At 40.4% G+C, this 126,239-nt stretch overlaps 2 protein-coding genes and 1 pseudogene across 7 annotated transcripts; all 3 read left to right on the forward strand.

Moving 5' to 3' along the window:
• The first annotated feature begins 29,446 nt into the window (after window positions 1-29,446).
• Med14 (mediator complex subunit 14) lies at window positions 29,447-100,094 on the forward strand. 4 transcript variants are annotated; one of them, XM_004850016.4, is made up of 31 exons: window positions 29,447-30,019; window positions 34,406-34,432; window positions 36,986-37,091; window positions 42,939-43,112; window positions 44,153-44,282; window positions 44,873-45,001; window positions 45,306-45,413; window positions 46,250-46,382; window positions 47,224-47,374; window positions 48,426-48,537; window positions 53,016-53,141; window positions 54,716-54,794; window positions 58,151-58,310; window positions 61,487-61,678; window positions 62,047-62,181; window positions 65,147-65,223; window positions 70,691-70,851; window positions 70,939-71,085; window positions 71,640-71,731; window positions 73,065-73,217; window positions 76,305-76,574; window positions 80,174-80,314; window positions 84,123-84,234; window positions 88,644-88,775; window positions 90,810-90,992; window positions 91,900-92,135; window positions 93,122-93,301; window positions 93,395-93,502; window positions 96,382-96,507; window positions 96,878-97,070; window positions 99,483-100,094. In XM_004850016.4, the coding sequence occupies exons 1-31, from the start codon at window positions 29,805-29,807 to the stop codon at window positions 99,554-99,556; spliced, it is 4,362 nt and encodes a 1,453-aa protein (XP_004850073.1). In that variant the 5' UTR covers window positions 29,447-29,804; the 3' UTR covers window positions 99,557-100,094. The 4 variants fall into 4 exon arrangements, with proteins under 4 accessions (XP_004850073.1, XP_021118224.1, XP_021118223.1 ...); XM_021262563.2 differs by having other exon boundaries at window positions 29,468-30,019; window positions 76,422-76,574; XM_021262565.2 differs by lacking the exon at window positions 76,305-76,574 and having other exon boundaries at window positions 29,458-30,019.
• Window positions 100,095-103,924: 3,830 nt separating this feature from the next.
• Window positions 103,925-124,849, forward strand: CUNHXorf38 (chromosome unknown CXorf38 homolog). 3 transcript variants are annotated; one of them, XM_021262567.2, is made up of 7 exons: window positions 103,928-104,223; window positions 104,376-104,510; window positions 110,134-110,253; window positions 113,037-113,111; window positions 113,588-113,767; window positions 119,814-119,976; window positions 120,398-121,230. In XM_021262567.2, the coding sequence occupies exons 1-6, from the start codon at window positions 104,008-104,010 to the stop codon at window positions 119,973-119,975; spliced, it is 888 nt and encodes a 295-aa protein (XP_021118226.1). In that variant the 5' UTR covers window positions 103,928-104,007; the 3' UTR covers window position 119,976; window positions 120,398-121,230. The 3 variants fall into 3 exon arrangements, with proteins under 3 accessions (XP_021118227.1, XP_021118226.1, XP_087045973.1); XM_087189847.1 differs by having other exon boundaries at window positions 103,934-104,223; window positions 113,037-113,186; window positions 120,398-124,849; XM_021262568.2 differs by lacking the exon at window positions 113,588-113,767 and having other exon boundaries at window positions 103,925-104,223; window positions 113,037-113,186; window positions 120,398-120,585.
• On the forward strand, window positions 122,274-122,629 carry LOC147824338 (anaphase-promoting complex subunit 15 pseudogene; annotated as a pseudogene).
• Window positions 124,850-126,239: the final 1,390 nt, after the last annotated feature.

Genomic DNA, 126,239 nt, shown 5'->3' on the forward strand with positions numbered 1-126,239 from the left:
TTAACTCAGTGGTTTCGACACCTGCTGCGCAAGCCCAAGGACCCGAATTCGATCCCCCGTACCAAAAAAAAAAAAAAAGAAAAGAAAAGACCTCATCTTAACTTGACTATATCGGTGAAAGACCCTGTTTCTAAATAAAATTACATTTACAGCTACCAGAGGTTAAGGCTTGGACATATTTTAAGAGGTCTATTTCCATCCACTACTATAAAACTAAATGTGTACTTAACCATGTGATCCAGCATCACAATTTAGGGCATTGTATTAATTCTCCATTGTTGTATAAGATACTGCCACAAACTTAGCAGCCTAAAACAATAGCAGGTATTAGCTTATACTTCTATGGATGAGAAATCCAGGCAGGCTCAGGGGAGTTTTTCTGCATACAATTTAACAAGGCTGACGTTAATCCTATGGGGAAGAATCCACTTGTATACTCACTGAGGTTGTTGTAAGAATCTATTGCCACGTAGTTGTAGGCTGAGGTCCCTGTTTCCTTGCTGACTGTCACCAGGGGTCACTCTCAACTCCTGCAGGCCTCTCTGGTCCTTTTCACACAGCTACATCCATTTATAAGCAAGCAATAGGCTGTCAAGTCCTACTTGTGCTTTATAACTCTGACTTTCCTTTCTGCCCCCAGCCAGAGAGAAAACTGCTTTTAAAAGGGCTCACCTGGCCAGGTGCAGTGGTGCACATCTATTATCTTAGCTCATGGGAGGCTAAGGCAGGAAAATCCCAAATTCAAGGCCAGCCTGGCAACTTGGTGAGACTCTATCACAAAATAAATTAAAAAGGGCTGGGGGTGTAGCTCAGGGGCAGGTGGGTAAGGGTCCACTGGTAGTCTCTCTCTAGGTGTGAGATAACACAGCTATGATAGTGATAAGTTGTTTTTGTTGTTTTTTCAGTACCTGGGATCGAACCCAGGACCTCGAGCTTGCCAGGCAGGCGCTGTGCCGCTGAGCTACACCCCCGGCCCTACTGATAACATGTTAAATTCACATATTCCAGATGCTCCAGGAAGGGACATCTTCTGGGGCCATAAAAAATTCTGCCTGCCACAATCTGCCCTCTGATCCCTAGGGATTCACAGTTTTCCTAAACGAAAGATATTTTCACTCCCTCCCAAATTTCCCAAGGATCTCATTCCATTTCTGCTTCCACTCAAAGTCCAAACTGTCATCTAAATCTCATCAGCTCAAAAGTCCAAAATCTCACCCTCAAGTCCTTTTGGTTGGGTGTGGCTGAGACCCCCTGGCATAAATTCTTGCCATCTGTGGACCTATAAAATTAAAGAAGTGAGTTACCCACTCCCAACACACAGTAGTAGAATGACATTCCAGTTCAAAAAGGAGGGATCACAGGCCTGTAATCTCAGCTACTTAGGAAACTGAGACAGGAGGATCACAAGTTCAAGCCCAGCCTGGGCAACTGAGCGAGATTTTGGCTCAAAATGAAAAGGGCTGGGGATGTAGCTTAGTGGTAAAGCACTCCCCTAGCATGTATAAGGCATTGTTTGTTCAATTCCCAGTACTGAAAAAAAGAGTCTCCATCCAAAGTAGTTTTAAAACCCAGCTGAGAAATCCCTCAGGTTTCAAGACTTGGGACTAATCTTCTGTGGCTCTTGACTCTGCCCTCTGGGCTTCCAGCTCCTCCCTCTGAGTCACCTTTCTTTTTCCAGGAAAGATAGAATATGCTTAATTTTGTCAACTTTCTTCCCTCCTGGAGAATTCTGGGATCTCACCTTGAATTCTGTCACTTTCAGACCAAGTGCAAGGCATTTTTGCTGAGAGAAATTTCTCAAGAACCTTGTGGCCTTCATTGATGTCACAGGGATGCACTATAATGAGACAACCCCTCCTGTCCTGGGGCTCCTGGAGAAGTGGCTGAAGGACACCCTTGATCTTCTGAGAAGCCCCTGGTTGAATAAGATGTAAGAAGTATGTCTTCACACTCTTGGGATCCAATACTCTGACTGTTACAAACTATGCTCGTGAAACCACTTGCTGGGAGATAGGCTTTTGTGAGGAAAAAGAAAAGTATATTTCAGTGAGCAGGGACTAAAATTAGGGATAGATTTTAACTACTAGGAGGGAAAGAAAACAATGCTTATATAGATTTTTGGGGAAGGGGCTATAATCACAAAGAATGTTTATGACTTGGGTGCCCAAGGACAGTCAGCACAGGTGTGTAGAGAATCACTGGACTTCTTGGTGGGAGAGAGATTGCATGTTTTGTCTTGTGCCCACTTGTCCTGTTTACTGAGAAATTGCCTGTTGTTTGCTGAAAGCGGCCTGTTTGCTTTGTCCTGCTTGTTTGTGAAGATCTCATTGACCAGGCGTGACACTGATCTTTTGATCATCTGCAACTTCTGAAAAGAACTGAATGACCATATATTCTGTGTTTTCTCTCTGCCACACTTTTGGAAGCAATCTCTAAATTTTGGTGCTTTGGGCCATATGGATATAGCTAAGAATTACCCAATTTCTTGATTGTACCTTTAACATTTTGCATGGAAATCTCTTCAGCTAAATATTCAGGTTGACTGCTTTCAAATTCTACCCTCTATATAACTGCTGGACACTTTTTTTTTTTTTTTTTTTAGTACTGGGGATTGAACCCAAGGCCTTTACACTGAGCTCCATCTGCAGCTCTTTTTTTAATTTTTAATTTTGAGACAAACTGGGCTCAAACTGGCAATCCTCCTACCTCAGCTTCCTAGAGAGCTGGGATTACAGGCCTAGGCCACCAAGCCTGGCTTTGCAGGGAATGGTTTTGCTAAGCTCTCTGCCAGTACATAGCAAGGAGTATCCTTCCTCCAGTTTCCAATACCATGTGCCTCACTTCCTCCCGAGCCCTCACCAGCAGCACCCTCTCAGCCATATTGCTACTACCATCCTGTTCAAGGCAGTTAAGGCTTTTGTAGAGCACCCTACTCTACACATTTCTCTTCAAACTTGATTCCAATGACACTTCCACATTTTTGAGTATTTGTTATAGCAGCACTTCACTTTTAGGCACTCAGACCTGCACTGGTTTTCTATTGTTGCATAACAAACTACCATGAACTTGTCATATCCTGAGCTGAGTTCTGTGTTTTGGTATGTATCTTCTCTTTCTGAGGGTTATTTTGTCTGTGCCTCATCTAAGTCTTCTATGTCCCACTATGTTGTTGCTGTTGTTTTAAATGGGTGCTGGGAGTTGAACCCAGGGCCTTTGTACTGAGCTACATCCCCAACCTCTTTTTATTTTTTATTTTGAGACAGGGCCTCACTAAGTCTCTAAGTTGTCCAGGCTGGGCTCCAACTTGCCATCCTCCTGTCTCAGCCTCCAAGAGGGCTGTGATTATAGGTATCTGGCTCCCACTGTTTCTTTCATGGTGTCTCTTAAGCCTCCTCCACTCTGCACCCACCAGTCTGCAGCGGCAGGCAGATGGCAGGAGCTCTGTTGGAATTTAGTTACAGGCAATTTGAACATCATGGCACCTTCTTTTCCCAAGTCCTGCAGAAAAAATGATCATATGCTGATTTACTTTATGAGGTTTATTTCTGGGGTGAAGGAGTGAGTGGAAAGACTCAAAATGGGGCTGTGTGGCCACTGGCCTCCAAACCCAGAAGGGCAGTTTTTCACAGTAGTTAGAGATTGCCAATTCTGAAACAACTTTCTATATATTCTAGGATAGAGCAAATAAATATATTGAGCCAGATTATTCCCTGTCAGAAAAGGAAGTTACAGAGCCGGGGATTTAGCTCAGTGGTTCTGCTGCCTGCCTCAAAAGTGCAAGGTCTTGAGTTCAATCCTCAGTACCAAAAAAAAAAGAAAAAGAAAAGGAAGTTACAGACATGGATTGGGATACGCTGTGGTGTTGCACTGGAATTTGAGGATCAGTATGGATGCATAGTTTTTAATATACAAACAGACAGGTACATATATAAGTAAATCTATGTAAATGTGCATGTGTGCATATGGTACACACACGCAATTTTCAAGAAGGAAAGAGTTAAAGGAATTGGCCTGCAAATTCATTCAGTTTCTTTACAAGGGGGATAAGGCTAGTAGAAAGAAAATGCACATGTAAACTGGTTGCTGGTATATTAATATTTATTTCTACTATATTAATTTGTGCTTTTTATTTTCCTTTTTTTTCTTTGTTCCCCTCCCCCCATTTCATACTATTGGACTGAGTGTGTTGACTGGCTTGGAAGTCACATAATCCATCTGTACCCCTATAGTCATTTCTCTCTCTCTCTCTCTGGTCAATCTCTTAAATTTTATGGTACAAGATCCCAATGATGAATGTAACTGTATTTTATGCCTAAAATGTACCAATAAACTTAAAGGGAAAAAAAATTTTTTTAACATACCTGGTTTGAAGTTAGAAGTACTCTTTATCTTTACTGTCCTCCTGAAAGTGCATGGACCTTAAAATATCCTACCTCCAATTTCCCCTTCCAGTTATACATGTTATTACTAATACTTCAATTTCAACTTGTTTTAATACACTTGAATTACTCATTATTGTCACTTTTGTTGTTTTTTTTATAGTCAACACCTATGTAGATATATCTGCATATTTACCAATTTGCATGTTTATCAATTTGGGTTGGGGGATGGTTGGGGGGGTTGTTTGGTTATTTTTGGTTTTTTGTTGTTTGTCTTAGACAGGATCTTGCTATGTACTTCAGACTGGCCTTGAACTTAGATCCTTCTGCCTCTGCCTCCCCAATGCAGGGATTACAGGCTGCGTCACCAGGAGCAGCCGGCTTCCCCTCTCCTTTTTCCATCCCACACTGCCCTCAGGATTCCAAATATTTCTTTCTAAAGTGAATCCTTTAAAGGTCCTTGGGGTGACAGTCTAAGAGTATAAGCTCCTTCAGTCTTTGTCTGAAAATGCTTTTATTTTGCCCTTTTTGAATACAAAATTTAGTTCCCTGGTGTGGCAGCTAGGAAAATACGCCACTCAGATCGCTTGCTGACAGAGGGCTCCCGCCCGCGGCCTCTCCCTGTTCGCCTGGAGACCACACTTCCCGGAGGCGGCTCCAGCCGTGACTAAGCACGGCGGGGGGGAAAATGCGGCACATCCGGTCCGGGAGACACGTGACTCCTCCGGTGGGCGATCTGGGAGGAAGGGCAGCCTGATCCCCTGCCCGTGCGCCTTCCTTTCCCGGAGTCAGAGCTGCAGGGTGGTCTGAAGACCCTCCCACCTCCTGGGCCCCCTCCCCTCTTTGGCATCTCTCTACTCAGACCCGGACTAACATACATTTTGACAGTTAAAGCAGTATCAAATGCATACAGCAATTAAAAGACTTAGTCCCCACCCTTGCCTCCACCTATCATTTCCCCACGACATGCATATTCAAACAGATGTACTGTGTGTGTGTGTGTGTGTGTGTGTGTGTGTGTGTGTGTGTTACTGGGGATCGAATCCAGGGTCTTCATACTGAGCTACTTTTCTGCCCTTTAAATTTGCAGTCCTCCTGCCTCAGCCTCCCAGAGTGCTGGGATTACAGGCATATGCCATCACACTTGGTGTTTACTACTATTTATGAATTTATGTACAGTAGTTTCAAAGTTTTACTTTTATTAGTACACGTTTGCCAAATTCAAGGCTAGCCTGGGCAATTTAGTGAGCCTCATCTCAAAATTAAAAAAAAAATTTTAAAGGCTGGGTATGTAGTTCAGTGTGCTTGATTCAGTCTCCAGTACTGGGAGGGGAGGAGGAAAGAAGGAAGGAAGGGAGGAAGGGAGGCAGGGAGGGAGGGGGAAGGGAAGGGAAGGGAAGGGAAGGGAAGGGAAGGGAAGGGAAGGGAAGGGAAGGGAAGGGAAGGGAAGGGAAAGGAGAAAAAATTTTATCCTATAATTGCTGACTTGGGGGCTCTAATCCTTTCGCTTATTGTGTCTGGATTTCGGCTTATAGTAGGTTATTTCTTTTAAGTGTTTTAAGTTCAACAGTGGTGGGGCATTGTTCTTTCTATGTGAAGTCAATCCAACCCAGCCTCCTTGTATTTAGACCCAGTCGGGAGACAAAACATGCCAGTAATTTGAACACAATTATTACAAAGAAGGGCTAGGGATTTAGCTAGTGGTTTCGCTGCCTGCTGCGCAAGCACAAGGGCCCGAGTTCGATCCCTGGTACCAAAAAAAAAAAAAAGACATTTCTAATTAATGCAAAGAAACATTAACTAGCTAAAGGTGATCCCTCAAAGGATGAGAAGAATAGCACTGCAAGGAGCAGCTACTACCTGGAGAGCCCGAGGGAATGGATCTGAGGAAAGTGACCCCTTGAACACTGCTGGTCCTCGACTCAGGCTGAGATTCAGATCCCATGAGACAGGGTGTGGCCGGGTGGCTGCATGGGGAACAGTGCTTGCTCTTAGGTGCTACAGGGCAGAGCTGGACACAACTCGGCCAAGGCTGGCCAGGAGAGAGCCAGAACACTGGTGCTAGTGAGCTGGGCTGAAGAACAGGGAGCTACTGTTGGGGTGCGCCCACTGGGTCCCCTGTACACTGCTGGCAAAGATGTCACCTGGGGGTGAAAAGTGTCGAGTGGTGGGCGCCATTCAGTCTCCTGTGAACCACTGGCAGTTGTGCCCTAGATTTCAGGAAAAGGAAACCTACAGCCCATTAAGACGAGCTCCTACCTCTGCAATGTTCCTCCAGCACCCTCACCTGACAAAGCTTGACATTGCGCTGGGTGACAAAGGAGAAAGGTGTATGGCACCTGCTGTCACAACTTGGGGCCAAGAAGGGTGGATCTGGGGCTGTGAGGCCACAAACTGACCCTTGGCACACCTGGTTCTGGAGAGAGGATCAGCCAGGATGTTTAATGTTGACTTTAGAGCTTAGGGGCTCAATCTGCGTGGGTAGTGTGTATCTGGACTTCAAACCCAGAAGAGGCAAATCCTTGGGGTTTGTGTTTCTGATTTTTCCACAGAGATTGCTTCCCCCTAAAGCTTCCTGGATAGCATTGCCTCCCCATAAAGGAGACCCCACTGCTCTATGACCTTGTTATGTGTGTAAAAATACTTCCATTTTAGTACTGAGAGTGCTGTGCTGCAGATTAAGTCAAATAACTAAAACCTTTCCAGAACCTCTCCTTGCTAACATGGAATAAAAATCCATAGACAAAATAACAGAATATCTCAAAGGAATAAGCACACGACCAAGAACAATTAAGAAAGTTAGCAAATTCCCCAAATAGATATAACTAGATATATCTAGATATATAACTAGAGCTTTCTAGAAATGAAATGAGTGCTCACTTCAGCAGCACATATGCTAAAATTAGAAATGAAATGAAATATATGATCATTAAATTTTTTTTTTTGTACCAGGGATCGAACTCCAGACCTTCCGCTTGGGAGGCAGGTAGTGGCTGATCATTACATTTTTTAAAACTCAAGAAATGAGTTAAAAAGGATAATGGACACATCTAAGAATGATGCTAAAAATATTTACTGCCTACCACTGGGAGTGGTGGCACACGCCTATAATCCCAGCACCCAAGAGGCTGAGGCAGGAGGATTGCCACAAGTTCAAGGCCAGCCTGGGCTACATATCAAGACCTTGTCTCCAAAAAATAAAAAATAAAAAATTTACTAACTAGTGTCATACAGGCAGAAGCAATCAGAATTTACACCTAAGCAGTAAGACTCAGAACAGCATGCCCTGACAGTGTATTCTGGCTTCCTCTTGGCAGTACACACAAAGAAAAATTGGGCCAGGAGATGTGTCCAGGGTCTAGGGCATAGGAGCAGAGAAATGAAAAGAAAAAGATCCACTGGGGATTTAGCTCAGTGATTCTGCCGCCTCCTTTGCAAGCTCAAGGTCACGAGTTCAATCCTGGATACGAAAAAAAAGAAAGATAAAGATCCATATCCAGAGATGTGGGAAGACTGAGGGTACAGCTCAGTGGTAGAGCACTTGCTTAGCTTGTCAGAGGCCCTGGGTTTGACCCCCAGCCCTACAAAAACAACAACAATAAATGAAGTCTAATTTTTAAAAAAACAGAGACATGGGAGATAGACTCAGAAGTTTAAACATCCACATGATAGTAAAACTTCCTGGATAAAACAGAGATCATGGAAAGGAGGGGATAAAGAAATAATAGAAGGAATGTTATCAGCACTCAGGAAGATACAGTTTTCAGGCCACCAGGGTCCACTAAATGCACTTCTTTTTTTTTTTTTTTACAGATCCCCTACCTACTTACATTATAGTGAAATTTTAGACCTTATACTTTCAAGAAAACCCTAAAAACATTCAAAGTAAAAATAAACTGGGTGCCTATAAAGAAATGAGAATAAAGTTGGTAATGATGGCTGCTGTGAGACAGTATCTTGAAATTTCTGAGGGAAAATTATTTTGATACTAGAACTCTATACCCAGCCTCATTAGCATTCAACCTTGAGGGTGAAGTGAAAGCATTTTTGGCTTGTCTGGCTCCTCTAAACTGGTTTTTTCCAGGCCCTCACAATTGTAAAATTACCAAGTATTTAGATATGTAAACCATTTTTGAAAGAGTTATTTGAAGATATACTCTGGCAACATAAAAATGAACAGAGGAGGCCGGGTGTGGTGGCACATGCCTGCCATTCTAGCACTCTGGGACCCTGAGGCAGGAAGATTGCAAACTTGAGCCTAGCCTGGGCAATTTAATGATTTAGACTGTCTCAAAATAAAAGAATATTACGAAGGGCTGGAGATGTAGCTTGGTATGAAGGCCCTAGGTTCAATCCCTAATAATGAAATAAAGAACCCAATTAAATGAAGAGGGAAGAAAAAAGAAAAGAAATCTAAGTAAATGTTGCTGCATACTGTAAACAAAAAGATCAATAATCTAACTCCATTCCCAGGCAATCTCAGTATGTGAGGGCCATAGGTAGAAGAGGGAATTGAATGTATGCTAAGGTTCTTTTGCTTGAAGTGAGGTGTAAAGTTAGATAAAAGAGAGTCATTAATGGTACATGGTTATGAAAAAATAAATTTAAATAATGTAACAGGAATAACTATGACACAAACAGAATTACTGTAAATTATTATTATTATTATTTTTGGTACTGGGGATCAAACTCGGGACCTTGCGCTTGCGGGGCAGGTGACAAACCACTGAGCTAAATCCCCAGCCCTATTCTGTAAATTATTTGCAGCACTGTGTTTACATTATGGCCTGTTACATGGCCATCTGAAATTGGTTCTTTTACTCTTAGCATTTTTCATCTCAATTTGTACAAGGGAGCATCATACCACAGCAATACATGCACATTCATGTTTATAGTGGCACAATTTGTAATAGCTAAATCTTAGAAACAGCCCAAATGCCCATCAGTGGATGAATGGATAAAGAAGATGTGGGGTTTTTTTATACAATGGAGTATTACTCTGCCATAAAGAAGGATAAGCTCGAGACATTTCTAGGTAAATGGATATATCTTGGACCATACTCTTACATGAAATAAATCAGACACGTGTAAATATTGCATTGTTTCTCTGGTGTGAGAACCTGAAAGTGGAAATAAGGACCAAAATGTATACTGGATATTGGGAAATGGGAAGAAAATGTTCAAATGAGAAGGGGAACAATGTGGGGGAGGGGGAAAAGGAAAAAGGGGACAAGAAAAAAGAGAATGGAAGGAAAAAGGAAAAAAAAGTTTTTGTAAATAAGGAGGAGAGGGGAATGGAAAAGAAGAAGAAGCAAAATATATCATGTCCAAGTACAAATTCCCTATGATGATGGGCCGGGGATTTAGCTCAGTGGTTTCGGCGCCTGCTGCATAAGCACAAGGACATGAGTTCGATCCCCGGTACCCAAAAAACAAAACAAATTCCCTATGATGAATGTGATCATTATGTATATCTAAAATGTACCAATAAAATTAAAAAAGCAAAAAATTTTGGAAAAGTGAAAAATTGGAAAAATAAAAGCTAACATTTATTGAGCATTTACTATGTGGCAAACACTGTTTCTAGTCCTTTATATGTATTATTTCATTTAAACCTAATAAAGTAACTCTAAAGACAGGGACAGGGTTATCACTCCTGGTGTAAAGGTGAGAAAATTGAGGTACTGCATAGGGTAGGTAAATAACTTGCTCAAATAAGTTAGGATTTGAACTGAGCCAATCTGATGGCGAATCTCTTTTGTATGTACTATTTTGATGCTATATAACAGAACCTTTACTCTACCCACTCATTCATAATTTATAACTGTTTTGAGTGAGGGGTGGGGGAGAGGCTGGTTAGAGTGAATAAGACACCATGAATAAGACACTATTCCTGCCTCAATTTCCCCATGTGCAGCCAGTGGCTATGGAGAAAGCACTATGGAATAGTGTCATGTGAATGGATCGTGGCATTGGGGAGAGTGGGGTTGTGTGGTTGTGAACAATTTAATCTTTCTAAGTTTTGGTGTCAGCATCCAAGCAATGGGAACAGCAACTGCCCCACCTCATCTAGTGGTTGTGAAGTCTGCCGTATCCTGTGTAAAGCACTCAGGGCGTTGCTATTTTAGACAATAATGTGCCTTGAAGCTCACCAATAATTTCCATTTGGGGAGATCAGGGAACACTTCACGAAAGAGGTAATATTTGAGCTGGGTTATGAAGAGAAAAGAAAATGTTTACTACAAGGAAATGGAGAAAGAGGTCTGTTACTGCTGAGCCAACAGCATGAGCAAATGAGTGGAAGTGGGAAATTAAATTGGGTCTGATCACACAGTACACTAAAGGAAATATTAATAAATAAACCTAGAGTGGTAGCTTTGATTTGTATTTTGAAAAAATAAATGGAACAAGATTTTTGAACTCCCCACAGACAGAACTACTTTGATTTACTTCTTAATTTTGCTACCCTGTGCCCCACTGAATAGACCTGTGTAGCAAAAAGTTACATGTGCTTCCCATGTGTTGAGAGGCTAACCCGGGGCTTGTTCCCATCTGCTTTCGCTCTTAGCTGCTCTCCAGTGTGAGGGCTTTCATTTCCCAGCCTCCTTTGCACCTTGTAGCAGCCATGTTTCAGTTTCTGACGAAGGAACTACAAGCAGAAATCTGTTAGAGGGCTTCTGGGAAAGTTTCGCTTTACAACAAAAAGACAAATATTCTGGCACCATTTCTTTCCTACTACTTCATGCCAAAGTGTAGAGTTGCACCCACCATCATGTGACCATGAGTTACAGAGCAGAGGGTAGAGCTGAGACATGAACCAATTCTCCAGCAGCCACAAATCTCCAGGCACCTTGATAATGCAAGAAAAATGAACCACTGTCCACTGTTAGCCAGATTTTCTGTTCTTGTGGCCTAAATCGTTCCTGATATAATGGGAAATACTTAGATTTTGAGAATTCAAAAAAAAATTAAGCAAACTAGTTTTTACTCAAGTCAAGTTTCATTTATTCTGTTTTTGTCAGTCAGAACCCACAGTTCTAATGATTTTGAAACACAGTCTAGTATTTGGCTGAGGTCAGTCTAGGACTGAGAAAGCCTGTAAATGGGTTGTGACAATACATCCAAGAGACAAATGGGCTAAGGTTCAGTGCCACCACTCATCAATATAGGTTTCTGCCCGGTCTCTTCAATCTATTTATTATTTTTTCTATCTAGAAAAGTGTTCTGTTGTCAAAGAGAAAATGCTCTGACACTAAATCATGACCCATGATGTCAGAATAATTGAATGCAACATCCATAAAGAGGAAATAACTGATTGATATGGAAATTCAGCATGACTGAACTGTTACTTTGCTGCTAAAGAGAAGGCAGTGTAGTTTAACTTTTGTGCAGTGAAAAAATTGTTATACAGTGATTCCAGGGGATGATAAATGCTTAACCCAGTATCAGATTTCAAGGTACAGATCCATCCACATGTTTTTTGTTTTCTTTTGTTTTTTGAATCTTGGTGGCCCTCAAAGTTCAAGAGTTTGGATTCAGTATAGTCTAGGTTCCAGTACAACAAATACATTTCCGATTGTTTGGCTTGGCAAAAAGACCAAACTCTGAAAAGTTAGGAATACATATGCAAATTAAATTATTGAAGAACTGACCACCTCAAAACATTTGGCAGTACTATTTTGGACCCTTGATTTGGTGACTTTGCTGCTATTCTACTATCTATCTCTCAACAGTACCTAATTCAATAATCTTTTTATAACATTCGGAGGAAATAATTTTGACCTCCATAAACATCAAAGCAAAACTGAAGTTATAGTGCATATTCTCTTGAGAAGCATGTTTTTTTCTCTAAGGTTTACTTTTAGTTTAGAATTTGAAATTTCCTGCTCTTCTAGCTCATTCCATCTTGTTCAAAAAAATCTCTGGAGGGCCGGGGATTTAGCTCAGTGGTTTCACCGCCTGCTGCGCAAGCGCAAGGACCCGAGTTTGATCCCGGTACAAAAAAAAAAAATCTGGAGATAAAAATGATCAAGATGTGATATATTCCCCAAGATGAATTCAATTATCTATCACAAACATATTCTAATAAAATTGTTTTTAAAATCTCTAAAAATAATGGGCTAAATTCTGGAGGAGTAAGAATGAATTCTGGACAGATCTCTCTGCTGGATTATGGGAGAGGTGGTCCACGGTTGGTCTCAGGTACCTCTGTATGACCTTGTCAAGTGTGCCACAACAAGGCCCAACCATCCCCAACACAGAGGAGATTTTGTAGAGAATCATGTATGCAATTAAGTTGATCAAGGTGACTGAAGCATGCCCATGATATGACAACTTGCTCCCTAAGAAAGGAGAACTGCTTTGTTTAAAGCTTGTTACAAAAGGTTCTTCTCTCGGGCCAGGGATTTAGCTCAGTGGTACTGAGCCTGCCTCGCAAGTGCAAGGTCCTGAATTTGATTCCCGGTACCAGAAAAAAAAAAAAAAAAGGTTCTGAGCTCTTGGCCCTGCATTCCTCATCTGTGGTGCAATCCCCTATGTGGGTCCCCTTCGCTTCATGACACTTAGGGACATAGGGACTGGCATTACCTGGCTGATGTGCCTAGTGTTTTCTGTGTTGCAATCAACTGGTTTATTCTGATTTATTGAATCTCACTGACTACTCTCTTGGTACTTAGGAAAGTGGGAAGTTTATTCTGTGTTAGCCCACTCATCCTAAAACTATCAGAGACAAACTAAAATGACTTCATTGACTCACTGCGACAAGGGGCTTAGAGGAAGGCTAGAGTGTTGGTGAAATTGAAATGAAGCAGTCTTTTGGTCAACTCAAAGCAATTGTGAGTGTAAAGGCCCAACCCCAGCTCTAAACTGCCAAGTGGACCCTTGGATTCCTTGGAATCTATTAAATTAGAATATGTGTGGCATATTGAAGCTGCAGTTCTGTACCTAAGGTGGAAATAACCAGGCATCGTAGATCTTTTACATCAAAGTGACTTAGATCCTTTTGGCAAGAGCATAATATTTTATTCTTAAAGACATACTAAGTTGCTGATAGTGTATGATTTTAGAGAACGAAGCTTCTTGGCCAGTACACAGCTGTGGTGGCTGTTAGGACACTTTATAAATGCAGCACGTCCTTGGGGGAAATAGTATTTCCTGTTGACTATGTAGCTGACTTTATCTGTACATTTTTCCAGCCTAATAAATGGCTGGGAAGATTTCTACTTTCTCACTCTGAGCTAATTTTTACTTTCTCAGTCCCTTCTTTTGGGGAAGGGCTATGAAATTCACCCCATAGGCCCTTATTTTGTGAAATCTAGATCTGTACCACCGAGGTCCACTGACTAGAAGGCTGTTTAGACAGTTGGATTGAAGTCAACACTTCATGTTCCTTTCATTATAAGACAAACTGTTGGGTCAACTTCTATGACTGAATAGTAGTTTTTATGACTATGAAGACCACACATTTGGATGGCGTTTACACAGACAAATATAATGGAAGTTTTTATAATTAAACTTTGTAGCATACTTATAAGTTAGGAGTCAAATGTGACTAAATTAAACTAAGGCAATGAGTCTTATCCCAACCTAAAGAATCCAGAGCCAGATATGTGGTATTACAAAAATCACCTACAGGGCTGGGGATTTAGCTCAGTGGTTCTGGTGCCTGCCTTGCAAGCGCAAGGTCCCCAGTTCAATCCCCGGTGCCAAATAAATAAATAAATAAATAAATACTCACAGCTGTCTTCTAAAGTAACACAAAAGCTGAGAATGATTTATTTGGGCCAGGGATTTAGCTCAGTGGTTCCGCTGCCTGCTTTGCAAGTGGAAGGACCTGAGTTTGATGCCCGGTACCAAAAAGAAAAAAAAAAAAAAATCACCTACAAAGTCACTTAGTGTTAAGTCCAATTACCTGGGAAACCAAGTGGTGTATCACAAGAAATTTGATTAGAGGAAGTTGGATAGAAAGTGAATAAGTTGGTTTAATTGTATGCTTTAGACAAACCATGAACAAATTGTGTCCAGGTTAGGATTCATACCAAGGAGTGATTAAGGCTGCACAGAACAATATCAAACTACAACCATACATATGATAAAGAACTCAACAATCGAAGCCCTAAACTGGCAAGGAGGAAACATTTTTTTGTGTGCTATGTGTGGGTGAAAGTTGCTACATCATGCTGCCAATCTGCTTCTGAAGGATTCAGAAGAATCTTCACCCAGAAGTCCCTGCCGACCAGTCTCCCAGTGACTCAAGGGTGACATATCTCTTTGAGAGACATGGATCCACAGATCCATACCCTAGAGTACGTTTATGTTAGTCACAGTACCTGGTAATCACCTTCTGATTGGAGGAGTGTCTTTCTGTGATGTTCTCCCAGAGGACAAAGTCTCTGGGTTTGAATTGTTAAAAGATTGTGTTAGAGCAGGGTTGCTCCACCTTAGTACTACTGACATCTTAGGTGAGATAATCCTTTGTTGGAGGGGGACTTTCCTGTGTGGTATGGGCAGTTTAGCAGCATCCCTGCCTTCTATGGACTCCATGCAGCATCCTGCCTCCAAATGTGACCATCAGAAATGTCTCTAGACACTGCCACATTTTCTCTGGGGGACAAAAGAACTGCTCACTGAGACCACTATTTTCAAGGATGTGGTGAAAACTCCTCTTACCTGTTGAATCTAAGACCAGAGGTGACAAGAAGCAGGAAGATTCTGAGTAAGATGTGATATCTTACAAAGATATTTAGCTATAGTTCTGGTGAAGTATTTCTATTACTAGAGAAAAAAATTTCTCCCCCAAAAAAGAAAGCAAGCAACTTGTTTTTGCTATTGTTAAAGTTGTGGCTTTTTTTCAAATAAGCTTTGCTGATCCTCAAAAGACACACATGATGACCAAGTGTGTTCATACCCATAGCTGGGGGCAACTAAATAAAATTCATTTGGAAGGTTTTTTTGTTTGGTACCGGGGATTGAACTCGGGACCCTGTGCTTGCAGAGGCAGGCAGCAGAACCACTGAACTAAATCCGCAGCCTATTTGGAGGTGTTTTTAAAGGAGGCTTGAAGCTTTGTCTCCAGTTTCTAATCCATCTGTACAGTTTTGACAGACTCGTGGCAGAGGCAGGCTGAACATGCACTAACCAAAGTTAGCTTAAAAACTAGTCAATTTATCTCCGCTTTGGTAATATGACTGAGCATCTCTGGCTAATGTATTAGCTGAATAGAAGAGAGTGGAGGAGTAGGGCTCCGTCCCGCCCACGCCCCGCCTCCTAGCGACCAGCTTAGCCTGCAGCCTCCCAGTCCGTCCCCCACTCCCTGTCTGCCTCTGGCCTCCTGACTGCGCTGGTACCTGGTTCCACACTACAGAGGCACAGGGGGTCATAAAAGCCATTGTCCTGAGCTCCAGAAAATACAGCAGAAGTGAGCAACAGAAAGAGGGCCTCTCTCAGGCTCCCTGATGAAAATTGAAGCCCACTGGAAAAGTGAAGAGAATCTCTGCAGTAAAGGCACACCAGACCACCGTGCTTGGTAAGTTGGAGGGATCATCACCTCCCATCAGAACCTGGACTATCTTCAGGGGAAGGGCAACTGGAACCTGCAATAGAACCTTGCAGAGTTCAACTCTGCAGGAGGTCAGGGAGCTCAGCTTGGGACTTGCAGCCAGAAATCTGCCTGAATCTCACAGGTCTGTGACTGGCTTACTGAGACTCATTGACCTATAACTGCACGCTGCTGCCCACGTTGTCTATTGTGACAGCAGAGACATACCCTGAAGGAGGCCCTTCATTTTTATTTTTTATTTGTTATTTTCAAAATTATTTTTTTCTCTCTCTTATTTTTAATTTTTATTTTTTCTACTCTTCAAATTTTTTCTTCTTCTTTTTCTTTTTCTCTATTCTCTCTCTCTCTCACTCACTCAAACACACTCTCTCATTCTCTTGCTGTCCCACATTATTCTACATCTCCCTTTTTGTTCCTGTTCTGGCCCAAATTCAGATTCCTTCTTTCTTTTTCTTCTGTTTTTCCTTCTCTTGATTGTCATTAGTTTTAAAGGAAAGGAAATAGTTTCTAGCCTCCCTATTGCTGTTAGGTTGTTCTGTTCTTGTATTTGTTCTTTCACTCTGTCTTTTCCTCTTGTCTTCAACAGTTTCTTAGAGTTTGCATGATCTTCCTGTGTCCTCTGGCCTCACTGCTAACCTTCCCCTATCCTTCTACTTATCTATCCCTCCCCAACTCTTTCTAACTCCCATCCCGCAGGGTAAAGTTGCTATATTGAAGAGTTTATTCACTATAAACATATGTTTGGCTGGTCCTTGATTTTGACTTAATTCACACAGTTAAAGGTGATAGATTAATAACTACCACAAATTGTCATTTTCTAAGGTGGCTTGATGCTATGGTGTTGCTGATTGTATCACTTGGGCTAAGGTGCTGTGATTGATTTAATCAATTGTCCTTCCTGGTATAATGAAAATGAGATAGCCTCAGAGTTATTAGAGACTCAAAACTTAAAGACCAGCTATATCTGGAAGACACCTCTGAGAAGCAATCATTCCATAAGGGTTCTAAATACAAGCAACAAAGATACTTACAATAAGCAATTTCAAAATATCAACCCAGGAATTAAACCAAGGACAGTATCCAAAACAAAAATAAGAAGACATTTAAGCAAGGCACAAACCCAGACTTCAACCCCACCAAAGGTAAATTCTGGGGGAAAGGAGGTGGAAAAGTCTGATAATCAACCACCTGGACACCCTGAACTAATAGCACAGGAAGTAACAAAACAGATGAATGAGGCTCTAGAAAAATTCAAAACAGAAATAATTTCCCAGATCACTACAGAAATGGTGAGCAGAATGAAAGACATGATTAGAGACTCTAGAACAGACACAGATAAAAAAAAAAATAGATGAGCTCAGGACAATGATGAAAACCATAAATGGCCAGCATAGGAAAGAAATGGAATCCATGAAACAGATTCAAACATATATCCAGGAGATTAAAAACTCTATTGAAAGCATACATAGCAGACTGAGCCAATCTGGAGAAAGAATATCAGATATAGAAGACAGGATGGCAGTCAGTGACCAAGAAAAGAGAGATCTCTTAAAAATAGTAAGGGGCCATGAGAAATCAATCCAACAGCTCCTAGATGACGCAAAGAAGAATAATATAAGACTGGTAGGAGTCCACAAAAAAGCAGGAGAAAGTACAAATGATATAGAAGAGAGTGGAGTCCTCTCTTTGAGTATAACTCAATTAATTTATAAGGACACAGTCAAAATTACCCTGGCTATAAGAACATAATGTGAACTGTGGGGCCTATGGCAAGCTTTCAGCATCTTTTGATTTATATCTTTGTGTGTGTGTGTGTGTGTGTGTGTGTGTGTGTTGGTACTGGTGACTGAACCCAGAGCCTTGGCACTAAGCCACACCTCCAGGCCTTTTTTGTTGTTGTTGTTGTTGTTGTTACCAGGGATTGAACTTGGGTCCTTGCGCTTGCACAGCAGGCAGCAAAACCACTGAGCTAAATCCTTGGCCCTTCCTCCAGGCCTTTTAAATTTTTTTATTTTGAGAAAAAGTCTCTCTAAATTGCTCAGGTTAGGCTCAAACTTGCAATCCTCCTGCCTCAGCCTCCTAGAGTGCTGGGATTACAGGCATGCACCACCACATCTGGGTTTGATTTATATTTTAAAGTATCCCAGGATGGTTCCTGATTGACAAGGAGACTGAAACCTAGAAAGAAAGAATTTTGCAGACAGTTATTGTGGCAGTCTGTGTGGCAGCACATGAGTACCTTTCCTTTAACCTGAAAGTACACAACAATTGCAATGGATCTAATCTGTTTAGTTTATATGTAAGTAACCAAGAACTCTTTCAAATTGCTAGTCTCTGCCAGGGATGAAAATCTCTCTTCATCCCTCCCCACAATCTTAACTTTGGGAAACAGAACAGTTCTCATTATAATTCTGAGTTACTTAAGTATGGAGAATGTTGTAACAAACCTAACTAGTATTTCTATTATCTTTCCTTTTTTTAAGCTGAAAGAGCAAATTTTTGTTAAGGCCATTCCAGGAAATCCAATGATAGTATAGACATAAACGATATCTTTACAGTTATATTTAGGGTTTGATAAGGGGAAAGCCAAAGTCAAGAACTGTCAGGAGACAAAAACCACTAACATGGACTGGGGATTTAGCTCAGTGGTTCGGCCGCCTGCCTCGAAAGTGCAAGGACCCGAGTTCAATCCCTGGTATCAAAAAAAAAAAAAAAAAATCCAACATAAGTCATAGTTTAAAAATCTAATATATAGTTATAAATATTTTTAAACCATGGTAAAGGTTAATAGTAATTTTTAAGAACTTACTTAAAAAGTGAGAAACTTGTCAAAATTATTCAAGAGTTTTATAGAAGTACACAGAGTAAAAAGAATATTTTGGGTCTTAGCAAAGTATGTTCTGTGACATTTAAAAAAGGTCACAGGGCTGGGGATTTAGCTCAGTGGTTTCACCACCTGCCTTGCAAGCACAAGGACCCGAGTTTGATTCCTGGTACCAAAAAATAAAAATTAAAAAAATAGAAAAGGTCATAACAGAAATCCCTATTGACCAGGTAGAGAATTACTGAGTTGTCTTACAGAAAGAAAACCCAAATCTAGTGTTGCTTTTTTGGTATATGATCTATGCAATAATTTATAGCAAAGTATTTATATACTTTTAAAAATAAATCTACCAATATTATTATATCCTTTTTTTTTTTTTGGTACTGGGGATCGAACTCAGGTCCTTCCGCTTTCGAGGCAGGCAGCGGAACCACTGAGCTGAATCCCCGGCCCATGTTTTCTTTTCTTTTTTTGTGGTACCAGGGATTGAACTCAGGACCTTGCGCTTGCTAGGCAGGCACTGGAACCACTGAGCTAAATCCCCGGCTTATATCCTTAATTTTTTACCATTACTATTACCTTCTAAAATTATTTTTCTCCTTTCTTTCTTTCTTTCTTTCTTTCCTTCTTTCTTTTACTTTTCTGTTTTTTTTGGGGGGGTGGTACTAAGGATAGAACCCAGGGATCTCCTACCACTGAGCTACATTCTTAGCCCTTTTAATTTTGAGACAGGATCTCCTGAAGTTGCCCAGGCCGACTTTGAATTCCATTCTCCTGACTCAGCCTACTGAGTAGCTGGGATTATAGCCATATGCTAGTATGCCCAGCTTTTAAAAAATTATTCTTGGTATTCTTTTATATTTAGATAAAATTCACATAACGAAATTATTTGGTTGTTGTTTTGAGACAGAGTCTCACTATATATTTCAAGTTGGCCTTGAACTCACTATGTAGCCCAGGCTGGCCTAAAAATCCCACTGATCCTCCTGCCTCAGCCTCCTGAGTGCTGGGATTATAGGCATGTACCACCACATCCAGCTACAAATTATTTTAAAGTGTGTCATTAGTGACATTAAGCACATTCACAGTGTTGTGCAACCATTTCTTCTACCTAGTTTCAAAGCATTTTCACCACCCTAAAAGGAAGCCTCGTACCCAATAAGCAGATTCTCCTTAATTTCTCCCTCCGGCTCCAAACCACTAGTCTGCTTTCTGTCTTTATGGATTTACCTATTCTGGGTATTTCATACAAATGTAATCATACAATATATAACCTATTATATCTGGCTTTTTAAAGTCAAGAATGTTTTTGAGGTTAATCCATGTTGTAATCTTTCTCTTTCTTTCTTTCTTTCCTTCCTTCCTTCCTTCCTTCCTGCCTTCCTTCCTCCCTCCCTTCTTTCAAGACAGAGTCTCACTATATAGTCCAGGCTGGCCTCAAACTCCTCCTGCCTCAGCCTCCCACATGCTAGGATTACAGGTGTGAGGCACCATGCCTGGCTTTCATTCCTGTTTTTAATAGCCGAATAACATTCCATTACAAGGATTTACCACATTTGTTTATGTATTCATTGGCTGATGGATATTTGGGTTGTTTCCATCTTTCGGGTATTGTGAATAATGCTACCATAAACATTTGTACGTGAGCACTATATTTGTATACAGGTATATAAATATATCCTCAGATATATACATATATATATGAGTGGAATTGGTGGGTCATATAGTAATTACATGTTTAACCTTTTTTCTTTTGGTACCAAGGATCGAACTTGGGTCCTTGCGCTTGCAAGGCAGGTGGTGGAACCACTGAGCTAAATCCCCGACCCTAACATGTTTAACTTTTTAAAGAGCTGCCAAACTATTTTCTATAGTAGCTGTACCATTTTACTTTCCCACCAGCAGTGCATAAGGGCTCCAATTTCTTTTCTTTTCTTTTTGGTACCAGGGATGGAACTTGGGACCTTGTGCTTTCGAGGCAGGCAGCGGAACCACTGAGCTAAATCCCCAGCCCAGGGGCTCCAATTTCTCCACATTCTCACCAACACTTTTTTTTTTTTTTTTTTTTTTGGTACCGGGGACCAAACTCAGGACCTTGCCCTTGGGAGGCAGGCGGTGGCACCACTGAGCTAAATCCCTGGCCCAACACTTTTATTTATTTTATTTATTTATTTATTTATTTTTTCCCAACACTTTTATTTTTTGTGACAGCCATCGCAAAGGTGTGAAATGATATCACATTGTAATTTTGACTTGTACTTTAGTGATGTTAACAATTAGTGATGTTAAGCTTCTTGGCTATTTGTATATCTTCTTTACAGAAGTCCTTTGTGCCTTTTTCTTTTTTTTTTTTCTACCAGGGATCAAACTCAGGATCTTGCGCTTGCGAGGCAGACGTGGCGCCACTGAGCTAAATCCCCGGGACCCTGTTTGCATATTTTTTAATTGGGTTGTTTATTTTTCAAGTTGTAAGAGTTCTACATATTCTGGATACCGCGGTAAAAATAGTGGAACTGTGAGTGTCACTAGCACAGTTTCTCCAGGATAAAGTGCCCAGTACCTGGAAATCATCAACCTGAAGCCCCCAAAAAGGGTGTAGTGTACACTGGAGAATACCAAGGGAATGGATAGAGGATAAGAAGAAACTAGGATCCATTGCTACAAAAGAAGCAGATTAATCACACAGATCGAAGAACATTGACCCAGAGAATGAGTGATGTACCTGCCCCGGTGGGGATCCGCGAATATAGCATACTCTTAACGTGTAATGATTTTATAATATATGACAATAAGGATGAATTGAAATTATGTTTAGTGATCAAAAGTTTTATATTTTTTAATTTAGAAACTGTCTAAGAGGGCCGGGAATTTAGCTCAGTGGTTCCGCCGCCTGCCTCGCAAATGCAAGGTTCCGAGTTTGATCCCTGGTACCAATAAATAAATAAATAAATAAATAAAAAATAGAAACTGTCCAAGAATCCAAAGATCGTCAATGAATTCAGCCTAATATTTAAAACCTTAGCAAATGTTAACTAAAGATCTGGAAATTACGTACTCAGCTAAGCCCTTTTATTCTTAAATAAAGTTTCTTTAAGTACTATTATTACAGATGAAGAAACTGAGACCCAGCAAAGTGAAGAAACTTGCTGGAGGTAGTTCAGGTAGCATGTGGTAGAGCTAGGATTTTAATCTAAGCAGGCTGATTCCAGAGACTATTCCAAAGGAAAAAAAAGAGGAGACTACTTTAATTTGTAGTTAAAAACAATGATATGTGGGCCGGGTATTTAGCTCAGTGGTTTCGCTGCCTGCTGCGCAAGCGCAAGGGCCAGAGTTCGATCCCCAGTACCAAAAAAACAAAAACAAAACAAAAAACCCCACAATGATATGTGTTCATCAAACCATTTCATTTCCTTTCCAAGCACATAGCATGACTATTTCCCAGCCTCCTTAAAATGGGCTGTGTGGAAAAAAATATGGACTGTGTGATTAATTCTGGAACATGAGTAGGTAGAAAAATATATACATACATATATAGTATTTTATTATAAATAAATGTAGTTGTACTTATATGTAGACATAGAAATTGAAAATAGAAACATTAATTATATTTTATATACACAACTGCATTATAAATAAAATTTATAAACATCACATATGTAATATATGTATATATGTAAAATATATATGCATAAAGTCCCACAGAGTGATGGCGTTCCAGTAGAAAGGAAGCTAGATCTCTGAGTTAGTACTCAGAGGACATCTTCACATTAGGTCCATCTTCACTGTGTTTTATGAGCAGAAGAAAAGCCCTATGTTAAGTTATGGAGATTTTTCGGTTTGTTACAGCAGCCTCCTGAGTAGCTGAGATTACAGGCACACGCCATCATGGCTAGCTAGATTATTCATATATTTTTGTTTCTCCAATGCTGCAATAAACTTCCTTGGACGTGCCTAGTACTGTATAGTCAGAAAGCCCTTTCAGAGGATTTTCTCCCTTAAACTGCTGCTTGAAGGATGAGAATCTAGCTATGTGAAGAGCCAGGAAACAAGAATTTCAGGTATCTGGAACAGAGGACGGCCTGAGGTGAGAGGGAATGGTATGTACGAGACCCAGGGAGGTTCCCATGCAGTGATGCAGGAAAGAAGGGGAAGACAAAGGGGGCAGTGGAGACACAAGTGAAGGCCACTCTGCTCATGGCTGTCACCATGAAGTTTTGGTTTTATTCTAAATGTCAAGTTGTTTTTTCCAGGTTGGTCAGACTATGCCCATATATTGTGAGTTCCTTTCCCCAACTTTACTATGAATGGAGCATCTGTTGAATGAAGGGACTTTCTGCTTTTGCTCTGTATTTTGGAGGGATTTATTGCATCTATTATAAAAAAATACTCCTCGGGTCCTTTCCTACCTTCTTGTGTCGGAACAGCTTCTGTGTATTTTGAGATGAAACTATATATATCCCAGTTTCATTTTTTTTTCACCCAAAAGACTTAAAAGGCACACACACACACACACACAAAGACTTAAAAGGCAATGTGCCATTTGCCTCTCCATGTCTTGAAATCAATTTGTTGTTCCTTTTGTTAAAATATGATCGACTTCATGAAAGACCTAAAACATTTAGGTCAATGTAAGAGCTGAGAAAACATCTTGCTGTTAGTTCTCAAACTATTTGAGATGGGACAAATCAGGATGACCAAACAAAGGGACAACTGAAAAATGTGAATAGAAAAAGTATGTACTTATATTACAGTGCCAAACAGTACTATATACTTGAAAATGATAAATTATAAACTATATTCAAAAGTGGTTTGAATGTCGGTCATTCCTTTTCTAACTCAGCCAAACATGCTAAGATCTTCTCTCCTTCTTCGTTCATTTCTTCTATTAGCCCCTTGTACATCTGGCAAGTGGCTGTATCATAGACTCTGGTTGGGAGGTGGAGCCTACTCCAATCAGGGCCTTTCATTTACCTTATCTATCTCATCTCCAATGTCAAAGCAAAGCAAGGCTCACAGTAGTCCTGTATTTTCACTCTACTATGCTTTACAACATCCTTTTTGATAACTAGTGCTTTGCAACTTTTAAAGATATCTATTGAAACTCACAGAAATCTAAATAAAATCTAGTCTCATTGATGTGGGTGAAATTTTCTCTTTTCTAAAGCAACTTCCTCATCTTTTGATTTTTTTTTTTTAACTTACAAGTTGGCTGTACTCTTGCTGGGTAGAATCTTACTGCTAAATAGAATGAATTCCAAAAGGCAAGGTGGATAACTGTGTTTTGTAAAATAAGGCAGAGTTAAAACCTTATCAATAACATACAGAGTGAGATTCTCAGTGTTAGAAAAGACTTTAGGACCATCTGGTACAACTACGTGTCTTATATATTGCTATGGCTTGTTTTTAGGGGTGGGTTGATCTAGACGGTGTGGCCCTAGAATTCCTTCATGATGAAGTGCTAGGCTCAAGGGCACTAGGATTAAGACTGTGAGTACTACCCGCCCTAAGTAGCCTGGATAAAATATAAGGGGTAAAAAGAGCTGTGGTTGTCCCTTGCTTGCTTGCTTTTGGTGTCTTCTGCTTGACATAAACTGTTTCTCCTGTGATATCTTTCTGGTGTTCCATCCTTCCTTGAAGCCAGCCAATTATGGACTGAAATCTCTACAAACAGTGAGCTAAATAAACCTTTCCCCTTTAACATTGAGTGTTGGGTATTTTGTCTCAGCAACAACAGAAAAGTAACTAAGGCAGAATTTGGTACCAGAGAAGTGGGATCATTGCTGTGACTATTCCTGATCATGTGGTTCAGGAGCCTTTGGGACTAGCTTGTGGGAAGGGTTTGGAAAGGTAGGGAGATGCAGGCTGAAAAAGTAGAGTTAGAACGCCTTAGGCTGTATTTGATGGGAGATTCTGGTCAGAGCTCAGAAGACCAGAAGGCTGATAGAAATCCTGCCGGTAAAGACCAGACTGGGGAGGTTTCTGCTGGGAAGGACTGCATTGGCTGTTAGACTCCAGGCAATGTGTATTATACCTTGGCAGAAAGTTTGTTGCATTTTGCTTGTTGTCTAGAGACTTTGCCTGAGACTAAGATTAAGGGCAGTGGACTAATTAATACTGCAGAAGACATTTCAAGGCAGTTGAATGTTGAGGCAGTGGCATGGCTATTGTTGGGGGATTTTAGCCAGATTTATGTTGAGAATCAAGAGCAAAGAGCCTAGCATAATGATTCAAAACATGAGTTTGGCCAGAAAGGAAGCTCCAATAAAGTTGTAGCCTGCAAAGATGGAACGGAGGAGAAATGGGTCACTGAAAAGACTAGCAAGAAAAAGCCAAGTATTTCAGAAGAAAACAACAGAAAAGATGGCCTGAGGACAACACAAGAACCAACAGGACTCCAGCCTTTGCAGCCTCAGAGTTGCAAAGGTGAAACATTTTGAGAAGAGAGCCCCAGAGCACCATGTTCCAAAATGGCGGTGGCCTAGGGAAGTTGTTCCTTGGGATTTGGTTCAGACACTGGACCCCTACAGCCAAGAGAGAAGGGGAAAAAAGAAGCAGCAAGATATATCATGTACAGGTACAGATTCCCTATGATGAATATGATCATTATGTATGTCTAAAATGTACCAATAAATGTTTTGCTTAAAAAAAAACCCAACAAATGAAACACAAGGAGAGAAAGAGGAGGCAGGCAGGGAGGGAGGGAGGGAGAGAGAGAGAGAGAAAAAGAGAGAGGAAGCCTGGCTACTCCAGCTGGCAGCAGACCTTGGCATCATCCATGTGGTGCTGGTTTTAGGTGCATGCAGAATTCAAGTGTTATGGGGTCAGGAAGGCTCATACCCAGATTTCAGAAGAAGGCCTGGGGGTCAGGCAGTGTCCCCCTGAGAAGGCAGTCTGTGAAGCTGTGAGTGTGAAGCCGAAGGTGCAGTGGAGACCCCAGGAGTTTGGAGAAGCCAGGAACATGGATCATCTGAGGAAAACTGCAAGGAGGGAGCAGAGCTGGCCCAAGAGAGAAGCCGTGGGAGCTACACCCACTGGCAGTGAGGTAGAGTGACTCTGCTTGGGCAGAGTCACCCAAGCCCTTTGGAGTTCACAACTTGCCACAGATTTCCAGGGATGCTGGCAGTGGAACTGTGGGATTTCATGTTTACCCTGCTGGATTTTGGACTTGCTTTGTTCCCATTCCTTGTTATCCTCCATTTGTAACCTTTGGAATGGAACTGTCTATTTTGTGCCATTGAATGTTGGAAGTGTTTAACTTTGTTTTCATTTGTACAGGAGCTTGCAGCTAAGGGTTTACCTTGGGATTTGGACTTTTCAGCAATGCTAAAACTGTTAGGACTTTGGCAACTCTTAGAGATGGACAAAATGTCTTTTGCATAAAGGGATATACATGAGTCTTTGCAAGGCCAGGGGCAGAATGTTATGGCTTATGTCTAGATGTCCCCCAAGCCTCATGCAGTCATAAGTGGGGCTTTTTTTTAGGGGTAGGTTGATCTAGACTGTGATGCTGGAATTGCTTCATGCTTCAATGCCAGGCTCAAGGGCACTAGGATTAAGGCTGTGAGTGCTACCCACCCTAAGGAGCCTGGATAAGGTATAAGGGATAGAAAGAGCTGTGGTTGTCCTTTGCTTGCTTTTGCTGTCTTCTGCTTGCCACAAACTGTTTCTCCTCTTTGATGCCTGTCTGCAATGCCACCCTGCTTTGGAGCCAGCCGATTATGGACTGAAACCTCTACAAACTGGGAGCCAAATAAACTTTTCTTCCTTTAACTTTAGGTGTTAGGTATTTTGTCTCAGCAAGAAAAGTAACTAAGACATATGTGTATGTGACAATCAGGGTTTCTTCATTGAAGTCAATATTGTTTTCAGTATGGGCAGGAGAGGCAATTTTAATGAGTCAAAACCGCCAAAGATACGATGTTTCTAGTTAATATAAAAGTTTTGTTTGTTCCCCAGGCAAAGTAAAATTACAATGAGCTATCACCTTACATCTGTTAGAATGGCTATTATTAAAAAAGAAAATAAACGGTGAGAATGTGGAGAAAAAAGAACTTTTGTAAACTGTTGGTGGAAATGCAAATTACTATGGCTGTTTTGGAAAACAGCATAGTGGTTGCTCAGAGAACTACTGTAAATCCACTAAATCCATATATCCAGCAACCCAACTTCTGTGTATATATCCAAAGGAACTAAAATCTGTGTTCCAAGAGGTGTCAGGACTCTCAGGCTTATCCCAGCACTAGTTACAAAATAGCCGAGTGGCTAGCAACAAACAAATGGATACACTTAGAAAAGAAACACTGTCATTTGCAACAATGTATCTGAAATCTAGAGATTATGCTAGGTGAAATAAGCCAGACACAGAAACAAATGTATCAGAACCTCATTTGAACTAGGGAATTAAAAAAAGTCAAACTCTTAGAAGTACAAAGCAGAATAGTGGTTACCAGAGGCTGAGGGCAGGAGTGGATGGGCAGGGAAAGGTTGGGTATTGGGTACAAAGTTTTAGTCAAGAGGAATAAGTTTTGGTGATCTACTGTGCAGTTAGTCATAATGTATTGAATAGCTCCAAATTGTTCAGTGGATATTATTTATTTTTGAGGTGGGATCTCGCTATTCAGTTCAGGCTGGTCTTGAACTCAGTATGCATCCCCGGCTGGCCTCGAACTCCCTTTGATCCTCCTGTCTCAGCCTCCAAGTGCTGGGATTACAGGTTTATGCCACCACTCCTAGCTGTTCAGTACAGTTTAAATGCTTTCACTACAAAGAAGTGAGGCGACAGATATGTTAATTAGTCTGCCTGTTCCACAATGTACTCATGCATTGAAACATTACGTTGTACCCCACAAATATATACATTTATTTATTAATTGAAAATAAAAATAAACCAGGTGCCTGGCAAATCCTGTAATCCCAGCTGCTCGGGAGACTAAGGCAGCAGAATTACAAATTTGAGGCCAGCCTGGACAATTTAGTGAGATCCTGTTTCAAAATTTAAAAAGGGTCAGGGATATAGCTCTGTGGCAGAGCGCTTACCTAGCCTTCACTGAGGCCCTTAGCGACCCTCAGTATCTACAAAAATAAACAAAATTTTGTTCTATGAGGCAATCGGCATTGGGGTTAATGAAAGTCTCTGCCTTCCAGAAACTGCACCCCCAGGGTATACAGTATAGATAGTCCTAAAGCATTTACGATAAGAACCATGATAATATGTGTAAATTTGCTTTAGGCTCACAAAGATGGGAAGAAGTGATTACATTCCAGAGATTGTGCCTTCAGAAGACAATGAAAGATTTTCAAGAATGACTAAGAATGGGGGGGGGGCGTGGTGGTAGCTAGCCAGTAGTCCCAACTACTCCAGAGGCTGAGGCAGGAGGGTGGCTTGAGCTCAGGAGTTCAACGACAGACCCCGTCTCATTAAAAAACAAAGAAAAGAGTCGGGCCTGTTGGTGCATGCGTGTAGTCTCAGCACTCTGGGAGGCTGAGACAGGAGGATGGAAAATTCGAGCTCAGCCTAGGCAATTTAGGGACTTAGCAAGATCCTGTCTCAAAAAATGGGTGGGGCTCTGGAATATAACTCAGTTTGAAGACCCTGAATTCAATCCCCATTATACCACAAAAAACCGCGGGGTGGGGGGAGGCTAAAAATTGTCATTCCAATCAAATAAGTGGACAATGAGAGTATCCTAACCTTAGGGAACAGCGCGACCATCTCTTACACCTAGAAACACGAAGCTGCAGAAAGATGTTTAAAAAGGGGTCGCAGCAAATCAAACTTTAAACCGCGAAGTTCTACATGAACTGCACATTAGAATGACCCGGGCAATGAAAAAATCCGGATGTCTAGTCCTCACGCCAGACCAATGACATCTGACTCTGGGGGTAGAATCCATGGGCCTAAGGTTTTTTGTTCGTTCGTTTTAAAGCCCCTGGGCGAGACTAAAGTGCAGTCAAGGTTGAGAATCACGGTTTGAAAGCAGGTGCAAAATATTTTAAGTATAGCTTTTGAGGGGGGAAAAGGTGGCGTAGGCACACAGGAACTGAAAGCCCTTGAGAGTGGGTCAGGGCGGCTACTGTAAGAGCAGATACAAAAACCTAGAGCCCGCAGCAGAGGATTTCAGGACTTTCAGTGTTGGACTCACGGCATTTGGGGAACAGTAACCAGGCCAGCATATATCCAGTTCTATCAAAATTAAACTAGCAGGGTGGCAGCCCTGCCCCTGTCCCTGGTCAGGTTCTCGCGCACATTTTCCCCCAGTTTGAAAAAAAATGACGGCAACGTTCCCTCTCTCATGCAAACGTCTCGGACATCTGTGGGAGGAGCAGAGGTCTGAGAAACCAAAGGCGCGCTGCCACTAAATTTTTCTTCGTGATTCCAGAAAAACTCAGGAACTGCCAGAGGGGCCCTCCCGGCTCGGGTCCGAGCCCCACTTAGGGAGCCGTGACCGATTCTTCGGGGCGAACCGTGGTCTTTAGGACGCCGCGGCAGGGGGGAGGGGGCGAGGGTAGGGCGGCTCGCTCAGCCCTCACCCCGGTTTCCGGCGGCGCGGGGCTCCCTTTTCCGCTCTCCCGCCCACGCGCCGGCCCTGCCCCACCCCACTCCCACGCGCCCCGCGAACTACCGCGCAGGAAAGCGCACAGAACCGTCAGCGGTCGCTATCGGAAGGCACCCTGCTGGTTCCCCTTCCGCTCCACCCAAGGACTTCCGCTTTGAGCCGTCAATATGGACGCGGCGGCAGTCGGGCGGAGCGCCCTCTGAACAGCCACGGAGGCGCTGCTTCTATGCGGCTGCAGTCGCGCTTCCCCGCCCCCCTCGCCTCCCCCCCTCTCCCCCCAGCTCCTCGCTCTGGTCCCTGGGGCCCGCAGGCTCAGCGCTACATGGGGGCGGGCCTCTGCGGCCAGCGCTCGGTTTCCTGTTTAGAGGCTGCGGAGCCGTAGGCGGCGGCGTCTCAGCCCTGCGCCCGCTTCGGCGCGGCGACCGAGAGCCCGGGAGGCTCAAGGGCTCCGTTTTGTGCCGCTGTGCCGAACCTGGCTCTGCGCCGCCATGGCTCCAGTGCAGCTGGAGAACCACCAGCTGGTCCCGCCCGGAGGCGGCGGCGGAGGTAGCAGCGGCCCCGCGTCAGCCCCAGCTCCTCCTCCCGCTGGAGCCGCCGTGGCGGCAGCCGCCGCGGCTGCGGCCAGCCCTGGCTACCGACTGAGCACTCTCATCGAATTTCTGCTGCACCGGGCCTACTCTGAGCTCATGGTGTTGACGGATCTGTAAGTGCCGCGAAAGCCATGCCGGCTCCCCAGCCCCCCCTTCCCGCCCAGCCCGCAGAGAGAGGGTTGCGCCTCTCTCTCCCCAAGAGGCTGCCGTTTTCTCCCCTGGGCTGCTTAATCTAGAATTTCGGAACTCCTGGGGTGCGGGGAGGTGGAGGAGAAGCTTTGAATTGAGGGTCTTGCCGGCGATGAAGCAACCGAGACTTGCTGATTTTGCGCGTTGTTACACTTTCATTGAAGATCGTCTTTGGGATTTTTAAGTTCCCCGCAGAAAACTCTTATTAATTTCTTGGCTGGAAGCATTTTAGCCCAAAGCCCAAAATTAGAGTTGAGAGTTTAGAAACGCGTAAGATTTGAACTTAAAAAAATCCCAAAGACGGGAAATCCGTTTTACAGCCTCAACAATGTATTCGAAATGTAGGTAATAATTACTTCTGTTTGCACGCAGGAAACAATGTATAAAATAGACCAACATTTTAGATTCTTAGTATGTTTGAAACGTTTGAGAGTGAAGTCTTCATGAATTTAGTGAACGTAAAAAATTTTCTGTAACCTCCCGGCTGTCATTTCAATCACCTAGGTACCTGTGAAATGCCTTCGGTCATGATTAGGGTGTTAATCCCTTCAGTCTAGGATCAGAATGTACTGTAAGGATTTTGTGTGTGTTGAAAAAGCGCTATAAAGTTTTGAGGCTCAGTTTTACGTCTTGTAATCTAGATTGACAAAAAGTAAGCCCGTATTCGTTTTGATCTAGATTAGTTTTTAATCTTTTATCCATTGTAAGACTTCAGAGTTTTCACTTGAAATAAATACACTAGAATGCAGATCTTAGGTTGTACAGTGTCACAGTCATTTGTTATTAGAGACTTAAAGTATTGATTTGCACATGACTAAAAGAATTAAAGTTCCACTTACTCTTGCAAAGCATCATTCTCAGTTTTGATGTACTATACTTGAGACAGAAATAGGTGAAGTTAAAGAAGCCTCCCCTCCCATCTAATGATACATGTAAATAGCTGTCATGATTAGAAACATTGTAATAGTATACTTCTGAAACTTTTGTTGGGTTTAATAAAAATCCAAGCATATCCATGAGAAAGTTTCATGTATGTGAAGATCACCTGGCCTATGTACAGCTGTGGAAAACAAAGACTGTTGCTGTCAGTGTTTGTGTGGTTTATTTTTCTGTACAGGATTTGTAGAAGTTTCTTGAATTTATAGTGTATTCTTTTTACTGTTTAGGACTTGGTTTATGACGAGCAAAACGTCTGGTTTATTGCTGTAGAATAAGTACATATAGTCTCACACCCTTTGTGTGATGATTCCCATGCATGTGTCTCCAACACAGACCTCTCTGAGTTCCACTCATGTCCACATGCCTACATTTCAGTATCAAATTTCAACATACCAAGGCCAAATCACCTCTCCACCTCAAAACCTTCTTTCTTATCACTGTGAGTACTATCTTCATCCTTCCTGTTGTTGCGAAGACTATTTTGAAGTAATTCCTGGCTGGCTTCTCTTCACATCCCACACCCAGTGTGCATCAGCAAGTCTAGTCATCTCTGACTTCTGAGTCTGACTACTTCTCAACGCTTCCACCAATTGGTGGTCCAATCCACCCCATCCTTATAATCTACTCGTTGGCATTGCTACTGCTACCTTCCCCTTTGCTCCTCTCTGCTTTCTTCTCCGTGAAATAGCCAAGACAATCCTTTTAAAACTTCTCTGCTCAGAATGCTCCAGTGGTTCCCCATCATCTCACTTAGCTTAAAAAGTTTTTGTAATCACCTATATATTGAATGGCTATACGATTTATAGTTCAAACCAGGACACTTTTGAGCATAAAAAGGTGCTGCTGATAATTAATGTCTGAGTAACAAATATAAAACCAAGACTGTCTTGTGCAAACCAGGACATGTGGTTATTTTATTTTTAAGGTCCTACGTAATCTGTACCTTCTCTCCCTTGCCTCTTTAATTCGTCCCCACACTCTTGCTTATTCTGTTTAGTCTGCACTAGCCTTCTTGATACTTCCCGGTAGTCCTGACACACTCCCACCTTGGAGCTTTTTCTCTTCCGAAAATCTGTGGGGTTTGCCTTTGTGTGTGTGTGTGTCTTAGGTCATGTATAACTTAGCAGAAAGACTTTTTTTAACCACTCATAAAATAGTACTCTGCCCCTTCACGATATCCTTCTTTCTTGGTGCTTATTTTTCTCTACAGGACTTACTGCTATTTGACATTATTAGTATATTGTCATTGTCCCCCCATTGCTGGAATGTAAGCTCCAGGAGGACAAGGATTTCTCTTTGCTGATATCCCCAGGCCTAGAACAATGCCTGGTACATACTCTGGGGTTAAGTATTTATTGATTTAGTACATGAATGAGTGAATATTTAGAATTGTCACTGTAAACCATGGAGAAAGTCACTGTTGCTCTTGATACAAAGGTGTGTAACTTTTCATTTTTGATTTGTGGTAACCAAAATTAGGAACTTAACATGAAAGTTCCTAAATAGTGTGTTTTCCCTTGTTCCAGGTGGAAGCTGTCGAGATTAATGTGTTACGTAGAACCAGTGTTTTAGTATGCTCCATAAGAGTCTTTAAGGACTCGGTTGGTTACTTATTTCTGCATCACTAGATGTTTGTGAACTATTGAGGGTGAGAAGGTCAGCCTTGGCAATTTAGGTGGTTTGGTTTTGGCCCCAGATTTGTGGCTTTTTCCTTCTGCTTGTCTACCCTCTCCTTTCCCTAACACATATACTTACATATTAAAGCTTTCTCTCTGCTTTGACTTTTTTTTTTCTTTTTGAATGAGGGGATTGACCTTGCCCTTGTGAGGCAGGCAGCGGCACCACTGAGCTAAATCCCCACCTGCTTTGACTTTTTAGGCACTTAGATTCTACTCTCTAATCTCTTCTAGTTAAAATCGGAAAATGCTAGCATCTCAGTCATGTAAACTTGTCATCCAATTTTAACATAATACATTTTTGTGCCTTCTTCCAACATTTGCATTTTAGGACTTTTACCCCAAATGGTGGAATTTAGGAATTTAAAATAGGTTAGAAGATACGGGAGTAAAGGGGAGGCAAGCAGAAAAGCCTGTCCTTTGTCCCCCAAATGATAGTGCTTCTGATGTGAGACCATCCTTTTAGGATCTCTAGGACAGGTGAGAGGAGCTGGAACAGCGGTTCCTGTTCTTTGTACCCCCAAAGGATCCTCTCTCCCCCCCTCCCTATCCTCACAAGCAACTAACCCTTCTCATTTTCTCTCTCCCTTGAGGATAGGGTCATGGCTTCTTAAGGAGTGTTCTCAGGTGCTTTTGCATGTGGAGGAATTTAGCAGTGGCTGCTTTCATTTGTAGTCTTCTAATAAGGTCTTAATTTCTGTTTTATCCTTTTTCTGGCCCTTTCAGTTCTTGCCTAGTTCTCTTTATCATTCTGATCATAGCTTGAGCTCCCATCTCACTGTCTTTCGTGAAAATAGCAGGAAGCCAGGGCTCGTTTTAATAGTTTCCTCTCTTGGTACTTTGAACCTTTGGAAGTGGGTTTAGTTTTTCTGATCCTGTGGATCATGGGTGGGAGAGCATCCATGGGGCTGAGTGTATTCCTCAAGAGCTGCTAGATGTGGAGCAAGCATGAGAGTTGTTCAGGCCATTGAATATTGAATCTTAGATCATGGGTTAACAGAATGTAGCAATTCAGTAGGTAGATTAGGACCTGTCTAAGCATCAGTAGATATGAGTGTGTTAAACAGTCTAATTTATCGGGGAAGAAGTTGACATTAGTTGCTGGCTGTCAATACTGGAACACTAGCAAAAATAAGTCAAAACACTACTGTGACTGTTTCAAACTAATAACAAATCTTTTCATCTAACCACCATGCAACAACATCATAAAACCCTTGATCAGCACTGGCCTGTTCTTGTGCTTAGCTTCCAGTTTTGCCCACTCCAACAAAGCACATAGAGATTATTGCTTAGAACCGGAGTACCCATTAGGTACAGGGAGTCTAGCAACCAAGTATTACTCCTATATCTATGATCATTTTGGTCTTAATATCTCTGATTCTCTATGATATTCATAATATGAGGATGAGAGATTTTGGCTTTTTAAAATGTTTGAGGTTGATATGCTTTCTGAAGCATTTTGAATGGAGAGAGATTGAGAGAAATGTCCCTTTGTTGGTTTTCCCCTTACAACCATATTGCTGGGAACTCATAAGTGCAAAAAATGTGTAGCCACATGAGCTTGTGGTCGCTGTGTACTCAATTTCTCTGGGTATTAGTAGAGATATTAATAGATATTAATAGAGTCAGAGTAAAGACCATTATCACATTTTGATGAAAGTCTGCATATACTTAATCAGTTTTTTTTCTTCTTAGATTGCCAAGGAAATCTGATGTGGAAAGGTGAGTATGAAAATATCTTAATCTGTCTCTTTGATTTTTATTGATCTATCTGTGAGTATGGGTGTGTGGGTATTGCTGATACAGGGCCACGTGCTTAGGGAGTACTGGGACATGTAATTTTCTCATTCTTGGCTATACTTAGGTGTGAGATCAGTTTCAGATTTTCTGTTCTGCAAATCTCTATTGAGTGACCAGTTCAAGTTCCTCAGGGGAGTGGGAAGATATAGAAGATACAGAAAATATGGTCCATTATAAAAGAAGCTCAGAAGCAGACTGGCTTTAAAAAGGTGGCTGCTAATTTACCATTTGCTGTAAGATGCTATTGGATATCTTTAGAGAATTGACATTTGCTTCCTGCTATTCCTGTTTTATAGCTGAGAAAATTCTGGTTCAATTGTAGTTTGGGGCTTAAGATTTAACACTAGTATGTTCCCATAGGATAAAGGAATAAGATAAATTAAGGTTTCAAATAAATCACGTGATGGGGAATTTAAAAAAAATTTTGGTATGGGGATTGAACTCAGAGCCTTTGCATAGAGCTACATCCCTAGCCCTTTTATTTTTTAATTTTTTATTTTGAGACAGGGTCTTGCTAAGTCACCACATTGCCTAGGCTGGCCTCAAACTTGCAATCCTCTTGCCTCAGTCCGTATCTAGGATTACAGGTGGGTGCCACAGCACCAGGCCTGATTGTGATTTAAGTTGTGTCTAGTACAGATTATATGACTGTATCTTTGATATTACTTATACTTCTTGGTTGATTTTCTTTTAATTCCAAGTCACTAGGGAGGTGTTTAGTATTTATTAATGGCTCCACTGCACTGGTAACCTCAAGTGCCCTTTTTGATAGATCAAAAAGAGAGGCAGAAGAGACAGTTGAAGGTTACCTGTGCTATGGTTTGGCTCGTCAATTTTAAAGGATACGTAAGTCAGATTTGCTGTGTCCACTTTGGATAGGAAGGATATTGGGCTTTTAGAAAATTGACTCATGCTTCCTATCACTTGAGGAAACTCTGTTACAATAATTTACAAAGAGAAATCATCCTATTTCTGGTAGAGGTGCATATTTAGGAAACCAAATCAATAATATATAAAGATGGGGCAGAGACCTCCCATCCTCTAAATCTGTTGCTGAGTCAATGACAGTACTGAAACTCCTTGCCTTGAGGAGGCTGCCAGATCTCCCCTTCTTCTGGAGGTGGAACCTCGGGCCTAGTACATGCTATGCAAGTGCTTGATGACCCAGCTACACCCCTAGCCCTGCCAGAACTTAATGTTCATTCAACACTTCTGCTGTGCCTCAGTCTTGCCTGTGATGCTCTGCTTGTTTTCTCATAATCCGTCCCAGACACTGGTAAAGACTCCTGACTGTGCCCTTGAATTTTCTCTTTGTAGAACCACTTACCGTATTGTTGGCTGATCCTAAGCCACTCAGGTTGTTTGTGGACTCGAGAAAAAAAAACTCCACTCTGTAGCCTTCATTTGGGATTGTACTTTAACAAAAAATTTGGTGCATTTCTTCATAATGGTGGTACTGGTGAGATGCAGAAATGTGGGTTGGGTCTGTAGGTCATTGAAAAGCCGTATTGATTTAGGTCAGAGTCTACTTGGAGGGAGGTTGGTGTTTTGCTAGGTCCTGTTGTTAGTCTTAGCATGTTGAATTTTTTCCCCAGTGTCTTAAGGTAAATCATGAAAGGTACCAAAAGTTTTGTAGCTGCCACGAGGGTAAGAGGTCTAGCTAATACACTGACAATATAAAGCTTTTGTGAAGCTTTTAAGGCTTTATGAGATGGTAAAAATACTGATGAGTATTGGGAGAAAAAACATGGAAGTGGACATAGCATAAAAATAGATATAGACAGACCTTTTATTTTTAGTGCTCATCATATTTCCCTTAACTTGGCTTAGATAATTTAATGTATTGAAGTTTGTCACTGAGATTCATTTGATAAAGGTTGCCCAATTAAATTCTTTAATTATGCAGTTTAAAAGATTGTGCTCTTGAAAGATGGGAAGTGAACCCTTGCTTTTGTAGAAAGAATATAGTGTCAAATTTTGGTAAAGATATATTTCAATACCCTTCTCTTACCAAAAGGCTTATTAATTACCTACTAATTTCAGTTATGAAAATCATATTTCATTACTCCTAATTTGGTCCACTCTGTGACCCAGGTAACTTCCGTCATATATCCATGAATTTAAGTGTATTTTAATAAAACAACTTTTAATTACAATATGAAATTAATTGAAAAATATGATTGACTGGGCCGGGGATTTAGCTCAGTAGCGCTGCTCCTGCCTCGCAAGCTCAAGGTCCTGAGTTCGATCCCCAGTACTCGCCCCCCCAAAAATATGATTCACTGCTAAAACATACTTTTGAGGTAAAAATAAAGCATATGCAGATGATATATAAAATGTGATAATACATTTAGATAAATATTTTTGGATTCATTTTATTGTAGTTGTAAAGGAGGATTGATTTTCTTATCACAAATGAAATAAATTGTGAAATATTCTTTCTAATATGTTGCTTCACTAAAAATTGCTTTATAGGAAAATAGAAATAGTACAGTTTGCTAGCCGGACACGTCAACTCTTCGTTCGATTATTAGCTTTAGTGAAGTGGGCTAATAATGCTGACAAAGTGGAAAAATGTGCGGTGAGTTGAACTTTTGATTTTACTTTGTTTAGAATAACTTTCTGAGCGTTATAATAGAAAGTTTCTAATTTTAGCTTTACTACCTATCTGTTTAAATGACATTACTTATGAGTAATCATTTCTGTATGATAATGTAGAATGTATTTCTGTGGAAACCTAGTATATGTTTATGGACATGATCAGAAAGAAGAGTAGGAGATATCTGGAGACATCATTACGTGAGGAGACTATGAGACTGGAACTAAAGAAGTGACATGGTTAGGTTAAAAATTGTATGGGTCCTTAGAATTTGTAAGGTTCTCCCTTAAATTTTGCTTGTTGATTCTTGACGTCCTTCTGAAAATGGTAGAGTTGATATTTTCTTCCTGTTTCACAGATGAGACGATAAAGTTCCTAGAAATTACCTGGCTTCTTCAAGGTCACAGGGCTGATAACAGACTTTATCTGCTCATTTGTTTATTCATCTACTCAAGTCTGCAAAGCTCTGTTGAATTCAGGTTATAGGGCATGGTGGATGGAGACTTGAATAACACATAGTCCCTTGCCTTCAAGAAGCCCATAGTTGTGACTATTGAATTACTATTTTGAATTCTAAGGAGTGACATGTAGTGAAGTATACCAAAAATCCTGAAATCTACCCCCACTCCACAGGTTTTAGTTATGTTCAGGAAGCATTAAGGAGAACTATCAGTAGGGATCCCGTGAGAGCTCATTGAGCTTGTCACTTGGGGAGGATAACAGTGTGGTGGTAATAGATAAGGCACACTCTTGCTCCTGTTTTACTTAAGTTGCTCCTAATGAGGAGGATGGAGTTCAAACAGTAGAGGGTAGTGTGATGAATGAAGTTCATATTGGAAAGGATAGAGTGATTATCTTAAAATGAATAAAGTGTTGAAATAATGAGAACATTTAGCTACTTGAATTGAGGTCAGCTCTCCAGGCCCAACTCTACAATGCTGAGTAAACTTCTAGCTGCTATCACTTATGTTTCCGAAGTTGGGGGTTAAGTGGGGAGATTCTCTAAGCCCAGCAGTGATGCTCAAATTCCTTTTTAAATTTAATTATGTAATAACATATAGAAGTTTTACCAGTTTTTATAGGTTAAAGCAGAAAAATAACTTTACGTTGGTTAAATTATATTTAAGGGATTTTTTTTTTTTTTTTGTACCGGGGATCGAACTTGGGACCTTGCGCTTATGAGGCAAGCAGTGGGACCACTCAGCTAATTCCCTGGGCCATAAGGGATTTTTTAATTCTCTAAAGTTCATGAGGCTTCCTGGAAAAATTAAATTTAGTAGCTACCTAATATAGAGGTGCCATAATAAAATTATTTTTGGCACTCTAATGAGCTAATTTCAAAATATTTTTGTAGCAATTTTTATATTTACAAATCTATGAGGGTTTGCTTGTTCCATAAAATTTGACTTAGGAAAGAAATCTATGACACAGTGTGTCTGCACATGATTTTCCTGACATCTCACTTCAATTTTAGCTTACTATGTTTGCTTAGCCTCTGTTTCACTAGATTCCCTTTATCATTAGACATAGAGCCTATGTGAAAGTGCCCAAAATGAAAGGAAAAAGGCTATGAAGAAGTTGAGAAGTATACATTTTTTTGAAATTGAAGAAAGCCCCTAATTTTTAAACTTTTAAAAAATTGATTAAATTTATTGGTACATTTTAGATATACATAATGATCACTTTCATCATAGGGAATTTGTACCTGTACATGATAGATCTTGGTTTTTCTTTTTCCCATTCCCCTCCCCTCCCTTCAACACTTCTTCCTCTCTTTATTTACAAAAGCTTTGAAAGAAACCCTAATTTTAATTGATGCTATGCACAATTCCAACCCTGACAGCTAAGCCAATAGCAGGGCTGGAAGAATTCTATAAGACGTATCGGTATGCAGCCAAATATTTTCTATCTTTGAGTAGGCTGATATCCTTCTATATAACATTGACCAAAGGTTTAGAGGGAGAATATTTTGTACCCTATATTAAGTTTTCTTTATGGGAGGAAGAGTTTTTGTTTACTCATCTATTTGTCTGTTGATGTGATAGGGAAATTAAAGTTTGTAAACAGTCTTTTGTATACTGTAGAACATCACTGAAACAATAGTTTTCATTATAAATATTAATGAACAGGCTTAATTCCAAGTTTAAATGAAAGTTTACAATTCACTTCATTGTTTTGGAAATTTGGGCACCAAGTTTAATGAACCTCTTTTGGCTGAAATGGAGACGCATGGTATAGTATTTCTGAAATGCCTAAGATTTCTTTTTAATAATTAGTTAAGTTGAGGTAATGTTTTATTAAAGATGTTCAAACTTTTAGTAAGAAGTTAGCTATTCTGGAGTATATCAAAGCCAAGTGTTTAGTTTTTTTCAAATTTGATGGTAAATACTTAATTATACGTCGAGTATTTAAATCATCTGGTAGTGCTCAGTTATATGTTTCAGTACCATAATATCAAGTAAAATTGGAAACTTTTTTTTTTTGGTACTGGGGATCAAACTCAGGACCTTGCGCTTGGGAGGCAGGTGGCACGGCATGGAAACTCTTGGTTTCCTCCTTTTTTTCTTTGAGACAGAGTGTAACGACTATAGTCTAGGCTGGCCTTGAACTTACCATCCTCCTGCCTCAGCCTCCCGAGTGCTGGGATCACAAGCGTGCGGCACCATGCCTGGCCGTTTAACAGTCTTCTATTCATTTTCTGAATTGACTACTCACATAAGTCATTTTCTAAATAAAGTTCCAAATTGAACTTGCATAAAATTCCAGTATTTTTGTTTGAATACAGACACAGAAGTGTTTGTGTCAGGGATAAAGTCAATTAACTGGACAATTAAAGAATTGTTCATATTTTGACACTTATGTTCTCAATTTAGTGATTATATAACTAGTCTCATTAGAGGTTCTTAATAGATAGTGATCTTTGCCATGCTAGACATATTATGTGTGTAGCTGAGTGTGTAACTGCAGTTTATAGAACTCTAATGGTAAAATAGCGCACGTGTTTTGTCTAAGCAAAAGAGAAAATCTTATTCTCCTTTAGTTCTCCCCCAACAGCTTTATTAAGATATAATTCAGGGCCAGGGATTTAGCTCAGTGGTTCTGCCGCCTGCTTCACAGGCGCAAGGACCTGAGTTTGATCCCCGGTACAAAAAAAAAAAAAAAAAAAGATGTAATTCATGTAATATACAGCTCGACCATTTAAAGTGTACAATTCAGTAGTTTTTGTTACATTCACAGATTTGTGCAACCATCACTGCAGTCAGTTTTAGAATGTTTTTATCACCCCAAAAAGAAAAGCTATCAACACCCTCCCCAGCTCACCTTTAGCCTCAGGCAGCCACTAATCTGCTTTCTGTCTTTATGGATTTGCTTGTTTTGCATATTTCATATAAATGGAATCATATTACATACGTTCCTTTTTCTTGGCTTTTTTATGTTTTCAGTGTCTACTCATTGTAGCATATATTAGTACTTTGTGCCTTTTTTTGGCTGAATTGCATGGATGATAATACTACATTTTGTTTTTATCTGTTCATTGGTTAACAGGGGTTTGGGTGGTTTTCAGTTTGAGGCTATTATGAATAATGTTGCTGTAAATAGTCATGTGCAAGTTTCTGCATGAATGTGTGCTTGTATTTGTTTTGAGTGCATACTGAGGGATAGAGCAGCTGTGTCACATGATAATTCTATTTTTAATCATTTGAGGAAAATGCCAGACTGTTTTCTGAAGTGGTTGTACCATTTTACATTCTCGCTAGCATTGTATGAAGGTTCCGATTTCTCCACATCAATGCCAACACTTGATATTTGACTTTTTGAGTGTAACCACCGTAGCACATGTGCAGTGATATCTCACTGTGGTCTTGGTATCCATTTTCCTGAAGGCTGGTGATGTTGAACATCTTTTCCTGTGTTTATTGGCTGGCCATCTATCTATCTTCTTTAGAGAAATGTCTATTTGGTGCCAGTTGAATTCTGAAGGGGACTATTGTTAACCATATTAATAGTATGTGAATACTAAAAGAGCATGATGATTGTTAGAGACCTAATGGTTCACTAATAAATTACTCAGAACTAAAGTTTTATCTTTATTAATTAGATTTCTAAGTCAAAGGAATGTAGCTGAAGCTAGTGTATTTAGAGTTGAGCAGTTCTATTATTGATTACCCATGTTTAGGATGGAGCAGTGTGGTCTGGATAAACTGGTGTCCCAATAGGATTGATGCAGACCTTCCCACAGGGAAGTCTCTGGGATCTTGACTTTGATTTGTTAAGCATTTTTACAGTGACTTGAGAGAAGGAACTCTTAGTATGACCTAAATGTGAGTGAAAGCCAGTTCAGAAGTTGAGTGTTATCGCTTCTCGGCCTTTTGGCTAAGATCAAATGCAGAAGTTGAGTGTTAGCAGGGTCATGGGTGCTAAAAACTAGTATTGGTGGCATTGATAGAAATCTACTGTACTGGCCATAGGCGGTAACATTTCTACTGACTTATGCTGCATAGTGGTCTAACTAAGGAAAAACATATGTTTGGTTCCATCCAACTTCTCTGATTATTGGCCATTTTTCTTTGGGCAGGTGTCTTCACCTAAACTTCAACTTTTTCAACTCTAAGGTGATAGTAATTACCTGGCTTTATTTCCTAGAGTTGTAAAAATCAGGTAACAGTACAACTGGAAATAGGAAACTAAGAAAATGTAGAGCATATTGTGTTCATGATGTGGTATTAATTCTGGGTGCTGTGTTGTGTTTGTTTGTTTATTTGTTTTTCTTTGAGACAGGGTCTTGCTATGTAGCCCAGGCTGACCTCAAACTCGTGGCAATCCTCCTGCCTCAGCCTCCCAAGTGCTGGGATTATAGGCATGTGCCACTATACCCAGTGGTGCTATGTTTTAAGTTGGCCATTGACAACTTGTTTGAAAGACATGAGAGGGGACTTTTAGGTATGGTTCTAGAAGAGAACCAGAAGATAAAAGTTTCAAGGAGGTGTTTTTTTTTATAATGAATAATGAAAATCTTTTTATTTATTTATTTTTTAAGTTTTTAACATTTTCATATTTTATTGGTACATTTTAGGTATATAATGACATTCATCATTAGAAATTTGCACCTTTACGTAATCTCTCTTGGTTCTTATTTTTTCCCTCAAGGAGGTGGTTTTTAGCTCCATGATGAGCTCTAGTTCTGGTAGTTCAGGCATCCTTCTGAAATGCATTATGTAGAAAACTGATAGAAAGGATTTCTGTGTTGGGCATGAAATTGCCCCATATCTCATAATGGGCAGCATTTATTGAGTGTTGCCTGTGTTTTAAAGGTTTTATTTGCATTAAATCTTAATCCCCCAGAACAACTTTATAAGATTGGGAATCATTATCTCCATTTTACAGTTGAAAAACATTGAGGCACAGAGAGATTAAGTAACTTCCCCACAGTTATGGGGCCAGTCAGTTGCAGAGTTAAAATTGAGACCAAGGCAATCTAGTTCCAGGATCTATGCTTTTGACTACTTCATTACCAACCAACTCTGGAAATTGTTAAAAGTAAAAAACATTTTATTCTGTTTACTTTTCCTAACTTGTAGCATGTACTGTATATGTAATGTCAAGGAGAAGTGGATTAGAAAACATTTTACTTAAAGTAATGGAAAATTACTGTTTTAATGTCAAATACAAATGTATTAAATATTTCTTCAAATTACTGGGAAAGTTTTTTAGTGTATTTGGAAAACCTATATTAATGTCTTTTGAAATTTACTTTGGAATGAGTAAATGATATTTAATGTAAAAAATAGTTTTCAAGGCAGCTGAATACATTTACCCTTTGCTTTAAAGATGATCTCAAGCTTTTTAGATCAGCAAGCCATCCTATTTGTGGACACTGCTGATCGCCTGGCCTCGTTAGCTAGAGATGCTCTGGTCCATGCACGCCTGCCTAGTTTTGCCATCCCATATGCCATTGATGTACTGACTACTGGCTCCTACCCACGGCTGCCAACTTGTATTAGGGTAAGTGCTTTGCCTGACTTCATAAAAGTTGAAGGCTTTGGTAAGTAAAATTGTGGAGTTAAAAATAATTTGGGTAGCCAGGCATGGTGGTGCACACCTGTAATCCCAGAACTTGGAGGCTGAGGCAGGAGGATTGCTGTGAGTTCAAGGCCAGCCTGGGCTACATAGTGAGTTCAAGACCAGCCTGAACTGCATAGTGAGACCCAATCTCCAACAAAAAATTTTCTTTTTTTGGTAAAAATAATTTGGGACCAGAATATGAGTAGTTATCAAAATGGGTGGATGGGGGGGTTGATGATGAGCAGATGGACAAACAATGTTCATTTATTATTGTGGCAGTGTAGTGAGTTGGTACTACACTATATTGTATGTGTGTGTTTTTCTTTTGGTACCAGGGATCAAACTCAGGACCTTGAGCTTGCCAGGCTGGTGCAGTGTCACTGAGCTAAATCCCTGGCCTGTATTGTGTTTTATACTTTTAAGAAGTAAGGGGATTCATCTAGTGATGTGAAGTTGATTTCATAAATGGAGCATGAAGAAGACCATGCTGTCTAATGGTCTTAGCTATGTGACTAGAGGAGTTATCGGCACTCTAATGCATGGTAGTAGTGGTCAGCTGTTTTGGATGTATGCTACGAAGTGAGTGTTGAGATTCTCTTGGGTAAAGTAAGAAAACATTATGTAAAGACAGGCCCAGGTAAAAACATGCCCTGGGCTGAGTGTATAGCTCAAGTGGCAGAGCACTTACCTACCTTCCTTGAGGCCCTGGATTTGATCTGCAAAAACAAACAACAAACGAAAAAAGCCTCTTTATATACTTTTTTTTTAACCCTGGTACTGGGAATTGAACCGAGGGCCTTCTATCCTCAGCTTGTTTTTTGAAGTGGCCTCAAAGTTGCTAAGTTGCCCAGGTTGGGCTTGAATTTGCAATCCTCCTGTCTCAGCCTCCCAGAGTGCTGAGATTACAGGCATGTGTACCACCATACCTGGCATATATACTTTTTATACATTATTTAAAAGTCATTTAAATTGTTTTGTAGGATAAAATTATTCCTCCAGATCCAATTACCAAAATTGAGAAACAAGCCACACTTCATCAACTTAATCAGATTCTTAGACATCGGCTTGTAACTACAGATCTTCCGCCTCAGCTGGCAAATCTTACAGTTGGTATGTACCTGAAATTTGTGTGTGTGTTTTTCCTAGCAGGGGAGGCGGATATGGGTCTTATTATATAGCCTAGTTGGTCTAGAACTCCTGGGCTCGAGTGATCCTCCTGCCTCAGCTGCTCAAGTAGCTGGGACTGCAGGCATGTGCCACTGCATGTGGCTGAAATCTCATTTTTAAAAGATTATTTTCTTAAATAGCTTTTGGGGTTTTATTCAGAGAAATATTCATTATGAAGTTTTGACCCACAGTTTTGGTGGTTTGAATCTGTGACTTGGCAGTTGTATCATTCTTTTAGTACCTAAAATACAGTGCTGGTATTTGAAGCTGGGGAGTGGTTGAAATCATCTGGGGGTAGAGCAGAAGAGTTCCCAGAGTTGAGCCTCCAGAAAATGCTGCTTGTTTATGTTGGAAGAGTTGCCTTTGGTTTCTTAATGACTCCATGCTAACTTCTGTTTATGCAGAAACCACTAAATTGTCTGAATACTAATGAAGAACCTTGGCTAGTTTAATTTTCTTATAAGCTAGACTGAAAGTTCTAGGTTAGCAGGAGAATGCTTTTTTTTAGTGAGGTACACTTTTTCTTTTAAAAGCAAATGGGCGTGTCAAGTTTCGAGTTGAAGGAGAATTTGAAGCCACCTTGACAGTGATGGGAGATGACCCTGATGTTCCATGGCGTCTTCTCAAGCTAGAAATTCTGGTTGAGGATAAGGAAACAGGAGGTAAATCATAAATACTGACTTAAATCATAGGTGTTGATTTAAATGTTTGGTATTTTTATATTATTGAAATATTTCTGTAGAATAATACATGTGTGTAGTAATTTATCCTGTAATTTGAGGCAAATTTTATGACAATATACTGTATCTGTTGACTATAGAAGTTTCAGTGTTTTTCAGAGCATAATATTCTCTAATTTCCATAGGTAATTTAAAAAATTGGTTGTTAGTATACAGTTACTTAGTTGTACTATGACATGACCTGTATACCTCTGCTAACTGCCTTCTTTTCTCCTGCCAATGGAAGATGGACGAGCTTTGGTTCATAGTATGCAAATCAACTTTATCCATCAGCTGGTGCAGTCGAGGCTCTTCGCTGATGAGAAACCTCTTCAGGACATGTACAACTGTCTACGTATCCTTCTGAAATTTGAGACATGCATTGTAAAGATTTTGTGTCTCCCTTAGTCCTAAACTATAGCAGCCTTACTCCCTGTTTGTTCTGGGTACAAAAAGGGCTGGGAAACAGACCAGTGTGAAGAATAGTGATACATCTATAGTAAAACAAATTTAAAATTTTATTTTTGGCTTTGTAGGCATTCCCCAAAAGTGATTAGTTTAATATAGTACTGCTTGGAGAAAAAAGAATACTTTTTGGTCAATCTATATTTTCTAAAGTATGATCAATTAAGGGGCAACCTGGACCTTATGGTTTGCTTGTATTGCTTCAAAATTAAATATAAAACCTTTTCTAAAATTGTATCTCATAGCTGGGCATGGTTGCACATGCCTGTAGTCTCAGCACTTGGGAGGTTGAGGCAGGAGAATCGCCAGGAGTTCGAGGTCAGCCTGGGCTACATAGTGAGTTCAAAAGCAGCCTAAACTACAAAGCAAGACCTTGTCTCAAAAACCTCCCCCTCATCACAAATTTTATCCCTTTTTGGGATGAATCATTGGAGAAATATTCCAGAAAATTCCTTCATAGACAGCTGTTTTTTGGTGGTACTATAGATTGAACACAGGGCCTCTGCTCTGAGCTATATCTTCAGTGTGTTCCTCCTTTCTTTTTTTTAAACTTTAAAAATTTTATATTGAGAAAGGATTTCCCTAAGCCCTGATCCTCCTGCCTCAGCCTTCCAAAGTACATAGCCAGCTTTTGAGAATAGATCCTCTGTTAAATGAAATTTGCCTGTACTTGACTGGCTGTTGGAGTAATATGTTATATTAAATTTTCTTAGCAAGATCTCTCAGATTCTTTCTGCTTATCACTTCAGTTAGAAGTGTTACACTCCCAGACTCTAATGTTAATCCGGGAGCGATGGGGAGACCTTGTGCAGGTAGAAAGGTATCACGCTGGAAAGTGCCTTTCCCTCTCTGTTTGGAAGTAAGTAAAATTGGTTCTGATAAGTTCATGCTGTGACTAAATACTCATGCTTTTTTTTTTTTTTTTTTGGTACTGGGGATCGAACTCGGGTCCTGGCACTTGTGAGGCAGGCGGCAGAACCACTGGGCTAAATCTCTGGCCCTACTCATGCCTTTTTGTTTTCTCCCTCTCATACATCTGATTTAATAGTTACCAGTAAGCGACATGCCGGTAGTGACATGGTTTTGTGTAGTAAAGACCCATGGCATTGTGTAGACCACCTGAGACATCTATAATTGACATCTTTCTTTGAACATTGCATGTTTTTAAATACATAGATGTTTATCTGTTTGTACTAAGACTTACTCTTATTTAAAAAGGTAGAGATTGGTTTATTCTGGGTCATTAGGTTAGATTGTTGAGTTTCACTGTTGGAAACGTGCTTGATTATCAGTTTTCTATTTTCAATTATACTTTCTAAGAACTTTGTTTTAGAGAAAATCTGTATCAGGCTGTTTATAGTCTCCAATTCCTGTTTGAATTTGGCTTGTTTCCCATTTTCTGTAAAGGAGTCAGGTGAATAGATAGCACCTAGAAGACAAGTTGTTCTGTTTTAGGATTGTTTATATGTGCATGTATCTTATTTTAAATTCTATGTCTATTTTTAAGAGCATTAAGTCAAATGTTGTATTAGATTACAGAATAGCTGTCTTCTCAGTATTAACATAATCTCCTGCAAACAATGAGGGCCTGCCAGATTCTAGGTTCTGGTTAAGATACACAATAGATTGTTTCTATTTTATTCCATAAGTTAACAAGCTATGTTGAAAAAAAATTGTTAATAGTTCTTTTTTCTTGTCAGTCAACAGATTCTTGGTAGAAAAACAGGGACAGCATCTGTTCACAAAGTTACAATTAAAATTGATGAGAATGATGTCTCCAAGCCTTTACAGATTTTTCATGATCCTCCTTTGCCAGCTTCTGATTCCAAATTAGTAGAAAGAGCCATGAAGGTAAAAGTTTTCAGTATATTTTAATATTGGTTAAGTGAATATAATTTTATACTTAAACTTTAGACAAATTCTTTAAAATACCTAATAGTTCCTAAAATCCTGTATGAAATTTGTTTTAAGTGTTACACTTCTGCAGTTGTTGTTGTTGTTTTTTAAAATATCTGGTACTATACTGCATAATTTAATTAATTAATTAGGTTTTTTGAGACAGGGTCTCACTGTGTAGTTCAGGCTGGGCTTGAACTCACTATATCGCCCAGGCTGGCCTTGAACTCACAGTGATCCTCCTGCCTCAGTTTCCAGAGTGCTGGGATTATAGGCATGCACCACCGAGCCTGGCATTATAATGCATAATTTTAAAGATGTTCTTTTTCTTTTTTGGGGGGGGAATTGAACTAAGGGGCTTGAACTCAGCACATGCTCTGCCACTGAACTATGACACCAGACCATCATTTTATATTTAAGGTCAGACATTTAAACACTATATAATTGGTGTATATATAGTATTTTGATCTATATTCATGAAAATACTAGCTATAAGCTGGGCACGATGGCTTACGCCTGCAATTCCAGCTGCTCAGGGGCTGAGGTAGGAGGACCACAAGTTTGAGGCCAGCCTGGGTAGCTTAGTGAGACCGTGTCTCAAAATTAAAATGGGATGGGGAAGTAGATGAGCGGTCTTGCCTGGCATGTGCAAGGCTTTGTGGGTTCAGCCCCCAGCCTTTAAAACAAAAACTAAAACACTAGTTTTTAAGGTTCCACTGCCATACAAGTTAATTTTAACTCAATTCCATATAAATTAATTTTTTTTTTTTTTGGTACTGGGGATTGAACTCCGGTCCTTGCGCTTGTGCAGCAGGCAGCAAAACCACTGAGCTAAATCCCCGGCCCCATATAAGTTAATTTTTAACTTTATCTAAGTTTATTTTTCCTTAACATTTAGTGTGATTCTAAAAGGAAGTAAGTATCTTGAAGCACCAGTAATCTACTCTCAGACTTTAAAAGTAAAAATGACTCAACTGCACATATGATTTTATTCTTGTTCACGCAGATTGACCACTTATCAATAGAAAAACTCCTGATTGACAGTGTCCATGCAAGAGCTCATCAGAAGCTCCAGGAACTGAAGGCCATTCTTAAAGGCTTCAATGCCAATGAAAACTGTAGGTGTTTTAAATTGACATTTTTGTTTTTGTTTTCTTTAATATTCACATTTGTTTTATGAAGGGTTTTTCTTACTGTGACTTCTTTCCTGATACTGGTTTTCTTGTGTAGGCTGGGCATTTCCCACATTTTAACTTGTATTCTACTTCTTAATTTTTTTCTTATTTTCTTACTTATTTAGCTTGGTCTTGTTTTTGAAATGTTTGTATATTGTCTCTCCTTAAGAATTTTTCCCCTATTGAAATGGAACTATTTTAACATGAATCTTAAATTTCTTTGAGTTTTTCTTGCAGTGATAAAGCAGCACTGCAGATATTTATAACATTTTAATAAAATCTGACTGAGTAGAGCAAAACATTCTTTATCTTTAAATTTTTTAAATTAATATACTAATAAGGTTCAATATAAGAAATGCAGGTGTAGATACATGGGGAAAAATCTTCCAAGTTTAATACCTGCCAAGTCTATCCAGAGCTTTCAGGAGAAGTTTTGCAGATTTTGTAGAGATGTTACCATCTGGGTAGCCAGAAGATCTGAGTTCAGCTGTGAACTCCTGAATAAGCCATTTACACACTTTGGGCCCTATTCTCCAACTGTAGTGTGAAGATTTTTTAGTCCAGGCTCTTCCTAGATCTCTGACTCTAGTATGAGTGCTACAGCAGTGGTTTTTCAGCTGAAGGTGTTTATAGTATCTTTCCTAGTTGTTAGAAAAGAGTGTTTCCAGGACAGTGACTTGAAGGTAAGGGAGAAGCTTGCATGTGGGGTTGGTCCCTCTTTAACCAGGGCATTCTGGAAATGAGAATGGCTAGAGGAAAGGGTCTGCTGATCCATCATTTTACTTGTTTTTTTTTTGGTACCAGAGATCGAATTCAGGACTTTGCGCTTTCGACGCAGGCGTGGTGCCACTATAAATCCCCGGCCCCATTTTACTTGTTTTTAAAATTATTGTTCATTTTTTATTTTATTCATGTAATTTTTTTTTTTTTTAGAGATGGTCTTGCTATGTAGTCCAGGCTGGCCTCAAATGAGATCTTCCTGCCTCAGTCCCACCAAGTGCTGGGATGACAGGCATGTGCCACCGAACCTGGCTTCATGTAGTCTTATTTGATCTCTTTTTTATGATGGGAAAGAATGCTTTTGTAAGATCCTTTCCTGAGACCAGGGGCTGTAGTCTTCTTTGGTGTCCTTTAGTACAGTTGTTCTCAATCACCTGGGTTTTTTTCTCTCTTAGTTATTTTTCTCTCATTGCTGAGACAAAATACCAGACATCTGAAGTTAAAGGGGAAAGGTTTATTTAGCTCCCAGTTTGTAGAGGTTTCAGTCCTTAATTGGCGGGCTCCAAGGCAGAGTGACACATGGCAGAGGGGTAGCAGTTCATGGCGGCAGCAGAAGACAGCAAAAGCAACAAGAGACCTTAACAGCGTCTTCCTGCCCCTTTTATCTTATTCAGATGATTTAGGGCGGGTAGCACTCATGCCCTGAATCCTAGTGCTCTCAGGCCTAGCATTGCACTATGAGTCACGCGCTAGATTCAGCCACCTCCAAAATAGCCCCACCTCATCTGCATGAGGCTTTGGGGGGACAGCTAAACACAAGCCATAACATCCTTCCAACGCCTAACTGGAATAACCTGACGAAATGAATAGTGTAGAGATTGGAGCATTTCAAGAGATGGCTAGGTAAATGCACAATTCTAGGTGTTGGACAATGCAGATGGCAGTGTGTGGTTTCCTGGGGGTAAAAATGGCTCAGAAGAAGCAGCATGGGACGCTGGTGAGATCAAAATAGACATTGCAGCCGGGGATTTAGCTCAGTGGTTCCGCCGCCTGCCTCGCAAGCACAAGGTCCCAAGTTCGATCCCCGGTACCAAAAAAAAAATAGACATTGCAAGGCAGTAGAGGTAATGAGATACAATAGGGCTCAGCTCATAGCATTGACTGACTTTTAGAAGCCAGAATGGGCTTCCTTGTGTTGACTTTACTTGGCAGAACCGGCATCAGAGCATTGTGGTCAGTCTGGAAGCTGCGGACCACACATAGCCATTCTTAACTGGGCTTAGTTGCTTCTGTTCATTTTCTGTAGAGAAGAATAAGAACATTGGCAGTCATAAAATTTATTTGTAGAAGGGCCGGGGATTTAGCTCAGTGGTTCTGGCACCTGCCTCGCAAGTGCAAGGTCCCGAGTTCGATCCCCGGTACAAAAAAAAAATATATATATATATATATATATATACACACACACATATACATATATATACACACATATATATACGTATATATACATACATATATATACATACATACATATATATATACATATATATACATACATATATATATATGTATGTATATATATATGTATTTGTAGATATACGTCAGGTATTATCTCCTTTTGGACTATGTTTCCTATCTTTTGATGCCCTGTCTTTTCAAGAATACTGTCTCAATTCCCAAAACTAATTCTATTCTATTGCTACACATTAGAAATTGTTTTGCTTTAAAGAATACCTTTGTACCCCATTAGGAATTATTAACTGTATAGGAATGTGAATATCACCAGCCCTTCTTCAAATTTGTAAGTACTTTTTATTATTCCACTTAATACAGTATGTTCAGCTTAACATTTGAACTACTCTCACACTGGTATTGAATTATAAAATATTATAAAAGAAATTGCTGTTCTTTTTTTGTTGTTGTTGTTAAATTCTTTTATTGGTACATTTTAGGTATACAACACAATTACATTTCTCATTGGGAATTGTACCTTTACATAATGCATCTTGGTTCTTATTTTTTCCCCATTAGAAATTGCTGTTCTATTTTGTTGTTTTTCTGTTTTTAGGTGAAACTTCTGTTGGACTTGAATGTTAAACATTTGTATAAAATATGTATTAAATGTACTTGAAAGAAATTTTATTTTTATGTAATTAAATGTTTCCTGAAAGTTTTTATCTTATTAAGTTGTTTGATAGTTTATATAAAGAATACCAATGATAACTTCACCCATGTGAAATATTGCAAGAAATTTTGGGTCATTTCTTTGATTCATAATAATGTACACTTCAGATAATGTACACTTTTTTAACATTCTGGTTTTTATTTTTTTGGAGATTGAATCCAGGGCCTTCCACATGCTCAGCATGCATACTACCACTGAGTTACACCCCCATCCCTCACTTTGCTACTTAAAGCACCTTCCCAAACTTGTCATTTCTTCCTTCTAACAACCTGTGGCACGGAGAAAATGTTACTGTCCTTGTCTTGTGAAGTAGCATAGAGAATCTGTGCTTGGTGAAAAATCTATCACTACTCTCCTTCCTCCTCGCCTGCCTTTCTTTTTTGTGCCTGTAGCTTTAGAGGAACTTGATAACAATAAGGGCAGGGGATTTAGCTCAGTGGCACTGCACCTGCCTTGCCAAGTGCAAGGTCTTGAGTTCGATCCCTGGTACCCTCCCCCCGCAAAAAAGAAAGAAACAAGAAGAGGATGTCTCTTAACTGGGATGCTGGTACAAAGCTGTCATCTCAGCAGTCTGAGAGCTGAGAGGCTGAGGCAGGAGGATCACAAATTCAAGCACAGTCTGGGCAACTTAGACTCTGGCTCAAAAAAAAAAGTAGCTGGTAATGTAACTCAGTGCAATGGCCCTGGATATCCCAAAAAAGAAAAATAAATAAATAAGTAAGAGGATCTTTCTTTTACAACCCTTAGTCTGATCAGCACTTAGTGTGTTTTCAGTGCTTTACTTGTTTACTGGATTTTATTTTAACAACTTGTGGGATTAAGGGAAAATTTAATTGGGCCTGGTGGAAATACTGTGAAACTAGATCAAGTACATTGTTAGCTTTTGGGATTTGTGTTTAGCAGTAGCCTATATTCTTGCTTCATCTATGACTTTAAAATGAGGTACACAGATAACTTGAAAGATTTTTTTTCCTATGCAATCAATAATGTTTAATAGATTTCCAGTGTTTCTTGAAACACCTGGGCCCTATCAGAAAAAAGTACTCTTTTTTTATGCAGAATGACATTAAAAATCTTTAAGCTATAGATGATATTTATTCTAGTTACCAACCAACTAATTTTCTTCTTGATATTTTTCAACTTGATATTAGTTTATTGATATTATAACATGCCTACAAATTAACTTACAACCATATACTGAGTGAAAATAAAACCAGAATGCAGAGCTAACTGATAAGATTGGCTTTTTACTAGCTTTTTAAACTCTTTTAAAGGAATCTAGGGTTTTTTTCTTTCTTTTTTGATTTAATAGTTGACTATGTTTGTTTCAAGTGAACTTGAAAATTACATTCTTCCTTTTGAACTACTACTAATTACAATAATTCTATCCCAAATTTTGCAAGATCATGTTTTCCCTCTAACATTAAGGATTTTTCAATAGTTCTTTCTCCTCACTGAAAAATATTTTTTTGAGAAAATATTCAGATAGAAAAATAATGTTTAATTGTTAACTGTTCAGCTTCCATAGAGACTGCACTTCCAGCACTTGTTGTTCCCATCTTGGAGCCCTGTGGTAATTCGGAGTGCCTGCACATTTTTGTAGATTTGCATTCTGGAATGTTCCAGTTGATGCTCTATGGACTTGGTAAGTTACTAAATGATACAGTGACTCAATGTAAGAAAAAATATTTTTAACAAAAGAAAAATAAAAATGTTCTACCAATGTGTGTTGGAAGGGATGATATATACAGTGTTGAAAGTAGGTATGGAAGGAATAACTGGCCTGTGTCTGTTTCTTGGGGCTTGAATTTAACTCTACTTTGGATTTTCTTGTACCAGAAGATAAACTTCCCAATATAGTATATATGCTGCTGAAGTGAGCACTAAACTTCCCAATATAAAGTGCATTCATGCTGTTTCTCTTATGTAAAAGTAATAATGCTGGTGGCTGGTATTTTTACGTTTACCTATCCAGTATATTGGTTTGTGTTTTACCACTAATGCTTGAGGGACATGGAAATGACTGCAGGGGGTTGTAATGTCATTTGTCGCTGGAGAGCGTATTTATGACAGTATAAATATGATGACTTGAGGTACACAGTTTTGGAAGGATGTATTTTGTTTTGGCTTAAACACAATAGAAATGAAAGTTTGATTTCAAATTTGTTTTGTAACCAAGTTGGTGTTCTGAAATGATGAAATACTTGTTTTTGTATTGCTCCTGGAACAGTGTTCTTGAATATATTAGCACATTTGTCATTTGAAATTAATAATAAGGAAGAGAGATTGAAAATGAAAGGTTTTACAGTTTCATTGTATGGCTATAAAGGTAAGTGTTTATATGAGCTGCTCATGGTAAATGACGCACTGCTTTGAATCACATCACATTTATGATGGCTAAATGATGAACAAATGGTACATTTATGAATTCTTTTTAACTGTGGTCCCAAGCCAAGTAGGCAGTTGCTCTTTAAAGCTTTTTCTTTGTTTTCCTGATTATTAACATAAGACATAAATAATAAACCTAAATATATAAAAATAAGTGAAGTAGTAGAAAATTGTTTTTTATGGAAATGTGCTTCTGTTAGATTAGGCTACTTTAACAAAATACATTAGAAATTTATTTTCTCGCAGTTCTGGAGGCTAGAAATTCAGGGTACCAGTGTGGTTGATTCTGGTGAGGGCCTTCCTGGCTTTTAGGCAGCTGCCTTTCTCAGTTGAAATTACTTTTTCTCTTTTTTTCCTTGGTATTTATTAGTGTTTTTCTAATGTCATTAAAAATTTGGAAAGCCAGTCTTTAGCCAACAGCTCTTGCTTATGCCAGAGAGCATTTGTGTTCGATAAACATTTCAATGGAATCTTTTGGTTTTTATAATTTTTAAGGTTCTAAGTCTAATAATATCATGAATTTCAAATACTTATAAGTTGAAAATATTAATTAAAGTAGAAGCTTTGGTAATTAAAACATAGGAGTAGAATTATTTGTGTATTACTCTTCTTCTGGTTTTCATTTGCTATGATTTGTGGTATCTGTAACACTCCTGAGATGTTAAGGAAAACAATAAGTTGATTTATAGCTAATGCTGCATTTAGTTTACTTTTTTCTCTGACTTAATAGCATAGTTTTCTACCTAAAACAATTTTCATGTAAATTTTAGGCTACATAAAGATTTTGTTTCTCATGTAAGCAATTAATTAATGAAGTGCTTTATTTTGTAGACCAAACCACTCTGGATGACATGGAGAAATCTGTCAATGATGACATGAAACGGATCATTCCTTGGATTCAGCAACTTAAGTAAGCTTATTTTATTTCACTCAAGACTAAAAATCGAAACCTATTTTGACAGGATATATTTTCTTCTCAGCCATTACTCTTTTTTATTTATTTTTATTTTTTTTTTGGTACCGGGGATCAAACTCAGGTCCTTGAGCTTGTGCAGCAGGCAGTGAAACCACTGAGCTAAATCCCCGGCCCTCAGCCATTACTCTTGATCAGTCCCTGTCCTTAAGTTTTATGACATGAACCTTAATTCCTTTTGGTACCTTTAGAATCTTAAATTCTCTTGGAATAGGTCCAAGGTGGTGGTGCTTCATATCAAATTCCCCTCTAGAGCAGATGTAGGTATGAAGGGCATGACACTCAACTTTCATTTCTTACCTCATTTTCTCCTGTACAAGCACTTACAAATCACTTATACAGTGAATTTTTTATATCAAGTGTTCTCTGTAATAGAGTCTTATTTGTTCTTATCCAGGATAATCTTCATGGCATGAATCTACCAACTGACACTGCCAAAATATTCATTTCTGCTTCTCTGATACCACCATTCAGTTTGCCTCAAAATCCATTAAATGTTTCATACTGTGTTTGGTTTTTTTGTTTTTTTCCTTTTGGTACAGGGGATTGAACTCGGGACCTTGCACTTGCGAGGCAGGTGGCAGAACCACTGAGCTAAATCCCTGGCCCTGTTTCATACTGTTAAATTAAATAAAATTGGAAATGGAGCTCAAGATAATTTTGTTGGGTTTCATATACACACCCCTCTCCCTGGTAAACAAAGGTACCATTATGGAAACATTAACAAACTCTCTTAAAATTAATAAAATAAAATTCCAAGGAGTGAAAATGAATTTCAGAGATCAAAACCCAAACTGACAAATTCAGAAAGGAGAGGGGAGGCTAAAAGACACAAAAATAGGAGTATTCAGTTAGATCTTGTTTTTGTGTTCCTCTAACCTCCCTCTTCTTTTGCCAATTATGATCTTTTAAATATTTGAAAAATTCAATGTAATCAAGTAATTTTTCATTAACAGCATCTTTTTACTGACAGTAGATAGGTAATATGTGAGCTTCTTTTGAATTGCTATTTAGTTCATCTGTATATTAAAATCGTAGTTATTAATCTGGGTAATTTCTAAAATCTTTAGTATTTTACCATCCTTTCTGTGGACTTTGGCTAAACAAGCAAGGTTTAAATACCTAACATGCTTAATAATTCACATCTTGTATAACTTGAGGTTGTCAGTCTGAAATCAGCAAACCAAGCTCCCAGAAACCTTTATCTTATCAAATATATATCTGTACTTTAACTCATATAATTTATTTGTAAGAAAAATCCAGATTGTTACTTATGATAGCACTTCTCAACGGTTTGTGATGAATGCCCAGTTTATCATTAATCTGTCATAGGACATTAATTGTTTTTGAAACAACCTTATGAGGTTGGTTGGTATGTATGTATGTATTTATTTATTTATTTATTTATTGGTACCGGGGATCGAACTCAGGTCCTTGCGCCTGCGCAGCAGGCCGTGAAACCACTGAGCTAAATCCCCGGCCAATGAAATATTATTTATATAGCATAAAATCTACCCTTTTTCAGTGTACAGTTCATTGATTTGTCGTAAATTTAACAAGTTTTGCAACCATCACCAAATGTTGTCAGTAGTTAGGTTCAGTGTTGATCTTATGGGGAAATTTTAGTCAGTTCTCATCTAATTCAGTTTTTGACCAGAATCGTGGAAGGAAGTAATTTGGTGAACCGAGGTACCACTGTCTATCAATATTTAGGTCCATTTTTTGTTTGTTTTGGGGGTTTGTTTTTTTTTCCCCAGTGCTAGGGATTGAGCCAAGGCCTCATACATGCTAAGCCAGCTCTCTGCCACTGAACTACATCCCTAGGCCCAGCACTTAGAATTTTTCATGTGGCAAATGAATTTGTTTCTCACTTACTGTAACTTACCTGGGTTGGATTGATGATAATACTAATCTTGACAATGAAAAATATTTATCTGAACTGTTCTCGTGTTTTTCTTTTAATAACATACATAGTAGAAATTTACTAGTCTCACAGAGGTATGTTGGTGCGAATTGAAGTAGATTTGCAAGCCAGTTTAGCAAGTTTAGTAGATTTATAACTTTTATCTAAAATAAAACACATAATGATACATTTTGAAAATTGGTCTTCATTCCTTCATCGGTAACCAATTCTAGCAGTTAATCTTTTAAATTTGTGGTTGAATTTAAGTTTAAAATTAAATTTTTTCTTTTGGTACTGGGGATCGAACTCGGGACCTTACGCTTTAGAGGCAGGCGGCAGCACCACTGAGCTAAATTCTTGGCCCCTAAAATTAAATTTTAATTTAATGTTTTAATGGAAAAAATGATTTCCAGGTTTTATGCACTTTTTAGTAACAATCGGCCATCTACCCTTATGATGTCATGTATTCTATCATGGTTTGAATGCAGATGACTAGTTCATGATTTGTACCTCATACAATTCACCGTGCAAATGTAGTAGCTCCCAAGCTGATCTACAGTTTATTCAACAAGGCAAATAACTCTACTGATCATGAGCTTGGATGTTTTGCATTGTTACGCTGGTGTGAAAATTCTTATTTTATTGTACATTAGTGAGAGTTTGCAAACCAGTTATTTTATTCATTTTTATATATTTAATTCCATGATATCCTAACTTCAAGGATAATCAAATAAAAGGAGAGGAGTACTATAGTAAAAATATCAAAATGGGGCCGGGGATTTAGCTCAGTGGTTCCGGCGCCTGCCTCGCAAGCACAAGGTCCCGAGTTTGATTCCCGGTACCACAAAAAAAAAAAAAAAAAAAATCAAAATGGCTTACCTAAAAGGGAGGAGGAAGGAAGGTAATTCATACTTACTGGCACCTGCTAGGTATACTAGGGTACTTTATACATAACACAGTATAAAAATGGGCTATATATGTCCAGTGACACCAGAAAATGAAGTCCCTTTATGCTTATTTATATGTTGCTCTGTTTTGTTTTATGAGCACCTTTGACATTTTATAAAGGATGTTGAGATTAGTTTTTACTGTCTTTAAAAGGTAGGAAACCTGCCATTCTCTATAATAAACTAAGCTATTATCTCAGACTTACAGTTAACTTTCCCTTATAAGTAATCAGAATCATTCACACTGCATTTTAAACTTCTTAAAACTAGAACAGTTCAACATAAAAGAATGGAAAATGATTCATCAGTATGGTTCTGTGTCCTTTTGTTAATTCAGTTAAATTTCAATCAATTGTTTTTTAGTCTGCTTTGTAATAAAGTAGCACACAGTTAATTAGAAAAGTCTATGATTTTATGATGTGAAGTATCTCTTTTAAATTAAGGTTTTGGCTTGGACAGCAGCGTTGTAAACAATCTATAAAACATCTGCCTACAATAAGCAGTGAAACATTGCAGCTTTCCAATTACTCAACTCATCCTATTGGAAAACTTTCTAAGAATAAGCTGTTCATTAAACTTACCCGACTTCCACAATACTACATTGTAAGTATGCAAAGGGGTGGTTGGGGATCAAGTTCAGTAATTCTGTTAGCATCATGGGTGATTTATTGTTTAATTTGCAAGTGAATTCTATTGAATATTTGACTTTCATATAGTGATTCACAACGCAGCATGAGGGGACGGGGGAGAGAGGAAGGTTATGTCATAGTTGGGGAATACAAGGCAGCTGGATTCCTCATCTAGGATCTCTTCTAGAGTGAGACCTAGTGTTTGATTGGAATGAGGCTTTTGTGTTTAAGAAACAACTTGACAGCTACCACTATGAAGGTTGGTGTCAGATAAACTTGTTTGGCTTCAGTTGAATATGAACTTGCATAAAGCAGCTTTTGTTTTGTTTTTTGCTATTGATTGTTTGAGACAAGGTCTAGATAATGCAGTCCAAGCTGGCCTTGAACTCACTATGTAGCACAGGTGGGCATTGAACTTGGGATGTTCCTGCCTCAGCCTCCTGAATGCCAGAATTACAGGCATGCGCCAGCACTCCTAGCTAAAGCAGTCCTTTATTTTCTTGTCCTTAATTGTTTGAGAGCATATTCCATTTTGTTGGTTGGTTGTACCTTTCAATGCATGGGAAAATCCTTTCATTTTCCATTTTCACTTTTGTTGGATATTTTCCAGTTGGTTTCTTGGTGATCTTTGAGGTAGTTAAAATTTGCAAGAATTTGAAATACGAACTCACCCTAAATATATTTCCCTGTGTATAGGAATTTCTGAATATACCTAATAGATACTTTTGGTTAAGAATCTAAGGTGTTTGAAATTTTTAATTCAAGATTGAAGGTAATGGGAATGATTTTTTTTGAATGTTGAGCTGTACTTTTTAAATAATATCTTGAAAAGAATATCCTGTTTAGGCCAATAGATCTTGAGTTGCTTACATAGACTGACGAGTCTGTTACTGATGTTAATTTTACTTTTTTCTGAATTTTAAAACACGAGCTGTGGAACTAAATTTGTCACATAACAAAGGACTGTTACTTCAGTTCTCAGTGAACTGCCTGGACTCCATATAAAGTGATTATGCAGAATATATGTATGATAACCAAACCTGTGGAATACTCAGCCAAATACAGAATACAGTTTAGATAGCTATAATTAAAAAAAAATTCTCTGGCCTTATTTAGCATCAGCCTACAGCTAAGTTTTAGTGTCAGTACCCAGTGGTAAAGCAGTAATTTGTTTTACATAGTTTAGACCAAAACTGAGTGTTGGTTACTCCTCATCCTGAAAATTTATCACTTCGGATGATACATTCATAAAAATGGATATTAAGAGCAACAAAGGTGAGGCTGGCTGCAGTTGATCTCCCTTTAAATGTCTGTGCCATTTTATAGTTGTTGGTCAGCCTTATTGAAATAATTTACATACAGTAAAAATTCAGGCTTTAGTGTGTGAGTTTTGATAAATGCATAGTTTTATAACCTCTGTCTCAATCAGGATATAAAACAATCCATCATCTCTCCTAATTCCCTTTATAATAATCACTCCCCAAACTAGTATCTGCTGACCTCTTTTCTGTCTATAGTTTTGTCTTTTCAGTCTAGTTTTATTTTCCTTTGCATAATGCCTCTTACACTTATCCATGCTGTTGTATGTATAATAATTTCTTCCATTTGTTGTAGCATAGTATTCCATGGTATGAATGTATCACAGTTTGCTTAATTTTTTACCCACTGAAGGACATCTGGGTGGCTTCCAGCAGTTGGAGCAGTTATGACTGAAGCTGCTAAATACATTTACATGTATTTTTTGTGTGAACACGTTTTCATTTTTTTTTTGGACACATAATTGGGAGTGGGATTGTTGGGTCACATAATGTGTATTATAAGACAAACTTTCAAAGTGACCATACTATTTTACATTCTTATGAGCAATGTTTTGAGAGTTCAGGTTGTTTCTCATTCTTGCCAGTAATTGGTATTTTAATTGAGACAATTTTAGTTGCTGTGATAGGTATACAGTGGTATTTTAGCGTAGTCCTAATTTACACTGCCCCAGTGGCTAATGTTGTTGAACATATTTTCATGTGCTTACTTGCTGTCCATATCTTATTTGGTGAAATGTCCATTTTACTTTTAATTTTTATTTTCTGAGGTGTATCAGCAGTATAGTGCTTTCCTAAAGACAGATGGGGAGAAGGGGAAGTGGGAGAGATTCTCTCTTTTGAGAGACAGGAATGTGTGTTGGTCAGGAACCTTTCCTAATGGCATTAATTTCTTTCTTTTTTTTTTTGAGACAGGGTCTCACTATGCAGTCCAGGGTGGCCTTGAGTCATATACCCAAGGCTGGCCTTGAACTCATAGTAATCCTCCTCCCTCAGCCTCCTGAGTGCTGAAATTACAGGCATGCGCCATCATGCCTGGCCTACTAATGGCACTAATTTCTGTCACTAGGGGACTTTAATTTTTTAGCTAGCCCTTGCAGCTAGTAAGGTGGGTTAGAGCAATGTCTGTGTAGCCAAACAGGAGCCAAACTTAGGATCCAAGCACAAGTCCATCACTTCCTAGCTGTGAGACCTTGGGCTTTTTGTGCCTTAGTTTCCTCACCAGAAAAATGAAATAATACCTACTTCTCAAGGTTCTTAGGAGGATTAAATATTTTCACATCTGTAAGGTACTTCAGCTAGTACTTGGCACATGGTAAAGTCTTTATCACTGTTAACTGTTGCTGATGTTGTTATCCTCACAATGACTATATTTTGCATTTGAAAAATCAAGGTTTATTTTTACATCCCATTGAAATACAGTTGTCATTTTCCTCTGCCATAATGAATTTTTAAGGATGCTTTAATGGTTAAGGGAGGCAACAGGGCAATTTAAAATACAGTCTATAAAATATAGCAGACCTACTGGACTTAGACATACTTTTTTCCACTTTATAAGCTAAAGCACGAATATCAAGAGCACCTAATGCTAATAATTTAAATTCCATTTGCTATAGTTTATGGTTACTCTTGTATCATTCTTCTTTAGTCTGATCTGTATTTTAGAAAACAAATTATGTACCTACTAGGAATGCTGCTTTTGATACCATAATTGATTTGTCCTTACCTTTAAGAAAGACATCTGTATTAGGTTTATAATTCTGAGCCCTACTTGGTATAAGGGGAAAACACCCAACACTTGTTTCTCTGAGTCTCGTTTCTGATTTGGGCTTAGGTTGTAGAGATGCTGGAGGTTCCAAATAAGCCTACGCAGCTGTCATACAAGTACTACTTCCTGTCTGTGAGTGCTGCAGATCGTGAAGATGGCCCTGTTATGGCACTGCTGCTGCAGCAGTTCAAGGAAAACATTCAGGACATGATTTTCCGGAAACCTGGGAAACAGACCAGAACTGGTACCAAGCGCAAGGTATGACCACGTATGGAAATGAGCACAGATTTTGGATATATTAACTTTTTTTTTTAACCTGTTTTTAATATGAGAAAGAATTAAACATAGTTTTCAAGAGGACAGCAGTGATGTTTAAGTAGCAATTGTCTGCATTTTCTTGGAAATGCTTTTGTTTTAGGTAATTATACAGCATTTTCCACAAGAGAACTTGTTAAACATATTGTTTATTACTAACTTACCAGTGCTTAGGTTAGTATTTGCTCAATAAACATTTGTTGAGAGAGTATAACATTTGTTTTGGTTAACACTGAGCTTTGTTATAGTAGTTTAATTGCCATGAGTTGTATCGCGTGTACTTACCTAGTGTGTTTTTACTTAAATTCTAGTTGTCTGAGGATTCATGTCCAGTAGAATCCAAGAAAACCAAACGATCAGGAGAAACGTGTGCCTTCAATAAAGTTCTAGCTCACTTTGTTGCTATGTGTGATACAAACATGCCATTCGTAGGACTTCGGTTGGAGGTAATTTTTTGGAATAATTCAGAATATTCTAAATGAAAAAGTAATTTTTAAAGTTCATTGCTTAATTAAATGGATTCAGTTAGAAGAACTAGAATGGGTATGATCCTGTTCATTTTTGGAAGGGTGTGGGTGCAATTCTGGTATTTCATGGTATACATGTAAAACATATTTCTCTTTGATTCCAGGTTCTGGGCCTTCTACTCATTTATGTAAAATGAATTCTTCTTAGTGAAAAAATATAGACAAGGGCCAGGGATTTAGCTCAGTGGTTCTGCCGCCTGCCTGGCAAGCTCAAGGACCCGAGTTTGATCCCTGGTACAAAAAATATATATATATACGTATATATATATGTGTGTGTATATATATATATATTATATATGTATATACGTATATATATATGTATACATATATATATACGTATAGATAGACAACTTTGAAGAATTAACATCCTACTTTTTTTGTCTCTCAGTAGGCACTTAAACCTATTAGAGTTGGTTAGTTGATAAAGGAGTGGCTCCTTTTTTGAGTTGAAGCTGTACATACAGCTTAAGCACTAATAAAACTGGGCTTCTTTATGAGAAGCCAGAAGGAATATTAAACCATATTTTTACTTTTGTCACAGGCGTGGTGTGCACGCCTCTAATCCAGCACTCGGGAGGCTGAGGCAGGAGGATGGCTGTGAATTAGAGGTCAACATGGGCTACATAGTGAGTTCAAGGCCATCCTGAACTACATAGTGAGACCCTGTCTCAAAACAAAAAGAATATATAGTTGTAATTCCTAAACATGAAAGAGAGAGGTAACAACCTGAATTTTTTATATTTCCAAAAACAGGTTTGGCCAAGGATTGACAACCTTTTATAAGTGATAGGTTAAAACCCTAATTTTTCTCTAGTTTAAAGTTTTCATTTTTGATACAGTTCCCTCTTTTGTAAGTTACTATAAATGATGACAAGGTCTGGAAACAGGAAAATTAACTTTTTTATTGGGCTGATGATGATGGCCTTGAGGAGACTTTATGAAAATAGCTTTTATGCTTTGAAATTGGTTAGCAAACCTTTTTTGTAAAGGGCCAAACAGTAAATATTTTAAGCTTTGTGGGTCATATGATCTTTCTTAGAACTCAAATCAGCTGTTGTCATAGTTGATATTTAAACAAGTGAACATAGCTATGTCCCAGTGAATTTCAGTTTATCCAAACAGGCAGTGGGCCAAATTGGGCCCACATATTGTTATTTGCCAACTCACACTTCAGAGGGCTTTGGGATCTTCAAGCAGAGGATAAAATGTGAAATTGTGAAGAGTGCAATAGCTTAGAAACCCAAGCCCAGAAATATACACCTAAAATAGGTACTTCTGCCCTTGATTTCCCCCAGCTCCTGGAACTGTGAGTGAGGTTGCTGCATGTCCTTTTGTCTGGGAACTGGCCACAGCTCCTAAACTGTACAGAGAGTATCCATTTCCTGGGTTTTGGACTCCTCATTGTGTCACTTGGATTGATTATATGAGTGTCATTCCGTTGCAGCCTTTGCAGTGGGATGGGAGAACACATGGTACTGAGACGTTGCAGGGCATTTGTGTCCTCTCTCCCTACCCACAGGCTAAATTTCACAAAAATGTGTGTTTTGCAGGCTCACGGAGAATAATGCCTATAGACACGTGTCTTCTCTGTGGCCCTTCTCTGGACTCCTATACCTGCTGCACACAGAACATTTAAGAACATTTCTGTAGTACTCTACTGAATTCAGTCAATGTTTTAAAAACTTACCTACCTTTTCTTCTCCCAGTGAAAGTTCTAGCTATATTAAAAACAAGCAAGCACATTTTCTGCTTACAGTAATTTACTCAGAGATATGAATAACTAAATCTGATCTTACCAGAGCTGTTTGTATCTCTGATTGATAGAATAGTGGCAATATCTTTGAGGCCATCCTATCCTTTCCTTCACTTCTTTTGAATCTGGATCCCTACTGTCTCTCTGCTCAGTAGCTACTTTTCTAAACCGCTACCCTTCCCAGGCCAAAGAGTCAGTCAAATACTTAACTAACTTAAATCCTTTCTGGAACAAGGTACATATAAATCCTCTGTCAAAGGAGACATGACAGTATCTGCCAAAGGCAAGCCTTTCTTTGGTAGATCAGATGACTTGCTGGCATTTCTTAACAACTTGTAGTTCTGTAGAAAGGGTTTCAGGTGCTATCCCTGCATTCATCGTCTTAACTCACTTTCTGAATCCTCCAGTTGGGAAAGAGATTTCGTTGAGTACATGCATAAATTGGAAATTCTCTTTTCTTGGGTCTCAGAAAATAATTTGATTGTTAAAAAATAGAAAACTGTTAAAAATATATTTCAGTAAAGGAATAAACTTAAAAGATATTTGTTATGATTAGAAACAAGATACGACTCTGACTCAGATTTTTCTTGAACAAACAATAGAATTTACACAAGAAAACTAGTCTTATTTTTTCAGTTGCCTCATTGGAAACCACCAGATTTGGTTCTGGGTCACTTTTAACTTGCTACAGACATTAGGTTAATCTCCTGAATTTTAAAGATTTGCCACCTGTGAAGACATTTTTCATTGTTTTGTTTTTTGAGACAGGGTCTCACTATGTAGCCCAGGCTAGCCTTGAACTCACTATGTAGCCCAGGCTGGCCTCAAACTCTCTGTGATCTTCTTGCCTTAGCCTCCCGAGTGCTGGGATTACAGGTGTGTGCCATCATGCCCAGCTCAGGTGTTTTTTAAACTAGAGACTCTGAGGGCAGCTTTGAGTTTCACTGCGCTTACTGTAGTTTCTCAGGAAATCTAATAGAGGGGACACTGCTCGTGACTGATGGTGATGTTGTAACTTTGGTGGACTGGCCCTAGAACTGACGGCTCGAAAATGGAGACAGGAGTACATAGAAAGGGTAGGTTCTTTTGTAAAATTAATGGTCTCTTATGGTTGTGCTTGTCTTTTCTCAGTTGTCCAATCTGGAGATCCCACACCAAGGAGTGCAAGTGGAAGGTGATGGCTTCAGCCACGCTATTCGCTTATTAAAGTAAGCCCCTGTCGTGTGACTTAGTGGGTGCCCCACATTGCAGTCACACTGACAGAGCTGTTTCTCTCCTCCCGTACGCCAGCACGAAGCAGAGTCAGAACCTCTGGGTGTTTTGGGTTTGCATAGACTCACTAACATCTTAGGGAAGATTCCCTTTAACCTGTGGAGTGCAGTTCAGCGCGTCGTGGTATTTAGAATGACTTTCCTCTGCATTTCTTTTACTCCTCCAGCAGATGTGTACTGAATGGGACTGTGTGTCAGGCTTGAATTCTGATAATGCCCTTCAGGACACTGGGCTTCCAAGAGGTGAATGGGTGATTTAGAAGGCTGAAGGGGTATCTTGAGGAAGTACCAGTTGTATTCAGGCTGAAGGAGAGGGGATAATTAGCCGGAGGAAAGGGAGGTGGGGCGAGAATTGGAGGCTCCAGGCAGAGGGGATAGCTGCTAATGTGAAGGTTTGGAGGGAGGCAGGAGGGAGCTTGGCAACCTGGAGCCCAAAGGAGTTCAGTATGGCGGGAGGTAGAGAGATGAGGCTGCAGATGTAAGCAGGAAGGGTCAGATGTAGGGCTTTTGTAAGTGTCCTTAAACAATTTAAACTTTATCCTAATGGCACTAAGACATCATCAGATGATTTGAAGCAAAAACGAAGATTGTTACGTGGGTGTTTCTGACACTTAACCTGATAGCAATGTGGAGAGTAAATTGGAGGGAACAAGAATGAAGTAGTGAGACCACTTGCTGAGCTGGTTCACACCACAGTTGGTAGCTTGGACTAGGTTAGGATTCACAAGGACTTAAGATAAACTATTTAAGATTCATTTGGTGTTGGAGGTGAGAAAGGTGGAGGGGAAATGGCAGAGATGCTTCTTAGTGTTATCTTGAGCAGATGATGGCTGGTAGTGGTGGTTTCTGAGACAAGGGACGTTGCAGATGTTAGTTTGAAAGGACTTTGCTAAGTTTGAGGTGCCTTGAGCAGGTGGGGATGTGTGTTAAGCTCAGGTTACAGATCTGAGCAGAAGTAGCTAAATTCTTCATCCTGGATTGAGCAGGGGAAGTAAATTACATCACCAAGGATGAGTGTACAAAAGGAGATGAACAGAGGGCTCGGTTCCAAGTGGACAAAGAACAAGGAGCCAAAGGATGCTTAAAAGTGAAGCTCATGTGGTTACGTGGGCTTTAGACAGTGATAGAGTGTGTACTTGCAAAGCTGCAGTACTGCGGAAGGAAGAGACCAGAGTTTTGATCCATAAAACGGTAGGGGGTTTTTGTTTTTGTTTTTGCTTTTGTGTTTTTGAGAGGGGGAGCATTTTATTTCTTAGATGTTGCTTAATATATATTTTATTAGTATGTAAGCAGTTTTTATTTAGTGAATTCCCCTGTCTGCCAAGAGAGCAGATCTTCAAATTTGAGCAGTGAGGTTTTAACTTTTGTTACATGGGAATCTATTTGTTTCTGTGGAAGGTAGAAAGGCCTAGCAAGTACAGTAGTGTGCGCATAACCCAGGTGCCATGGTGCTCACATTAGGCACTAAGAGTTGAAGCAGAACTTGTAGCTATCTTTTTTTATTTTTGGTACTGGCGATTGAACTCAGTACCTTGTGCTTGTGAGGCAGACGGCAGCACCACTGAGCTAAATCCCAGCCTGGCAGCTATCTTTTTTTACTTTTAAAAAAAAATAGTGCTGGGGATCAAACCCAGAGCCTTTGCGTTGAGCTACATCCCCATCCCTTTTTATTTTTGAGACAGGGTCTCACTAAGTTGCCCAAGTTGTACTTGAACTTGTGATCCTCCTGCCTCAGCCTCTCAGAGTGCAGGAATTACAGTTGTACGCCACTGCACCATATCCTAGCTATCTTTTTTTTTTTTTTTTGATACCGGGGATCGAACTCGGGACCTTCTGCTTGTGAGGTAAGTGGCAGAACCCCTGAGCTAAATCCCTGGCCCAACTAGCCATCTTAACACCATCTTTACACAAAATTTGAAAGAGACAGAGGTGGCCTTATAATGACATTTAGTAGGAAAATGTAATGCTTTTGATTGTGTTTGGTTTTTAATTGGTTTACCTAAAATACTGTATAGGGCGCATTTTCCTCCACTTTGCTGAAAATACATTCTCTTCTTGTTCAGTCATCTCTCCTTGAAAATCTGTTGAGCAGGCTTCCTTGGTGCTTCTCTGAGATCATAGTATCAGCCATATCATAAAAACTCCATTTGTTCAGTTTCACAGACCTGTTGCCTTGTGCAGAAAAGAGCCTCGATCCCACAGCATACATGAGACTTAAAGACCTCATTTTGAGAGCCATATGCTTATGATGTCTAGTTTTGAGCTCTCAGGCAAATTTCCCACCTTCTGCACTCAGATTAGTCCTAAGCAGTGGTCCTGGTCCTCTGGCCATAACCATCAGGGGTTTTGTCTCATCCATTGTGCTTGCGTGCCTGCCTGCATGTGTGTTTACCTCCTGTAGCTTTTGCCACTAACATACAGGTACAACTCTTGCTTTTTGCAAGTCGAGGAGCTCTGCTTCTCCCTCTGGGTGTGTATGTGCAGCCTTTATGAAGCCTTCTTTGCTTTTTAAAGGCATACTTGTGCTGCTTTGACTAGGTTTTTCAGTGGCCTGCTTTTGCATTGTGAGGCCGCAGTGTGCTTAACTGATGTTTGTAAATGCCCTGAGAACAAAGCAGATGCATATCTGCCCTAGAGGACCTTAGCTTAGTTCTTTAGTTTGTTCAGCGTGCAGAGGGACTGGACAAAAATCAGCCAGGAGCAGCTGTTTAAGATTGAAAACCTTTTTTGAATTGGTAGAATTTTTCAGAAAAGGCTAATCCATTATTCAGGGTATGTCTTCCTCAGTTCTTAATTTTTGGCTTACATGATAGTATTTTGTAATATTTTAAGTTTCGTAGCAATTTTTGTAGCAAGGTTTCTTTATGGGGAACCTCCCCCTCCATCGTGCCAGGAAGATAAAAGTTGTAACTGTAGTTTCCTTTGTATTCTGTTACACTTACAACCTTGTAAGTGAGTAGATATGTAACAGGTTCCTTGAAGTGGAGCCAATTATGTCTATATCACAGATTATGAAAGTGGCGCAGGATGTACTTTCAGGGTCTTTCTGTCTCTCGAGTAGAAATTGAAAGGAGTCTTACACTTATCTTGGTTCTCACTTGAAAACATTCAGCTTCTGTGCTTTCATTTTCTAACCAAGTGGGTTTCATGAAAAACCTGCTTAATATAAAAGGAAGATAATGTATTGCAGTTATATTTTCAAGCTCAAAATGAAATATCTATCTGAATTGACTACTTTATAGCTCCTATGAGGAGGGGTATGTCTTGAGTATAGGGATAGGCAAGTCCTCAGTATACCTGTCAAGTGGAAGAACATGCATGCCACATGTGCAGTTTCCATAACTACGTAAAATGTAGTTGGACAGAATCTTCCTGGTAGTGGTAAAAAGTTTACAATATGAAAGATAATTTTTTTTTTTTTTGGTACTGGGGGTCGAACTCAGGATCTTGCGCTTGCCAGGCTGATACGGCGCCACTGAGCTAAGTCCCGGGTGAAAGATAACTTTTGAAAAACTTTAAAGGCTGCATATTGAAGAAGAGATATAGAAATTTTAATTGAGAAAATTTTAGTACTATATTAATTGTATTTTTATGTGACCTATATAGCTTTTTTCCCCCTAAAAAATTTTTATTTTATTTTTTTGCCACATGCAATCTCTGTCACTTTTTTTTCTCCTAAGTTTTTTGTTCTGGGTCAGCAGTTCTTGAACCTAGGGCAATGTCTGGGGATATTTTTGGTTATTGTTAACTGAGAAGAGGAGTGAGAGGGACTTCTGGCATCTAATAGGTAGAGTCCAGGGCTACGTAAGAGCCTCCCGCAACAAAGAATGGTCTAGCCCAAAATGCTAGTATTGCCAAGATTAAGAAACCCTGTTTTAGGTATTATATTCTGAATAAGACTACTGAATCAAGATTCTGTATTTTCAGTTACCTGTACATTGTATGTTTTTCACTTGATATAGATAATCATTATGCCAAATCTGAGAAATAACCATCTTTATGAATTAACCCATTTCTCATTTAGGAAAAAATATGCGGCTTACTGCCAGCGTTCGTCTAATTTTCAGTGATCAAGAATTACTATATTTGAAAAAAACCTATATTTTGTAAATGGAAATACCACTAGTGTAAAAAGAATGCTATTAATAGAATGACATCTTTTGTTTCCAAAGACTATTGATAATACTACAGCAATGCAGAAATAATAGGAGTGAGATATTTTGTGGCAGACTTTGAGAGTAAGATTAGGACTGTAATCTCCCAATTTCAAGGGAAATGGGTTAAGAGATAATGTGTAAGCTGGGCATGGTGGTGCATGCCTGTAATCCCAGCAGTCATTAGGCTGAGGCAGGAGGATTGTTGTGAGTTTGAGGCCACCCTGGGCTACATAGTGAATTCAAGGCCAGCCTGAACTACATAGTGAGACTCTGTCTCAAACAAACAAACAAACAAACTGTGTAATATATCACTTCATTATTTTATCCACTACTGAAATAACTCATTAATAGCTAAAATATATTACCTCATAATGTTTTATCACAAATGATATAGTTCATAAAGCTATAGAAAGGAAATGGATAGGTAAATATTTCTGAGACACCAAAAGCTACTATATTCCTCTTATGTATGTGGCGTGTGGATCCATGCATTTATATGTGACAGACAATATGTGTGTTAAATGAGTTAATACACGAAAAGCTCCATCACAGCAGGAGTTACCTTTATAGAGAAAGAAGGGGGCCATGGAGATAATGAGCCAGAATTTTGTCATGGCAACTCAGGAGGATTAACATATATGAATATCTGCTCTATCAGACACAGTAAGCATTTTCTCTATTGTTGCCATTTTTTTCCCATCAATGACCCATAGGTAATTCTTTATTTTATAGTCAGGCAAACTGAAATTCCATTTTTTTTTCATCAATGACCTATAAGGTAATTATTTTATAGTCAGGGAAACAAATTCCTTCAGGTTGAATGTGACTGAGTAAGAATTAGAATGCATGTTCCTGGCTCCACAGCCCTTATTCTTTGTACTTTGTTGCCCTGTCTTCAAAGAGTAGCTTTACAAGTATTTCGTTCACCTTAGCTTTTTCTGGAGGATATTCTGATTTTGTGGAACCACTATTCTTGATTTTCATTTTATATGTGTGGTCTTTTTAAATAACAGGATTATGTATAATGATTAATCATTACTTTGTTAAAGTGAGAGGTCCTAATCCAGGTTGATATGAGTTAAATTGGATAAATATTAATTACTGTGAAATTGTTCCCTCCTTTGCCAAAGGTATCTGGAAGTAAAATTTGTACTATAGCTCTCATGTCACACCCTGCTTGTCGTTGTGTACATTGTGCCTTGTCTTTCTGTGTAAAGTACACTTCATATGCTATCTTTCATCACCAGAATTCCTCCCTGTAAGGGTGTAAATGAGGAAACCCAAAAGGCTCTGGATCGCTCTCTTCTTGATTGCACTTTCCGATTACAAGGTAGAAATAACCGCACATGGGTGGCAGAGTTAGTGTTTGCAAACTGTCCACTTAATGGCACTTCTACCAGGGAGCAAGGTGAGATGTTTCACACACTTTGTCTTTGCATATTTGTGAAAGTTTTTTGGTATTTATTACTATTAATCTTCTCTTTTAATCCTGTAGGACCATCCCGGCATGTTTACCTGACATATGAAAATCTGTTGTCTGAACCTGTTGGTGGTAGAAAAGTGGTTGAAATGTTCCTTAATGACTGGAACAGCATTGCACGATTATATGAGTGTGTGTTGGAATTTGCACGTTCTCTACCAGGTACATGTGATAACCTTCCTTTTAAATTACTCCCCTCTCCTTTTATTTACTTGAAGTAAAAAATGCGCATTGTTTATAAAAAATATGTTTAATAAAAATGTGTCCCTTTCATCCTAGACTTCAATTTCCTTCCACCAGACAGTCAACTGTTAAATTCTTTTGTTTCTAGAAGTTTTTAAACTCAGATCTGTCTGTGCATACCTATGTTATTGTAATGTAGTACTGTACTTACTTACTTACTATCTGCCATATCATTTACTTCTGTTAATTCCCTCAATCCTCACAATCGCCTATGAGGTAGTTAATATTCCTCATTTTACAAATAAGTCACAGATAAGAAGAACATTGCTGAAGGCCACATAACAAGTAAGTGGCAGAACTGGAATTGGAGCCCTCTAGCCACTCTGCTGGACTGTTTCAGTATCTGTCCCCTTCCTTGTCCTGGCCTCATTTTGTAGCATACTATCTATTTGTGCTGTTGCCTTAAAAAAAAAAAAAAAAAAAGCACTACTTATTTTAGAGGTTTTTAAAAAATTTGTTTCCATTTTGCTTAGATATACCTGCTCATCTCAATATTTTCTCAGAAGTTCGTGTTTATAATTACCGAAAACTTATCTTGTGTTATGGAACCACCAAGGGAAGCTCAGTAAGTCTGATTTTAAAACTCTGCAGTCCCTGTCTTGCAAATCTTTTAAAAATCAAGAACCCCCAAAACATAGAAGCTGCCTTAAAATGAATAAAGACTGAAGTGTGGCCCCATGGCTCAGTGGTCACAGCACCTGTCTTAGTAAGGACTGAAGTACAAATCAGGGATAAAATTATAAATATTAAAGACTTGGTTGATATAAATATAGTATAGTATAACAATTAATTCCTTAAAATTTTAAAAATACCCTCTTTGATGAGGTATACGATCTTGAAGAGTTTTTGGACTAAGTAATGTCTGATTTCCAAAATATTTGGCAATGTTATTAGTGTAAGCAGGAGTATGTGTGAATGGCTGTGAATAATATAGTATGCCTTTGCTTGGGTCACATGAATGTTATCATTGTGTGATCCTATCTTAATCTTGAGGTTACTCCTTCTAATCTACATTTCCTTAATTATTTTTTTCTCCACATATAAAGTTTTAGAAATTTAGTATAAAAATGCAACCAGATAACCTCTCTCTGGACTCCTATACATCAAGTCAGAAATTACCTGTGTGTTTTAAAGTGTATTAACTGAATGTATTCATGTTGGGATACATTATCTATGTTACTTCTCCTTTGTAACAGTACTCCTTAGTTGATGGCAGTAAGAGTGACTGTTCTTCAAGAGAAATGTGAAAAATAAACACTAATGGTACTTACCAAATAAAATTTAATCAAAATTTCTTCTTGCTGGACATGGTAGCTCATGTGTGTAGTCCCAGACACTTCAGGAGACTGAAGCAGGAGGATCACAAGTTCAAGGCTAACTTGGATGACTTAGCAAGACCCTGTCTCAATAAATGAATGAATGGGTAGATGTATGAGTGAATGAATGAATAAATGAATGAATAAAGTAAAAAGATCCAGGGGTATAGCTCAGAGGTAGAACATTTCCTGGATTCAGTCCCCAGTACCACAAAATAATTATTTTTCTTTAGCCCCTTCTCTTTCTGTTCTATTTAGTAGAAGAGGGCTAACACACATGCTCAGGGAATATACTGGTCTATATTACTAGTACATCTGGAGTTTGAATCCAGTCTTCTTTTTTTTAAAAAAGACATCATTTACAGGGGTAATGAGGAGGTGAAAATGACCAAAGTATGTTATATACATGTACAAATCTGCAAAAATAAAACCCATTAATCTGTACAATCAAAAAGAAAAGATTTGTGAAAAAAAAAGGAAAAAAGACCTCATTTAGATCTTTAGCACTTTGCCTTTTAACATTTCATCTTCTACTTGAATGTGTTATTTTGTGTTTCTGAAATATGCAATCTCTTCATTTAGATTAGTATCCAGTGGAACTCCATCCACCAGAAATTCCATATTTCTTTGGGAACAGTTGGCCCAAATTCAGGTTGCAGTAACTGCCACAATACCATTCTCCATCAGCTTCAAGAAATGTTCAACAAAACACCAAATGTGGTTCAGTTATTACAGGTAATTAAGTTGATGTTGTTTATATTTAAATATAAGACCTTGTTAGTGTTAGTGTCTCATTCAAACTCTTCAAAAATATCATGTAGTGGCCGGGGATTTAGCTCAGTGGTTCCTCCGCCTGCCTTGCAAGCACAAGGTCCCGAGTTCAATCCCCGGTACCAAAAAAAAAAAAAAAAAGGCATGTAAACTTACGTGTCTTTAATGAATAAAGTAGGTGTCTTTGTCTCTATCTTGAGCCCCTTTTTTAGTATATGTGCTGCCAAAGTGAGCACTCTTGAGCCCCTTTTTGACAATTGTCTTTAATCAAAGTGGACACCATAATCTAGTTTGCATTCTCTTCAAGGGAAAGTTTTAGGAAGTGTGCCAGAAGGACATTCTATCATTTGTGATAGTTACACATTCAAAATTCTCAGGTTTAAAGACCCAACCCAAAAAGAGAACTATAGGCCAATCTCCCTAATGAACATAGATGCAAAAATCCTCAATAAGATACTGGCAAACAGAATACAGAGGGTCATCAAGAAGATCATACACCTTGACCAAGTCGAGTTTATCCCAGGGATGCAAGGATGGCTCAACATTTGTAAATCAATAAATGTAATACACTATATTAACAGAGTCAAGGACAAAAACCATATGATCATCTCAATAGATGCAGAAAAAGCATTCGACAAAATCCAGCACCCATTCATGATAAAAACCCTACAGAAAATTGGAATAGAAGGTGTTTATCTTAACCTGATTAAGGCTATCTATGAAAAGCCAACAGCCAACATCATACTAAATGGTCAAAAACTGAAAACTTTCATGTTAAGATCAGGAACAAGACAAGGATGCCCACTATCACCACTCCTGTTCAATATAGTTCTGGAAACATTAGCCACAGCAATTAGAAAAGAGAAAGAAATAAAAGGAATAATGATAGGAAAAGAAGAAGTTAAACTGTCATTATTTGCTGACAATATGATACTTTATATAGAAGACTCAAAAAACTTTGCCAGAAGACTTCTAAACTTAATTGACAGATTCAGTAGAGTAGCTGGATACAAGGTCAACACTCAAAAAACAATAGCCTTCTTGTGCACAAATAACAGACTCACTGAGAGAGAAATTAGGGAAACAATTCCTTTTACGATAGCATCCAAAAAAATGAAATATCTAGGAATCAATCTAATAAAGGAGACAAAAGACCTCTACACTGAAAACTACAGCACTTTGAAAAAAGAGATCGAAGAGGATATAAGAAAATGGAGAGATATCCCTTGTTCCTGGGTAGGAAGAACCAATATAGTGAAAATGGCCATACTTCCAAAGCTGCTATACAGATTCAATGCAATCCCAATGGAAATCCCAACAGTATATTTCACAGAACTAGAGAAAATAATCCAAAAATTCATTTGGAACCAGAGGAGACCTAGAATAGCTAAAACAATTTTAAGCAACAGAGACATGGCTGGGGGTATCACAATCCCCAACTTGAAACTATACTACAAAGCTAATGTGATAAAATCAGCATGGTACTGGCAAAGGAACAGACCTGAGGATCAGTGGAATAGATTAGAAGATGTAGAAACAACTCCAGACATGCTCAGCCACCTCATCTTTGACAAAGGAGCCAACCACCATCATTGGAGGAAAGATAGCCTCTTTAATAAATGGTGATGGAAAAACTGGATTTCAACCTGCCAAAGATTAAAACTAGACCCATACCTATCACCATACATTAAACTAAGATCAAAGTGGATTAAAGATATAAATATTAAAACAGAAACACTAAACTTGCTGGAAGATAAGTTAGGTAGAACTCTTGAAGACATTGGCATAGGAAAAGACTGCATGAACAAAACCTCAGCAGCACGGGAACTAGCAGAAAGAATCAACAACTGGGATCTCATCTTATTAAAAAGCTTCTGCACTGCAAAAGAAACCACCAACAGAGCTAACAGACAACCTACAATATGGGAAAAAAATTTTAGCAGCTGTGCCTCAGACAAAGGACTACTATCTAGAATATATAAAGAATTGAAAAAAATCAGACCCCCCCAAATTCAAAGACCCAATTCAAAAATGGGCATCTGAAATGAACAGACATTTCTCAGACAAAGAAGTAAAAGCAGCAAACAAATATATGAAAAAATGTTCAAGATCAGGCGTCATTCGAGAGATGCAGATGAAAACAACACTGAGATTCCACCTCACCCCAGAAAGAATGGCTGTTATCAAGAAATCAACAAATAACAAATGCTGGCGGGTTGTGGGGAGAAAGGAACCCTTCTTCATTGTTGGTGGGAGTGCAGACTGGTGCAACCATTGTGGAAGTCAGTATGGAGATACCTCAAAGAACTAGGACTAGAGGTCCCATTTGACCCAGCTATTCCCCTGCTGGGTATCTTCCCCAAAGAATTAAAAGAATCATACTACAGTGATATATGTGCACCCATGTTCATAGCGGCACAGTTTGTAATAGCTAAAGCTTGGAAGCAGCCCGAGTGCCCATCAACTGGAAACTGGATAAAGAAAATGTGGTTTTTTTATAAAATGAAGTACTACTCAGCCATAAAGAATGAAATACTAGTCATTTATAGCTAAATGGATGCATATCGAGGCCATACTCTTAAGTGAAATAAATAGGACACACGTGTAAATACTGAATAGTTTCTCTAGTGTGAGAAACTGATAGTGTAAACAAGGGTTAAAATGATTAAAATGAATAATTGATAATTTGAAATAGGAAAAAAGGTCCAAAGACAAAGGAGTGAAGGGAGGGGAAGGGGAAAGGAAAAGAGGGAAAGGAAAAACTATGAGAAAAGAAAAAAAAAAAAGGAAATGAAATCTGTGTAAATAGGGAAGGGCGGAGAGGGTGAAGGGTGCACAGGTAATGGGGAAAAAAATAAGAACCAAGATACATCATGTACAGGTACAAACACCCAATGATAAATGTAAACAAATTGTATACCTAAAATGTACCAATAAAAGAACTGAAAAAGAAAAAAAAAAGAAAAAGGAAAAAAGAAAAAAAAGAGAAAATTCCCAGGTTTTAACATTTATACAGAAACTGGCTGCTCTCACCGTATGTGCTCTTTATAGGTACTGTTTGATACTCAGGCTCCATTAAATGCCATTAACAAACTCCCCACTGTGCCGATGTTGGGCCTGACCCAGAGAACCAACACTGCCTACCAGTGCTTCTCCATTCTGCCACAGTCATCCACCCACATCAGACTGGCCTTCAGGAACATGTACTGCATTGACATATACTGCCGGAGTCGAGGCGTGGTGGCAATACGGGATGGTGCCTATAGTCTTTTTGATAACAGCAAGTTAGTTGAAGGTTTTTATCCTGCACCAGGACTAAAGGTAACAGACTTTAGTGTTACAGCATGATATACTAAATGTAAATGTCCTCCAAAACAGTTCCTCTGAGGGAGAAATCATGGGCAAAAACAACAGTCCTGTAGGATTTAGTAAGTAACAGTGTTAATTCATCATCTCTGGAAATTTATTCTGAAGACTCTAACATGAGTTTCCAACCTTTTGGCTTACCTAGGCTGCATTGAGAGAAGAGGAATTTTCTTGAGCTGCATATAAAATATGTAATATAGTTACTGGATATAAGTAACAAAACTTTTCTAAATTTTTTTTTATTATAATAAGTTTGCATGAAGTGCTGTGCCCATGTGTACCAGCTAATGAGAAGTCCTTTATTTGCTTACCCTTTGATAAATAAGGTACTAAAAAGTGCCATGTTTGCTCTTTGGAACTTCATCATTGACTATTGAAAAGGTTTGATCATCAGTTCAACTATGACACTTTTTAAAAATGTAACATCTTGCCGGGGATTTAGCTCAGTGGTTCCGGCGCCTGCCTTGCAAGCGCAAGGTCCCAAGTTCGATCCCCGGTACCAAAAAAAAAAAAAAAAAAAAAGTAACATTTTGTGCCACAACTGCTGGAGATTCTCATGTGATAGCTCAGTTGTTTATGTTCAGAGTCAAATAGTTCTAAAAGGCTTGTTTTGAAAAATAGTCTCCTACAGCCCATTTTTCTGCTTCTCAGACATAACTATTTTTAATTTATATATAGCTGATTCTTAATATTTATATCCATATCTCTAGATAGCATGCTTGCAGTATTATTTGTTGACTTTCTGTTTAGGGCCTTATCTGATTCTCACTGTGGAAAAGAAGGAATTAATTCTTCTTAAATTGTTTTTTTTTTGCATGTACTTTCCGCCTTCCTGACTACTCTCAGTACATGAACACATTTTTCTTTCCTCCTGTTTGCAATGATTGGATAGCAACTACGAGTAGGTAATTTTTTAGTGTTCACATTATTAGGAATAAATAAACACTGCTTGTTCCAAGGTTACTATGATTACTTTTCCTTTCTTGTTCATCATTTTTATTTACCAGGGAATTATTAAATTTTTTTTGTTTGTTTTAGCTTTTTCTATACTTGTTAAACTCCCTCCCAGTTGTGTAACTCTCCTTTCAGCATATTCACATATATCAGATACCTTACTGGTTTCATCTTGAAATCTCTTCCATGTTCCTTTGATCTGCTCCAGTTTGGTAGCACTCCAGGGTTTTTGTGGAATTGTGACATAGGAATCCACAGCAGGATGAAGAAGAGGCCTTGCTTCTTTCTTCTGTTGCATGCCCTGTGGCTTAGGCCCCATGTTTTATTCTTGGTTTACTTGGTTATTTTGGTATCATAAATCCTATAATAACTTCCTGGGAGAAGGTACCTGGGAGGTTATTTGAGACCTAGTGTATCTGAAGACCTCTTCCCTCATCTAATTGAGATTGACTATTGCAGAGAGATTCTAGGCTGCGGTCATTTTCTGTACAAATATTGAAGGCACTGCTTCATTGTTTTTTAGATTCCATTGTGACTGTCAAGATGCTTGATGGCTATTCTAATTCTTGAACCTTATGTATGTGAGTGGACTCTTTCAGTCTGAAAACTTAATTCTTTTGCACTGGGAAATTTCCTTGCATCATTTCTTGCTATTTTCTGTGTTAGCTATTTCTGGTAACTACTGTTCTGATGTTGGGCATCTTAGACTTGTCCTCTAATTTTCTTATCTCTTCTGAGATTTCTCTCTTTGTTTCTGGGAAACTTCCTCATTTTCTATTTTAATCTTTCTATTTTTCCTGTCTGCCAAAAAATTTTTTTGGCTTTTTTTAAATTTGCAAAAGCTTTTTTTTTCTTGTAAATGTTCACTTTATGACATTATGTTCTTGTATGGCTACATTATCTTACTTCTTTTCTTCCTACATAATCTCCATTTCTTACTTTTTTGAGGGGGTTGATTTCTTTCATTTTAATGTCTTTAAATATTAATTCTTAACTCTGCTCTTATTTAAAGAGAAGACTTACTGACTGTTGCAAGAGGATCTGCTTGGGCCATTTCTTTGGGAAACTTTCAATGTCAGTAGCTTTAGATCATTTTTTTGGTACTGGTATAAGTACCAAGAGAAGGGTATCCAAATTTCCTGAATAAATGACATGCATCTGACTCCCGGTTTGGGGAAAGTCAAATGAAAAGAAAAGTAGTATTCTTGACTATCAGTACGTGGACTTTAATCCCCACTTTTAATATGATATCTTTTCTCTCCATTGATCCATGGAGGCCTTCAAGTCAGAGCTTTCACTCCAGGAAAGTGGAGATCAGCTCTGCATAGCCAGTGTAACAGAAGATTTGGGAGAGTTAAGTGTCTCTTAAAGAGACTTAAAGCTGGATGTGGTGGTGCATGCTTGTAATCCCAGCACTCAGGAGGCTGAGGCAGGAGGATTGCTATGTGTTCAAGACCAGCCTGGGCTACCCAGTGGGTTCAGGCCAGTCTGAACTACATAGTGAAACTTTGTCTTGAAAAAACAAAATAAAGAGACTTTCACCCAGTCCTGTTTTTAATCCTACCTTCATGCCCATCTCCAGAGGTGTCTGGTGCTGCCAGTTCCAAGGTATCTTTGAGATCTGGGTGGAAATAGCTTTGCTTCTTGGCTTTCCCCATGGCTTGCTTAGAGTTTCTCACATTGGATACTTCAGCCATTTGCTTTGCAGACTCCAGAACATATTGCTTTTTTTTCTCTTCTCTCATTCTTTTTGTGTTTGTGACTTATTACTTTAAATTATTTTCAGTAGTTTTAGTAGGGTTTCGAGAGAGGATGGAATGTGTATTGCAAATCCATTATTTTTAATTAAAAGTCAGACTGTATACTTTTAATAGTGCTCTAGTGATTTTGGTAAAATTATTATATACATCTTTGAAGACTGGTAAGTAGAAGGTATTAAAAGAACGAGAATCTTGGGCTGGGGATGTAGCTCAGTGGTGCCACCGCCTGCACAAGGTCCTGAGTTCTATCCCCGGTACCCCCCCCCCAAAATTCATATAATATAAAAAGTTGGTTTAATTCTGAATCAGTTTTCCTGTCATATTCTCTAGGTTAAAAAGTGAGAACTCTCATTAAATGGGAAATTTTATAAGTTATTTATATGACCAATGTACAGTTTTTCATTTTCCCCCCTCATTTCTGGTCAGAAGTTAATAAGAAAATATTTTGACCTGGAGGTAAGAGGTACCAGGGTGTACTTCTTTGTTCAATTTTTTATACAATACTTTTTTTTATATAATACTTAATTGTTATAACTTATTACTTCGATGTTTTTTTTTTTTTTTTTTGGTACTGGGGATCAAACTTGGGTCCTTAGCTTGCGAGGCAGGCGGTGGAACCACTGAGCTAAATCCCCGGCCCACTTCGATGTTATTTTTATTGTTGTTGTTAACCATTTTTCCTTCTCCCTTCCATTAAAATGAGTGATATTTCTTCTACCTAGATTGTCCTAATAATAGTTTTCAGGGATGGACATTACATGTTTGCTTCTGTTAAAAAACCATAAATGATTAAAAATATTTTGCTAAAGTATTGTAAATTTTACTCATTTACATCCACAGACGTTCCTGAATATGTTTGTTGACAGCAATCAGGATGCTCGGAGAAGGTCTGTAAATGAGGATGATAATCCCCCTTCTCCTATAGGAGGAGATATGATGGACTCTTTAATATCACAGCTCCAGCCGCCACCCCAGCAGCAGGTAATGTCTCAGCAAAACCCCAAACAGTGTCACATTTGTGTAACTCTGTAGTTTCTCCAGGCATCAGGGCTTCTTTGTTGAAAGATAAAGAAGTCCTTGGTAGCCCAAGAAGCCCAGGAAATCCTTATTTAAAAGAAAAAAAACGACAGAGGATGATGAGGAGGCTTTCTGTAATGGGAAGTGAATAGTGTCAGAGAAAGCATTGATCCCAGACACTGAGATCACACATGCACTTCAGATGATGTGATGTGACTCCAAGGATGGGGACATCCTCTGTGGGACCTCCGGAGACCTTTGGAAGAGAGTCCTCACCATGTCCTGAAGGACAACTGTTACTAAATTATGAACACAGAGATTGATATGTATAGTGATATTCAGTAGGGACTCCTGCAGAGAACAACAGAGAACAAGTATACAAATGTCAAGGGTTCTGTCCTCATACCATTTATTTTTTGGTTTTTTGAGACAAGGTCTCACTCTAGTTCAGGCTGGCTTTGAACTCACTATGTAGCCCAGGCTAGCCTCGAACCTGTGGCAGTCCTCCTGCCTCAGCCTCCGAGTGCTGGGATTACAGGCATGCGCCACCATGCCTGGCTTGTCCTCATACCATTTGGATAAGCCACATTATTGAATCCTAAAAGCTTTCAAGTCATCTTTACACTGCCACATGTCTGTGCCTGAGCAGGCCCCCAGGCCAGCCTTTGTTCTCATGCTGGCCCACCTGAAAGAGAAGATGACCAGGGATTTTTTTTACCCCTTCCATAGTCATATAGGACTTCCTAGCCTGGAATGACTCATTGTGGGTGTGCAGAAGCTTTCTGCCTTTGCTAGAAGACTTCAGAGGCCCAGTGTTTGTTGTATGTGAACACATGACCTGAAGGCAAGAAGAGCTCACTGTTTCTCACCAGAAACGTATTTGAAATGGAATTTCTTGGAACAGCATTGTGAGGGAAGACACTTAGCTATTTTATTACCTACTGTTTGGCTGGCTACTTAGTAACTGCAACTTTATAATGCTTACGTATATACCAGGGCAAAGTGTACTGTACCTGGCAGCTATTCAGATTTCTTGCCTCTTCTCTTTATTTCCCTTCTTTTTGGCTTTGTTTTTTGAGACAAGGTCTCACCATGTGCTCCAGGCTGGCCATGAGCTCACTATGTAGTCTAGGCTGGCCTTGAACTCACAGTTCTCCTACCTCAGCCTTCAGAGCGCTTGGATTATAGGCATGAGCCACTGTACCTGGCTTCAGGGCTTTCTTTCTTAACCTTCATAAAGATGCAGGAAAGCTCGTATAAAGCCCCATGTCAGTGCCTCTGTGTAGCTAAGGCATGGGGCTCTTGTGACAGACGTTGACTCAGATGAGATGGTAGCTCTCTGACAGTGCTGGGCCACCGTGGAGAAATGCTTTAGCAGCTTTTTTTCTTGTAGAAGCCACTTACTTGCATTGTAGGTTTCTGCTGTACCTGATATGGAATGCAGGGATAAGCCACATCTTGAGGAAAGAAGTGACTTACGCGAGCTGGCTGGTGACCATAGCCATAGCAGGGCCAGTGTTGTATGGGGAATGTGTGGAGAATGGGATCCCATTGTTCTCTCCTGGCCCCAAATAAGTCATACATTAGCCTCTTTGCAGATTGTTTTTGTCTTTGAAAAATCATAATCTGACACAGAAAGACCCTATAGTGCTAATTTAGTCCATATTCTGATTTTGCTAAGGTCCTCTATAGCAGTAGCATTTCATACTGAGCATGAGATTTTTAGAAAATAATTCCAGGCTAGAACAAAGGATTAGAAGTGGATAGATTTGGGGAAAGTTAGAATAAATAGCTGGTACAATGGTGTGCACCTGTAATCCCAGCACCAAGACTGAGGTGGGAAGGTCACTTGAGCTCAGGAGGTCAAGACCAGCCTGGGCAGTATAGTGAGAGATCCCAGCTCAACAAAAGTTAGAATAATTTTTCATTTTGTGAAGATTCTAGAATTTTTCTGCTTTTTCTTGTTATATATTTAACCTACAACTAGAGCTTTTTTTTGTTAATTTTAAAATTGATGTTTGACATTTAATATGAGTCAGTTCTTTTCAAAAAATATTCATCTATGGCCAAATATCTTTGGTTAGTGGCTTTGGCTTTGGGTATTCTTAAGGATCCAGCAATTTATTGAACAATTTCAGTTTTCAGTTCTTTTCTGTTTAACAGATACAGTAGTTATACTTTGATTTGTAAACTGTTAAATTCCTTCATAGTTGTGAGGGAGACATTCATAAAGAGTTTCATGTACCTTTTATTTGATGTTAGCAGGTATCTTTTCTTCTTTTGTATAAAATGTAGTTATATTCCATAAGCTAGTCCATGAGAAGAAAATAAGAAGAAACAGAAAAAACCAAACCAAAGCGGACAACCTAGGTATTAAAATGAGTGAAAGATTCAAGGCATTTCCCAAAAGAGGATGTCCCAGTGACCAGGAAGCACAGAAAAGACGTTTAAACCTCATCTGACACCACAGAAATATAAGTGAAAGCTTCAGTAAAATAGTACTCTGTACCACAAAAATGGACTTTAACAAAAACAATTGAATGTTTCACATATACTGATGTATCACATACACCAATACAAAATAAAAACAATAGATAATTCTTGCCAACATTAGTATTAGGAACAACTGAAACTCTCACTGCCAGAAATTTTGTAAAATAATTACCTTGTAGTAGTGTTTAGCAGTAGTCTAGGATGCTAAAACTCAACACTATGCATACTTGTGATTTAACAATTACTCTTAGGTATATATGCAATAGGAGTGCATCAGAAAACAAGACTTTTTATAGCAATCTTATTCCAAAAATTGTGACAACTCAAGTATCCAACAACTATAGAATGAATGAATACATTGAAGCACCTTCATACAAAGGAATATGTGAGAGAAACAAAAAAACAAACTACTGTCACCAGCGATAATGCTGGGTGAATTTCACTGAGATGATGTTCCACAAGAGAAGCCAGACACTATCAAGAGTACATTCAGTATTTATAGGAAATGCAAAAACAGGACCAAGGCTGGGTGATGGAAGTCTTTGGGGGAGGCAAGAAAGACTTGGAAGGTGTATAAGGGAGACTCATAGTATGCTGGTCATGGTCTTCAGTGTCTTGTGCTCTGTGGTAGCTACATTTTTAAAAATTCACCAAACTGCACATTTAATATTTGCTTTTTACTGCATGTGATCTATACCTCAGTTTTTTTGAAAACTGACTGAAGTGATTAGATTTGTTCTTGATTTTTTATCGCTAAAGGTAAAAATAAAGGTGAACAGAGGTCAGGTTGAATTACCATATCTTCCTGACTATAAACTCCGCAAATATAAGATGCACTATTTTTATGTACCGCTAGAAAAAAAACCCCTGCAAATTAAACTGACATAACAGAAGTTGAAAGATACACCGTAATTTCAGAGATGTTAACATGCAGGGGGAAATGTCTTGGAATCCATAAAATGGTAGATAAGCGATGCAGATAAATCGGTGGTGTAGTAGATAAAATGAACAGGATATACCTTGAGGGGTAGAAACTGATGTTGCAAGGTCAGGAATGAGGCTGCTGCTATTTTAAAAATACTTTGAAAATCAGTTTTTAAAGACAGTATATATTTTCCACTATTGATGTACATTTTGTACACTTTCATATCTTGTATTCCCTATTTGGTGACCAGTGAAGTGTGTAAATGTTAATACTATAGCTATAATCAGGGAAAGTCACAGTCTTATAATATCTGCAGTTGGTCATTTCACCAACATTTAATTTTCTTTTTTTCAGCCATTTCCAAAGCAGCCGGGAACATCAGGAGCTTATCCCCTTACTTCACCCCCTACATCTTATCACAGCACAGTTAATCAGTCTCCCTCTATGATGCACACACAGTCTCCAGGTAAGATATTCTTTATTCTCTTGTCATATTCAGCTTTTACACCCAAAATGCACACATGTGTGAGTGCATGAGTATGTGTGCGTGTGCTTGCATGTGTGTGCGTGCACACACGCTGAGAAACACTGCTTATAGCCTCAGGCTTCAGAGAGAATTCCCTTTCTAGACTGGCTAATCGCCATGTTTTCATTGTGACTGGATTGTGAAATCTGTGTTCATAGTTTAGGAGTACTTTAAAAGACTTGAATTAAGGTGAGGTGTTGTCACCCAGAGCCAGACTTGTAGTACTAATCACAGCATAATTGCAGCATGATCTGTATCAGAGGTTGATGAACTTAGGCTTGTAGGCCAAATCCTGTGCACCACCTGTTTCTGTAAATATATAAAATTTTAACCACACTTGTTGATGAAGTGTCTGTGGCTGTTTTCCTTCTATAACCATCCCATTTACCAGGCTTTGGTATGCGAAGCCCCCAGAGCCAGGCAGTGCACATCCTATTTGTCCAAACAAATTGGCTTCGTCCACAGCCCCATGAAGTGCAGTGTAAAAGTGCTTGAAAATACCAACCTTTCCTTTTGACTGAATGATTGGGTGGTATCTCTTGAGCACTTGGTCTGTAATAAATACTACTGGTGCTAGGGGTTCTTCAGGGAGCCAGATGCTGGCTCTGCTCTCCAGTGCTTATGACCTAGCAACATATCCAGGAAGACAAGTAGCAGCTCCATTTGTTTGGGTGGGGGGGTGGGACATGACCTCTTGTCTGCTAGCTCCTGCACTTAATCTGTTCTGTATCAGTAATGCTGCTGAGTATAATGATTTTTAAAGTTTCAGCATGAAGGATGCGATATGTAATATGGGGTGTAAAATATAAGAAATAATTTTTAAAAGTATATGTGCAGTAAAACCCTCTTAATATAAATATATCAGTCCAGTCAACTAAAGAATGCATTACCATTTGAAGATACTCTAGCTTTATTTATGAGACGACAGGGCAAACATAAAACTACATAAAACTTTGATTCTTTTAAAAGTGAAAAACCCTGGGCCTGGGATTTAGCTCAGTGGTTCTGCCACCTGCCTTGCAAGCGCAAGGACCCAAGTTCGATCCCCGGTACCAAAAAAAAAAAGTGAAAAACCCAATAAATGCATTTCTAATTTTCTAAGTTTTCATTTAGTAAAGCAGAATTTGCCATGGATACTCTTGTCCTTTATAAAATACAAAATAATCCTTTTATTTGTATATGTATAAGTGTGTATATATGTGAGAAATTTCTATTGACCAGCAGAACCAGTAAATCTGCAGATGGGAGATGTAGGGATATCACTTGCTATCCACCTAATTTCAGTTGTAAAATGGGAATAATATAAAACATTTTTCTTAGAGATGTTGTGAGAATTGAATGAAATAATTCACATAAAGTATTTAGTCTGGGGCCTGGCACATGACACACTCCTCTTTGACCAACCCCTTGCACTCTCTCTGGTTGCCCAGATTGTGCTGTTTGCCACCCAGCTCGGCCCAGGCACTCAACCCTGGCAGATACCACCCCCAATGTGTGTCACTTAACCACTAGATTGCCCTGTAGATTACTATAGTATGGGGACTTATTTATTTTTTTAAACAGATCTTTATTTTAAACATCTTTATCGAGGAGTGGTGGCACACACCTGTAATCCCCGCACCTTAGAGGCTGAGGCAGGAGGATTGCTGTGAGTTTAAGGCCAGCCTGGGCTGCATAGTGAGACCCTGTCTCAACCCCCCCCCCAAAAAAACCCCAACAAACCCAGCCTGAATTACATAATGAGACATTGTCTCTACAAACAAAAGAATTAAAAAAAAAATCTTTAAACTCTCCCCCTTTTTGGAGGGGGGATGCACGTACTCTTTAGGTTTCTAGCTAAATAGTCTTAATCTGTAATGCCAGATGCGATGAGTGTTAGAGAAGGAGTCACTACGAGTTGGCCATTTCTTCCCAGAGGTGCTTTGTCTGTACTCTTCCCACCTTAATGCCACACCAGATAAGCTGAGACTTGAAAGATGGGTTGGAGTTAGTCAGGTGCAAGGAGGCAGACAAGGGGGTATTTCAGGCAGAGTTCTGGGGTGTGAGGAGCCTGAGGTCCAGAGGCTGGTAGACTATCCCTAATGGCTGGAGTATGGAGAGACAGGGCCCTGTTAGGAATTTTGTCCATTATTGTGTGGGTAAAGGAAGCCATTGCTGTATTTGTAGGGCACTATAGAGGTTCAGTTTGCATAACACAGGGGCCGGAATGGAGGAGGGGTGATTCTACAGTCAAGCCATCTGTGGCTCATCAGAGATGATCAGAGCACAGATGAAGACTTGGAAGTTGTTGTCATATCCAGGGTCACTGAAGCCTGAGTGGGAAGGAAAGCTCAGCCTCTAGGAGCCCCAACCTGTGTGGTAAAGGAACAACTAAGGAGGAAGTAGACAGAGAAACTCAACCCCAGGGGAGTGTGTCTCTAGGATATGAGTTGAGATTGTTTTTTCATAAGAAGGAAAAATAATTTTGAAATAATTGTAGTAGCAGACAGGTTTATCATTCTTTATGTGCCAAGCCCTATTCTAAGTACTTTACTCATTTAATCCTCACAGCAAACTTGTGGCATAGGTCCTATTATCCCCATTTTATGGAGAAGTTAAGTCACTTGTTCAGATCATACAGCTAAAAAAGTACAATAATGTTTAAAGGTTACTGAAGTGGCTCAACATTTATTGAGTGTAACACGTTGGTTTAGGCATTACAGAACATAAAAATAATGAAATTAGGGCTGGGGATTTAGCTCAGTGGTTCTGGCGCCAGCCTCGCAAGCGCACGGTCCCAAGTTCAATCCCTGGTACCAAAAAAAAAAAGAAATTATGGCCAGGTGTGGTGGTGTATACCTGTAATCCCACTCTGGGAGGCTGAGGCAGCAGTATCACCAGAAGTTCAAGGCTAGCCTGGGCTTCATAATGAGTTCAAGGCCAGCCTGAACTATACAGCAAGACCCTGTCTCAATAAACCAAATAAATAAGTATGAAATTATGTAGTAGAGAATTTGAAACCTGTTGATATTGAAAGTATGTAATGGTAATGTAGCAAGAATATTAATGTAGCATTCATTTATAATTTGGGTAGTCATGGTAGCCCCTTTCATAATCCTAAATTAAAACTAGTCTTACAGTTTTAAGTACTATCTTTAAATTCATGTCTTCTGGTTTTTATATCTCTAATCTAGATGTGGCCCCAGAACTTGAGCCCTATATTTGCATACGGTATCTAGTAGCTGCCTGAAATTCAGCATGGCCACAAATACCCCAGTTCAGTGAATGGCAGCCCCTACCTTCCTGTTACTTGGGCCAGAGCTGTTAGAGTCATGCTGAACTCCTCTTTCTACACACTTGGATTATTGTAGCCACCTCTTATTTCATGACGTCTGGTCCACACTCTGCACTGGCCTCTTACTCATTTGGGGTAAAGTCAAAGGCCTTAGTGGCCTACAAGTCCCCATGTGGTCTGAGATCCACCCCCAGACTCTCTGAGGTCACATCTTCCAGGTTTCCCTGTCTCACTGCTCGGCACACCAGCCTTCCCTGTTATGCATAACTGCTTCATCTTCTGGGGCATCTGCACTAGCTCTTCTGTTCACCTGGAGTACCTTACCCCTGGATAACTTCATGCCTTATTCTGCACTTTCTTCCTATCCAGCTCACATCTGTTTTTTGTTGTTGTTGTTTTTGGTGTGATATTGGGGATTGAACCCAGGACCTTCACAGTGAGCTATATCCCCAGAGTTTTTGTTTGTTTGGTTTTGTGTTTTGTTTTGTTTTGCTTTGTTTTATTTTTTAATTTTGAGGCAAGGTCTCACTAAGTTGCCCAGGCTGGCCTCGAACTTCAGCCTCCTGCGCATGTCCTCTTAAAGAAGTTTTTTTGGATTGCTTTATATAAAGAACAGTACCCTCCTTCAGTACTACTGATAATTGCCTCCTTAGCTTGCTCTAGTTTACTCCATAGCGCTAATCATTACCTGACAGATTTGTTTGTCTTTCTCATTTTACTAGAATATAAGCTCCATCAGAGCAGGAATTTTTGTCTCTTGTTAACTGCTGTATCCTCAGTGCCTAAAACAGTGCTTGGCATGAAGTTGGCATTCATGCCTACTTATTCAATGAATAAGTGAGTAAAAAGCACACTGGATTTTAAAAAAATTATTTAGTCAACTTAAGGGCTAGAATTTGGGCCCATAGAATTGAACTCTTTTTCAGTGATGAACTCTTTCCAGTTTTTCTTTCTGCTATTATGGGAGCTTTACTACTTGTTTCTTTAGGCTCTAGGGAGATTTTTAATTTGGGGTCCTTGGACAGGACATAATATGTGTCCTGCAAGATCATCTATAATTATTTTCCTTTATTAGGAAATCTGCATGCTGCCAGCTCCCCCAGTGGGGCTTTGAGAGCCCCATCACCAGCGTCATTTGTTCCAACTCCTCCCCCATCCTCGCATGGAATCTCAATAGGACCAGGGGCCAGTTTTGCTAGTCCGCATGGTGAGTCCATACCTGGAAATCGTGACAGTGTAAGAGCTTGACATAAAAATATTTTTTGTTTAATAAATTTTCTTATTGCAAAATTAGTGCTTGTTTGTTTAGGAAGTAGCAAAAGTATTGCTTGCAGAAAAAGAAACTTTTCTTGATCACACCATACAGGGGTGATGACTAGCTGGGTCTGTCTCCGCTTTCTCTATCTCTCTTTCTCTGTCTTCTGTCCCTCTCGCTCTGCCTTGCCCTCCCTACTCGCCTGCCTGCCCGCCTGCCCGCCTGCCCTCTACTCTCACACACCATCCCCCGCTTACCCCGGTGAATTGTTTTGTCACTTGAATTTTACCTTTTAACTCGAAAATTCTAGTTTGAATGGATTCAAGTAGATAAAGAATAGAAGTGATAAAAAAAAAAAGAAGTGATAGTGAAATGTTTCTTTTTTTACTGTGTCAACCACCTAGTTCCTCTTTCCAGAGGAATTTTGTATTACTAGTTTCTGATATGTTCTTGCAGAGCTGCATTTTCTTTCTTTTTTTTTAATGTATTAATTTGTTTTGGTAGCACTGGGGATTAAACTCGGGATTCGAATTGAGCTGCATCTCACTTTTTTTTTTTTTTGAGACACAGTATCACTTAGTCGCTGAATTTGCCTAGGCAGGACTCTCCTTGAACTTGCCAGCCTCCAGCCTCATCCTCTCAGAGTCAAGAGCTGCATTTTCATACACAAATATGTGTGTCTTTTTTTATAAATATGGCAGCATACTATACAGAGTCCAGTGTCTTACTTTTTTCACATAACATATCGTGAATACCAGAGCCGGGCGTGGTGGCACACGCCTGTGATTCCAGCACTGAGAGGCTGAGGCAGTAGGATTGCTGAGAATTTGAGGCCAGCCTTGGCTATATAGTGAGTTCAAGGCCAGCCTGAACTACATAACGAGACCCTGTCTCAGAAAACACACACACAAAAAAGAGCTTTCTGATTTTAAGCTGTGTATATCAGTGGTTTTATTTTTTAGTATTAGCACATATGGGAATATTTGTTAGTAAAAACTACATTATTGTACTACATGACTTTATAGTATTTTCTCTTGCTGGACATACCATAATATAACTGCTTTCTTGTATTATGTGTTTTGAATGTTTCCATTTAAAAATGGTGCCATCTGCTCACATCCATGATTATTTCCTTAGGAAAATTCCTAGAAGTGGAATTATGGTCTCAGAAGGTTTGAGAAATTCTAAAGCTTTTGAAACATAGTGCAAATGCTCCCTAAAAGGTTGTACCAATTTCCTATAGCATCATAAGAGAATGTCTATTGTCTGCATCATTGCTACCTCAGGGTATTAAGATTTTTTAAAGTCTTGGCTATTTTAATAGATGAAAAATGGTATCTTACTATTGAATATGTATTTGGTTATTAGTGGAATTGAACCCTTTTTTAAAGTACATTGGATGCCGGGCATGGTGGTGCATGCCTATAATCCCAGAACTCAGGAGGCTGAGGCAGGATGATCACCAGGAGTTTGAGGCCAGCCTGGGCTACATAGCGAGACCCTGTCTCCAAAAAAAAAAAAAAGAAGCTTTGAGATTGCTTACTATTTTCCTGCATATAGTGGCATAAAGTTGATTGTTATATATTACATATGTAGAAACTCTTGTGAAGGTAAATTTTATCCTTGTTTTTCCAATTCTCATATCCTGTTAAAAAGTATAAAAAGTACATGAAATAGAGATACATGTATGACAGGTTAAGAAACTTCAAGCTTTAGTGAAATATCTTCTTAAATAATATAAAATTAATCACCATTTAATGATTTGAATGCTGACAAATAATTTTCAGTTACTAAAATACAAGTTTTTGCTGGGCATGGTGGCACACACCTGTAGTCCCAGCACTTGGGAGGCTGAGGCAGGAAGATCACCACAAGTTTGAGGCCAGCCTGGACTACATAGTGAGGTCAAGGCCAGCCTGAACTACATGTCTCAAAAATAAATAAATAAAATACAAGGTTTGAAAACCATCTGTTTATTTTTTTCAGGAGCTCTCGATCCTAGTTCCCCTTACACTATGGTATCACCAAGTGGACGAGCAGGGAACTGGCCAGGGTCTCCTCAAGTGTCAGGCCCTTCAACAGCCACACGTTTGCCTGGAATGTCACCAGCTAACCCATCACTACATTCTCCAGTTCCAGATGCTTCTCACTCTCCTCGAGCTGGAACAAGTGAGTGTCAATCAGCATTTTTGTGTTCTTAGTGTAACTAACAAATGACCTGTTTTATCCCATCCTCACATTTGAAAGTCATGACCCATTTGTTGAATGAGGATTCCTAGAAACTTAAAATCTGTATCCATAGCATAAATCCATTAACAATGTTAATTTGCAAAGTCATAAAAAATGTAAGAAAGGGAGCTATCTCCTCAAGTTGTATGAAGTGAGTCCCAGCACCTCTCTCTTGACCACTAACTTGTAGCTGCCATATTGGACCATAAAAGATACTTTAAGTGACATGGTTATGCAGATTAATGCAGAAGACAAGACTTGTACAAATACATTTGTTAGCTTTCACTGCTAAACTGAGTGCTTAAAACAACAATCAAATGTTAGCTCATCGTCCTGCAGTTTGGTAGCCTCTGCTGGGCTCTCTCGTGTGTCAGTGGTCATTTCCTGGGTTGACTAGGTACTGGCTGGCCTAGGATAGCCTCAGCTGGCATGGCTCCTGTCTGCTCTCTGTGGTCTCATACTTGATCAGGAGCTTCTTCATGGGGTTGGATGAGGTTCCAAGAGAGCAAGTACAAGTCTAGGCTTACAGTTAGCTCAGTGTCACTGCCACCACATTCTGTTGGCCAAAAGCGAAAGGTAAGGCCAGCCAGATTCCAGGTAGATAAATAGAACCCCAGCCCTTTAAAGATTTTCTGCATTCACTTGCAAGGGGCCTGGATACAGGAAGGAGAATAATTATGGCTGGTTTTGCTAACAGAAAGTTTTACTATATAATTGCTACACCACAAGGAGTAACCAAAACAGTGCAGATTGATTGAGAATACCAACATTTTCTAAGAAAATAAAACAGGAAAGAATGAGATACTATGCATTTATAAATGAAATGGCATGTTTTTCTTCCCCACAGGTTCCCAAACAATGCCAACAAACATGCCTCCACCTCGTAAACTACCTCAGCGCTCTTGGGCAGCATCCATACCAACCATCCTCACTCACAGTGCCTTGAACATTTTACTGCTGCCCTCGCCAACGCCAGGCCTTGTGCCTGGCCTGGCAGGGAGTTACCTTTGTTCCCCACTTGAGAGATTCCTTGGATCAGTCATCATGAGACGACACCTTCAAAGAATTATTCAACAAGAAACGGTATGGGTACCTATTGACCTTCTAAGTGGTGATGATCAAAGGTAGAATGCTGAGTTGTCTTGCAGAATAGGATCTGAACTAGAGTAATACTCTCTCATCCCCTTTAGCCAGCTTGTTAGAATTAGACTTTCCTTTCTGCTCTAGCATTAAAAATGGATGCCACTATTTCCTTTGCATTCTTAGGTTAGTATATTTTTGCATTTTATAGTTTGCTGTGCTGTGGCTTCCATGTCTTGTGACTAACGTGGACCTGGAAACAAGTTACCACGTCATATAGGACCAGTGTGCGTAGGATGTAGCCTTGCAGAGACTAGCACCTGAGTAACCATTTGCCTTTGCAGCCAGGCTGCCTTCAAATCTGAATGTCTGTTGAAGTAAAATTATTTATGATTGCAGGGGTGAAAATACATAAACAATTGAATATATTTAACACCCTTACAGAAAAGGACATCTAACCCATCCTATAGTGATACTGTTAGGAAATAGTACAGGGCATACTGCCTGAAAATAGACTGTTGGGAAAATGTCTTCACCTTTCTGATAATGGTATCTACCTACTAACAATTGTGGGAATTTGAGCTATTTAGTATAAAGTCCTTACCATAATGTCCCGGTGCTCAGTACACATTAGTTATAATTTTATATTATTATCGATATAATGTATTAATGAGGTAGTCAAATGGTAAATGTTTAAAATATCCACTCCATGGTTGGCACAAAGCCATGCTGCAACCTTTATATTCAGATATGGAGGAAAAAAACAAAAGTTTTAGCATAAGCTGAATAAATTAGCATTGAAACCGTTAATCATGAGACCAGTGATCAGCTCTGCCATTTGCATTCCATGTCAGCTTTCGGGTCATTGAACTTCATTTTGCTCACCTCTATCAACTTAGTTGTTTTCCTTTTGAAATAATTCTCTCAGTAACATACTCATTTTCTTTTTGTCTTACATGTTGACTTGAAACATTCTTCTTATTTTGCAGCTACAGCTGATAAATTCCAATGAACCTGGAGTGATCATGTTTAAAACTGATGCACTAAAATGCAGAGTAGCCCTTAGTCCCAAAACCAACCAGACCCTTCAGCTAAAAGTGACACCGGAAAATGCAGGACAGTGGAAACCTGATGAACTTCAAGTTTTGGAGAAATTCTTTGAGACAAGAGTATGTGTATAATAATGCATGGTTTTATTATAATTGGTGCAACAGGGAGATCAAAGCAGAAGGAAGAGTAACTTGCTTTATTTATCCTCATAGGTTGCAGGACCACCGTTTAAAGCCAATACATTAATAGCCTTCACCAAACTATTAGGAGCACCTACACACATCCTCAGGGACTGTGTGCATATTATGAAGCTAGAGCTGGTAAGTTCCAGAGAAACATGTACTTTTCTTGCAAGGTCTGTGTAGGGAAATTCAAGTTGGTGGGAGGAGTGTTTCTTAGTTTTCACTCATTTATGTACTTTCTCCCATTTTTCTCTCAAATTCTGAATTTTTAACTTCAATTTTATTTATCTTTAGTTGGCACCGTTCCATCCAGAACAATATGATAGAGTGAGAAATTCCTCCTCTGTCCCTATGCACCATCCTCTGTCCAACCACAGAATTCCCTGTGGCTTGCCTCTCGCTGCAGAGGGTTTGTTCATAAAGGCCAGTAAATCTCTCAAACACACTTTATTTTAATGAGATGATTTGTACTTTTATTATGAAATCTTTTACACATATATAAACGTGTAGTGTTACAATCTTAAAAATCTTGATTCCTCACTTTTGTTGGTCATACACACTGTGTTAAGATGGAAGTGCTGAATCACAGACAGCAGATGCTGCAGGGGCAACAGTCACCTCACCTCAGAGTACTAAATAGCAGCTCTTGCTCTGGTTTTGGCCTTTCAAGGATTTGCTTTATTTTCTGCATAGTGCAGTCTGCATTTGTATTAGTTTTCTAGTGGTCCTGTAAGAAATTACCACAAACTGAATGGCTGACAAGAGCAGCAGTTTATTCTTTCATAGCACTGGAAGCTAGAAATTCTCAATGAAGCTGTCAGTGGGGCCATGCCGTCTCTGAAGGTTCTAAAGGAGAATCTCTTCAATGCCTTCCTCTTAGCTCCTGGTAATTGCCAGGAGTCCTTGGTGTCCCTTGGCTTATATACCCATCATTCCAGTCTCTGTCTCCCCATGTGTATCTCTGCCTGTGTCTCTTTTCATCTTATAAATGACAGCAGCTACATTGAATTAGGATTCACCCTCATGAGCTCAACTCGATTACATTGCAAGTACCCTGTTGTCAAGTAAGATACTGGGAATTAGGACTTCACATCTTTTTCAAGCACTTAATTCAACCTGTAACAGCAATTAAAGAGATGTCTCCCCACCTCCAAATATTTGTTAGTGTTTGTGGTGGAAGGCTGTTGAGGTTGACTCAGTATTTGAAATGGAGGAGAATGTTGCTTAGTTCACTGAATGAATCTTGGGAAATCTTTCCATATCAGTACACAAAGAAGGTCCTTGTGTTTTTGAACAAAGCCTTAATTTCTTTTCTTTTTTTTTTTTTTGGTACCGGGGATTGAACTCAGGACCTTGCTCTTGCAAGGCAGGCGTGGTGCCGCTGAGCTAAATCCCCAGCAAAAGCCTTTGTTTCTTTATATAAATGTATTAAAATGGCTAACCAGTCTTCTCTTGATGGTCATTTTGGGGGTTTCTGATCTTTTGCTGTTACAAAGAGGGCCACAATAAAGAGCCTTTTGGCAGATGTGCCTATGTATCTGTAGGATCTGTTTTTAGAATTAATAGTTAAGTCAAAGGATATGTATGCTTATAATTTTGACATATTGCCAAATTTTTCTCCATGGAGATCATGCCAGTTTATATTCCCACTAGTAATTTATGAGAATACTTGCTCTTCTATATCCTTGTCAACAGCTGTATCACTCTTTAGATTTTGGAACTTTCTTTTACTGATTTGTAGACACTCTGTGCATATTACAGAAGTTAGGCCCTTGAGATATTACTTGTAATTTAAAAATAAATAAATAAATTAATTACTTAAGCTAGCTGTGCTGGGGATGGAACCCAGGGCCTTGTGCTTACCAAGCAAGTGTTCTACCACTGAGCTGGTAGAACACCCCTGGCCCTGTTGTAAATATTTTTTCCTAATTTTACATTTGTATTTTTGGTAGGCTTAATGATTTTCTTTTTTTGAGACAGGGTCTCGCTGTATAGTTAAGGCTAATCTTGAACTCACTTTGTAGCCCTGACTGGGTTCAAATTCAATGGTGATCCTCTTACCTCAGCCTGGGTGCTGTGATTATAGGCATGTGCCACCGCACCTGACGATTTAACTATTTTCTTAACAATCATACAAATGGAATCCAGGTGACAACTGATTTAATTTTTCAGTCTAGTCCTTTCATTTTAATGTTTCTAGTGTTGCTTTGAGTAACCCCAGTACAACACTCCTTTTAGTTGGAGTTTTACTATTGGGGAAGCAATGTTCTTTTGCTAGTGGTCTGAACATTTGGCTTCTGATCTAGTATAGGCTGTAGCAAACATTGTGTCAGAAATCTTTGAGATTTTAAAGAAGTAAATATTTATGTGTCTAAAGCACCAGTGGATATAATTGAAACTCATTAACACAGTTTGAGTAGTTTAGGGAAAGAGTTGGAAAAAGGACTGGAAAGTCTAGATTAACCAGGTAAGAAGGGGCCTTGACTGCCAGGTGTTGGTCTTCAGTGTTGGGGAGTGGAGCAGAGGGGCAGTATGTGTCCCAGAATGTCCCTGGACATTTGTGAGCTTGATGGAACTAGCAGTAGTGTAAGAGAGGAGTAGGAGAGGCAGCTGCTGGAAGGGACTGCTACGGGACCCTGGGAGAAGTGATGAAGCCCCGAGCTTGGTGACCTCTGTGAAAATAAGTGAGGGGACAGGCGTCAGAGACACTGCAGAAGCCAAATCCACAGGCCTTGGCAAGTGAGTGAAGTGGAGGGGAGGGAGGGGACATGCTACATAAATTTAGGGTTGACTATCAGTTACTTTATGTATATATTTCTTTGAGAAAAAAAAGATTATCATCATTATGTTCTGTTAATAATTAGGTGTAAGATGAAATTCTGACCTTTCAGACTCCAATACTAGAATATGACTTTACATGTTCATATATATATATATATGTATCTATGCATGATATATGTGTATGTATAGATGTATATATACTTTATGATGGTTTTTCCTTTGTTTCACCAAAACAGTTCCCTGACCAGGCAACACAGCTAAAATGGAATGTTCAGTTTTGCCTGACGATCCCTCCCAGCGCACCGCCAATTGCACCTCCTGGGACGCCTGCTGTGGTGCTGAAATCCAAAATGCTATTTTTTGTAAGTACCATCCGGCACCTGTGTATGGGTAGAACTTCTGAGGAGAAAGCCACGTGAGAGTAATAGAGCAGCTTATGGATAACTGCATAAATTTTTCATTGCTGCCAAAGATAGACTCAGATTCCTTAAATGTCAGTTTAGACTTCATGGAATCTTGGGTCCTTTAGTAATAATAGAAATTTATTGAACTAAGAAACTGTGGCACAGTTGCATTTGAACTGTAATACTCAGTTGTCACTTTTCTTGTCATATTTAATTTTCTTTTGCTTGCTGAATCAATCGGAAAGTATAGTAAATGATACTGCCCTATGACAAATTTAGACAGATATTTTATTTTCTTAATGTTTCTATTCTCTTTGTGTGTCTACAGCTTCAACTAACTCAGAAAACATCGGTCCCTCCCCAAGAACCTGTTAGTATTATAGTTCCAATCATTTATGACATGGCTTCAGGTACAACCCAGCAGGCAGACATTCCCAGACAGCAGAACTCTTCTGTTGCTGCTCCCATGATGGTCAGCAGCATTCTGAAGAGGTTTGCAGAGATGAATCCACCACGACAAGGTACATGACCAGTAGACAATGTTTTCTATTGCATATATGTTCTAGAAGTTCTTTTGAGAGATACCTCCTTCTATTCTCTTTACCCTTTACCCACCCCCAACCCCAATCCTAATACTAGAGCTCTGGTTGCCGTGGCCCTCTTACTGTCTGCCTGTCGCTTTCTTCCTTTCTCACTGGTTTTTCATTTTTGTCCATTTCTCTGCTGCCTGGACTTTATTTTCCTTAGTGATTTACTATTGGGACTGACCCAGTTGCTAATGCCAGAAGCTTGTATTTATAGCACACATTGATTGCCACAAAGCCCGAGGTTAGGATGATAGAATTTTCCATGGCTGTGAATTCCTGCCCTACCATCAATACCTGCCACTCTGTACATCACAAAGTTGGAATGCATGTTGGTTTCTCATATTTCATGGTTCAATCATGAATAGAATACTATCATTAAAAGTTCTGTATCTTCTAAATGTTTTGTGAAGAATAAAAGCTGATACAAATGGCATCACTGCTTTTTGGGCTTCTTATATAAGTGTCAGGCGGGTGCAAGTGAAACTTCACCAAGTGCACAATGAATGAAGCTCTCAAACTGAACATTTCCCAGGAAACCAGAGTGCTTCCAGAAAGATAAACGAAGTCCCTTTGATACTGGAGTAGCCTACACTTAACACGCAGCTCCTGGCAGTGCTAATTCTGGGGTTACAAAATAAAGCTCACCCAGGAGAACTTTTCTTCTATTTTGCTCATTTCTAATATTAAGAAATTAAATTTAAATTACAATTTTACTTATTTCTAACATTAAGGAAGTCCTCTCTTTGTTTAGAATAGTTCAATAACAGAATTATGGTAAACGAGGGAAAGTTGTTCTCTGAAACATTTTTAGGTACCACAGTGTCAAAGATTTAGGACTCATGAGAATTGTTTATTTAAACTATTTGTTTCCCCATATTGTACGTAAGTGATTTCTCACTTTAGTTTATAAGGAATACACTGGGCAGTAGAGAACAGTATGCTTCTTTTGTTGTGGTACTTCTTCTTACAATTTTCTGCTTTCATCCTTTGACTTCTCTCTTCTTTCAGCTAAAAGTAGGTCCTCAAGAATCAAAGTTTAAAGCTATCAGAATTCTCAAAGTAGCAGTCCAGTAGAACTTTTGATAATCATTCCTTCAGAGGCAGTTGACTATCTTACATGTTTTATGTATTATGTCTCGTGGAATTTAAAATTAAAGGAAAATGTTTTGATCCTATTGGGATCAAGTTTTCCTCCCTTATCAATGGAAGTATTTTTTTAAATGCATATATCACTTTCTTTTGTTTAAGAAATTGGTCAGCTATTTTAGAAGTGTTTTTCTTTTTCTCCCCCTTTGGTTGGACAGGCGTTTAGATTTCCTTTTCTTTCTGGACCTTGATTTTCCAGTGGTTGGAGAGAAGGTTGGCAGCAACCTAACACAGGGTCACTGCACATCCTGCCCTGCCAGATTCACATGAGTCTTCAGTTCTCCCACCTTCAACCACATAGTGTCAAACTGTGATCTGGTAAAAGGGACCCAGCTTTGGGTGAATAATATTTAAGTATTTGTAATATTTATAAGAAGTGAGAGGCAAAAGGGAAATAGAGACCCTTTCCCCCCCAACAGAAGATCTTATTTTTGGATTGTTGGTCTACCATACTTGGGGCTCCCTCCCTCCTCCACGCACCCATCACTTCTTCCAGGGTGAAGAGCTTTGAAGAAAAATCACTTTATGAATTCTAGAAGTTGGCTATTTCCTTGGAATGTGGTAGAAATCTCCAGTAGATGTCATAGACCTGCACTGTCCAAGATAATTGCCACTAGCCAGATGTGGCTAATTAAGTTAAATTAAAATCTAGATTCAGTCTCACAGTCACGTGACCTACATTACAAGTGCTCACTAGCCACAGTGCATATGTACGTGTCTGTTATCACGGAAAGTTCTCTCGGACAGTGCTGTCATAGACATTTTTATCTGGCCATCAACGCAACATTAGGACATCACCAAAGTTGTAATATATAAACTAGATTTTTTCATTAGATCCAAAATGCACAAGGAGTCAGTAGCCTTAACCTTTTAGTATAAAGCTTAACTTTACAGGCTTGTCTAATAAAACATTGTTTCTGTACAACCCCTGGCATATCTTCTTAAATTCAAATCTAACTGGGACTCACTCAGAATGTTCTACTGAGGAGGGAAAAAAAAAAAACCAAAACCCAAGCCAAATATAATCTGATAATTCATACAGCTCAACCCCCTCTATACTCTGAACAGTTAAAATTCAGTCTTTTATTTTGATCTTTAAAGTTCTTACTAATTTTAGGTTTAATTCCCCTCCCCCGCCAGTGTGTTAACATCATCTTTTCTGTATTGCGAATAGCTAATGACCATTTTTCTCTGTTGCAGGTGAATGCACAATATTTGCAGCTGTTCGTGATTTAATGGCTAATCTTACACTGCCCCCTGGTGGGCGTCCATAGATACTATTGTTTTTAAACCAGGAAGGCTGACAAATGAGACAAAACAACCAAAAAAAAGTCTGAATTCAGCCTTCAGTTTAAAAAAGAAAAAGGACTTTTTTTTATTTTAAGAGCTAACTATTCTAAACTGGCAAAAAATTTCAGGGTGCACTTCTTTCTTCAAAAAGATCATCAATCTTTTGTATAATGAACTTGTATAGTGTGTTTAAATGGGACACGTTTCAAACTAGGTAATATATCAGTGTCCACTTGCCAGTAATAGAGTTAATATTCTGTTTTATACTATAAAGTTATGAAAATGCCAAACTTGTTTATTTAATTGTTTTCTTATGTTTTGGGTGTAATAGTCCTTTTTTATTTTTGTTTTGTTTTTTAAGGCAGGTCTGTCATTTTTGAATACTGTAAAACTGTGATAAACTTTATATTGAAGCTGTATTTTAATATGACCGCTTTGAATCCTTACATGAAAATGTTCTGGGAGTTGTTATAAACACATCCCAAAGAAGCAATATTTAATAAAACTAGGTTAAAAAAAAAAGACACTCACTGTGTGTGTATAAGCTCTCTAGACTTCTTAGGGCCTCCCTTCATTTTTAACCTGGTGGGTCCAATAATTAATCTTTAATAATACATGTCTGAAATTTGACCAAAAAATCCTGTTTGTTTCAAGTTAATTTATTTTCTTCAAACATTCCTAACTTAACTGATAGTAACATTTAACACCATGGTTGTCTTTCAGTGTAGGATTTGGGTACAAAATAATCTAGTCCAGTGATGGCGAACCTTTTAGAGCTTTCAGTGATACAGCCCTCTGTGACACGCGTGCCATAGGTTCGCCACCCATGATCTAGTCTTTGAGAAGAAAGTGATTTATACTAAAAGGATCCCAAATAATGCAACGGTTCTCATCTGTTGAGGATATGGGAACTTTTCTGTTAGGCAAATTTTATTTACAGGATACTTCTGCACACAGCATTAACTAGGACACAAAGAACTTTAGTGCTCTACCCTTGCATGAAGTTTCTGTGACATTTCTTTATCTCACTTCACTTTTCCTTGTCTTCCCCAACAAAACTGAAGTTGTTCAATCAATCTCAATTTAATTTGTTGTCAACAAAATGATAGAATGGTTTACTTGGAAGAAACCTGGTCCACTCATTTTGAAGAGTCCAAGATTCAGGCCTGTCCAGAATCTAGTGGAGTGTTTGGGTATTGACACATCTCAGCAGGGTTTCTTTTTGGAGCACTGTACTGTTTCTCCCAGTCAGAGACTTTTTGAGCTTCAAAGAACATGATCTGAAGCAAAGATCTTCTGGTGACTTGATGTTATTTGGAAAAGATTTTAAAATAATGTATCATTCTGAGTTATCTGGACACTATAATACTGGCTCACTGTTAAATTTTAGATGCTTTGTCTAATTCCACTTTAAGATGATTTAATTGGGTTTCTATAACCACCAAATTCTAGTTTCAAGCATCCTACTGTAACAGTATATCTGCTCTCAACTTTGCTTGATTCCCCATTCACATCTGGTTAGAGGTGAGGCCTTCTTTGTCTTTCTTTTGTGTCTTATTTCTGCCTTCATCTCCTGCTTCTCACTCAACTCTGTTACTAGTCAGGGGCAGGTTTATCCTTTCTTTAACTTACCTTTGTATCCTTCTGTTTTCAGTCTCCTTATAATGGTACTCACATAGATTTGGCAATCTAAAATGTCTTTATCAAGGGTCAGCCCTTTTCTGTTTGGTGCTAAACCCTTTCTTTCATGTAGAAATCTACATGTCATATACAAGAAGAGTATTTTTATCTGCAGAATAATATTGTTGCAAATAATTTTAAAAACAGACTTTCCAAATATTTTTTAAGTGTAGTTTTAAAATGTTAATTGAATTTTTATGCATAATGCATTCAATGGGCACTTTTTCCCTAATTATGACTTGTCTCTGAATGCATTGTGTAAATCAAAACATAGGAATCAGTGAACAGAATTTGCTTTTGATGCTTATTAAGAGTAAACCCATGAATTTGAGTTTTGATATCATGCTTGGTACTTGGAAGTAATACATACTTCATTAAAGCTTGACATTTAGAATTTGAATTTTAAATTTCATCACAAACCATGTCTTTTGCCTCTTTTGTTACCTAGGTTCAATCAAAGGGACTGGATGCCCATAGCAATTTTCCCCAGTAGGTGATTTGGGACTTTTAGGTGTTTTCAATGTGATTTTAGTATTTACAGTAATAAATAAATTTTATACAAGTTTCAGAGAACTGCCAACTTTCTCTAGTTAATTTTGGTGAAGATGTTTTGGATTGTAGTCTGGTTTAGCATTAGTTTAGCCTCGAAAGAAGGAATTAGTCCTGATTGCCACCTTCTTTTTTCCATCTACTGAAATGCTGTTTTAAAACATATGGAAGTGCTTTTAGAATTAGGAAGGAAAGTGAAAACTTCAACAGAATATACCAAGTTATTGATAGGAGCTGAACTTTATGTTTGAAAACTGAGTGAGCTAAGGGAAAGCATAAACTGAAACATGCATGATTTTGAATGTAAATACCACTAACTACTTTGTTGCAATTAACACAGTGACTTGTTCACCTGCAGGATGCTAATAGTCATTCTCTGGACTGTGATCAAACTGGTAACTTCAAGAAAATATACTTGGAACTTTGCTGCTCTGAATTCTGATACAATTTCAACATAAAAGTTGTTCCTTCCATGTTTTTTGTTTCCCCAAAGAAATACCCATTACAAAAAAAAAATTTTTTTAAAGAAGTGAGGTCTTGCTGTGTTGCCCAGGTTGGGCTTGAGTCCCCAGGCTCAAGCAATCTTCCTGCCTCAGCTTCCTGAGGAGCTGGAACTACAGGTGTTCTTGATAGGATATTAATATACTGAAAAGTTTAAGAGCCGGGGATTTAGCTCAGTGGTTCCAGCGCCTGCCTCACAAGCACAAGGACCTGAGTTCGATCTGCGGTACCAAAAAAAAAAAAGTTTAAGAGAACTTACATTCAAGGGATAGAAAGGAAAAATGTTAATGTAGGTTCATTGTTTCCTGTGGAGTTTTCTTTTTCATTGGATTTGATGGAATGGAAGGTGTCAAAGGGTATGACTTGAATTCCCTTAGGATGGATTTAGCATTGAAGGGTTTAAAGATTAGCAGAAGCCAGGCAGCCCTGCTGCACATCTCCAGGAACACCACGATCTCACAATTTTCTATGAATTGCCCCACTTCCAAGTGGTCAGTGATTTGTTCAGATACCTTGCCCAGGAATTTAAGTGATGAAATCACTTTTTATTTAGGTCAATGTAAAATAATAGCTAATAATTACTGAGAGCTTACCATGTGCCAGGCAGTGCTCTAAGCGTTTGCAATGTGTGTTTAATGTCCCCAACCACCCTATGAGGTAAGTATGAATGCCCCCCTTTTACAGACGATGAATGGAGGCCCAAAGGAATGAAGTAATTTGCTTGGGATGAAGTTAGAATTGCTTACAATCAGATTACTTAAGAAGAGGCAGTTTGAGTCCAGAGATAGTGCTTCTGTACACAGCCTGTTGTGAATCAAGCAGTCCGGGAAAGGCTTCAGTGTTTACATTCTTCCTTCGAAACCTTTTGACTACACACACGTTTTTCAAGCTCAAGCAACTCAATAAAAGGAACTAAAACCGACACGACTTCTTGTCACTTGGAGTTGACAATCTAAAACCTCTGACCTCTGTGGCACTTAACTTGCAATTTTAATCACACTACCTTTGCGGTCTAAATAATTACCGTCTGACCTTTTCCCGATACTTTGGGATGTGCTTAGCCGGCTTGAGTCTGCAGCTCTCCAGAACCCAGGGAGCACGCTGCCCAGTGTGCCTCTGCCAGGCAGCCCAGTGGTGGAGTTTTTGAGCTTTGTGTCCGCTTAGCACACCGCGGGCGCATGATACGTGCACGGTACAGGCAGCCAGCGGTCACGTTTCACTAATGCCTAAATTTGCTACAGCCAGTCTGCGGATTTAGGAACGAGTTAACTATCTTTCAGGATTGCATAATGCAAGGAATATATGTAATTCAAGAAATGTGCTTTGAGCACTTTCTCAGTCTCTACAATAAAGATTATCAGGAGTCCCTACATCAAGGAGAGGGAGTTGAATGTGTTTGGGGGAGGGGTGGGAGGGGCAGGGTCTCAGTCTGGGGGACGTGCAGGGGACGAACGGGTTTCAGGCTGAGGCTGCCTGGACGCGCACCGAAGCAATGAAGCACAGCTCTCACGCAAAATAGGGCGGGGTTGACGTATCGCGGAAACGAAACCACCCTCCCCCCCCCCCCGTGACGAGGCGCCGCGCTCTCAGCCTCGGGCCTGCGCGTTGGCCGCCTCTGGGCGGGGCCGCGCCTGCGCCTTGGGCGGCTCCCAGGCTCCTGCCCCTGCGCACTGCCGTCCGCCCAGCCCCCGGCCCGAATTGGAAAATGGTGCTGCCAGAGCTAGCAGCGCGCCTAAACTGCACGGAGTACAAGAACTGGGTGAAGGCGGGACACTGCCTGCTGCTACTGCGTAGCTGCCTGCAGGGCTTCGTCGGTCGCGAGGTGCTCTCCTTCCACCGCAGCCTGCTCGCGGCCACCCCCGGCCTGGGCCCCCGCGCCACCTGCCGCGGCGGTTCTCGGTGCAGCCCGCGTGCCCGCCAGGTGAGCACCCCGCCCGCGAACTTGACCACCGCCCCCACGCCATTCCGGTCCCCATCTCGGAGCACAGAGTGTCCCGTTCCCTCTGCGGGTCGGGGCCGACCGCGGCGCCTCGGGCTCAGATTCCAGGCCCCCTCACCTCCGCCCCCCTGTAGTTTCAGCCTCAGTGTCAGGTGTGCGCAGAGTGGAAGCGGGAGATTTTGAGACATCACGTCAACAGGAATGGAGACGTGCACTGGGGAAACTGCCGGCCGGGCCGCTGGCCCAGCGACGCCTGGGAGGTGGCCAAGGTAAGCACCTGCAGCCGACGGGAAGGAGGGCGCGGCGGGTCCCGTGGTCCCCGGGGCGGCTAGTGGTCCTTGCGGAAGCCCGGGCCTTCCGAAAGAGGTGCACAGATCGCTGGCTCGTCTGGAGGAAATTGTCTAGGCAGTTAGAGGCCATTAGAGTGAACCTGACCCAGTTTAGTGAAGTAGAAGCTTTTCAGTTTGCTGCCCCTGCTTGGGAAGCTATAGAAAAGATTTCAACAGGAGGTGCTAGGATGGGGCGGGATGTAGAGCGAGCGCGGTGAGCAAGGGCCTGGAGAGAGATGTAAGTCGTGTTTGAGGGCGGGGTCATTTGGGATACGGGTGTCATGAGGATGGCAGAGTATGACAAGGGAAGTTAAGATAAAGTAGAAAAGACCCGAAGTGCCCAGCTAAAGAATAAAACTTAGAGACAGTGGAGATGGGGCAAGCAGCCAGATAGAGACTCTGGGCCTACTGGGAAAGTGTTTTGACTTCCCCATGTTTGCCAGAAGCCCAGTAGTGGGAAGAGAGGGGCATTCAGAAGCGGCTTCCTAACAGACTAATTTCTGGAGTCAGCGTAGCGGGGGTGGCACCTAGGGAGGAGGTGATCTGAGGCCTATCCCAACTGCTTGGGTGATGTTAGTCAGCTTCTGTACCCAACCGCAAAAACCAGGGGACTGAATGGTCTGCGTCGGGGGTGCCCAGACTTGGTTTGCATGGACAGTAAACCTACCGTACCTACATCCTTCTCCCCATTTTTTTATTGCCACCATAGAGTTGTTAACTTTTACCTAGAAAAGAGAAAAATTTTAAACAAAACCCTACCCTTTCTTGTGACTGCCCCTCATCTCTTTGTTCTCCACTACTGTTTTCACAGCCCTGGAATCCCCTTGAAGCCAGTGCCACCTGCTTATGCCGCTCTTTCCTCCTTTTTGGGTTTTTTTTTTTGGTACCGGGGATCAAACTCGGGACCTTGCACTTTCGAGGCAGGCGCAGTGTCACTGAGCTAAATCCCTGGCTGTTTTGTTTGTTTTTTGAGGCAGGGTCTCACTGTAGTTCAGGCTGGCCTTGAACTTTCAGCAATCCTCCTGCCTCAGCCTCCTGAGTGCTGAGAGTGCTGGAATTGCAGACGTGTGCCACCACATCAGGCTTTCCTCCTCTTTGTTGCTGGCCACCTGTAGACCCAGTCCAACCCCATTCTCTTAGTTCCTGGGCTTCCTACTCTAACTTCCTTCTTCCACTGTACTCAGTGCCCCTCTTGTAGGTTCACACCCTGGACCCTGTTGGCATAGGAAATCTCATTAACATCCTGCTTGCCTTTGGCACACTTACTCCAGCACTCCTGGCTCCACCCTGTGTCCCTGTACTGTGCTCTTTGAGGCTTTTACTGCTTTCTCTATACTCAGTAACTCCGCCCTCCTGCCTGCCTTTGTTTCCTCAGCAGGCCCAGTTCCCAGTCCCTTGTAGCTAGCCTGGTCTTTTTCTCCTTTCTCTGAACTTGCCCCCCACCCCCCCAACTCCATCCCTGAAGATACCAACCATCATCTGCTTCTGCTCAGGCATGAATTTCACAAAAGAGCTGACTGGTTTCACTTTTGTTTGGCCACACGTCTCTCTCTCGGCTCCAGTTCCTAGCTTTCCTCACCCAGCTCCCACTCCTGTTCCTCCACCCTTGCTCCAGCTGCACACTTTGCTCTGGCTTCCTGGAGTTGATGGATGCCCCCAAACACAGACTTCCTTGTCTTTTTGCCAAACCTACCAGCCTGTGCACCATCTTCCCCCTGCTATAAAGGAAGGAGTGCCTCCTCTCACTGTCCTGTCCTTCTAGTACTTGTGTGTTGGGTCTTATCCCCTCCCACCTGCCCAAAGCCTTGAAGTCTTCAGTTGTCATTCTTTCTCCCTCCCAGCTTGTTTTCATCGCCATATAAATAGCTCAAATATCATCTTGGTTTATTAATTAAAAAGAAAGAAAAGTGGTGGTGCCTGCCCATATTCCCAGCACTGTGGGAGTCTGAGGCAAGAGGATGGCAAGTTCAAAGTCAACCTGGGTAACTTTGAACTTAGAATGAGACCCTGTCTTAAAATGGGGCGGGGGGGGCCCCTCTGGGCTGTGGCTCAGTGAGAAGGCCCTGAGTTCAAACCCCAGTACTGACAAAGAAAGGATCATAACCTTTCTTAACATAACCCAGGAGTTTTTCTTTAGGTACACACCTAAGAGATATGAAAACATATATCCACACAAAAATGTGTCCACAAATGTTCTGTACAACACAATTCCCAGTAGCCAAAAGTGGGAAGCAACTCAGATGTCCACCAGATGACGAATGGACAAACAGTCCGTACAATGGAATAACTTTTGCCATAAAGAGGAATGAACATGAACAGATCTTGACAACATTATGCCAAATGAAAGGAGCTAGTCATATATTGTATGATTCTATTTATGTATGTAGTCTTTTGTGTGATTCATTATTCATTCATCCAGAATAGGCACATCATGGAGATAGAAGGAGATGAATTGTTGCCAGGACCTGGAGTATTAGGGGAATGATAGCTAATAGATAATGGGGTTTCCTTTGGGGGTCATGAAGATGTTCTAAAATGACTATAGCAATGGTTGTACAATTCTGTGACTATACTAAAAACCATTGAATTGTGCACTTTAGATGGGTACATTATATCTCAATAAAGCTATTTTTTAAAAAACACTTGCCAGGGATTTAGCTCAGTGGTTCTGTCACCTGCCTCGCAAGTGCAAGGTCCTGAGTTCAATCCCCGGTACCAAAAAAACCCCCCCAAAACTCCAGTAAATACTTAGAAAAAAAAATTTTTTTTAAAAGGACATGCTTTCCTTTGATCCTCGCTCTCCAGTGACCTCCCTGTTTCTCCATCTGCCTCCTGTAGGCACACTTGGCAGAGCTTTTCCAAAAGAGGCCTGGTTCTGCTCTCTTTTCCTTGGCTTCTGGTACTCCAAAGTCGTCCCCCCCACCCCCTGCCTCGCTTCTGCCTTGGTGACCTTTGCCAGTCACATCTTTCTTACCTCTCAGGCCTGCAGCTCTGCTGGGCTTTGTAACTTCTCATCTCCTGCCTCTCTTCCAATCTCCTTGGCTCTTCCTTAGCCTTCCTTGGGTCCCAGGGCTGGGCCTCTCCCATCCACTTCTTCCCTGGTGACTTTGCCCGGGCCTGTGGAGTTAAATGCTGCCTTTGTGCCGATGGCTACCAAATGTATGTCCCTAGCCCTGCCGCCTTCTCCGACTCCAGATGCACGTATCCATCTGCTTCCCTGACCCTTCTACTTCGTGGCCTCACTGGGACTTTGTATTTAGTCCTAAAGTGTCTAAAGTGGGCCCCCACCAGACGCCCATTCTCACCACCAACTTCCCAGACCAGAACCATCATCATTTCCAGTCTTTCCCTCTCACTATCTCCCCTTCCTCACATGTACCACAAAATGGTTTTGGATTCCTCCTCTCTTCCATCTGTGTGTCACACCTCTCACACTCCTGCCTGGACTCTGCCTCAGCCTCCGGCCTGCCACCTCTGCTGCTCCAGCACCTCTGGTTGGTTCCCCCCACAGCAGCATATGCCTTCTGCAAATGGGAATCCTGTCTGTCCATGCCGTGCCTTCACGGCTTCCTGGTGCCCTTAGAATAAACTCAGCACTTCCTTTCTGAGCCAGTGAGGCCCAGCATGGTCTGCCCCCACCCCCTGTCCTATTCACTGAAGGGACAGCAGAGGGTGAACAGTGGTAGTAGCACCTGTTTCTTACCATTCATTGGGTGCTCACCATGTGGGACCTGGTGGTACACAGTATAATTTTTAATTTTTTAATAGGCATAAAGGAATTTATTAGGCACAATTTTCAAAGTGCACACACAAAGAACTAGAGTGTGGGCCTTCAAAAGGGAGAGAGGGTCCAGACCCTGGGGTCTGGAACTGGGACTATTTATATGTTTTTAGACAGTAGAAATCTAGAATTTGTGACTATAGAAAGATTCACATATATTCACTTATATCGGGCTTGGTTTCCTATAAGAGAAAAGCGACAGCCCACCCACAGGTAGGAAGATAATAACTCATTTTGCGAAGGGCAACAGATTCGGAGTTCAAAGAGTGTTTTAGGCAAAACAGATCACACAGTATGATTTTTAAGAAACTGCTTTCTCTGCAAGGAGGCAGCAGAGCTGCCCCATTGGCTTCTAGTTCTGAAAGGGAATAATTATGAAAGTAAAACTGTAATGTGGAAGAGACTGGTTCATATCTGTGAGAAAATGCCAGACAGGACCCCTTTCATAGTGCAAAAGAAAACACTAGGCTTGGCTTAGAGGCAAACTAAGACCCCTCTAACTTTCCATCTTCCTCTCAGCAGCAGCTGAATTACAGTTTCTTTTCTTCCATTTCATTGCATTTAGTTTGCCTGCGATGAGTTAGTTGGCTTCTTTGTTTTCTTGGTAGCATCCATATTTCAGAGTCAGCATGACCCTGGCTATTACACATGGAAAGATAATGATGGTACTGGCTACTGTACTTTTTGTGGGGCCATTTCCTGTGCACAGAATCCTTAATTATGTGAAGCTCAGGTGTCTGATTTCCTCGCCATTGGCAAGCACCACCAGCGTTTTCACAATACCAGTGCAAGCAGCACTGTAGGAGGCGTCAGAGTTGCCTGCTTACTGAAATGCATTTGCTTTTGGTGCAGCAGATCTCTTATTTAACGTTCATACTGAGAGTCATTTTTCGTATTGTCATCTGTTCCTTTCCCTTGGCAGGAATGTACCCCTGAGACTCCTCGCCTGGTAAAGTTGTGTCAAGATGTAAGCTTGGAAACATTTCAGGAAAGGAGTATGCCCAAGTCTTGCTATAATACCATTTTTGTGGCCCAGGCCATAAAATCTTACTAAAGGCAAGATTGTGCTAACTCACGGCCTTCTGGGGTGCACTGTATCTCAAATCCCAGGTTTCCCTCTGCAGCTCCTGTGGCGGTCCTACTCACTTTACACCATTGACACCACCATCGCCAGCGTGTGTGGCCTGTTGAGTAGCACGTGCCAGGCGCTGTACTCATGCCCTACCTGCATTTGCTTACCGAATTCTTACAACAGTCTTCAAAGTGTCATCCCATTTACTGACGAAGAGTCTGAGGAGAAGCAGTTTGCTTAGGGTCACACAGCTGGCGAGTGGCTAAGTTGGCATTTGGACTTAGCACTGTCACACTCCAAAGCCCAGATTCTTAATACTACCATTCTGTACTTTCTCAAGTCACTTAGAAAGCATGCACTTTGGAATAACTATTCTTTTTAAACCTTCTTCCTTAACAACTCAGCTGCCAAACTATCAGTAAGGAAAAGAACTTTCTTTCTGCTTACGTGCCATTAAAACAGGACAGAAAACCAATGATGTCAGTGTACCTAATAGCAGAGAAATAGTGCAGCCCTTTAGTTATTGCCCTTGGCCAGGGCTTAGCTAGGACATTGTTTCCCCACTTGCATTTTGAATTTACAAGGCTTTCACTTGAAACCTCAGTGTGGAAAAGAATTTCAGTCATCATTTGGGAAATAGGCAAGCAACTGCTTCTCTGTGTCCTAGCGTTGGAGGGACTCAGGTGTCCTTCGTCCCTCCCCTACTACAGGCCTTCATGCCCCGAGGACTCACAGACAAACGAGGACCTGAGGAATGTGATGCAGTTGCTCTTTTAAGTTTTATCAACTCCTGCGATCACTTCGTGGTTGACCGAAAGAAAGTCATAGAGGTAAGAGCCATCAGGTTCAAAATCATACACCGAGTTAGTTGGGTTGGTACTGGGAAGGCCAGGAATGAGACACCCTGTGACACGAAGCCAGCCCTGCCGGCATGATACAGTGGTCCTCAGGACAGCAGTGTGCCAAGTTAGGCTTAGGTCCAAAGTTGGCATCGTTTGCTCATGGGGCTCATGTCATGTGCACCTGCCGTGATGTCCAGGTGGCCAATGCAAATGCAATCAAGAGCTAACCACTTATTCTTCCTAAATAGAGTTTCCTGGCAACTTGTTACTGTGCTATTTACCTTTGTAATAATATGAAGCTTGGATTTCCCTTCCCTATTCAGCCAAAAATGGAAGCAAAGTAATATTCTGTATTTAAAACATATATATACATATATATATACGTGAGGCTGGGCATGTAACTCAGTGGTAGAACGCTTTCCTAGAATGCATGAGGCCCTGGGTTCCATCCCTGGTACCAGAAAAGACAAACAACACAGTGCATCATCCTGTCTATTGTATGCCTGGCAGAATCCTGCCCTTCCAAATCTCAGTGGCTAAATAGTTTTAAGACCAGATGATATAGAACTGAAGAAAATATGAATACTAATGGATAATATTGTCAGAATAGATCACTATGCTTGTAAAATATTCTGGGAGATTTAGATTTTTTGCTATGTCACCAACGAACAACTCTTTCACATTTATTACTCTCATGGTCATCAAAGCATCCTTGGATTATTTATAATATGTAGCGAAAATGCTGTATATTTGCCAGCGTGGCAGCAGCTGAAAAGATTAAATAATCCTTGATGACCTCACAAAGACCTATCATAGTGGTTGACCTCTTTGATATCTTTCAGCCAAGAATGTGGAAGACTATGTAAATTATATAATAGCCTATGATAGCACTTTTTTTCTTAAAATGTAGGCAAAAGTTGACTTTCTTTACACTGTGGTTTCCACATCAGAAAACTCACTTGACCCAACTTCCTGGCATGCCAAAAATTTTTGTATTGTCTGCTTCAGCCTGCGGGTGTACCCAGAGCCAATATGGGTGATCCTTGACAGGCTGTTTTCAGTTAAGAGATTTGGAAAAATGTGAAATAGCTTGCCATATGCAAGAGTTCAGGGGCTATGGATAGTTGCAGACTTATTTGTATTTCTTACTGTCTAGTCACTTTCTCATCGCTGGCACAAAATATCCAACTCAACACCCACAACTTAAAGGGGAGAGGTTTATTTGGGCTCACGGTTTTAGAAGTCTCCGTCCATAGTTGGCTGGCTCCAAGGCAGGAACGGCATGGCAGAGGGTACAACAGAGGAAAAAGTGCTTGCATCACAGTGGCCAGGAAGCAGAGAGGGAAGGGAGAAGTCAGAGGGAGATCCACCCTTCCAGGTCACGCCCCCAGTGACCCACCTCTAACCAGGCCCCGCCTCCTAACAGCATGCTCAGCTATTGAGCTGCTTAGTAGACAAATCCAGGGATGAATACAGGATAGCACTCCATGATCCAGTCACCTTCCAAAAGCTCTGCCTTGGACACAGAGTTTTGGAGGGGCATTCTAGATTTAAACCATAACACTCTAGTTAATGTACTATCACGTGGCAGAGGGTTGAACACCTCCCCCAGCCTTGGCCGTTCTTACAGGTACCTACAGGTCATATCAGGGACTCGTGGGTTGTTTGGAAACCTGCTCCAACAGCATAGGAAGCGGAAAAAGGCTGAACCACTCATCTTTGCCTGATTTTGATCTTTTTGTTCCAGGAGTCTTATGACCAAAATCTGGCTTACAGTCATGTTTTATTTGTCCTGCCTGGCTTTTTAAATTCTTTGAGCTGGGCGTGGTGGCACATGACTGTAACTCCAGCTACTCAGGAGGCTGAGGAACAGGATCACAAGTTTAAGGCCAGCCTAGGCAACTTAGCAAGACCCTGTGTGAAAGTAAAAAATAAAAAGGGCTGTCAGTGTAGTCAGTGGTAGAGTGCTTACCTAATGTGTGACGCCCTGGGTTCAATCTCCAACTCTGCAAAAAAAAAAACAACACACACACATTAAAAAAAAAATCTGAATTTCCAGTTTCCCTTGAAAAATTAGAAGGCCTGCCAGGTATGGTGGCGCACACCTGTTGTCCCAGCACACGGGGAGGGTGAGGCAGGAGGATTGACACGAGTTCGAGGCCAGCCTGGACTGCATAGAGAGACCCTGTCAAAAAAAATTAGAAGGGCTGGGGATTTAGCTCAGTGATTCCGGCGCCTGCCTCACAAGTGCAAGGTCCCAAGTTCGATCCCCGGTACCCCCCCCCCAAAAAAAATTAGAAGGCCTTATGACACTGAACTCATGTAGCTCCCATGGCAAAAGGCCACCCATTTATTAGAGGCCACTCCTTTAGCTAGGGTATCCACTCCAGTTTGTCCCAATGCCATCTCTCCTTATCTCTCCCTACTGTTGAACGGGGCCAGCTTCACTCAAGTTATCTGCCTGACCTTTGGAGGCATTTTAGATGTGACCCAAGGAGGACTTTACTTTTTGATTCATGCTCTCTGGACAGGATGAAATGAACTACAGATCAGACTTGGGCTGGAGGGCTGCACTGTCCTTTGTACTGACAGGAGCACATGCCGCACTATGCATGGCTATGCACCAAGGAAGGTCTGTTCCTCTTTATCTGGAGACCACACTTGTTGATTTTGTAATTGGCAAAGCCTTTCTGCAATTTTTCTGTGGAGCCCCAAGATCTCAGTTTACCCTGTTGACTTTGAAGCCTTTTATCTTTTTGTCTTTTCTCTAGGTGATTAAGTGCCGTAATGAGATCATGCACTCTTCAGAGATGAAAGTATCATCTACATGGCTTCAAGATTTTCAGGTGAAGATCCAAAATTTTCTGAATGAATTCAGGAATATCCCAGAGATTGTGGCAGTGTATTCCAGAATAGAACAGGTAAAAGTCCTATTTAACAGTTCTGACTTACAGAAGTAAGGGGTCACACACAACCACAGTCATTCATTTAGGATTTGACATTTATTAGATTTAAACTAAATTTTGTTTTATTTTTTGTGGTGCTGGGGATGGAACCCAGGGCTTTGTGCATGCTAGGCAAGCACTGTCCCACTGAGCTACATCCCTATCCCAGAACTAAATTCAAGAATGGAAGCAGGGGAAAGGATAAATCAGGCCAGTGGGCTGGGTGTGCAGGTCAGTCATAGGGTACTTGCTTGGCATGTGTGAAGCCTTGGATTCCATCCCTGGCAGCAGCCCCCAAAACAACAACAACAGCAACAAAAAGAACGAATAGATTAAGTAAATAAATCAGTTCATACATTCATGTGGTCACCCTACAGCTGTTGACATCTGACTGGACTGTTCACATCCCCGAGGAAGACTGGCCCGATGGGTGTGAAAATGAGGCAGGAAGTTACCTGAGTGTGAGCCAAGTAAACGAAATCGAACTGGAATTACTGAAGGAAAAACTTCAAGAGATGTACCTTCAAGCAGAAACACATGAGGTGTTGACCGAAGAGGTAAAGGAAAGGGTTACATCCTCTCTGAGGAAAGATAGACACCAGAGAAGGGGAACGGCTTGCGTTGACACATAGCCAGTTAGGTTTCTGATTTACAAGTCAAATAATTTCCAGAAGTTAGTATTCTTTTGGCACTGATCAATATTATATCTTAACAAATATTTTCATTTAATCAGCAAGCGTTTGAGGGCCTAACTGTGCCACAAAGTAGAATAGCAGGGTAAGGGCTATGCCAGGATATGGAACAAGAAGCTCAGGGGCTTCTATGCCTACCAGTCACAGACATTGCCCAAAAAGGCTTTGCAGAGGCCTATTGAGCTGGAACTCATGGATTCGGTAAGAGTTGGGCAAATTGGCAAAGGAAGGAGGATGTTCTTGGTTGAAGGAAGAGGACTTGGAAAGGCTCCAAAGACAAGACTGGGCTTGAGCTCTGGCCAGGTGAGCACAGGAGGTATGTGCAGGTAGGAGCATGGTAGGTTGAGTTGAAGCATTAGTTTGGAAGGTTTTCTGGGACATGCCAAGGAGTTTGGGCCTTCCCCGCAGCAGTGGGAGCCAGCAGATGTTTTTAAGCAAGAAAAAGCTGTAAGATCAGATGTGCCTTTTAGAAAGTGAACTCTGGGCCGGGGATTTAGCTCAGTGGTTCTGCCACCTGCCTCGCAAGCACAAGGACCTGAGTTCCATCCCCGGTACCAAAATAAATAAATAAAAAGTGAACTCTTACAGCACTTGAATCTTAGGCAAGTGGTGACAGACCAGCCAGAGGCCTTGGGTTGTGTGAGATACAAGAGAATGAGGACGGAAGCTAGAGGCTGTGCCGGAGGAGCTGGGTCTTGGGAACTTTGCACCACAGAGCTGATGGATCTTAGTGCCAGGTACATTACTTGGGACATAGCTTGAGTCTGGAAGAGTGGGAGAGGAGGGCTAAAGGGTCACCAGGGTTCTGAGCACCTGCAGGCTAGCAACACTCTCAAGTCATGAGAGGAAGCACAGGAGGCAGGCATCACCTTTGTTATGAGCAAGGTCTAAGAAGAAACTACCAGTCATAGAATTGTATTCTAGTAAGGTTCAGAGATATTTCAGCCTTGGCTGCATTTGAATTCAAGACCACCAGGAATCCATCCACCTTCCATTCCTCCTTGGTAAGGAAAATGGTTTTGCTGGTTATTTAACATGAAGTGTGTATTTCATTCATTAAGCTGGGCTCCTTCCTGGCACATATGTCTACATTACCATTTTCAGTTAGATCCGATGTTTTAGACAGCGTGGTGAGCTCTGTTAGCCCAAGGACTGGCTGCCTCTGGTGTTTGTGTGCGCCTGCTGTGTTTTTTTTGTTTTTTGTTTTTTGTTTTTACCAGTGATCAAACTCAGGACCATGCACTTGCACCCACAGCCGGGGGAACCACTGAACTAAATCCCTGGCCCCCTGCTGTGGTTTGTAAAGGATTGACTCAGAGTGTTAAGTCTTCTCTTTTCTAAAGCCTCTGGCTTTGTTTTAAAATGCCATTAGAACCAGCCCCAGTTTTCTTCCTGCTGCTTCTTCCAGAAGCAGGATAGAGTAAGAGAAGGTAGCCTGAGGCCCAGGCTCACTGCTGAGTCCTCAGTGGTTCCCTCTCCTCTTACGGGAGCCCTAGTTCTTTTCCTGTTCTTGTAACCAAGAGCAAAATGCATGAATAGCAACATGCTTAAGCCAGGTTTCTGATGGTAGAGAGCTGGAAGGGGACCTGGTGATTGTGTCACCATTTCCCCGGCTGGCCAGGTGAAGTGAGGGCCCTAAGGAGCCGGTGCTGGGGTGTGAGGCTGGCTAGAGGCCTCCCTTTCCAGTCCTGGTCCCTCGGCTTTGCACATACTGTGCCACAGGGCTGGCATCGCTGAGGCGGTGGCACCAGTAACTTTGTAATCCTCATTATCTCTGCGTTACGGAGAGGAAATAGGGGTTCACTGGCTTATCCTCTGGGTCATAAAGTCTCTAGGAAGAGTTGATAAATTCTCATTTTTCATGCTTTCTGCTCCGCAGACCATGGCATTTTTTACTTGTATTTCAGGTGATCAGAATGTAAGTTGGGATTGATTGACATGTTATCGCAAAGAAGTTGAAGGTCAGCCTTCCACGTGTGTGGAACTTGACCTTTTCTGAAAGTTCAGCGCTGTGTAGGTTATTCATGTTTGTTAGGGTTAGTCTGTAAAGGCAGGATTTGATAAGACCACATTTCAGCCAGTTGAAATTGCCATGAGTTATAAGACACATCAGTATTTCAGTTACTTCTAAGAAAGAAAACATGCTTATTGTAAGGTATTAGCAATGGCAAGATGCATTCTCATGTGAGGTGGTAGGATATGGAAAAAAATGTGCATCCAGGAATCAAGAAATATGGTGATTAGGGCTGGGGATTTAGCTCAGTGGCACTGCGCCTGCTTTGCAAGTGCAAGGTCATGAGTTTGATCCCCGGTACAAGAAAAAAAGAAATATGGTGATTATATTATGACCACGGGGTAAGTTGAGGACAATGCTTGACAGTGGTAACCAGGTGTGACAGTTCCTGCAGATGCACCATGAGGCATCAGGCCATGCCCAGAGCACTTGGCATCTCTGCTCTTTTCTGTTAGCTTGATGAACCTTAATGCTCTATGGTATAATTTTTTTTTTTTTGGTACCGGAGATTGAACTCGGGTCCTTGTGCTTGCGAGGCAGGCTGTGGAACCACTGAGCTAAATCCCCGGCCACTACTCTATGGTATTATTAAGAGGAGCACACATTTAAGTGCACTGTGCATGCACAGCCGAGATCATAAGATGCTTTCCTGGAGCCAAATGGGAGCAGTGGCTCTTTGGGCCCCTCCACACACTCTGGGAGTGTATCCCCACCTTGGGCCCACTTGCCCCAGAATTCATTCAGCTGCCGCCCAAGTGCCCTCCACATAGTCCCACTGGGCCTCAGAGCTCTGTTAGGAGGTGAGAGTTTAAAATTTCAGCTAGAAGCCAGGTGTGGTGTATGCCTACATTCCCAGCACTCGGGAGGCTGAGGCATGGGGCTCACGAGTTCGAGGCCAGCCTGAACTACATAGGGTGACCCTGTCTCAAAAAGCCAAAAATAAATAAAATAAATTAAATTTCAGCTAGAGAACACTGAGTGCAGCAAAGGGATTTGCGCAGACTGTAAAATCATTACCAATCTCTTAGACCCTGGGAAAGGATCCACCTTCCCAGAGGTTCATGGGGAAGCTTAGTGAGAAGGGGCAGTGACATCAGGGAAAGGACAGAAAATGACACATTAATTTGGTATATCCCAAAAATATTTATTGAGCACTCCTGGTCAGGCACAATTCTAGAATATCAGTATGTGTCAGCAAACTACACACACAGATCCTGTAGGAAGAGACAGATGTGAAAGAGTAAACATCACAAGTGAATGATGTGGGGCAGAAGACAAAGGAACTGGAGAGTAGAGTAAGGGGGGTCAGGAGCGGCAGAGTTGGGGACAAGTGTTTGTGGTGGTCAGGGTGGCCTCACCGAGGTGGTGAGACCTACTGATACCTTGGAGGAGGTGAGGATCAGTCCTGTGCATATCTGGAGAAAGAGCACTTAGGCAGAAGGAGCTGCAAGTTGAGCAGTCTGGCTGGAGTAGAGGGAGGGAAAAAAAATACTGCACTGAGTGAGATCAGAAGCCAAGGGAGAGGAAGTGGGTCATACTGGGCCTTGTGAGCCTCTAGAAGGACCCTGGTCTTCTTACGGTGATACGACCACAGGAGCCCGATGGTGTTGGGGATGCTCTGGGGTAGGTTGGGGTGCGGGGGAGGTGAAAGCAGGGAGACATGGTAGGCTACTGTGCAGATTACATAAGAGATGGTGGTGCAGGCCCAGGGGAAGGTGTAGAGGTGGCGAGGTGAGCGGATGTGTCGTGTAAACGAGGGGTCAGAGGAGAGGCCAGAGACGAGGCTGAGGCCAAGAGCTTTGGCTTAAGTGGCTGGAAGAGTGAAGTATTTGGCATCTTTTATCTAGAACAGTGGACCAGAATGTAGTGAACTGACTCTCAGTAAATTAAACTCATTCCTATTGGAAAGAATGTGGGGCAGGGGTGGGGAGTTGAATGGAAAAGAGAAGTGAAGCAGTTGGTGAAGGAGGAGCAGAGGTTTCTGCATAAAAGCCCAAGCAAACAAAAAGGAAATTATGTGGAATGGAGCAGAGCAGTTGTGAGGGTCTGTGGAGAGGGTCAGGGGTGACAGCACAGGGATCATAGCTCCTGTTACCAAGTGAGCCTAGGGGCTGGCAAGGAGGATGCTATGAGGGCCAAAAGTCCTGGAAGCGGCACCGGGCATGTCCGTAAGAGCTCTCCGCAGTGCTCCTGGTTATTGATACATGCCATGAATAATGTCATTGGTGTGGGCTTCCTTTCACATTTGCATGGTTTCCAAGTTATTATTCAAAGCCCAGGCATCTCACAAGAGCTCTAGGTCAGCTGGAAGCCCTGTAATTGACAGCTCCATCTGAAGAGTGAGACTCCAGTCTACCTTACTAACCAATCTGAGTTTCTGTCCTCCTCAGCACCTGCCTGCCTCTCCCTCCTTCCCCTGGTCATCCTGGCAAGGCCTCTCCAGCCTTCCCCCTCTCCTCTTCCCCTGGCAGCCAGCATCTGGCTGTTGAAGTCACTTACATCACAATAGCCCAGTGCGTGCTGCGCCTCTCCCATATACCTACTGCGTAGGAATCAACCATGACCCTTTCTAGAGTGTAAGAGCTAACAGTCCATGCAAGGACCCGAGTTCGATCCCTGGTACCAAAAAAAAAAGAGCTCACAGTCCATTAGGATAGGGTGCTGCACTGTTCTTCATTCAAGTTTAGATAATCTTGACTTAGCTTGGAGTTGGAGGTCTTCCATTGAAAAACATTCACCATACCCCAAAATTTGAGTCCCATCTGTTGTAAGCACTGTGACCAGAGAGGGTATTCTGGACTAAGCCTAGTGAAAACACTTGCATGGTATTACGCTGTGACTCCTTGTAGTAGCTTAAGTAGCTGTTGAGAGGTACATTCCTGAGGGGAGTTTAGAAACAGATACAACTTCTATACATGGCAGTTTTGGCAGAGACTATTAAAATAGAAAACTTGATCAGAATTAGAGCCACCTTCCACTTCTGAAAACAGATCCTACAACAAAGATGTCACTTATGCAAAATAACAAATGTACCAGGTTAATTATTAGAGCAGAAGGTTTGAAATATGTTAAAATATGAACCATCCATAATTGAAATGCTATTTAGCCATTAAAAAGCAGTGAGACTATTCTTGATAATTTCCTGTAGAAGAGATTAGTTGAGGAACAATGCATAGTATAATGCCACTTGTATTTTTTTAAAAATGTCCAAAGATGTGTTTACGTATAAATGCAGGAGATGTCTCAGGAAGAAGCACAAGAGATGGCTCATGATTTTCACTTCTGAGGGACAGGGTTTTCAAAAGGACTTAATTTTTACCTCGTTGATTTTCAATTTTTTGCCTGTAAATTTATTAGTATTAATTTTATAGGTATGTATATATATTTAACAGTAGTGAATGTACAAGCCCAAATTCAAAGTGAAAGGGCCTCATCTTATGTATGTACACACATGTGCGCACATGTATGTGTTAGTAAATATAAACTAAAGCCCTTTTATATAAATGCAGGAAGATTTAAAGCAAAAAGAATTTCAGAAGACAAGCAGCCCCCCCCATTGTATGGTCTCAGAGCCACTGTCCTGGGTCATGTTTGGTTTTAGTGGAAACTGCCTTATTTTAAAGGGCTGATTTTGTTTTTCAAACCTAAACCTATATCCGGACAGGTGCCTGTAGACAAGATTTCTGCCTCTTGGCGGACACATGAGCAGAACCCGGTCTTCTGCAGGCGGGGCGGGGGGGGGGGGGGGGGCCGTGCTGGGCATGCTGATCCTGTGTTCTTCTACTGAGCTACCCTGCCCGCCCGGGAGCCAGCCTTGAAGCTAGTAAGTTTTTTTATTGGAATTAGAAATCTGCCAAAATTGTCCGAAACTGTACTTTGTATGATTTCCTCTTGCAGATCTCAAATCAACTAGAAATGGTGAAGGAATTTCTGAGAAACAATGAGGATCTTAGAAATGGCCTTACAGAAGATATTCAGAAGCTAGACAGCCTCTGTCTACATCATCAAAAACTGGATTCAGAGGATCCTGGGAGACAGTCACCTGAAAGGAAGGCCTGAGGTGAGTTTAGGCATGTCACATTACAGAGGGACAGCCTAGCCTTCCCCTCTGATGTCTGTTCTCTTCTGTGAAGCCGTAGTGAACATACAAGAGTCCGACCTGGGTTCCCTATGTCCTTGTTATTTCCAGAGGACACTGAACTTTGTGCGCATACTCTAATTAATGGTACTCACACCTGTTCCTTGGCCGGTTTGTTTAGCCACATACACCTGAAGTCACTGGTTTGGTCTTAGGTGAATCAACTTTATAACATAACCAAAAAGCATTTCTTGCCCCTCTGCCCCAAAACAACACCAGTGATGCTCAGCTCTTCCTGTGGCTGCTTTCCTTAAGGAAAACTGGTTAACATGAATAACCCTCTTCAGTGTTTTACTTTCTCCCCCTCCAATAAAGAAAATGAAAACCTTCTCTTTCCTCCTAGGTTGTGCTTCGACACAAATGAGGCATACTCTGTGATGGTCCACGTGGCTTCTGGCTCAGGCATCCTTTTCTATGCAGAGGAAAAAATTTCCAGCGTACTGTACTCAAACAACAAGTTCTTGTTGTCCTGGACTTGGCTCTGACTCTTTGGGGTAGTTTTTTCATATTCATAAACTTGGGGTTATATAATATATACCAACCAAAAAGTACTAGATACTCTTGTGCCATAACTTGCTACCACCCAGGGACTTTCTGCTGTTTGAAGGGTGAGAGCCTCTTTTGGCTTCCTCTGGCAAAGGGAGTCGGGCCTGTCCTGTGCCAAGGACTCACACGGAGCACTGTGCCCCTGGCAGATGTGTCCTGTCCCTGCTACCTGCTGCCAGAAACCCTCATACTTCAGGACTGCGATGTAAGTGTTGCACTAGAGACCCTTCTGTTTTGGAAGAAGGCAGGAGGGAAACATGCCTGGAAGACCATTTTCTAGCCATTTGAGCTTGCTACAAACAGAACTGCTATTAGCTGGCTTGAGCACCCTGAGGCGGAGGGCGGGGCTGGTCATTGGAAGGTCATCAGGGACCCCGGGGGTAAGGGTAATGGGGAGCTTGTTTACATGGTCCTCTTGTGAAGGTGAGTCCACGGCAGGCTCCAGGCTTGCTGTTCTCTCCAGTGTGGAGCACAAGGCCTGCCAGCAGATGCTCAATGAATATTTGTTTGACTGGAGAGTCATCTGTTAGCCTAGGAGTATTTATTTGTAAGTGTAAATGTTAGTTACACTGTTAACTAAGCCTGGTCCTTCGTTATGAAATTGAAGAATGAAACTTCTCAACATTCTTATGGAAACTCATTTTCTTTTAGCAGATTCACAAATTCCTTCATATTTCCTCTATTCCTTTTACCCCCAAAGTATTCCACTCCTGCCTTTGTCCTGTTTGTTCCTGAACAGCAATAAGCACTGTCCCATTGTGTGCAGGGTCTGTGGGGTTGCCTCACTGGCATCTTCCCTCCATCCAATGGTTGCCAAGGTCGGTGGTACTAGACTGGGTCAGGTCGCTTCTCCACCTTCAGGGACAGAACTGCCTCATTTCCACACTACCTGGATGAAGTGCTCCATGCAAAGCCTGAGGGAAGGTGGGTGCACTTCTTTGCCTGTTCATTGGCCTGCAAGGTTATCTTTAGAGAACGGGCTGGGGCGTATATATGGCACATATTTCTACATCAAAATGCACTTAATGTAATTCTGTAAATCCCAAATGAGCACAGATGTGCCCATTTTTTCCTGCTTCCCAGTTGCTGTTTGGTCTTTAGTCTTGTGCTTGTGTGTTGCTGGGGATTGAGCATGCTAGGCAAGCATGCTACCACTGAGCTATAACCTGGCCCTTGTGTTTTCTTTCTCCCTTTCTTTCATGGAGTTCCTTGAAAAGACTTCAGTCGCAAAGTAAGAATTTTCACACATTTAGCAAAGTCCCAAACTAAGAAACTTCAACGAAGTATCTCCTAGCTTCTAGATCTGAGATGCAAAATGTGGGCTCAAATAGAACCTTGATTCGCTAACCAACTGAAGACCTGATTTCTAACTCTAGGAACTTTGGGATATGAACCCTTCCATTTTATACCTGCGTTATTAGTTTTTCCTCTGCCCAATAAGCACTTCCCAGATGTCAACCATGTGCCAGACATTGAACTAGATGAGAATATAAAGACATGTAAGGGGTGGGTTCTGGATGCTGTTGGGTCCTTCTGCTCAGAGAAGCGCTTCCGGGTTGCCACTGGCTGCCACCTCCTGGGGCGATAAGGAAACAGGCCCAGAGAGGTTAAGTGACTTGGCCACAAACAGCTAGTAGGTGGTGGACCCAGGACTCAAACCCAGTCTAGGAGCCATGTCCACCTTGTTCCCTTCACTCTTCCCCCATGTGACTGAGACACTGGTTTAATCTGGATCGGCCTTGTGTGGAGGAGACAGAGCTGCAGCAGCAGGAACAGCATCAGGCCTGGCTCCAAAGCATCGCAGAGAAAGACAACCTGGTACCTATTGGCAAGCCAGCCTCAGAGCACTATGATGATGAGGAAGAGGAGGATGAAGATGACGAGAATAGTGAAGAGGACTCAAGATGATGAAGACATGCAGGACATGGATGAGATGAACGACTGTAATGAATCACCTGATGACAGAGAAGTTAATGAGGAGGTGGACATGGGAGGCAACGAACAGGATCAGGACCAGTGGATGATCTAGGTTGACAAGGCAGGGTGGCTATTCCAGGCCAGCCCAACGTACCCTGCATCCCCAGCCCCCAACCTCTCAGCCCACAGAACCAGCTGACAGCCGCAGTGCCTGAAAGCTCAGCCATGGGCACTTCCTCAGCTGTTGCCAGGACCTGATCTTGACCCCTCCCAGACCATCAGTCTGCCCTTAAATCCCTAGAGCCTGAGCCCATCCCACCTTCCTGGCCACCCCCTGGTTGACAGGTCTGGTATCTTTCTAACCCTTGTTAATAAAGACACAGGGGGAAAAAAAGACATGTAAGTTATGGATGATAATGTATGGGCTGTCATTTTATGGATGTACCTGCTCTGTTAAGTCAAAGGTATTGTTCAGAAAGCTTTATACTGGAAACATTTAATTACATTGAAACAGAAAGGAAGACATGGCCAGCTAGGGCTTTAAAGTAAATGCAGCGAATGCAGAGTCATCAACCTATGAGCATTTCTTTGACAGAATTGTGTGCATGGGCACAGGGGCACGCACCGCAGTATAGCCAACCAGCCATTAATAGAGGACCCCTTAAATAAAGTGTAGCAGGTCAGACTGCAGAATCTTATGAACCTATTAGAAAGAATGAAATGATACTGCAATACAGTAATGTGGAGTGATCTATAAAACATACTAAATAGAAAAGCAGGGCTGAAGGTGTAGCTTAGTGGTAGAGCACCTGCCTAGCATGTATGAGGCCCTGGGCTCCATCCCCAGCACCATGACCAAATCTAAATAGGTAGAAAAGCAAAATGTTTAACCATGCTTAACTAAGGTTCGAAAAGTCATGTGCTTTTCCCAAGCTTTTTTGCTGTTAGGTCTGTGAAAGCAGCTGAGGCCTTTTTTTTTCTTTTTTGGGGGGTACCGGGAATCGAACTCAGGGTCTTGGGCTTGCCAGACAGGTGCTGTGCTGAGCCACACCCCCCCCAGGCCATATTTTGTATTTTGTGTACTCCCACATGAATTTTTTTTTTTAACTACCAGGGATCAAACTCAGGACCTTGTGCTTGTGAGGTGGGCAGTGGAACCACTGAGCTAAATCCCCAGCCCCCCACATGAAATTTTTATAAATGTGCACTCATATATTTTGAAGTTTTTTAATTAAAATTATTTCAAAATAAAGAGACTTGAACAATGTAAATTCAAATTGCAAGACCTCACTGTATTTTCCATAATTTGTTGTCATCTCCGTTTTTGTATCTCTACCTCCAGGGTTCTGGTGAATCCTCAGGGTCATGGGAAGAAACCTACTAAGCATGGTCCTTCTGCCTAGGGTTCCTTTGGTTCAGTGTGCACTCAGCAATATGATCTGCTCTCAGCCTCTCCCTGGGACACAATACATACTTTACAGTTTTGAAAAAATTCAAGAAAAAGATGACTTTAGCATTATGGTTTTTTTGGTTTTTTTTTTGCAGTATCGGAGATCAAACTCAGGACCTTGTGCTTGCCATGCAGGTGCGGCACCACTGAGCTATATCCCCAGCCCCTTTAGCATTATGTTTGCAGAGATAAGACAGTCCTTGGCTTTCCCAGGGAGTTGGAGCAAGATGTGTCTGTCACATTAAACTCAGCATAAAACATCTGAATTCTGGGACGTGACTAAAGTGTGTTTGTGACTAAAACTTCTGGAAAACTAGCTCTGCTAACTCAAAATGTTACTGGCTTTATAAAGTCGTGGTAGAGATCTGTAGACAGTTTTCAGTCACCAAGGTCAGGATGGATTATGTTTGAGCATTTGGAGAGATTATGCAATGATGGTTACATGAATGATTTGAAAGGCTCATTTATATTAAAATATTACTCATATGACTTAAACAGTAATATGTAGGCAAAAAAGCCTGGATCTGTTAGTTGAGTGGATGTGTTTCGAAAGCAGTGTAGTAAAAGCAGCATTGCATTAGAGTGGAGATGTTGCCATCTTTTGAATATTTCTTCTGATCATTTTGACCTCTAAATTATAAATGTAGAATGATGGGAAATTATCAGCAGTTATTATCTTGTTTTCTCTTACCAGGTTAATTAGAAGAAACCTACCTGCTCTGAAATGTCTTCAACAGACAGTGGTCTTTTATTGAAATATATTCAAATTACAAAATACATTTTGTAAGACATGCCTAAAAACAGATGAATCTCTGCTCATGTAATACTCAGTGAAGTGAAAAAAATCCTTTAAAGTTTTAATAAAAATCTTGATACAATTCATTTCCTAACTTTAAGAACTGTTTTTTATTACTGCATTGTAGTCTGAATTATCTAAAATATCAAGAGCTACTATTCTCTTCCAGAAACCTCAAACCCACGTTCTGATATATGCACATTAGTGATGACCACACAACTGTAAACTGAGCGTTTTGTGACATCCCTTTGGGAAGGTGGGCAACGACCTTACATGCTTTATTACTTTATACTGAGTATCAGAAGGGCACGAAAATTCTTATTTCAGAACCATGTGTGGTAGCCGGCCTCCAAGGGGGGTCCCTAATGATCCTTGCCTCCAAGTATTTCCACCCTCATATTGCCCTCCCACATTGTGCCAGGGTGGGTCTGTGTGAACATGATGGTAAGTTACTATACGATTAAGCTACAAAAGACCAGGACTTCTCTCTTGGCCTCTTGGAACTTCATTCTGGTGGAAGCCATGTTGTGTCACAGAAGCCCTCATGCAAACAACTGTACAGATAAGTGAGCCTGGAAGTGGATCTTCCAAGCCGTCAAGTCTTCAGAGACTCCTTCCTGATCCTCAGAAATTGTGTGATATGAGTTGTTTCAAACTGTCAAATTGGATGATTGGTTACATAGCAACAGATAATACACTTCTGATGTGTTCCTCACCTCCCACCTCACCCCCAAGTGCTGAATGCGAAATGGAGACTGCCCACTAAGAGGACTAATGCTTAGATGCCACAGAACAAGGAATCTTCTGGAGTTCCACTAACATGGCTGTCTTAGCCAAGAGCTGATGTATACAGAACCATTCTGGTAGTTGTTCTAACTTCTTTGTAGTTGAAATCTTTATCAAAAGCAGAGTTAAGCACTTTTGAACATACACAGCGGTTTCCCCAGTAACCACTGTGGAACTTCCTCCACCCTCCAGAGGCAAAGGCATGGGGAAATTGGGGTCAAGTCCTAGAAGAAGCCTCTGCCCTGGAGATAGTGGCCTCATTCTACAAACCCCACCCTTCTCTTTCCCCCTATCTCATGTTCCTTGCTTTAAGAAGTCAATGGTGCCCACCGGATTCCCAGAGGAATACTCTGGGCTACTGGTGTTGACCACTGACCCTTGACCCTCAACTCTAGCTGGCATTCAATAGAGTGTTAGGGTTAACCAGCGTTACAAACTCATTCTCTTCATTTTTAAGGATGAGAAGAGGAAAGAACTATTTTGTCATTTTTATTTTCTATTTTCCTAGAACCCCGGTGGACAGCAACCATTCTGAGTTGTTTATGCCATCTCCATGGCAGATTTTATCATTGCTCTTGGTTACCATGACCAAGATTCTCTTAATGAGTATTTCTTAAAAGTGTAAAATTGATTTTGCTACATTAATTTTAACCTACCTGGAAACATTTCCCTCAATAGAAATAGGCCCCC

This window comes from Heterocephalus glaber, unplaced genomic scaffold (genome assembly GCF_053883595.1).
Source record: "Heterocephalus glaber isolate CG9 unplaced genomic scaffold, H.glaber_assembly_v1.0 deba00001547, whole genome shotgun sequence".
NCBI lineage: Eukaryota > Metazoa > Chordata > Mammalia > Rodentia > Bathyergidae > Heterocephalus > Heterocephalus glaber.

Coding starts and splice junctions, on each gene's coding strand:
- Med14 (XM_004850016.4), top strand. CDS start 29,805: ATGGCTCCAGTGCAGCTGGAGAACCACCAGCTGGTCCCGCCCGGAGGC. Junction 84,235..88,643: donor GATGCACACACAGTCTCCAG/GTAAGATATTCT, acceptor TTCCTTTATTAG/GAAATCTGCATGCTGCCAGC. Junction 96,508..96,877: donor AATCCAAAATGCTATTTTTT/GTAAGTACCATC, acceptor GTGTGTCTACAG/CTTCAACTAACTCAGAAAAC.
- CUNHXorf38 (XM_087189847.1), top strand. CDS start 104,008: ATGGTGCTGCCAGAGCTAGCAGCGCGCCTAAACTGCACGGAGTACAAG. Junction 104,224..104,375: donor GCAGCCCGCGTGCCCGCCAG/GTGAGCACCCCG, acceptor GCCCCCCTGTAG/TTTCAGCCTCAGTGTCAGGT. Junction 113,768..119,813: donor ATGAGGTGTTGACCGAAGAG/GTAAAGGAAAGG, acceptor TTCCTCTTGCAG/ATCTCAAATCAACTAGAAAT.